Source organism: Malus domestica, chromosome 07, assembly GCF_042453785.1.
Source record: "Malus domestica chromosome 07, GDT2T_hap1".
Classification (NCBI taxonomy): Eukaryota; Viridiplantae; Streptophyta; class Magnoliopsida; order Rosales; family Rosaceae; genus Malus; species Malus domestica.
This window is the reverse complement of record NC_091667.1, coordinates 36,402,043-36,534,762: the sequence shown is the minus strand read 5'-3', so window position 1 is coordinate 36,534,762 and position 132,720 is coordinate 36,402,043. Positions and strand designations below refer to the sequence as shown.

Below are 132,720 nucleotides of genomic sequence, written 5' to 3'. Positions count from 1 at the left end.
TAAAGGAACATTGAGATTAAATTATACAGCACTACCAACTGACACTGCTCAGCATTATTTCTTTCCTTTGATTGCATTTATCAGATCAATTTGGTATCAAATTTTGGCAGTCAATCAATTACAAAATTCAGCTCTTTGCATCAACTTCAACATGCTCACGAATGTCAAAAGCGATAGTTTTGAACCTCACCTGTCAAGAGCTTCCAAATACTTCTGCTTCCTAATTTCAAAAAAAATCTTCATTGAATACCGGTTGTCTTCAACTTTAGTGAAGCCACACAAATAGCGCTCAACTTCATCCCACTCTCCAGCCTGGACTTGGTCCTCAAAATGCTTCATATTGAAGAAAAAACCAGACTCTTGCTCAAGCCTAAGTGTAAAAAAGAAGCACATTATATACAAAGACATGGCATTAATAATTTAATATTGCGTTTAAACCCAATTTATCTTGCTCCTTTTTTTCTGCTGAGAAAGGCGCGGAAGAAAAAGACAAATGCAAACAATAGAGCAAGCCACCACCCAGCACAATCTAAGGCTGGCTTCGAAAGCCATTTTTGTTTTGTAAGCTTCGTATCGGCCATATAACTCAAAACAACACAAAATCCCGAAAATAGACAGAAATGTTTCCAATCTTCTCTTCCCCAAATTTTCCTCAGCAGAACAAATAGAAAATCAGACAGAACAAAACAGACTACGGAATTAAACTTACTTATGAACTGTTTCCTTGAACTTCTCCTCATCTAAGAACTGTAAGATCAGGAATACCAGCTCCCTGCTTAACGAAGACATTGCCCCCGGTAATCCTAAACGCTCCAGCGCAAAGATCAGAAAGTAAATCAACTGCAATTTATTTGGGTTCAACCCGAACCACTACCCGGATCCAAACAGACAATGAGAAATCTTTAACTTCCAGAAGCTATTTCTTCTTCTTCACCTCACTTCTGGTGCACAAAGTAAGAAGCTTTATTTCAAACCATTCATCAAAGACCTCCTCAAATCACCAAGTTATGCAGAGAAAGAACCCACAATCATCTAAATTTCTTAATGCCTCTAATCTCCGGACAAATTTTCATAAAAATCCCACAGGAAAAAAGGCACAAAATACCCAAATAAAAAACAAGACCAGAAAACCTCTAGTTCAAGCAATCCAGTTGAGATAAACCCCCAATAAGCCTGAAATTTCAGCCTTTACAACAAAGATCCAACATTTAGTACACGCCCACATGCGGCAGCATAAGTTAAACACAAAGACCCCTAATTTTGAAGCTGGGATTTTACAAATTATTGTGGAAATCTGTCTTCCTTCACATGGCATGTAAATCAAAGCTCAGAGAAAAATAACAGAGCCTTACTGGGTCACCGGAGGTCACCAGAGGGAAGCAAAATGAAACATTTTTTTCTAGGGTTAGGGTTTCCTTGTGAAGCTCGTTTGCTGTTCTTCTCCCCTCTCTTTCTCTCTCTCTGCTCTCCCTATGTGTGCGCGCTTTGCAGCTTAAACTCTGCAACAACCCTTTTACTTTCTCTCTCTAAAAATGTTTACTTTGTATCTATCTCTTTCTCTTTCTATATCTTTATATACTTTTTTCTCTCTCTAGGACAAAGACAAAGCCTGTGCTGTTTTGTGCTTTTTCTGGGGCTCTCTCTCTCTCTCTCACACTCATTTTTTATTATTTTTTCATTGTTTTCCATTTATGTTTGTATATGCAACACGTAATCCTTCTGTCTCCCTCCATTATCTCTTTCATTATCTCTCTCTCTCTCTCTCTCTCTCTCTATCTGCTTTCTCTTTCTCTCACTACCTGATTTTTCTTACTCTATATTGGACTGTAGTGGCTAGAGCCTGTACGCGACAGAAAACCCTAGGCGAGGTGGAAATGATGGAGTGCAGGAGGGTCCACCATTGCACTGCCTGAGCTCATCTTCTGATTGGCCAAATGGACTGATGGACCATCGGCAAATGTTGACATTTGGTTTTAACTTTCTGTGTGGCTACCAATGACCATGCCCCTAACGGTAACATTTAATACGTGGAAGTGATGGATTTAATTGTTTTTTGTTCCAAACCGGGGAATGAGAGGGACTCGTATCAGAAAGAGAAGAGGCCTAATTTAGGTCGGCAGTCTTCATTGGTTTCTCTTGCAAATTTTGCAACTTCATTAATTTATGAATGGCTGCCGAGTATAAGTTTGAGTTTTTAACTGAAAATTTCACGACCTAAGTGTATTAGGTTAGTATGTTGCCTTGCATTTAAGTTTAAATTTTCATTACAATATCTAATTGTGAGGAGTATCATACCTACTTATGACCAGTTGATCGGGGTTGTATAGTTTCATTGTACCTTAATCATAGAAATTTAAACAGCCAAATAAAACTTCATAACAGATGTAAATTAAGTCAGTTGATTAAGGCACTTTATATGGTCTTAAGTTTGAATATTTGTTTCCATGTATTAGAGTAGTTAATGACCGAAAGAAATATTTGCATACCTTCAACAACCACTTTGTATAATGTAAAGTCCAAATCAAAGTGTCACATTGATTTTCAATCCTTTTGTGATTGAAAATGATGAACGGTGACCTTCAAAAGTTACGTCGGATTTTGGACAATGGCATGGACGTGATGTTTGTACAGTCATTTTGTGTCTTCCATCGTATTTTTTAAGCAGAAAACATAAGACATCGATGAATGAAGTTTTTTTTTTTTGGCTAGAAGATGAATGAAGTTTGATTAGATTTTTTGATCGATTATTTTCTCGAAAATAACAGTTGGCAATGAACGAGACATTAAATTAATGCTAATCTTGTATTTATCAAACCCAACAAAAAAAAAGTAATATGTGGTTATTTTTAATAAATTAAATTAGTTTGTCCTCAATGTGATCGACTTCTCAGTATGCTCTAAATATATTTTTATAAATAAATTTCGTATAAATTAGTTTTTTAAATACAAACCAATTGAAAATCATGAGATGGACGGATCAACAAAATGATTATCTTGATTCATTAAATTATAAGATTGTTTGAGTATAAATCTTAGTAGTATAAATAAAGCTAGCTGCTTGTTAGACAATAGCAATTACATTGATCGGCGACGATGGAGAGATATTTTCATAGGACTTGGATTGTCTACCCTCCCATTTCGGTGCTCTTCCCGTGCCCTTTTATTTTGTGTGGTCACGGTTAAGCCACGTCAACATTTTATATTGTTTTTTTATAAAAATAATAAAACAAAAAGAAATAGTAATATAAAATGTTGACGTGGCTTAACCGTGACCACACAAACAGGAGGGCACGAGGAGGGCACCGAAATGGGAGAGCAAACAATCCAAGTCCATTTTCATAATATGAATGATGGAAGCTTTTGCTTTTTTTTCCTTTTTTTTTATACAAAAAAAAAGGTTAATTAAAGAGAGAAACTTTTGGTGCAACCATTTTTAGTAAAATCAAACAAAAAGAAATTCGAGTAATAGCGGATGAGGACCTATACTAAGTATAAGTGTCTTAAATCGAGTGTTCAACACTAGTAATAACATCGGCAATAAAATTTGCTTTGCGATAAACATGAGATCAAGAAATAAAATAATAATGAACTAACCAGAGATCTGATGTCGTAAATGATTGTCCTCTTTCGTCAAAGTGCACTACACTTGTTCAAATGATGGACGCTTTTGTGCTCTCCACCAAACATGAAGAAAAAGGATGTCTAAATGCATGTGTGTATGAGGGAGAGAGAGAGACTTTGTGTGCATTTTTACGCAATCCATGTGATTGCTTTTTTGTCGCAATTGAATCATCATCTATTGGGACCTTTGTATTGTCCTTCATTGCCACCCACAACCATACGTGTGTGTTAATCTACTTGATCTATACAGTATGCCGGCTTTTGTCTAAGTTCGAATTTATATTAGTTAGTGTTGCTCGCGGAAATGTGCAGTGTCGTTTTATATCATAACGTTAATAGATTTTATATATAGAATCTCAGTTGAGATTTTAAGTTGCGCTTGTTACTGTTAATTTATTTTATCACTTATACTAGCATATGTGAAATGTTGTTAGGCTTCTCTCACTACTACCAAATTGATATTACATTGGAATCTCAACTCCCCTCATCATATCAAAGCAAGTTAACTACTTATGAAGATCATTTGTGATTGTTCAATTAATGTACATGTTGTGCCAACAATTAAGCATAGATGTCGTTTTCATGTAGAAAGTATTTGGGTGATAAGTTAAGGCATGAATATATATATAGATGTCGTGTTGCATAAATTATCCTTCGAAAACATACAAAAACATGTGTCACATGGTGCTCCCACGCCACTTTAAGCCTAGTGCAATTATCCTTTTTCCTTTTTCCTTTTTCTTCTTTTTTTCCAGAATATAAGGCAACCCATAAAATTTTAAAAAATAATAAATAAAAAGTGCTATCTCGGGTTTACAGACAAAAAAAAAAAAAGAATATGGGAAATGAACAAGGACCACCATTCAAGTTTCATTTATTATATACAACGCGATAGATTTATATTAAGGGTTCAAACTCACTATTTACAAGACTCAATTTAAACTATCATAGTTTACTCAAAATTATGTGAGGACGATGTATTTAAACTTCAAAATTTTTGAAGAGAGGAGTAGCTCATAGAGAAGTCTGAACAAAAATTGTGAAACTCGTGAAGTCATTTTCCTTTTTTTAGAGAAATATGTCGAACGAATACACCTCATAACGTTCAGTGTCCATAAAATAAGTACATGTGGACAAAATATGTATTTATTTTATTAGCACTGGATGTCATTCACTCGTGCTTGCACTCTCTTTTCTCCTTTATTAGAGTACTTTACGATTTTTAATGTGTTGTGTTGTTGGATTGTACTATCTATACACCTAGTTTTATTTCTCATACAATCCACTAAATTTTCGACTGTCAGATTAAATGAACTAAAGAAAATCAATGAAAAAAAAATAACAAGAGTGTGAGAAATAAAAAAAATTTTGACATATAGTAGATTGTATTTTTGTTTACCATCCTAAAGTAGTGGTGAACCTCACCACTCTCTTTCTTACTTACCATTATATTAGTTTAATTTCAAACTTAGTTTAGCATATAAATTAGGGAACTTTAACGAAAAGCACATGGTACTGTTCACTTTAACGAAAAACCACATTTTTACACTAAAAAATCAATCCTGGTACTATTCACTTTACCCTTTATTTTGTCCTTATCATTAAAACTCAAAGTTTTCAAATCCTTTTCATTAGTTTTCTTTATAAATTAAGAAGTATTTTTGCTCACGTGAATTAATAAGATGGTGACCGTGACTCATGTCCCGCCACGTTACCCTACCTCGTACTTAATTACCAAATTTACTTCCATTATTTTCTTCTTTTTCCTTATTTTCATTTGTGGTCCCACTACTTTCTACCTCTCCGAACAATAAATAATTTTATATTTCAAGACTTTTATTATGAGGAATCTAATTTATTATCTACCAATCAATCTGTCATTGTCCGGCCTAGTGCGAGGTAGCTGTCTCCTATGCATGATAAGTACAATCGCTTATCAGATCTGACCTTCGATTTGTGTTCCCACTTTCCTGACACGAATATATAGGATAATTTTCTGTCATCTCACTTTAACGTCAATTCTCATATCAATATTATAAAATATTATGTTAAAAATATAAAATGACAGAGAGTTTATAAAAAATCTTACTTTTAAGAGTCTCATTAACATTACTCCATCTTTTACACTTTACACACATCTCTCAATTTTTTTATCATCCATTCAAATAAAGTAAAACAAAGTGTATGAAAAGTAAAAAAAGATACGTGAATAACACCACCCAATATTTGCTTTCTTTTTTTTCTTCCTAGATCTAAATGTTAGGGATTGTTGTATGTAATACTCATACCTTGCTTTCCTCTAAGAAAAAAAAAAGTTACCGTAACGATATCTAATCTCTTTTCTAAATCTATACGCAAACTTTCTTATTTTTAGTATTTGAATTGAATAAATAAATACAAAAAATAAGAACAAAATTATAGAGACATGTATAGAATGACAAAAAATTGTGAAAATTGTTTTTTTTTAAATATTTAACTTTAAAAAATAAAACATTGACACTGAAAAAGATTTGGTGCGCCTAACATTTTTGCAATATTAAATGAAGTATAAATCAGTGTACCATAATATGTAGTGAATAAATGATGTGCCAACTTTTAATTAATATTTTACACTCCCCAATTAAAATTAGAGAGGTTGTGGATGCATTTGTGAACTTTGATAGGGACTTTAAATTATAATTAATGGATCATAATCTTAGATTGGGTTTGGGTCCTTTGGGACCACTTCAAAACAGCTCAACTAGATTGACTCAAGTTTCACATTTAGTCACGTAACTAATAAATGATCACTCGCTAATATATTTGAGAAAAATGCTATTGGAACTTTCTACCAACTCATGTTTTTAACATAATATTTTATAATATTAAATAGGAATTGACGTTAAATTGTGAAATGACAAAAAATCCAATGAGAGTCCCACTAGCATTTCTCTAGACGTGATATCAAACATTTTGATCAAGAATATACGTTTTTAACGTCCAGTCGCAATTTGATATTATCTAATGATGAGTGACTATCAACTCTTGATAATCGTCCAAAAGAACAAAACTGGAATACAAATGATCACATTATATGCAAAGCATTTCTTACATATTCACCAAATACGAGATATTAAAAATGCTACGCATTATAAAGTTATTTAACATTGAAACTTTTTTTCCCAAATAATGAAATATTTGTGTTTCACATTAGTCTTATTCCATGCGAAAACTATCAAAATCAAACGTCGTAGCCAAAGTTTTTCCCTTGAAAAATACACCGCATCTGGACACATGGCCCCCGTCTTCCTATAAGTTTAAAGTTCAAGATTTTAAAAATAAAAAAGAAAAGAGGAAAAGGATAAGGAAAAGGAAGAGCGTGTAACACGTGGCAGGTTACAATTTGAGTGCCAGGGACATTTCAGTGTCGCCACGTCTCAGTAGCTCGGAGGTAGTCGGATGGACTAAATAAACTCGCTCGACCAGTCAAGGGACATTTTAAAAACTCACGCTATTAGACTCAACAAATTCAGTAAGAAAACAACGTTTTTGTATCTTCCACAAACGTAAGAGATAATCAGTTTCCGATATTTTAAACTAATCTAATTTATTAATAAGAATTCAATTTTGAGGTGCAAAAGCTATACAATGTAGATATGATAATTTTTTACACGGCCATTTAATCGAACACAAAACGACACAAAAATAGAGTTTTGGATCAATCAGTTAACGACCTAGATCATTATCGAGTACCTGTTAAGTTCTTGTTAACATTTCAGACCTTTATCAGATCACATGTTAAAAAAATCCGTTAAGATAATGATTATGACACATAAACGCCACAAATACGACCAGTTTACTAGGTTAGACATTAGGCATTAACCTAACACAAAACGACACGACCCGTTAATGTGTCGGGTCGTTATCAGATCACCTGTTAATAATCTATTAAGATAACGGGTTTGACACGAGACAATTTGTTAAGATAACAGATATAATACAAAAACGACACAACCACAACAAACACGATCCATTTGCCAGGTCTAATTTAATGCGTGTATTTATGTGTGAAAAAAATAGGCATGCAAGAAAAACTAACCAGAAAGGGAATTTAGGAAACAGCCTCCACAGAAGAGAAGAATGAACAAGAAATAATTTTCCGATGACTTAATTAAACAAAGGGTCCATACACATGCATACATACATACCTCAAAGTCAGCCAACTTTCTTGCATTTGCAAGCCCCATTTTTCGAAATTCGCCGGTGAAGGCGATCTGCTGATTAGTGGTAATGAGCCTTAATCTGTATCAAGAATCAGCAACTTTGGTGAAAATAAGGGAGGCATAGTTGGCAATTGTTGATTCCGGAGATTGCCGAAGGCGTCCGATCACAGAGAACAGCGGTGATGAACGGAGGAATTGTCTGCAGGGCTGATGCGAACACATCTTTGCCAATGAGAACAGAGCTATTTTCAGAGGTGACTCGTTTACTGAATCTTTCCTACCCGGCGGGTTGAGTGCCACCACAGAACAATCAGCCACCAACTTCAGTAGAGACTGCAGCACAAAAGTGAGGAATTTCATGATTCTATCATGGCAATGTGTATAGAACAAAGCTTGAAAAGCGGCTTGGTTTCGAAAAGCATGATTAGGGTGATTATCTAAGGAAAGAAAGGAATCAAAACCACAAACCTGCATGGCTCCCTTAGACACAATATCTTCGCAAAGCTGGTCGGAGTGGCGGACGAGATTGCTTAGTGCACCTGCAGCATTTGCTTTAGTCTTGTCTTCTTCGGACGAAACCAACAAATTCGCAAGAGAGGGTATAGATCTTCGTAGCTCTTCATATAATATCTTGTCATGGTAGGCAGCATTCCCAATCTGCAGAGAGAAATTAAGTTCAACAGTTAAGGTAGACACATATTCTTGATAGGATAGTGAAGAACAAACTTAATTGATCAACTGCAACGGACAGCTAAAAGTAACATAAGACATCATTCAAGGGAAGATAACTTACAGCAAAGCAAGCAAATTTCCGTGTCCGTTTATCTGGATCAGAACATCGATCAATAAGGAGACCAATGATTTGATGCCTTGCCTGAGATCATCATATTCCATTGTAAGATACAAAAAAGAAATCCAATCTCATCCACGTGTGTGTGTGCTTCATCATCCAGACAGGGTATTCGAAGAACCTTAAAACAATCTATCATTCATTACTTACTAGGGAACTATAAAAGTAGGAGCTGTGCCGGCACATATTTCCTAGAGCACTGCAAGCCTTTGAGCGCACATTAGGATCTTCATGGGTAAGAAATTCCTTGAAGAACTCCAATACAGATGCTCCATTAATGTATTCGTAGAATCCCTAAACACCAAAAGGAGGAAGAAATATTAAGAAATAAAATATTTCTTTTTTACCTTCCTATTACTTAGATGACAAGGATTCCTCTAAACAACACGATGTTCCTTCCACAGCTCAGACACTTCAACATTAAAAAGGTGAACATATATTGAACCACAATATTACATGCAGCAACAACTATATTCAATCAAAAACCATATCTGACCTTGTCCATGCGAGCCAAATCAGAAACAATCATCAGAACATCCAGCATCACCTCTCTTGGGCTTGAACAGTCGAGCAATCTTCTCATCCTTTTAGGATCCAACAAGCCTTTACCCACAAGTTGAACTGCCAATGGTCGGTAACCAATCATTTTTGCAAGGAAGGCCACAGGCCTTCCCATATCCTTTAAGTCCAAGTGCTCTAAACACCAAAGAATGATGCCTGGCACTCCTACCTGTAAACTTCAGAAGAAATTGAATGAGAAACACATATCAAGATTCAGCTTATGAATTCATTCTGCTATCTGATATAATACTGATGTATATGCTGTGTATCCTCCAAACAAGAATGTCACCATCCTGGAAGAAGATTCTAAACAAACCCTAACCCTGTCTCCACAAAGAGGAAAAACAAAGGAAAGAAATGCGAACCTCCAAAAGGTTTTTAATATACTTTCCAAGGTCTTCTTCAATTACTTTCACCATGTCTTTGTCTTCCATGCCAACTCTCACACCTGGTGAACCCAGGTTGAGAAGGGCCCCACTATTCACTGAAGCAGTGGTTGATGGCAATCCTGGAACATTCTGTACGGCCACAAAAGGAAATGCCAAGACATCAATTACTGCGTTTGTTATATCTCTTACACCATCCTTCCCTCCACCAGGCCCAACCCAGGACTTTACAAGCTTGAGATGCATATCAGATATCAAGTCAGAGATGAGCTTGATATGATTACATCTAAGCAGAATCTGCCGAAAAGTTAAGGCTCCACCGGAAAGGCACTGACATATTGACAATACTGTCCATACGACTCCTATAGGGGAAAGCCCAACTTGATCATTGGTGCTGTCAACTTCTGGTTGGTTGTTGGCTAACAAATCCACTAGAAGCAGAGGGATATTGCTTGCACACAGCTGTTTAACAGCTAAGGGTCCTCCCCACCTCAGTCTGGACTCCAGCAAGCCAACACATCCATCCCTTAGACCATGCCAGTATGAGAGAGCACCACTGGGGCCATTCAAACGCAATTCATTTCCTTTGCCTGATGAAAGCTTCAGGTATTCACATAGCATGGCACTTTTAGGAATCAAGGGCACTGCTACCTCAAAGATAGAAGACTCAACAGAACTGCCAGATTCAAGGAACAAAATAGAAGCCAGTGCCAGCATGGCTGATGAAGTATGAGCTTGAAAGGAGGCATTTTTGCTCTCTTCAGAAGAAAAATGATGAGAAAGGACAGAAAGTCGAGAAAGCTGCTTCTTTGGAGAGGTCGTTAGCATAAATAGTGCAGAATTTCTTCCAGTTGCCTTCAAACATTGTGCAACTGTTGCAAGGATGAGGCATGAATGCAGAACCAAGGTAGTGGGATTGGTTAATTTGCTCATGAAGGTGGTTGTCTCAACTGCTTGGGGATCTTTATTTTGAGACGAAATGCACAAAGACAACAAAGAGAATATCTCTGAAATAATGGTTCCATCACCTCCGCCACTAACAACAGTAGTTACAGGTAGGGAAGTAGGCAGGCCACATAGAACACCTGGAACAATTCCATTATGCAAGCAGCACCTCAACAACAACTGAAACATGGAAAAGAATTGTGATTATGAACACTAGATCCAACCACAAATGTAATTAAAAACTGCCGTTGAAATATCTCAAGAAATTTTCCTTCTCATTACTTTACAGTTTCAAAAAACAACACCCTGTTTACAGGTGGATTTCTTGAGAGATTTTAGGTGCTGTATTTTGGTGTGCATGTAAATTGGATGAGAGAAACACCTGAATGACAGCATACAGTGAAGCTTCAAGTCGTTGGTGAAGGCAATAATGGATAGCAACTTGTACTGCTTTTGATCTAAGGAATGCTCTTGTAACTACAGCAACAAGTTTTGATGCTTCTGTCCCAATCAAAGAACCTTGATCTTGATCCCTAATGTCAAGTTGGGGTGAAGGCCGGCGCATAGTGTTTAGCGGGAATAAATAGGCATTTCTTTTCATACAAAGATTTTCTGATGCATCTATCAGAAACCAAATTGCCACACATGCTTCACAAGCTGCACGCAGCATATTTGAAGAGCCTGAAATAAGACTTGACCCTGCGGTTACTAAGCAGAGACAAAGTTGGTCCACTAAACCAGATCTTTTAGCGTGATCCAGAATCTGTTTCAGTGCTTCATTAGGATCAGAGGTTGAGGAAAAAGATTTAAGGCCCTGAGTGACTCTTCTTAACATGATAGTAATGCAAGCAATGGACTCATACAGAACTCTTCCAGATGCATCTTCACTACAATCCACAACCTACACATTCAACAAGATGAGAACTAGAAGCAGGAACTTAAATTGTAGCTATAAAGCAATATGACCATAAAAAGAATCATACCTGTGAAAAAATATCAGATAAGGCAACCCAGTGCCTGAAATATGAGCCACCAATGCTGCTTCCAGCATTGTCAACCAAAATTTTAATCACTGAGAAACTCTGAAAAAGTTTTAAAATAAAACAATGATTTTATCAGTCACCTAGATCATCAAACAGATGGGGAAAAAACCTATCTCTATACTTATGATCTGTTCAACTTAAAGCTTCTTAAGATGCTAAATTTAAAAGACGCAGAAGACATAGAAAACACATTCTTTAAGTGTAAGATGACATGGTGGGGGATGGAGAACATAATATGGCAAACTAAGCATTAAATTTACTGACGGCCAATCATCTCCACATGAAAACCAATTTCAAGCACAAGGCCATGGGGATGTGGCAAAACTCAAGATGCAATAATCAGAGGTAAGAAACTTCTAAATGATGCACTTATACCTTCGCCTTTAACTCATTTACTTCAGAAGATTTCATGCTCACAATGATGGCAGTGTAAGCAAGAAGTTCGTGTATTATTTCATCAAGCAGTCCGCTGGACTGGAAGGCACCAGCTGCAACTAAGTTTGAAAGGATTCTCAAAGACTGGTTTGAATTAATAATATCTTCATCCCTGTACGTATTTGTACATATTTTGAAACAATCAACTCATACGGATAAAAAAACATAGGTATTTGGTTATATAATTGTCCAACAAATGTAGGAATGAAATTCAGCTTTACTTGCAAGAATTTGGGGGTCCATTGGAGCATCTTTTTAGTGGTACCAAAACATGTGCTAATGCTTCATTATCTTGACTTATTATTTGTGCACCTTTGACTGTACGAGAGTTATTTTCCAATCTGTCCAAAATTTGGAAACCTGAAGCAAGATGTTACTTAGGAAGTAATAATTGCAATACTTATGCTTCCATTGAAAAACACAAAGCCAAGGCCTCAATCATAATATATTAAATTGATTTTATTGAACAAATAGAAACAGACTATTTTTCCTTGATATGAACTTTAAATACCTGACTGTTTAACTTCATTAGGATTTGCAAATCCTGGGAACTCATTTGGGGAAGAATTGACTGTTGTGGATTCAGGAGTATTTGCTTGAGCATCATTCTGAAAACTTATTCCACTGTTGTTCTCTGAAGAAGCTGGAGAGTGGACTTTACCATTATGACAGTGGAAGTATTTTAATCACAATTCAAAGAAAACCATTTGAAATTTTGAAGTCAAGAAAAAAGTAACTACCAGGAGATGAAACAGCCACAACTGATGTTTGAACTTTGTTTCCTTCACCCCTCCATGCCGCAACACATCCCCTATCTGCAGCAGTAGCTGAACGCATTTCCTGGAAAGGTATAATAATTGCTATAGTTATGTAATTCTACAACTGACACATGGCACTCTTATATATACACACTATCATGGATCTCATGAAAAGTGAAACATTGTAAAACAAAATAAAGGTTTTATTAGCAGAAGTATAAAAGAATTTTTCAAAAGTAAATATAGAAAATGCAGCTACGATGAGATATTAGTACCCTAGCCTCCAGTTCATGAGGAGTCTCTTTAACAAATGGGTGTTCCAGAAGAGCTGGCCAAGTCAATCGATTTTGAGGTACCTGTTTCTCAATAAGAAAACACCTGTTAACACTCGAGGTTAGCAGAAATAACCATTGAAACTATTCAACTGAAAAGGCCATAATTTCAAATTGTATAGCAAACCTTATTGAGCAGTCCCTTAAGAAAGTTTTTAAAACTTGGACTCATGTTGTCAGGATATTTAACTGGATCCTGAGACATTTCAATGCAGCATTAAATCATACTTTTTATTGACATACCTAACAAAACTCACATAAATTTTGATGACATGTACCTTGACAATGTGCCTGATGAGTGCATATACAGAGTTTGTATAAAAGGGAGGCTGGCCTACAAATAATTCATATCTGGTGTGTACACAAAAATAATAATTGTCAACAAATATGGGAAAAGAAGAGAAATAAAAATGAGGCAGAAAAATGGGCCAGCCCAAACAGGCTGTGGAACTTGCTATTCCAATTATATTTATTTGAATTGTGATGATGTGATCTATGGTAAATTGGGATGAGCTACAGAAGTGAATATCCTATAACCTGTATGACCACATGACAGCAAGGCTAAAGCCGAAATAAGGTAAGAAAGCACATGACATGAAGGAATAGATTAAATTAGAAACCCTCTTGAACTATATAAGATAAGTAAAAGAATTTTCAATAGCATGGGTCAAAATCTAACAAATCAGTAGCAGAATACTTAAATAGAAACTCAGGGAAATATTTTGATTGAAAGATAAAAGAAGGAATGCAGCATACAATATTACTCCAAGAGACCAGAGATCTGCAGTGTGGTTGTAAGGTTGTTCCCGTACTAGTTCAGGTGCCATGTACAGAGGAGTACCTAAGAAACATTAATGAAAACTTCACCGAATGGCCAAACACAATAGCATAGTTCCTTCAAGATCCTCGGGGAGTATCTATAAGTTAATCAAGAATTGTCAGCTGACCTTTAATGGATCGCAAAACAACAGTGTTTGTGGACATTGCACGTGCAAACCCAAAATCACAGAGCTGTGACAAACAAGAAAATTTATTAGTTATCTGATACCAGAAATTCACTTATAAGAAACATCACATGTAAAAAGCAGAGAGAGGGGAAGAAAGTAAAAACAATTCACGTAAGAATATGAATTAATTTGTTCGGTTGATCATATATTTATGTTAAACATAGAGATTATCGGTAGAATCAACCTTAACAATAGAACCAGCACCAATGAGAATGTTTTGTGGTTTCATGTCACGATGGATGATACGGTTGGAATGCAGATAATGCAATGCCCTCACCTGTAAAATTCAATAAATGAAAATTTTAACTTTATATTATAGAATAATAAAGAAAAAGTATAAACAACAACTGGAAAAACTAAACAATCAAATGTGATAATCAATTGAGATGGAGCCTAAAATTCGTAATAAAGAATATACCAGCTGCTTTGCAATAGCTTGAACTTGTTCTTCAGGAAGGCACTTATCATCCTCAAGAATTTCAAATAGTTCACCCTGCATACCAAGAAAATCTTTGATAGTTCATGCATCTGAACACATTCCACAAATAGGAAGATACCCTTGTACATCTGGAAGAGTTTCCAAAATAACAAGCTACGGTAGATAAATTAATGCAGTCATATTGAAGAAAGGGTTCAGTACTTGTGCAAATTCTGTGACAACACAGAACTCTTGTGGGCTTTCAAAGGAATCAAGCATTTCAATGATGTTTTCGTGCTTCAACTTTCGTAGGATCTGCACATAGAGGAACACTGGATACTAAACAACTAAAAATTGAAAAGGAAATGTCAATCATAAATGATAAACCAAATCAAGGAAGTTCAAGATGTAAACTACATTTGATTTGAGATAAAAAAATGAGTCCAATACCTCAATTTCTTGTCTTAAATTGTGGATATCTTTGTCACTTTTGCCATGCTTCATGATGAATTTCATTGCAACGGTCTGCAGCAGGGACAAAAACACGTCACCGGCATAAACATTAAACACTAAACACCAACAAGAAGAACGAAAGGAAAACAAAAAACAATTAGAAGTGCAAAAGGTAATTACCTGACCGGTGTGCTTTCGCCTTCCCTTGTATACCTTCCCAAAGGAACCTTCACCTACAAGCTCAATCACATGGTAGTTCTCGACTCCCATCTTTTGAACCCACGGCTTTATATATGTACCCTTTTCGGTCCTGTAAGATAAACAAATACGCAAGAAGTACTAAAATCAATCTGGTGTGGCTCCCATTAGACAAATTCATGAGATTAGAATTTTCAAACTAAATTATTTAAGTGATGGTGATGTTTGATTACCAGTTAACTCCGGAAGCCTCTTCGAGCTGGTTTAATTGAAAATTGATGCAATTCCCAAATGCAAACTCAACCAAACCTAAATTGGCAAAAATATTCACACAAACATAACCAAATTGTGTGTAGAAATTCAAATAATACCCAAAAATACTGGACCACATATCAGCTTAAATGAAGTAATTAGGAAATGTAATAACAGTAACTTGTACTTCTAGATCCTAAATTCAAAATAAAACAAAAACCCTAATCTTCCTAATGGGTTTTTGGTCTGCAATCGGAATTTAAAATCCAACCCAAAAGACAAGAGGGAAACAATTGTGATTGGTTACCAAAGAGAAATGAAGTGAAATAATTGAATGGTGGAATCATTTACCAAGCAAAACGAAAGCAGATTAGGAAAATAACAGATAAAGAATTGCATACAAAACCCTGAAGTTTAATCTGAAATCTGACTGAAAAGGAAATTGCAGATCGTTTTTGGAAAGAGTATCGAAACGTACCTGGAACTCAAGTTAGAGAGAGAGAGAGAGAGAGAGAGAGAGAGAGAGAGAGAGAGAGATTTGAAAATTGGTAAAGGCTGGACTGATGGTGAGAGAGTGGTCAGGTTTTTGTGGATTTTTCCCGCTCATCTTTAATTTTCATTTTTCAAGTTTTAATTGACAGTGTGCGAGCGACGAGTGAGGCCTTGGGCCTTGGGCCTTGTTGTTGGCCCTTAAGAAAATACTAGGAAATTTTAACTTTGTTTTCTACCAAGGGGGCGTTTGTTGTACCGGACTATCTCAGACTGGACTAACTTCAGGGACTAAGCTGGACTGGCTTAGACTAGACTAAAATGGACTAGCTTAGTGAAGCGTTTGGTACAGTGTCGGACTAAAAAGCAGACTAATTAATAAATTATAATATTATATTTGTTTAATTCATAAATATTATATTATATTATTAATTTATTATTTTCCTTCCTATCTCGAAACTTCTACACTACAAATAAAAATCACAGATATGATGTAGTTAAAATACAGTACCATTCGTTCAATGCATTCCATGCGAAAGCCAAATAGAGCATTGATATCTGCAGCTTCATGGTTGCCACGAATTAAATGTACATTCTGGGGATACTCAACCTGTAATATTGACATTTTTTGCACCCACTCTCTCACTCCCCTCTCCCTCATTTTCTTCCCCTTTTTTCCTCCGGTCGACCATCTCCCTCCTTTCTCTCTTTTTCTCCCCCATTTCTCCCAGTTTTCTTCCTCAAAGGAGGATCTGTGTATTAAAAGGGAGGATCTGTGTATTTTCTTCCTCAAAAGGAGGTCTTTTTTCTTGTTCCTCAAAGCAGAGAGAGCATTGCAAATTGGAAATCACACATCAAATTTCTACTATAATTTATGTTTTACAATTTGATTTCGTTTTTTCCTACAAATTTCTGGAGTAGTGCACTGCAACCCAAGGTAATAGATTTCTGGGTTTATCACAGATTTTGATATTTTCTGTAATTGGGATTTATAAGCTTTAATCTTTGAATTGAATTGTTGTTTATGGTGGATTAAACTTATTGCAAGCTTAACTGGACAAATTCATCGCTGAAGCAAATAGGGGATTGGGTTCGTAGGACAGAGATCGGCGAGTTTCTGATTTGATGACTGGAGAAGGTGCTGTAGCTCATGTACAAAGGAGAAGGCAAGATTTTGTGACTGGGTTCACGAGATGATGGAGATCGGCATCGCATGCTTGCAGACGACACACGCATTAGAGACGGGACTAGCAATCCTCCAGTTTCTGGGGGTCTCACTAAGAACAGCTAGGGAAGCTGTTAGTCGGTGCGAGTCCGATTTAGTGTCATTAAACTTAATCCGGGTGCAGACCAAACAAGGGATTATAATCTAGTCCAGTCCAGTCCTTCCTAATCCGGTGAAACAAACGGGCCCTAAATGTGCTTGAAACGACACTAAACAAAGCATTATTTACTGCTTAGAGTTATGCCCTAACATTGTTCGTTTGTTTTTTTTTTTTTTTTTTGCCTTTAAAAAGGGGACCAGCTAGTGGCTTCACCATATCAATCCACTTTTTCGGGGGCGGAAATACTTTCATAGGCATTTCACTCTTCCCCTGACACCATCAAGTAATTCACCAATGTCATAAATCAAACAAATAACGTGCTATGTGGAATACGGGCCTAGAATTCATCCTTAATCACTAGAGTACCATATAGTGGTTACATTGTTCGTTTGTTGGTTGTTTTTTGTTTTTTTTGGGCAATAATTATTCACATTGTCATAACATTATTAGATGTTGATCGTTAAAATGTGACCGAAAAAGTAGACTGTATGAATCAAGTAGTAATGCAAGTTTAGAAGGAGAAAGGAGGAGGAGGTTATACTAAAAAACTCCCAAAATTCCAAATTATTAAAAAATAATATCAATTATCAAGTTGGCTCATTTTGTGGAGTTTAAATCTTATGACCAAAAACCGTCAGTGGTCTATCTACTTGAGTTGAGTCAATTTATCTTTACCTTTTTAATTCAATTTATCTTTTCTTATGCACCAAAAACCGCAAGTTTAAATGAATGACTATGTATCAACAAACAAGAAAAGTTAAAAAAATTAACACTGTTAAGTGGGGTTTAAATAAATGGCTAGGTGTCTACAAATCACACCACATAGAGCTTTGTTTGCTGAAGATTGAACTCTGTTTGATGATCGGAACTTCATTTATTTTGCAGGCCACTATTTGAAGATCAACTTTCCAAAAAATCAACAAAACCAAAAAATGTTTAATCATTTGTTAGGTTGTCATAATTATTTTTTATTTTTTTTAACAACGATATGTGCTAGTAATAATATGGTTTAAATTCACCTTTGGCGATAATTAAACTTACAAGTGAAGAAAAATATCACTAAACCGTAGTGTTAAGTAGCCATAATTTTTATACTTAATTAAAAGGTAGTTTATTTGTTGGGAAGCAGTTAGATGAAAGTGACTTCCTTTTTAAGGTCATATCCATAGAGAAATGCTAAGCAGACTCTTTTAAAGTAAAATTCATCGTTGACTTTTTATCACCTCATAGTTTGACGTTAATTTCTATGACAACATTATAAAATAAGGAAAACTAATGAAAATGACTTGAAAACTTTGAGCTTTAATGATAAGGACAAAATAAAGGGTAAAGTGAATAGTACCAGGATTGACTTTTTAGTGTAAAAATGTAGTTTTTCGTTAAAGTGAACAGTACTTGGTGCTTTTCGTTAAAGTTCCCTATAAAATATTGTACAAAAAATATGAAGTGACAAAAAATGCATGGAGAATCCAACTTTTTAGAGTCTTGTTTGCATTTCTCTAATTCATACTAGAGAGAGAGAGAGAGAGAGAGAAAGAGAGAGAGAGAGAGAGAGAGAGTTAGCTGATGTATGTTGCAAAACATGGTGACAGTAACATTTGTAAGCAAAAATGACAAATTTCAAGCCCACAATCACATGATTGGGTGGGTGAGCGTTATTAGACATTTTCATTAGTTTTCATTTATTATTACTTAAAACACTCTCAAGTACAACAAACCCCCAAAAGCTTCTCTATAAGGAGGCAAACCAAGGTTTAACCATAAAATCCAAAATAATCATGTAAATGACTGTTTCAGTTCCCATTGCCTGCCATTTGGTTCTCTGCTACTTCCTGCAACGCAGTTCTTGGCTTCTCTACCATCTTATCTTCTGTCTTGATCTTCAATTGACTTTTCAGCATTTTCCTTAGCTGCCTTAGACTCTTAGCCTCCAATCCACTCGCCACGCTATCCTTGTCGGTGGCATCCGCGTCTCTCTTGACCTCAACTCCGCCATTGTCACTGCCATCATCAATGTTTTCCTCATTGTCATCGAAGATGTAGCTCGTGACTTCCGATCGCTTCTTGCCTGGAGACTTCCCGGGTTTTGAGAGAGTTGGACGGGGAAACTGAAGCGGAAGCTGCTCAGATTCCGAGGGTGGCAATGTTGGAGCCTTGTCCAAAGCTGGGTCGCCTTCTACACAAACATCAACTTCAGAGTTATTGACCACAACTTCTGCTACTTTAGTCACATTACTAGCACCAACCAAACTTTCATCACCAAATTTTTCTCCTTCCTCAGCGACGGCATCATCAGAACCATCTTCTGTCATGGATTCTGTTTCCGAATCGAACTTATCACACTCAACTGAGTTTTCATCCGTGGGTTCATCTTCACTAAATTCTCCTTCAGTGCTGTCACCAGAATCTCCATCCTTGATCGAGTCTGATTCAAAATCGAATTTCTCGTTATAATCCGCCTCTGCCACCTCATACGTTGAGTCCTTGCCACTAAGCATAGGCTGCTGGTCACCAGACAAGCTCAGAGTCAATGGCTCAGGCTTATCAGCTTCTTCTACATTAGCCACATCCTTAACGTCTCCAGTCTCCCCAGCGGCAGATTTCGAGTCAGAATCGTCGTTCTCAAGATTTTGATCCTCCACCGTAGTGATGTCATCTTCCGGTTTCTCAGCAGCAATAGAATGGTCCATGCCCTCAGCAGAAACGTCATCAGAAACTTTGGCGGCCAAAGAGTTTTCTGTTTCTTCATCATTAGGTTCTGCAGCAATCACAAAACAAAATGGAACCCCAAAATTAGAATTGAGAACCATAAAATCAAATGCACAAGTATCTTGGCCATAACAAAATCTCCTTAAACTTACTCTTGTCATATGCTGCATCCGTAACTTCTGAAACCACAATGTCATCTAAGGCTGCCTCTGATTCAGATACCTCAGCTTCCGGTTCAGATTTTTGCTCGAAATCATCTACTTCAATCACGTCGGCCTTGCTATTTTCCTCCGCATCACCGTTCAACTGCCCTTCATTCTCCAGTGGAACTTCAGAAACATCAACTCTCTCTGAGTTCGCCTCCGATACTGTCTGCATATTAGACCCTGTTTCATAACAACCAATTCTGTCAGAGAACATGACTTTCCCTTCTAATATATATCTGAGAAACAATACGTTTAGTTGATTAAAAAAATCAAATTATTAAGTAGAAAAAAAACTTGATATGCAAATGAGCAAACGAATGCCGTTGGACTTACCCTCATCAACTGAGACATCCGTCTTCTCAAAATCATTGTTGATTTCAGAGGAAAGTTCATTCATCTTAAGAGGCATACTGTTCTCATACCCCAGGCTCAAGTTAGCCATGGTCTTTTCCAGCAGCCTCACGGATCGCCTCGTGTTATACACGCTCTTCTGCACGGAAGCTGTCTCCTTCTGGGTCTCTGTCTTTTGGCGAGCAGAAGCAGCTGGAGCCCTACTCCGAGTCCTTGGTGCGGCAGGAGTCTTAGGCACCACCTCGGCCATTTCCAGGTCCACCACCTCTTCAGCAACTGCTCTCCTTGTCCCGCCCCGGTGATTGCGTGTCAATGGCTGTGAGCTTTCTGGCTCTTCAGTGATTGGCCTTCTTCGAGCGGAGGTTCTTGCAGCAGTGCGAGGGATACTTAGTGAGCCGTTCATTGTTTTCTGTGGAGATTGATTCAGCAACTCTTCAATTCCTTCCACCTGACACAGCAAGACGGTCAGATTACAAGAGAGACAATTTCAGGCATGTTTAGCTTCAAGAAACTACATGAAAATAAAATCAAATATTTATATGTTTTCTGATCGGAAAATAGGCATGTGATTCCTTGGCAACCAAACAGAATCGGATTTCGGAGAACGATTCCCTGATTTAATTTATCTTATAAAATTATGATTCAGCTGATACTGAATAGTATTATATAGGTTTGAATCGATATACGAAAGATACACAAGGATTGTGATCCAAACACGAAAGAAAAAAGTTCAATAATTTTTTCCCTTTCGGCTCATTTTCTCACCAACTAAACACAAAATAATTTAGAAAATGAGATGTACAATCCAAATTAAATAGATAAAATTTAAACAAGAAAACGGCAATCTCCAGCAGATTTGAATCCGGAAATGTACCGACTTTGGAGATTTCACTTCCACATATCAATTTTCTCCGGATCCAAACGGATACGAACTCAAACCAATATTGTATACCAAATCAGGAAAAAGAAGAAGGGGATAAGAGCCTTACGAGTTTGAGATTCTTGAGAGAATCGGCCATGGCGACATTGGTGAGGTTGGCTGGGAGTTTGTTCCTCTTGCACAGAGTCTGGAGCTCTCTTCTGGAAAGGGTGGAGAAATCCATGGCTGTAGGGAATCCCTAGATTATCAAAACAAGCTGTTTTGGTCTTTGAAAGAGAGACGGCTAAAGATTCAGAGTGAAGAGTGTAGAAGCGTTGGAGAAAACAAGTGAGCAATCGGGGATATTTATACGAGGAGAGACAATTGGAAAACCCTAGAAATTGTGACCGTTAGAGCGCGGATTTGAAATTTGAAATTTGTTTATTATATTCCTTTTTTTTATTAGGTAAGTGATTGAAAAATTCGACCAGTGATTGAAAAAATTATGACAAATTCATATGAACAATTCTTCGCTGTCCAAAGAATAGCAGTAGCTGTTCTTAAATAATGGACATGTGTCTAATAATTGAAATTGGAAACTATGATTAGACACGTGTCTATATGTGATTGGTAGAGTTTAGCAACGAAGTAGTGTTTAATTTGTATTTGGTAAATATATATCACTATATGTATAAAAGTATTATACAGCAAACGAATTGCGTTAATATTGCATTGGCCCTAATTTAACGAGTTATCTAATTATCATACCGAGTGACTTAGTCCATCTTGATCATTTAGGTTGGATCCAAATTTGATCCTGTTTAAATGTATAGAATTAACAAAATATGAAAATTGTTCTTGATCAATAGTTAGTCAAGTGTTTAGTTTGATAAAATGATACATTTTCATTAAGGGATCAGAGATAGTTGAGTGTTTATGCTTGTATTATGACATTGTGCAGTGGTGTGACCTAAGTCAAAAAAATTTATATTCCAAATTCTTCACTATGTTACCTTTCCTTGTTCTTTAAACATCGAAATTCAATTAAAGCAACATCCGATAAAATTAGAACAATATAGAGGAATAACAAGGGGACTTGCACAAGAACCTGAGAATTTTTTTTTTGGTCAATTGGGCCTAGAATGTTTTTGGGCTTAGAACTGCGGCCCAAACATCTAACCATCCACGTGTTGAACATGAAAAAGCTTTCGCAGCACGCGTTCTTTGGGACCAAAAGTCGTACGATTTCCGCGTGGTATTAATCCCCCACAGACGACCACAACGACACATGACACAGAGGCAGAGCCACTCTTTGCTTGCTTAGCCAGCCCACCTTCTTCGACAAACCATCCAATTTTTTATTTTTTAATTTTAATTTTTCCAAATTTTTATTTAATTTTTTATTTTTTAATTTTAATTTTTCCAAATTTTTATTTAATTTTTTATTTTTTACAGAGAGAAAACAAACAGAAGACAAATAAAATAAGGCACAGAAATGAAAAATCCCCAATTCTGAATGGAAACCCTAGCCCTAACCCCAATTCCTCAAATTGGACCCTCCATTTTCGTAATTCTTCGGATCTTCCCCCCCGCACTATTCTTTGCTGGAGGCTGAGCTCAGCTCCAACTTCCTCCATTGTTCGCCGACCGAGAGAAACACAGAGAGAGAGAGAGAGAGAGAGAGAGAGAGAGAGAGAGAGTGTGTGTGTGTGTGTGAGTGCGTGCGTTTATGTGTATTATGGGTAGTGCGGATTCAGGTGCGGGGGATTTCAGCGTAGGATCGATCGTCTGGGTGAGGCGGAGGAACGGGTCCTGGTGGCCGGGGAAGATAGTGGGCCCGGAAGAGCTCTCTACTTCGCATCTCACGTCGCCTCGCTCTGGGACCCCCGTCAAGCTTCTCGGCAGAGAAGATGCCAGTGTGTATGTCTCTCATCTTTTCCCCTTTTCTGTAAATACTCGTTAGATTTAGTATTTTGGGTTGTGATTAGATGTTTATCTAGAAACCAGCAAAATAATGAAGTTTAGTGAGTGTATTATCATGTTTTAACGTTTTATTGTATGAATGAGCCGTAAAGAATGCGGTTTTTTCTATTTTACTTGAAGAAATCACAACATATTGGAGCAGAAGTAGAAACCCATGTCGGAAAATTACTGCAACTTAGGTTTATAAGGCACTGAAGATGAGATTATGGAATGGAAAATATTTGATTAGTTGTACAATTCGGAGTCAAATGAAATGTTAAATGCCAGGACTTAAATCCCAATCTATGCATACCTTTAGGTGAACCCTGTCATGAAATACTTTGGTTATTTGTCAAGGGATAAAGAACCAAAGCTCCGAAAAATCTAGATCTTTCATATAGAGATGAGAGATTTCTGGCATACGTCTAAACTTTGAGCATATTATTGTCATAATTATGCCTTGCTTGCTTAAACATGTATTTTGATGATAGATAAGGTATATCTTTATGTTGAGAATTTATTTGTTAGTCAGTGAGTGTTTGGAGAAGGGTAACAACAAAATCACGAGAGCAGTGGATTCTCAGAGATGTTGTACTAGTACCGTGGAGGCCTTGTCATTATTTCTATGCCATTTTAAACTGTGTTTCAATGTACATACATTACTTGTCATGTAGAACTATTTAGCAGAATCCTTCAAATGGTTCAGGTCTCCAGAGAATGATTGCTTACTGGTGATTCTTTTGCCTTATCTACCTAGCAGACATTTTTTTTGTTACAGATTAGTTAAGATGGATTTGATTAACTATGTTACTTTTATAAAATAGTCTTCTCTTTAGCAAACTGGAGTCTGTTCATTCTTGCTGATTCTTCTACTCATGCCTTCTTTGGTTTCATGGTTTTAACTACTGCTATAGTAATGGATATTCTGTGGTATTTCTTCTCAGTGACTGGTACAATCTGGAAAAATCCAAGCGTGTTAAGGCATTTCGATGCGGTGAGTTTGATGATTGTATTGAGAAGGCTGAATCAGCGCAGGGTATGCCTATAAAGAAAAGGGAGAAATATGCACGTCGAGAAGATGCTATTCTTCATGCGCTTGAGCTTGAGAAGCAGTTATTGAAGAAACAAGGAAAGTTAGGTATAACTTCTGAACGCTTGAACAATAGATTATCTGGTGCTGTGAAAAAGGCGTTAGTTATTTCTTCCGGGAGCTTGGGAATTGACAATGTAAAACTTGAAAATTCCAAATCACCTATGTCTCATAGAAATGACATTATAGGCAGTCCTATGTCTTCCGAAAGAGTCGAAGAGGGAAATCAACTAAGTGGTGATGATGATCATTCTGAAGTCGTGCCTCGGATGAGAGGCTTGCAAGACTTTGGTCTCAAAATTGCCCCTTCGAAGCGAAAAATATCTTCTCTTGCTTTAAACGGTTCTTTGAAACCCACACTTAATGGTAATGTTCAAGCTCTTAGTCGTGGTGGTCTTAGCATGGGAGGAACAAGTCATGTGAATGGTAAACATTCTTTAGAGCAAAGGAAAAGGTCACATGATGGATTAAGTGATGAAATTTTGGTCAAGAGACCTGATAAACGTCGTCCTCTTGTTCAAGTTTTGCAGAATATTGCAAAATTAGCAGTCCCACAGTCCTTGCAACCTGACAGTACTACTCTTTCTACTTCTGTTTCAGGAGTGGAGCCGACAGGAGTTATTTACAAGGCAAAGAGGAGTAAAATTGTATATTTGCCAGCTGAGTCTGGTGAATCCTTGGGGTACGAAGCATCTCCTTCAAACCATGTAGAGATCTCAGCTTCCCCAGTTGGTGCTCGTCCTCATGCTGAGTCCATGATTTCAGAGAACACTTCTGGTTTTACAGAGGATGACTCTGATTCTTCTGAAACTGATACTTCTGAGTCCGAGTCGGATTCATCTGAGACAGAACCAGATATGGATGAAGACATGCCTTTACTTTCAGGTTCAATTTTTACTATCTTTATATTTTGAAATTCCATGGGTTATTAGTTGCCAGATTGTCTGATGTAAAATAGTCCCACTGTTTATATTTGTTGGAAAGTTCAGCTCTATGATTCTTATTTATAATATTTCTTTTTGCATTTACCTCCTTTAATGTTTGGTATGCGTATTTTGATCTTCCAGGGAAGATGTGATTTGTAGCATGTTTCTCTCATCTTAATGCGCAGATTGTGATTCAGCAGTTATGCTTTTAAGCGTTTGCACTCAAACTACAATCTATTGTTTGAACTTAAATGAAGTCTATCCTTCTTAATTCTACCTTATTTTTATTCTTTATATTTGTAAATCTGTGCTGTTATAAATTTTGGAATATGCACTTTATGCTATTGGGTTGGTCTCACTGAGCTTTGGCCTCAATTGTTCATGATGGCTTCGCCACTGCTTTGTCAACACCCTCTAAGTTTTGTCTGTACATCAATCTACAGAACCAGAAGTGGGAAGATATGAAGCACAAGAACACAGAATCATGGTTGGTGAGGAGCCTGATGAATTATCTCATTCTGGTGATATGGCTCACCTATATAGTCATGACTCTCTATTTGCTAGTGGAGCTGTGTCCAAATGGCAGCTGAAAGGGAAAAGGAATATCCGCAATCTTACAAAAAAGTCTATGGATGCCACTTACGGAAAAGGCTATAATTATGGACCATATCCTGAAGAAAAGGTATGTGCTTTCATCTAAAATATTCTTAAATCTCAAGTTTATGTGGGTACATTGATTTTAATGATTATCATCATAGGGCTAATGTGGATAGTAATGATTTTCAGACTGAGTTTGGACTGGAAGATGAATACTCGATGGCATCAAGGGCTGCAGCAAGACGTCGAAACAGTGTTGGTCAGCATATGATTGATTGGGAGGACTGGACCTGGGAGGATAGGTCTGCTTGGAACGAATACTGGGACATCAAAAGAGAGCGCTTTCACCCGGTATATGATGGCCGTCATCATTATCGCAGGAGGCCAAAATACTTGATAGATGTTGACTTGAAGGTCCAGGCAAGTTACCAAAAGGAGCCTGTTCCAATTGTTTCTCTGATGAGCAAGTTAAATGGGAAGGCAATAATAGGGCACCCAATCCAAATTGAAGCCTTAGAAGATGGTTCATCCAACTCGCTTCTTTCAACAGTTGATGAATTTGGTGAAGAAGCAATTGACAATAATGGGGTTGCAACCCTTCCACACGCATGGAGGACGGCAAGGAGGACGGCAAATGTTCGAGTCCCACGCCCTCATTTATCATCTGCATTGGATGGTGATGAAACTGCTGACTACCCTCCCTTTTCAGATGAAGAAAGCAGACCACCATTTAAGAAACTAAATATAGGGAGTTTCAGTAACAATGCAAGCCAGGGCAAAAGGAGCCTTCCTAACAACTCTCGGCTTCCCACTGATAGAAAGTTCTCAAAAAAGGCGGGCAAGAAAGTGATCTTATCGTCAAGCCAGAAAACGAGGACCATATCTTCAATACCCGTTGAACAGAAATTTAGTAACAAGCGAATGCATCATGATAGCAGTAGTTATCAAAGGGGAGGGCTGATCAAACCGGAGTCTTCTGGGGCTGCTACTACTGTAGCTTGCATACCGGTGAAATTAGTATTCAGTAGATTACTTGAGAAGATCAATAGGCCGCCATCAAAAGCAGTTAGTACGGTTTTATTGAATAGCGAAAAGGAGAGAAATTCATGATAGATTTTACCTGTACATTGTTATATAGTACAATAAGTTCATACTGCTAGCACCATATTTTACTGCTATTCTCTTCTTTCTGGGCGAGCACTAGAAGAAGACCGAGTTTTTCTGCCGTCTTTTGGAATAATCAGATGAAGCGGGTAACTGACACGAGGAAGCAGCCATGGAAGTACACAGGGGGGTTGTCAACTGCATTGCATGTTTGCTGGATATGGAATTCTGGGGATGTGAAGGAACTAAGGTTATGTTAGGAAGGAAGTAGGTACAGATAGAATTCATAGGAAAATGTACATTTAATTCCATACAAGGTTATTAATATGTATCTTGGCTGTTTTTCATTGACTAATTTAAGTAATAATATATAGCTGTAAAAGTGGAGGAATGTGTTCTGTGAATTTCCAGTTGTCTTGTTATTAGACTAATGCTTTGAAAGAGATATTGTCCACTTTGTGTGTGTTGCCGATATTTCATTCCTTTAAAAGGCTCAAGCATTTCGAATAGGAAATGATTTTTGCGCATATTCTCCTTAAGAAATGCTAACGACTCTTAAAGAAAATTTGAGAGACCTTAAATTGTAAGGTGACAGAGTATCACAAAGACTTCTAATTTGAGAGAATCCACTTGGCATTTCTCGTTGTTCTTTTGCGCACCCTTTTTATTTTCTTTGATTTTCGAGGTATATATTTAGAAGTAAATTGGATTGTCTGTCGATAAACATCAACTATGTTAGAATTTCTTGAATTAAAAATTGGAGGAATTAATTTAGTTATGCTTATCAAGTTCAAAATTCATTAAAATTGTCAAAATATTCTGTCAATTCCGTAAATAAATTCTTAAAAAATCATGCAGGTAAAAAAGAAATTTTTAATACGAACGATATTACTACTACAAAATAACATCATAAAGAGGAAAAATAAATAAACTCAAGATACAATGAATTAAAGAAGTAACCATCAGCCAGTCAGTACTACGGTCTTAGTATTTCTCTCAGAATTCGATTACAAATCTGGTTGATTTAGACGGTAGGCACTGAAATAACGATATTGGGTCGGGCCAGCTTTTATATATCAATTACAGTTGACACGGACTGGTTCAATACCACACTGAATGCAAAAACGTCAGTCTTTGTCTCGTTCACAGGCAGGCAGAGAGAGGAAGTTAGAGAGAGCGGGAAAGCTTGGAACTTCATCGGAGAGAGAGAGAGAGAGAGAGCGGGAAAGCTTGGAACTTCATCGGGGAGAGAGAGAGAAAGATAGCGGGGAAAGCTTGGAACTTCATCGGAGAGAGACAGAGAGCTGCATTGGTGAGTTCGTCTTCCTCCATACTGTTCACAAGAATGTTGTGTTTCTTGATAACATGTTGACGATCAAAATCTATTGCGATCAAATGTGACCTGCGTTCTTCGATTCTTTGGTTTTTTCTGAATTAAATGTTTGTTATTGCACAGAGGATTATATGTTAAGCGCTATGGGATTAACGCGTTTCATTTTCTTTCTTTTGGTAATCTCATGGAAAACAATCGATGGAAAAGAATGATTAGAGCATCAGAAAGTTCACTTAAGCATTTTAATTAATTGTGGTTTTTTGCTTATTTCTTTTCTTTACTTAATTTCATGGAAAGTCTTTAGTTTCTGTTAATTATGTATTATGAAGCATTGGAATTAATTGTTATTTTTAGCTTAGTTTCTTTTCTTTGGCCTAATTTCATCGAAAGATTCTTTATTTTCTGTTAATTATGTTTATTTTTATAATAATTGTGATTCTGTAATCTGCATACGCAGATATATGCTTTGGGTTCGGTCAGTTCAAGAAATTGTAATAGATTATAGATGAACTGGACAAGGTTTTCCACCAAGATTTACAAAACTTGTGCAGCAGATTCCAAAAGTGGATCCTCATTCTGTCATACTAGAAAACCCCGTCACAATGCTACTGACAACATTGAAAGCATTCCGGTCCGCTGTGGTTTTCAGTCTCAAAGAGGAAACTTACCTGCTACTTCATGGCCTCGGGATGGATGCTGTGTTGCTACTGTGGCGAAAGATTTTCAAGATTCTGAGCAGAGGTTGATGGGATCAAGAAATGTAATTTCGAGGTTTAATGGAAGTTCTGTGTGGTCAAAGCAGAGCCTGGTATCTTTGTCTCGTCAGTTTGGACACAAGGCTGGTAGTGGTGGTGATCCTGAATTGACTAGGGACTTCTTTATACAGCTCTGGGTTGCAGATAGGATAATGGAACAGTCTAAAAGAAACGGAAGAGGGAAAGCTGTGAAGTATAGTAAACAAACACCGTACCACTATTCATCCTACGGATGGTATTCAAGTGCACCTTTCAGTCAAGCAGCCTCTTTTGATGAGGATGAACCTGATATGAAGCAACCGCCTCCAAGTCAATCCGTCTCTGGATATCTGAAGCCAGAATCTCCAGAAGAGGTCAATTTTTTGCTCCCTATTTCTTTTTCCACTCTTAGAATTACAGCTTGTCAGTTTATCCACATAGATGCAATCACCTAATTTGCCATGCTCCCCTGGTATTGTTTTGTAGTAAGTATCGTTGTTTAAACTTTCAACTATGGTATGCTCTTAAAGAGTAGCAACTGAAATGTGATTTTTGCTGCTGTTAGAGACATTCGCTTATATAACTATGCTATAATTGTTTGCCACAATTTTTTACTTATGCTCATCCTTCTAAGTCTCTACTTTCTAGTATCCAAGTCATTCCTTGTTGTGCCTAGTTTGAGTAACATAAAATGTCTTACTTGCCATTCGTTTTATTTTTTAGGCCCAGGTGATGCCTCTTCTTGCTAGATCAAATCTGCTGATTACTAGGGAGATAGAGTGGGTAAATCTTACTCTTGGATTTGAACAGGTGATTCTTTGCCCTATTATTGTTCTTCCAGGGACTAGTGTGCATGTACATATTGTCATGGCCAGAAGGCTAAGGTTATGTGCTTCGGTTCTTGACATATTTGCTGGTTCTAAAACTGTTGACTTCTATTAAAAACTCTTGGTTTTCTTTCTGTTTGCCCCCTTCCCCTCAAATTGTTGGCCTTGAATGTTCAGGAAATATTTTGTAAATTTAATAGGTCTGATGTGTTTTCCACATATCTTTTGAGAACCAAGTCAGTTGTAAAAGTTTGTAGAATTCTTCGTCTCAGCATCTCTCTCTCTCTCTCTCTCTCTATATATATATATATATATCATTCTCACTCTATCTGACATTTATTGGGCATTTTATTTTTCAGTTCGTCTTCTTGCTTCTAGTGGTACTCTAGTTAATAATTGTATTTGACATAATTCCAGGAAAATCGGTATGCAATAGTGGATGTGTGCTACCCAGAGTCAGTGAGTAATCATTCTAGTTCACATCACTCTTGATTCCCATACAAGAAGTTAGGTTTTAAACTAATGGACCATTTCCTGTTACTCAATGTTCTTTTTGTAGCCTGTTGGTTTTATTCGTGAGAAGAGTCAGTTTATTGGTAGACAGGTACTTTCTAACCCAATCTTTACATTTTTGGCTGATATTCTTTCATGTACAGTTATGCAGCTTGAACATGACATAGTTATTTAGTTACTTCATTTTGAATATTAATCATGTTCATTTTGAATGTTATTGATATGCTGATTCAAATATAAAATTACCTCCTTTTGACTACTGATTGCTTCTTGTGCTCTATGTTATCTTATAGAGGTTTTTCTGTGCTGATGTTTGCTTTTCATTTTTCAGTTGCTTCGCCTCAGGCGCCCTTTTGTTGCTTGTGTAACTGATGCCATGGGTAATGAGCTCTTTAGGGTGAGGATATAGAGCATTTATTTTTGTCTTTTTTGTTGGAAAAAAGCATTTTGAATATACTGACATATCAGTTTTATCTCTCATTTTGTCTTATTTAGGTTCGTAGGCCTTTTTGGTGGATAACCAGCTCAATTTATGTAGAGATCAACAGTAAGGTTGGAAAACTTGACATAACTTTTCTATTGGTCGCCACAGCAGTTAAAGAGATTGTTGAGCATGTGAATTAGCATTCAGATTGTTGATGGTGCTGGATATCTGTTACTTTCTAGGAAATCGGTGTGGTTCACAGACGATGGCATCTTTGGAGGAGGGTGTATGATTTGTACCTAGGGTAATTTCCAAATGCTACTTTATTTTAATGCAGTGTTTATTTGATTCAGAATGAGTTACCTCATGTAGTCAAGGTTAGTGCCCTATACTGCACATTGTTGCCTTATGCTACATGGTTGTTGTAGGAATAAGCAGTTTGCAGTTGTAGAAAATCCTGGCTTCTGGCATTGGACTTTTACTTTGAAGGACATTGACAGCAAAGTTTTGGCTGAGATTGATCGTGAATGGAGGGGTTTTGGCTTTGAGGTTGGTTTTCTTCTTTTTCTTTCCATTGTATCAATGTATATAACTGCTGTCAAACATACACCATTAATATCTTATGAAGAAAGTATTTTATGTTTTGGAAGATGCATTTAGGGACCTAGATATCTAGTGATTATTTATGGTAAACTTGATCTTATCAAATTATGAATCTTTTAATTTTGGTTCAGTCTTTTAATTTTGGTAGGTCTCGGGTTCGAGACTTGGGAGCAGCCTCTCCATAAATGGGGGTAAGGCTAGCCGACATTCACCTCTCCCAGACCCTGCGTAAAGCGGGAGCCTTGTGCACTGGGTACGAGTCTTTTATATGCATATTTGGATTTTTTTTTTTTTTTGTCAAATTTTCTTTTTCATTGGTTCCTTAAACCTCAAGGCATAAGGTATCATATTTGATCCCACGGATGTGTACACCCTATGGGCCTCCTCCGGTTGTTTGTGCCGGCCATCTGGATTGGAGGGTCTACACATGCCCTTGGGGATATTTAGCTGGATTGAAGACCCAGAAAGCTTAATGCTGTATATCTTCTTTTACCAAAGATCTTTTATATTTGTATTTTTCAGTTAAGCTATTAGATTTTATGTGGCATTGTTTGCAAATTATGTTGTAGATTTACCAACTAATGTTTTACTATACTTCCATATCATTCAGATTTTCACTGATGCGGGGCAATATGTGATTCGGTTTGGGAGTTCTGATGCCAGCTCCATTACTGGTTCTGCTAGATTGGTAGAGTACCCAATCAGAAAAACGATGTTCTGTTTGATTTGATTTATTCCATTTAATATTCTTGCTACTTTTTCTCATTAATTCTTTTATGGCAGATTAATGAGTTGGAAGTCATTCGACCACTGACTCTGTTAGAGAGAGCTGTAACTGTTGCTCTTGCTGTATCGTTGGACAACGACTATTTCTCAAGACACGGTGGATGGTAAGCCAAAATCCAAATGACTGTTTCTTAAGAAACCATGGCTAGAATGTTCATTGTTAGCTCAGACCTTTGTGTGTATCTGTACATCCTGACTTGGTACGAATCACTGGTGTGTGCCATAAAAATTTAGAAAGTCCCGATCTATAGACTCAGGTACTCCAACTTCTGTCATCTTTGCAGTGTTTTCATAGTCCCATCTTTGAAATCTATGGGAAATTTGGAAAAATAGCCAAAATTTGGCTTTGTCTATAATTTTGGCCTTCTGTTTTGGCTTATGATAATTGTTACCGAAAGTTGGCATGAAAGTACTCAGATACCTTAATGATTAGAAACTTATTTCCTTTTCTGTCATTTCCCCTTCCCCACCCCCTCTATATTCTCTTCAGTGCCGACCAACTTCCATTTTCTTGATCTACTTACGCAAACTACCGCCATAACTGGTACCATATTTCCCAACATACTCCTCTGAACTTTTCCGATCCTTCCAGCGCGTATGTATACCTCTTCAGCTATAGAAGGAACAGACTTTATGATTTTACTGAAAGAGAAAACGCATTAAGAATCAACATAGCTTTGATACTTAAAGTCTGCAACAACGGGAACACATGGCGCCCAATTAACTAGCAGTAGTGTTTGTATAAAATTTTAGATACTTCTCAGTCGATCATTGATAGATCGATAAGGATGCAAACTTTGTAAAACAGTAAATATACGAAAACATGTAAAGAAGAAACATCGTGTCATTTGCACACGACAATTAAATTGAAATGTTACTCTACAGAAACAATCAACATAGCTTATAATAATCTTGTACTAAGGATTATGACAGTAGGGAAGAAGAGAAGGAAAGATGCAGTTGATGAGATGCGAGGGGAAAATAACTTGGCGGTATAAGTGTGCTTGAAGAGGGGAAGAGAGATGTGGTTTAGGGTAAGATTATCATAAATCAAAAGAGTTGGCTAAAATTCGACATGGGACCTAAATTTTGACGATTTTCCAAATTTCCCGAAATCTTATGTTCTTTTAGTCTTTATACCATGTATGTCTTGGAGTCTTGGAAACTGTTTCAGTACTTAGAATGCTATCTCTATCCTCGTTGCCTATTGAACGAGAGTTGAAAATGCAGGCTGATGTTTTTTGTATGTGTTGTGCGTGCGTGTTGTTCTTGTTTCGGCTCCAGGGGATCGCCATTTTATGAAGTAGGAGAATAGGTGTGGCTGGCTGTATGCAGACGAAAAGAAGAAAATCCATATGGTTATGTGTTCGTTCGTAATATTCGAGGGCTCTCAAAGACGAGGCCTTTCCGGCTGCTTTAGACGGGCGACTCCGCGGGTGATACGCTGTTTTTCTTGTTTGTTTATGAAGACATTATTGTACTTGAAGTCGTGAAGTGCCTGTCTGTGATGATGAATGAGGAAGAATTGTAAATTGGCATATCTTGGTGTTCAAAGTGGATCATTTTTCTAATCCTCGATTAGAAACTTCTTATTAACTTCAAATTCCGACATCATACCAACTAGCAACATCTCAACAACATTGGCAATATTTGACTTGCATCCAACCTTAAACGCATATCAAGTTCGGGGAGTATGTCCGCTCTTAGCAACCAAGTTCGAATCAACTTATACTTCTGTAAAATTAGAAATAACAAAAAAAAAAAAAAGGACAAATTTGAAAATATTTTATTGAGGACAAAGTGTAAAATCCAGCTGGCTGATGGCTTCAAGCAATTTGTTGCACCTTTCACAATCATTCAATCAGGAGGCGTCTATTGTGTTTACTATTCGGCCTCCGGAATCCCGCAAGAGAAATGCTAACGAGACTCTTAAAGTGGAAGTCTCCACGAATTCTATACCATTTAATATTTTAACATCAATTATTGTGTTAATATTATAAAAAATTAAAATACAAACACATAAAAGTGGCAAAAAGTCTAACGATAGTCCTACTTTTATGAGAATTTTCTTACCATTTCTCTTCCTGCAAATCAAACCAAACGTGTGGTTACCATTAAATGTCAAATTTTCAGCCTTTGTGCTCGTTACCAAACATTTCCATAGCTGGCAACAAAGCAATAGCATTCGGAGTAGGATTCTTCCCTCCAAATTCCCCTCCCCCCTCCGGTCTCTGTATTCGAGCGGTGATGATTAAGCTGCGTCAAGATTTTACGTTGACTTTTTGAGTGAGAAAGACAAAGCAAAAGGTGAGAGAGGAGGGCAGGGGAGCCGTCACGTGTAAATTCACCAACCAACATATGATTCATGAAGTTTGAACAAGAAAAGCAGCATTCTTTGTAGATTCATTTGATCGGTAAGCGCGACGAACATGGCTTCAGATCTTGGCGGAGGTATTGCTTTGCTTTGGCTGAATTTAAAATTTAAATTTCTTTTGTAGAAGTTGGGAGAATTTTGGTATCTGGGTTTGTTTGGAAATTGGATTTAATTTCCAATACGTGTCTTGTGAAGTTGATTGGTTAATTTGGTTGTGAATTGTACAGGGATGGTTGTTGTGATCATGGGAGTCAGTGGTGCTGGCAAATCGTAAGCCTTTGATCTCACCTTTTGTTATTTTTCATTTCTCTGTATATATACATGTAACATGGTAGCATTCATGAGTTCATCATATCTTTTGTTTTCGAGAATCCTAGCAAACTTCCATTTGGTCTTGAGTTCGATTCCCCCTCCCCCAATATTTGCTTGTAAAAGGGGTGACGCCAAGCCAACAAGCTCCTTGCTTTGAGAGGTTCAGGGGAGAAACATCTACCGCAGCCTTACCCTTGCTTTGCAAATAGGTTGTTTCCATGACTCGAACTCATCACCTTTTGGTCACACAGGACTAACCTTTCCATTGCGCCAATATTTGCTTGTATATGGAAAACAAAAAACTAACAATCTTCGGAAGCACAACCACATACTGGATCCTAGTGACTTTCTCAAATGCCTTGGTGTGATTGGATTTAGATATAACGGCATCACTTAAGAAAGTTGCAGTTTCTTATATTTGATCTTCGAATGTTGTAGTTTCTGCTTCTTATGCATTCCGTTGTGTTGTTCAACAGCACGATAGGTGAGATGCTGGCGAAAGAGATAAATTCTAGCTTTATAGATGCAGATGATTTCCACCCTCAATCAAACAAAGGTAGGTGCTGGTGTGTAGCTTATATTCGATGTTGGCAACTTTTCTAGTTTCTAATCGATCTTTTATCTTCCTGTAATCAGAAAAGATGCGTAAAGGGATCCCTCTCACAGAAGAAGACCGGATTCCTTGGCTTGAGACACTTCGAAATAGCGTAAGAGACAAGTTGGTCGCTGGTGGAACTGTGATTCTTGGGTGTTCGGCTCTGCAGAAGCGATACAGAGAAATTTTAAGATCTGCCGACCCTAATTATAAATCGGGAAGTTGCGCCAGTTTGGTGAAGTTCGTCTTGTTGGATGCTCAGGCAGAGGTGCTGGCTGCTAGATTAGAGAAAAGAATCGCGGAAGGGAAGCATTTCATGTCACCTGCACTTTTGCAGTCTCAGTTGGGGTTGCTTCAGATTGATGATTCTGAAGGAATACTTAAAGTTGATGCCGCTTTAAGTCCTCAAGAAATTGTAAACACCATTCAAAGATTGCTTTTCGATTTAGGAGTTCAGAATTGTAATCATTAGGCCTGTTTAGCAGCAGCCTAGTACGAAACTGTAGATTTCTTCCGGTTCAAAACGTTCTACAGATGTGTAATCCGAGTATTTCGTCAGTTAAGATGCATTCCTATTCCCGTCTCTTTCTTCTGGTTTAACCATGGACAGGAAAAAGCATCACAAGTGCTAGAAAAAAAACCTGTACGAATGAAACGTACGTAGCAGAAGAATCCAACTTAAAGAGAGAGAGAGAGAGAGAGAGAGAGAGAGAGAGAGAGAGAGAGAGAGAGCACAAACACACAAAAGTTACGTGGTTCGGCAATGTGCCTACGTCCACAGGAAAGGAAGACTGAAAATCCATTACTAATTGATTACAAGGATTTCCTATTTTCTATCACCCTTTTTATACAGGGGAGGGAGTTGTACAAAGAATGTGGACTGAGATTGCCCTGTGCTGCAGTCTGAGACTATTGATGAAGAACACTAACTTGCGCTGCTCCGAAGCAAGGATATAATTTCTTATGTTCTTGAATCTTGATCAGCGGTATGATTCTTAAAGAAAGAATACTGCAGCTCCATCTGATGTAAATGTGCAAATATGATTCAAGGGAACCCTCAACCCCTTCTCATGTTCTTGATCAGCGAATGCGGTTCAAATGAGCAAAAGGCTCGGGGTTAGCTTTGGGAGCTGGTTTAGCCACCTCAGGGACCCCAAAAACGTTCCAAAACCTGAGTGTTTCATCACCAGCTGCTGATGCAACTGTGCAACCATCGGGGCTCTGCAGATAATTCACAACATGAAAGGATTTAGTTTTATGTCTGTAAGGGAACATAGCTTACATATTCAATTCCATTATAAGGTTGTCAGATTAATTACCTGAGCCATATAAAGAACTCTAGAAGTATGGCCAGTGAGCTCGGCAATTTTAGCCATCGACGGGTATTTCCAAAGAGTGAGCTGATTCTGAGTAAACCCATGTGAGCTAAGCAATTCCCTTTCATTCTTGTTCCACAGCAAAGAACAGACCTGAGAGCCAGTGTCAACCGAGTTCAAGCATGCACCTGTGTGAGTGTTCCAAAACTTTATGCACCGGTCACCCCCGCCTCCACCAGAAGCCAATAAATTGCCCTGGAAAGGACACCAAGCCAGGGCTTTCACTGCAGCTGTATGATCTTCAAGTCTGTGAAGCCACTGAGTTGGTGAATTTGAAGATGCCACTGATCTGTCCCATATATGGAGAAGGTTGTCGTTTCCTCCGCTAGCCAATTGTTGGCCTGAGGCCGACCACTTGAGTCCACAAACCTCTTGCTCATGTCCTCTGTATGTCTCAACAATGTGTGATCTAATTCTTACATCATTGTTCACAATGCAACCGTCCATCCCTCCAGTTGTAAGAATGTGGTTGTTCCATGCCAAAGAGCCTACTCGTGAACGGTGGCAACCTCTCAACGTTCTCAGCTACAGAAGGAAACAACATCACAAGAAATGTTGGTAAAATTGGCCACGATGTAGCATAAAACAGAAGAGGAATATGACAACCAAACCAACCAACCTGTTTGTTAGCAGTCGAATCCCATAACTGTACTTCAGAATTGTCCAGTCCAATAGCAATGTGGCGCCCATCAGGAGCCCAACTGACGCTGGTCACAGATCCAACTTCATCCTCAAATGTGACCAGTTCCGAAGTAGAACCATTGGTAGCATCCCACAAATAAACTGTGTTTGCAAGAGCTATTGCGAGGACATTGCAGCTCCCCCAATCCAACAAATTGAGGTAGTAATCATCCACAAGGTCCGGAGCATCCAATGTCTTCTCTGAGGTCTGAATATTGCATCAAATCATTAGTAGTCAGTTAAACACCGCAACAAATTTTCAGAGTAACCAATCAAGTTTAAGCAAATATGTTCATGAGATCAGAATAAAAAACATATACGCACTTGAGGAATGTGTCTTCGGGGCTTTGCCGGTTTATCCTGTTGCAGAGAAGAGAACTCGCGCGGGAACATCTCAACAGGGGCAGGTGGCTTGTTCTTGAATGCAAGGATTCTAGTCCGGTTCATGTTCATTGCCTCTGCCAACTGCTTCCGATAGGCCTCTCTGGATGGGGAAGAGGCAGCTGGGTTTTCCTTACCTTTCCTACCTTCCGTTAGCATCATGTTCGCGAAATCAAAATCCATTGCTGACCTGTTTGGTATGAACCTGTCCAACTGGTAAGGTAAATTACAAAAGATGCAAATCAGAACATCGGTCAATTAAAGAACCCTAATTACAGAAATCAATTAGATATCAGATCCCAAATTTAGATGAACCCCAAACCCAAACATATATACCAACCAATAACAAATATCCAAATCAAAGTAAAACAGAACCCTAATTTCCGAAATCAAATTGATTGAACCCTAATAAAGAACAGAATCCCAAATTTCCGAAATCAAATCAATTGAACCGTGAAGAAAAATCTATTCGGTATAAAATTAAAAACTCACGTTTTCCCGAGAATTCCTTCGCTGAAGAAACTGTTCTTGAAGAGGGCACCTAGACTGCGACTTAATGTTGGGTGAAGAACCCATTGATCCTGCATCCATGATGTTATACCCACACAATATATATATATATATATATATGCGAAAACTAAAAGAGCAAAATTTAAAAATCCTGCAAAAAATATTAGTCAGTTCACAAAATCAATCCTGCAAAAAGGGTTAGATTCAAGAAATTGGAGGGCAAGTGATGTGATAGATCTCTGAGCGTTGCAATGAATTGCGATTTCAGAGAGAGAGAGAGAGAGAGAGTAAGTGAGTAATGCTGGGGTTGAATTAGTGGGTTTATATAGCGATAAGATGAAGGGGTTGGCAGACGCGCTAGGGTTATGGAAAGCTTGCAACGGCTATGTATCCATAGAGCCGTTGAAAACTTGTGTGACGGAAAATACCCCTGCGTTTGGTATACAGCACACCGTTTGAGTTCCCTATCTAGTAATTTTGTTTTTTTTTTAATGAAAAATCCCTAATCGTAATTATTAAGGATATCAATTATTCAACTGTGTCTCATTCACTATAATAATGCAAGATCTAGCATTATTATTTTCTTCTTATGAAAGTGAAGGATCTGACATTTTTCAAGAAACTTAAATGGGAGATACACGATAATTTCTTTTGAGGTGTCAATAATATTTATAGAGTGAAAAATAATCATAAGGCGACACGTGGATTTTTTGATGAGGAAGACAAAATTATCCTTGAGGTGTATCATGATTCCTACGCGCAGGTAGCGGGCAATCATCCCTCAACCAAGTAAAAAAAAGCCTCAAAAAGGTAACAACTCAAATTATTTCATCCATCATCATCCTTTATTCTCCACATAGTAATTAATCCTTAAACCTCCCCAACATTTCTTATAAAATTATGTTAATTGGTAATTAATGGATTTATTACCAAATTCATCCAATAATTACCAATTAAACCACCAAATTATACCCCAAAAACACACCAAAGGCCGGTTACCCTCTCTCCCAAGAGGGCCGGCCATGCCTTTTATTTTTGCTACCATATTTTTTTCCCTTTTATGACATTCAATAGCTAGTTAATTAGGCTATTATTATTTGCTAATTAACTAGCCCATTATTTCCATAACCCCCCAAAATAAATCACCCATTGCCTAAAGGCCGGCCACACCTTTTCTCCCCTATATATTGGCTCCCATTTTCACCAAACACTCATTCCAACACTTTGGCAAAAATCCAAAATTCTCTAAACACTATTTATCTCTAAATTCTAACTTTGACATCGGAGGTTCTTTGGCCAAAGCCCCCCCATTCATCGTGGGCGCATGAGGCTCTCCCATTTTCACCAAACACTCATTCCAACACTTTGGCAAAAATCCAAAATTCTCTAAACACTATTTATCTCTAAATTCTAACTTTGGCATTGGAGGTTCTTTGGCCAAAGCCCCCCCTCGTTCATCGTGGGCCCATGAGGCTCTTGGCCTTAACCAAAGATGTTAATTGTTTTGTAGGTGCAAAATTGTCCAAGATCAAGGAGGAAGAAATTTGCATCCCTAAACCCTATATATATATATATATATATATATATATATATATATATATATATATATATATATATATATATATATATATATTAATTTATAGCTTCACAATTCTTTTTTATTTTATCTTTTTTTTAGTAAAAAAGGATCAACTTATCGTTTTGCTACGACAATCTACCTTTTCAAGGACCGAGAAGACTCACATAACAATTCTTTTCAATTTTATAGATTTTTTTAATGATTTCAAATGTTTTGAATCATCTTTTATTGTTATTAGCATTTGCCTACACATTTTATGTGTATGATAACATTTTTTTAGAAAATGAGAAGGAAATAGGGAGAGAGAGAGAACGTGGGGGGGGGGAGTGTGAGGGTTTTTTTTTTTGTTTTTTTTAATATTAGAGGTATTTTAACATCACCTGTAGGTACGGATTTAATAAAAAAAAAGTAAATTTTGAACTTGTGAAATTACATTATTACCCATCATTTTTTTTGTATGATAGAAGACTAAGTGGTATTTTCACCCTCTTTTGGTTGGCAAAGAGAGTTTCATTAATTAATAGAGATATGCTTTCTCCATTAGTATGCTCCAATATTGTATTCATTATTTCTAGTTTTATTTATTTATTATTTTGTAAAGAAAAAAAGAACGTGAATCAAAGTATCTCATTTGGTCTATTTCTGCCAAAATCAATAGCAAAACCAGGCTTCTGAATCAAAACTCAGTCCATCGGAGTCCATCCATGTAAAATTCGTAAATCTTAAATAATCCATCCAGCTGGTATTCAAACACATTCGGTTTCTTGGACAGTACGGTATCCACAAAATTACATACAATCCTACGAAATCTACGGACAAAACGAATGCAGGGATTATACGGCTACGCTACCTATAGAGCACGCTGCTACGAGAAAACAACCCATTTCTTAGAATTCCAACCATTACATCTTCAGAGATTGATCATAGGCTCATAACATAAAGTCTTACCGATGTGAGCCCCGGATCATGTGAACTGCCGCCTCATGTACGTGTCTTCATGGACGAATACTGGTTCTTGGGTAGTAGTGCTCTGCTGTGGCATCTGAGGTTGCCCCATAGCTATTGCCCCTTGATTAGGGGTGGAACCAGCCCATGAAGGATCACTGTTCTTTGCTGAATTTAAGGTGACATAGTAGACAATTCCAAGTGCCACACTTGCAATTGACAAAACGGCACCTCCGGCAAACACTCCGGGTTTCACAACGTAACAGTAGTAGTTGCCAAAGTACATGCTTTCTACACCATGTCGGTCATTGAGTGCGGCACCAGTGAGCAGCAGAAGAAACGCTATAACAAATGTGAACCTGCACCAGTGTGGAGAGTGGAGTAAACGGAAAACACATTCATTGTTAATCCAGTTGAAACAGATAGACAAGTTGCCTTTTTCTTGTAGAAAAAATGCGCATGTGCTTTTTAACCAGAAAAACAACAGCAGCAACAAGAATAGTAAGAAACTGACAAGATAACAAAACGATGAATTAACCAATCATGCTTATGGATTAGCAGCCTTAGTCATTTTCCTCATGAATGATACAAGTGGTAGTTGAGAATTACCAGGAAAGAACAAAGCAGAACAACGCTACTGTCCAGTTAGAGTTGTAAGGCTGAGGGCTCCTTTTGCAACAAATGCACCCAGAAAATACATTTAGAATTATTTGAGCTAACATAAGAGCCATTGCAGCAGTTACACCAAGTCCAAGAGCCGGACTCCGAGGGTATTCACATTGAGCAGCTGAGACAAACTGAACCTGAGAACCCTGCATGTTAGAAAATGAAGTAACAGAACATTTTCAGCATCGACTCCACTATGCAGACTGAATGCCAACAAAACTGGAAAAAGCCGGAGAAGAAAATCAAATGAACTTAGCATGAAGACGCACTTGCTTAAAGGTTCTAAACAATCACTCCATACTGAAAACTGACAACTTGTGAGCATATTCTAAACAAATTGAGTACTGGTTTGGTACTGAGGTGCTTATATAGCTGAGCTCAAAAAAGTGTTTGGTAAACACTTAAAGACAGCTTATTTTCACAGTTTTGGATGAAAAAAAAGCTAAAACGTGAAGCAACAAAAATGAGCTTATTCTCACAGCACAACAGAAGCAGTTTTTTTTCAAAGCACAGCAATACCAAACCAGCCTTGAGTCCATCGACAATAACTGCCGAATGGAGAGGGAAGGCGTAAATCTCTCAGTCTCTCCATTAATCTCCATCTCAGATTCTCACATGAACACAACTCTTTTGACATTAGAGGTCAAAATGAGCTATTAACCTTATGTGCAACAAAAGAATGATTAAAGGAAATGATAGAGCCTAAAAGATGACTGTTCTTGCTCCAGATTTGAGATTTTTAATCGCATTTGTAAAGAAATAACACAATTCCAAACTGTGTTTTCGTTTACTGAAAAATGGGCAAATCTTCATCAGCAAACTACACTAGTGAGTTTCCGCAGTCATTTTGGAAGCCCGAAAGTTGAAGCATTGAAGTCAAATAAATAATTGAAATTTGGAAGTTAAGGTAAAGGCATCGGAAGTCAACACTACATACGATATTAGTTTCAAGTCTTACCGAAAAGGGGAAATGTAGAAGTCAGCTTAACAAACAGCCATCTTCTTAATAGAAGGGCTGGGTTAGCCACTCAGTACTACGGTCTAGTGATATTCTTCTTCACTTAGGTTCGAATCTCCCGGATGACGGATTCGATACCAAATTAGACTACCCATTGTGTGACTTAGCTGAACTCTCCCTCCCTTAATGTAAAAATATTGATATACTCATAAAAATAAAAATAGAAGGGCTGGGTCTAGCTCGTCGAGGTTAAAAAATGCCTTGGATTTCGAACAGGAAATTCGAACAGATGCAGTGGAAACAAGAAAAACAATGACAAAAGAGAAAATTAACTGCAATCCTAAAACAACTTTCCGTTCGTTGAAGCAGATAAGAAATTAAAGCTTCAAGCTTTGGAATTTGCACCCTTCAAGGATGAACAAAACAGATTAGTTAGTAATAATATGAAATCCCTCTTCTACTTTACTTAATTTCCCAACTTTTCCCAGCAATCGAACAGAGGGTTAGAGTATAATCAAGCAAAAAGGAAGCAGATTTAGACGAACCCATGTGAAGAAAAGAAGATCTAAGCAAAACCCAGATGAGCCCCTTAGCTTTTACCTTGATTCTCGTGCCCTCGGCGCCGAAACCTGTGGCGGCTGATAGCAGCCCCAGTAGTCCCACCGCGCAGCAAACCAGAAGCACTTTTCTCTCCATCTCTGGCTTCTGGGATCAGCCAAAAGAATCTCCCCACTAACACTCTTTTTTCTGTTTCTGGCTGTTGGGCGTAAATTTTGGTAACTTGTCTGAAGTCTGAAGAAGAAGAGAAGACGTAAAGTTGGCTGCGCGTCTAGGTAGTAGATACTTGGACAGGAAGCTCCCGGGAGGGAGAAATTTTTAGCCGTGAGAGATAATAAGTTGTACATCACGTGTTTTAATATAAGTGGTAGGAAATTTTATTTTTTAAATTATTAATTTTTTATCACACATATCTCACTATTTGTATAATGGTATGTGATATACTACATATGTACCAATCACATTGAAAAATCTCTTCGAGAAGGGTCGCAACGAACCGAACAAGCTAAAAGTGAAAAATTAAATAAATAAACAAATAAAACCCATACAACGGTCGGATGATATTCTTTTCCATTAGTAAATAAGAGGTTTTGAATTAGAATCTTGTAGATGATAAATTTGATACTAAATTAAGTTGTCTATTGTATGGTTTAGTCAGACTCTCCCCTAAAATATATCATTGTACTAAAAAAAAAAAGCACCAAAAATGAATTTAATATAAATTATTCATTATATGGTTTAACCAAACTCTTCATTTCCCTCAATATAAAATATATCTTTATGGTAAAAAACAGCGCCAGAAAAAAAAAAAAAAAAAAAAAACATTGTGGGTTTCGTTGATTACAATTTACAAGATAATTTAAACACCAAAAAACAGGCCCAACATGAAATGTCAGCCCAAGAAAAAGCTCAACAGGAGAAAACAAAAATGCAAAAATACATTTACTTAGGGGTGACGTTCAAACCGGTAAGCCGAACCGGGAAAATACATTTGACCATGATACGTTCGGTTTTCGATTTTTCGACTTTTAAAACCAAACTGATGGGCCAATATAATTTTTTATTTGTTTTCTACACTAGTCTTTTTTATTGGACATCCTACTCAAATTGTAGAGTCGATTCTTATAATCCCATCTATTATTTATTTTTGTCTCTTCTTCTCGTTTGCTTTCTTTCCCAAACTTTACAAAAAAACAACATATTGAGCTAAATCGAACCAAACTAATTATAAGCATGAATCAAACTGAATAGGACCGGTTAGGTCCAACCAAAAACGTCTTTAAAACAAAATATTAATTGCTTGTTTTTGTATTTACATGCCAAAACAAACACTTAGTATAAATTGGAGCCTACCCGACTCATAGATTTGTTTTTGGCTCGTGATTAGTTAGTTTTGTGCGTTTATATTTATAAGAAGCTGTTATTGAGACTCCAAATATATTATGTTGCATTCAATTCCGTAATTTCATTCAAACAGATACCAACCTTACTCTCTAAAAAAGAAAAATGCTACCCTTCTTGAATTGATAATTTAAATCTAAAAACTCCATGTTCTTTCTACATTTTCTAGAGAATAGGCCTCTTGCAACAACCGATACATGATTGAGGGTATTAGTATAATTTAATTAAATGCAAGTATTTAGCCGTGTGCTCATTGAAGACCATATACAAGCAAAGCTCCGACGCCGGCAAGACCAGCCGCTAGGCCAATGATGACGCCGATCGGAGGCAAACCGCCGCCAATGGCTTTCCCGGTGTTGACATCGTATTGTGCAAACCGCTTCTTTGGTGCTAGACATTGAGGGCATGTGTACGAATCCGGCTGCAATTACATGCATGCATCAAAATCACGTACACAAACTCGTCTAATCTAATTGGTAATTGGTGAAAACGGAGCTAATTAAATTACCTGCTCATCAAAAGGCTTCTGTAATGTGTATATGAATCCACAGTCAAGACATATGTGAGTAGCTCTAGCCTGAAAATTGTTCATGGTGCACCCAATCAATAGTATAATTCATAAGGCGCAGAGTGTAGAAGCTCATGACAAATGAAACATAATAGGCTAGTAATAATGTGGTTCAAATTCGTTTTTGGCGAGAATCGAACTTAATACCCCACTTACTAGTAAAGAGAAATATCACTAAATAGTAGTACTAAGTGACACTATATTATAAGTTGGTGTTATAAGTTGTACACTATAGTATCATTCCGCGGGTTATGTTAATAAAGTGATGCTTGCCTTTTGAGCCTCGGTTAGTTTCCGTCCAAAACGAGGTGGAGCTGGACGCTTTGGTAGGCGTTTAACGTCGACAGGAGCACCACCCCTACATTAAAAATGACCACAATTAACTTCAATTTTCCAATCTAAAACAGTTTTATTAATTCAATAAAACCAATTTATATTGTAACATTAAATTAAGAAATGGATAAACAACCTGCTAACAACAAAGTAAACAGAGTCTGGCTTGGCATTGATGGCAGTTTTTGTAAACCCTAGTTTATCTGCTGGCCATAATTCATCACCAAAGAAGCTGCTGGTGTAGATGACCTGGTCCCCTGCCTTGAGCCCTGCCTTTGCTGCATTCCCACCTCCATCCACAGCCTAGACATATTATCAATACATATATTATAAGATTAAGCTCCCAATTGTTAGTGATCATATTCTTATGGAAATTATCGTCAGCACTCCAAAATAGTCATCCTGCAATATATCATCCCTTTTTAATTTTAGCACTATGGAGGGGTGCATGTGACTATTTTGGAGTGCGACTAACAGCTCCATGTTCAAATAACCGTATAAATGGAAATTTGTACAAATATATTGAACAATTGGAGATAGGAAAGGAAAGATAATAAGAGAAACTGACAGTGATGGTAACAGGACCTCCGGGCTTTTGTCCCAAAGTGAGGCCTAAAGGCTTGTCCACCTCAGCCTCGATCGACTTGGCTGCCCCAGCAGTTCTTGCTGTAACCCTAAGCCCTCTTCTTACGTTGTTGCCTAAACCACTCCTATTATTCAAATCTGCTACCAGAGAATATAGCACTCCCCGTTTGGCTTCTCCAAGTGACAATCCTTGGAAGCTAGATTTCTAGATATATAGAATATAGAACAAAACAAATGTAGAGTCATAAAGTTAGATTTCTTGAACAGCATGATTCGGAATCAAAGCATATCCAAACGGTGTGACACTGTGGCAATATCACAAACCAATCATGCACCGATAGCCTATATGATCACTACTTTGGAATACTGTCACAATGACATACCCGTTGCGATAGATATTCTTGTGGTTTGAGCATTAGAATTGGTACCTACCTGGCATTGAACCGGTGGAAATTGTTTTGGAGTAGCGACCTGTGGAGTTCTTGTCGAGTGGTGCCTGTTGAAGGTGGGGGAGCAAGAGGAGGAGGAGGAAGCAGCTGCAAGCACCGCCTGTGACATGTTTGGTAGCGCTAAATTGTGACCAGACAGAGAAGCTAGAGTGAGTCAGGCACACACTCTTCTAGTTTGATATCTAGATGAATGAAGCTGTTGTTCACAGGATTGCAGGACCAGATAAATTTTGATTGGCCACGATTGATTTTAGTGGCCACTGGCCAGCCACAAATCACAAGCACCAACTTTCTTCCAAAAATAATTAGATCTTATAAAAATTGCTGGGTCGAATGCTAACCAAGCCTGGTCAACCGCGTACTCGGGCCATCCTTGCAAGCCCAAGGTAAACAAGAAGGATTTTCAATTACACTAGACGCGACATCTCTAATTTATATCACGTTTGAATTTTGGGAACTTTAACGAAAAGTTCCTGGTACTGTTCACTTTAACGAAAAACCACATTTTTACACTAAAAAGTCAATCTTGGTACTATTCACTTTACGCTTTATTTTGTTCTTATCGTTAAAACTCAAAGTTTTCAAACCCTTTTTGTAGAGCCAAAAATATTCACAGGGCGACACGTGGATTTTTGGACAAAAATGACAAAAATACCCTTGCAGTACAACGAGGTTCCTACGCGCAAGCAGCGGGCAACCCTCTTTCAACCAAGACAGAAGTGTCCAAAATAGGTAACAATTCAAAGTCCATCTCATCAAATCCTTTCTACAAGGTAATTCCCAAACACATTCCTTTTAAATTATGTTAATTGGCTAATTAATGGGTTTATTGCCTAATTAACCCATTAATTGTCAATTAAACCATCCATTATATCCAAATAACTACAAAATACATCCAATTCAACCCTAAAACACCACATGGCCGGCTATCCCCATTTCAAAACCTAATCCATCACTTTTTTCTACCTTTTTCACAATTTCTTCCTTTTTATTACCCAATAAATTCAAAAACCACCAAAACATTCATCTTATGTTTAATAGCCAAATAAATTGGCTAATTAAACCTAAATTAAACCTAAAAACCCTAGCCACCTCCTATCCCTATAAATATACTCCCATTCTCACCAAAAAGCTAATTCCAACACTTTGGCAAAAATCCCAAAATTCTCTAAACACTCTTTCTCTCTAAATTCTAACTTTGGCATCGGAGGTTCTTCGGCCAAAGCCCCCCCATTCATCGTGGGCGCGTGAGGCTTTTGGCCTTAACCTAAGGTGTTAATTGTTTTGTAGGTGCAAAATTGTCCAAGATCAAGGAGGAAGAAATTTGCATCCACAAATTGGTGCTTTCATTGAGAGTTGAAATCCATACTTGTAGAAGACTCTCGCACAAAAAGGTTTTTTCTTTATTTTCTAGTCCATTTGAATATTTTTCATACGTTCTTATTATTAGAATTTTTTACTTGCAAAGGCTCTTTGATAAAACGTATAAACAAAATATAATGGCTAGAAATTTAGAAAATTCCACAAGTGAAAATTCTAATGTTCAAGAAATGGGATTGCGGAGATCCGTGAGGCTAAATGCGACAATAAGGGGAGCGGCATCATCATCACGAGCTTCCACCATGGGAACCACCGTGGTGGCTACCTCGGTAGCCACCCGCGGCGAGGTCCATGGTGCCTTCACCACGGCCACCATGGGAACCACCGCAGTGGCTACTTCGGTAGCCACTCATGGCGAGGTCCATGGAGCCTTCACCACGGCCCGGAGATCCGTGAGGCAAAATGAGACAATAAGGGGAGCGGCATCATCACCACAAGCTTCTACCATGGGAACCACTGTGGTGGCTACCTCGGTAGCTACCCGCGGCGAGGTCCATGGTGCCTTCACCACGGCCACCATGGGAACCACCGCAGTGGCTACTTCGGTAGCCACTCGTGGCGAGGTCCATGGAGCCTTCACCACGGCCCGAGCCGTGCCATCCAAGGCTCACGGTACCAAGACCACGATCCAAGCCGTGCCATCTAAGTTTACGTGGACCCAAGCCCAAGCCTCGCATTCACATGCACCGCGCATTGAGCAGCCTGCTCCCGTCAAGCAACCCACTCTCACGGCCCAACCTGCTCCTGCCGAGCAGCCTGCTCTCGTGACCCAGCCTGCTCCCGACGAGCAGCCCACTCCCGTGGCCCAGCCTGCTTTCGTCGAGCAGCCCACTCCGGTGGCCCAGCCTGCTCCTGCCAAGCAGCCCACTCCCGTGGCCCAGCCTGCTCTCGTGACCCAGCCTGCTCCCGACGAGCAACCCACTCCCGTGGTCCAGCCTGCTTCCGTCGAGCAGCCCACTCCTGCCAAGCAGCCTGCTCTCGTGACCCAGCCTGCTCCCGACGAGCAGCTCACTCCCGTGGTTCAGCCTGCTTCCGTCGAGCAGCCCACTCTCACGGCCCAACCTGCTCCTGCCGAGCAGCCTGCTCTCGTGACCCAGCATGCTCCCGACGAGCAGCCCACTCTCACGGCCCATCATGCTCCAGTGGCTTTCCAAGTAGCCCAAGTCGACCCAAGACTATCTCAACCATCCGGACCTACCATCGAGCCTGGGGCATTCTCACCATATTTTTTCGCGGATTTGACATTTCCCAATTCAAATCTCGCGCCCGGAGTCTACCACATTTCCACTGCCCAAGGAGGCGCATTCCTTCCAAGCTCTTCCAATCCAAATGGCGAACAACACTTGTCTCGACAAGTCATAGAGTTGACGAGCGCCCTTACACAACAGACAACTTTGGTGAATCAACTTTTGCAACGCATCGGGATCCAACGTGCCCCGGACGAGGTATCCCGAAGTAGGACAAGGGCAGACGAACCTTTCCAGCAGCGTCCCGGCAAGCAGCCATTCGACCAGCCACAAGCCGAACGTTCAGGCAGTGTACATTCCCGATTGGGCCCCCGAGATAGCGTATACTCCCGTCTTAGCGCGCGGAGGAGCGTGTACTCTCGACTAGGCCCACGGATAAGCATACATTCACGGTTGGGGTCACACTCCGATAGTCAACATGAGCAACCTTCCGGACAAAGTGTTCATTCGCAGCTAAGCCCACAAGGAGCATCATCCACCTCACATCAGAGTAGGCAGCACGACGGACGGAGAGAGGCAGTCACTCAATCCAGCTCAAGTTCAACCAGCAGCCTGCGAAGAACTCGCTCGCCTGCTAGGAACGCACCACATGCACTGCATCTGCGGCGTAGACGAGCCAAACATATGGAAGAGCAGTCTAGACCAGCAAGTCATGGCTGGGGACAGCCGAGAGCTCCGCTACCCCAACAAAGGCAAATTCAGGAAGAAGTAGAGAGACTCTTGACCAAGCGATTGCATGATTTCCAACGCAACGAGGTCACCGACGAGGCACTACGATGGAACATGACCAACATAAGCAGGTCACCCTTCACGGACGAGATCGAGCAGGCAGAGCCTCCACGAGAGTTCAGCATGCCACATTTCACATTTTTCAAAGGGGATGAAGACCCGGAGAGACACTTAAAGCGTTACCGAAGCGCAATGATCCTTTATCGAAACAACGATGAGCTTATGTGCAAGATATTCGCCACCACTCTACAAGGCGAGGCGCAAGATTGGTTCTACACCCTGCTGCCACAATCCATCCGGAATTTCTACGAACTTTCTTTGGTTTTCACCAAAGAATATTCATCCTATCGCTCGATCAAAAAGAAATCTGATCATTTGTTCAACGTCAAGAAGAACCCAAAAGAGTCACTTCGCGACTATGTGAGGAGTTTCAAAGTAGAGAAGGCAAAAATAGTCGGATGCAACGACTCGATAGCTAGAGCAGCCTTCCAAAAAGGACTTCCAGCAGACCACCCGCTATTCGGAAAATTGATCATGAAAGAAGATCTAACTCTGGCAGATTCTTTTGCTTTGGCAGAGAAGTATGCACTTTGGGATGAGGCTCGCCAATGCACATTCAAGGACTTGAAGAAGTACCCGACATCACCTCCCTAGAAGCAGCGGATGACTTATTCACATGTTTGACGATATCTAAAGTAGCAATAAGCTCTACCATCATGCGAGAAGAGATGGGGGCCCAACTACCTGTATTCCACAGTTACCTGTATTCTACAGTTCAAAAGCTCTCCTCGATGTTATTAAAAATTCAAAAGCTAACTTTGGCGATAGTTGTTGCAACCCAGAAACACAAGTTTTACTTTCAAACGCATGCAATCATCCTAATGACGTACTATTCTGCCCAATCCAGACGCGCGACGATAAAGGCGTAGACCCTGGCGGATGTAAAGTTTTATGACGAACGCAACACTGGAAGGACACACTCGAAAGCAAGTTTTGTCCTCGTCACCCTAAAAGATTCTACATAGGAGCAACATGTACCGGCAGTTGAGTACCATTTCTTGCTGCGCATCACACGGCCCTAGCCGACCCTTGCTCAATGATTCAACTCTAGAGTGGCCCAATACCGGCAGTTGAGCATCTCCTGTTGCGTATGACATGGCCCCATCTCCACAGCTCCCTACTGCGTCTTCACGCCGAGCCTAGGTGACGCAACAGAGCGGCCCAACGATGCCTCAGAAGTAGCCGAGCACACTCTAGCTGCGCTTACTCCACCCGATGGAGACTTCTGGCATTTGCATGTCGACGACGCAGAAAAGCCTTCATCACTGCCGGCAGAGAAGGCTCCAAAAAGATGGATCCCATCTGGGAAGGTCCGTACAAGATCAGCAGAGTAAGGGGCAAGAGTAATTACACCCTCACCACCATGAAGCGGCAAAAAGATTGAAAAGAAATGGATGGCCTACAATCTGAAGAAGTACCATGTGTGACCTCCCGCTACATCAAAACCCGAAGACTCAATAAGCTCGACGGGCACCACCTCACAAGCTGAGGACTATCCAGTTGTTATGCAGTTCCTACCTTACAGCTAAAGTTCTCGTTCGTTTCACTCGTTTTTCAATGAGGAATTTAGAAGTAATCACAACTTGGCTTGGCTGTATGCTTACAACAACTAATCACTCCTGCACTTCAAAAGAAGACTGCGCCATTCTTAGGGACTCATCGCAGGAATTGCGCCCCCCGAGGGACCAACCATGCTCTCCAGTGCGAGAGGGTAAACCAATTCTCCGACACCCATATGGGTCAGCTCTCCAAGACGGGAGGATAAACTTTACACTCCGAATATCCAGACGTGGATGAGCCTGGCTGCCCTAGTATAACTAGATGCACAATGGCTTGCGCCGGGATTCCTAGAAGTAGCCGCAATGGTCTTTTTCAAGGCTTAGCTAACTGAAGGATTTTGGGTCTCTTGGCCTAATCCGTGGGGAACCGGGCCCTAGAGACGGAGAGGGCACATTACGCAGTACATCCGATGGACGGCTGCCCTGGAATCCTAAAGCTGCTACCGAGTGCACTAAGGTAGCCTACGGATTCCGGAAGACTGCCTACGGCTTGCCCTTCGAGCAGTGAAGCCGCACTAGACTTATACAACCGCACATTCTTGTGAAAGGTTAAACAAGCTAGCGCGCATATACGAAGTTTTATCCACTGCCGACATGCTACGTAGTTGATAAGCTTCACCTCTGCCAAGCGCGGAACAACATACACCAAGTCCTAAAGTGTTGTGATACTTGCTACGTAACCTACGGAATTGAAGAAAGTCAAGGTTAACAGCCTAGTGGTTACGCGGACTTGTCTGCTTCTGTAAGTAAGGCATCCGGCTGCCAACCCTATGGCTAACAACTTTGCAAAGTTCTACACCAACACCTACGGCTGCATAGGCTACGCGAGTTTGTCTGCTTATAAAAAAGTAGCATGCCTGCCACTGGTCTATCAAGTCTAAAGGTTAGGGCATGAACAAAAGAAGTGAAGATGAAGAAAAACGAAGGAAAACATGTTTATAAACAACTAGCAAAGGCTGAAGGAGTTCAAGCAAAACAAAAGCTACAAGGAAAAACAAAGAAAATCCTAAAGGCTACCTAAAATACTACACTACAGCAGCTTGGACATCCCACGACTACTCGGTCGCCACACCTTCAACAGCCGTAACGCTCTTAGCAGCGGCATCATCCGACGCTTCACCCCTGGCTGCCCCAGTCTGGGCACTAACTTCTCCAACTACTTCACTAATGGAAGCCTTAAAAGTAAAAGCAAGCAAGTCTTCCGGAGAAATAGAGAAGGTCTTAAAACCTCAAGCCCATCCTTCTCACCCTTCAGTTGCTCATTCTTCTTAAGCAGACTAACACGGACGCGCTGCAGCTCATCCGCTCTCTTCTTAGCATAAGTAGCGAAATGAATCTCAGAAATTGCAAGCTTAAGATCTTGAATCTGAGGCGAATCAATCTCAGCAGCAAAGGGAGCAGGCTTTGGCGCCACTTTAGCAGCAGAGTCCACCTTACCACTCTTCATAATAGCAAGTCTCTACAAAGGTGAACCGGACTTGGCTCCCAAAGAACGTCCTGGTACAGACTTCGGCACTGGGGGCATGATAAAACCTTTACGCTGAGTAATCTTATCCACAATTGTACTAGCCATTCTCAACATGGAAGACGCCACATGCTCAGATCTAGCAGCCTTACATTTCTTCCCATTGGAAGAAGTCATGTCAATCACATACCTCTTGGTAGCAAACGGACCCTCATGAGCAGCGAAAGAAGTCTTTGGTTTTTTCTCAACCGGCATCTCTTGAGCAAGCAGAAAAGATCCATTTTCCCACCTTCACTTGCAGTAGGATCCACAACAGTAATTGGACGAGCCAGTGCATCCGCTTTGATCCTATTCCCCTCATCTTTTGGGAACATCCCACGTTTCTCCTAATGAAAAGAGTTAAAGTAGCCAACGTCATTCGTGGTACCTAGCAGGGAAGTTCAACCCAACATTCCAGCAGTTCATGAGGTTCGCAACCTCTTCATTTCTCTCAATCACCAGCCTAGCTCGAGTCATGTCCAAAAGCCTAAAAAGACATGAGCCATGTGACTTGCCTAACACTGCGCCCCATTGCCACAATTCGAGGTCCCAGCCACACAAGCTGCCCTTGGTTCTAGCCAAGTCGAGCAGCTTAAAGCAGTGGTCCCTGCCGCAATACCTCATCGGCCCATGCCGAGTCGACTCCTGGCCCATGCCAGCTGACGTGCCGCACCACCCCGACGACTGCCCCGCGGTAGCACTATCCACGAAGAAGACGAAGAAATCAACGAAAGACGGTCCTTTGCACGGGCAAGATGTAGAAGATTGCTAGAGGAGGGGGAACAAATATCCTCTAAGCTATCTCTCTCTTGTAGGGTAGAATAAATCGCTCTCCAAAGTTGATTTAATAACCCACTTAAGGTGGATTTAAATAAGCTTTGAGAGAAATTTATTTCCCTTTCCTAGAAGGATCTAATTTCCTATTAAAGAGATAATCTACATCAAAATAGGAAGCAGTCCTAAGTTTCCTAAAGCAAGAAGATCTCTACACCTGCTGCCCTTTTCTGCGAGCAGCCCAACAGGTGTGGGGGCATTTGTGGAGCCAAAAATATTCACAGGGCGACACGTGGATTTTTGGACAAAAATGACAAAAATACCCTTGCAGTACAACGAGGTTCCTACGCGCAAGCAGCGGGCAACCCTCTTTCAACCAAGACAGAAGTGTCCAAAATAGGTAACAATTCAAAGTCCATCTCATCAAATCCTTTCTACAAGGTAATTCCCAAACACATTCCTTTTAAATTATGTTAATTGGCTAATTAATGGGTTTATTGCCTAATTAACCCATTAATTGTCAATTAAACCATCCATTATATCCAAATAACTACAAAATACATCCAATTCAACCCTAAAACACCACATGGCCGGCTATCCCCATTTCAAAACCTAATCCATCACTTTTTTCTACCTTTTTCACCATTTCTTCCTTTTTATTACCCAATAAATTCAAAAACCACCAAAACATTCATCTTATGTTTAATAGCCAAATAAATTGGCTAATTAAACCTAAATTAAACCTAAAAACCCTAGACACCTCCTATCCCTATAAATATACTCAAATTCTCACCAAAAAGCTAATTCCAACACTTTGGCAAAAATCCCAAAATTCTCTAAACACTCTTTCTCTCTAAATTCTAACTTTGGCATCGGAGGTTCTTCGGCCAAAGCCCCCCCATTCATCGTGGGCGCGTGAGGCTCTTGGCCTTAACCTAAGGTGTTAATTGTTTTGTAGGTGCAAAATTGTCCAAGATCAAGGAGGAAGAAATTTGCATCCACACTTTTCATTAGTTTTCCTTTGAATTTTCTCATATGGTGCCACATCATTGTTTTGTGACATTGTCGCCTTATCATATTCGTTTCATCTAAGTTATTTTTCAAGGTAACCTCATGACATGCCAAAGGTAAATTACAACTTGCACGCCTTCGTCCATATTCGTTTCATATAAGTTATTTTTCAAGGTAACCTCATGACATGCCAAAGTAAATTACAACTTGCATGCCTTCGTCCTTGTATATGTGCGTTCTGCAAACCAAACCCGCGACATGAGGGATCGCTTGCTGCAATTAATTTTCCAATTAACGACTGAAAGGGGTTGATAACTATTGGATATTGATTTTGTCACGAAAATGAACTGTCACTGATTCATTGTGCAATGTGCACATTCGACACCGCCCTTTAGCATGCCTTGGCTCCCACATGTGTCCCCTCGCGATGTTCTTCCCAATAATGTCTTCATTCCTATACTTTTGGTCAGCAATGCATAATTAAGTAACACTCTTTTTACGACATATGTTCGTTTGTTTTGGCACCCGATAAATTCTAGCGTTCGACACTCGTGATTACTTGGTTGTACAGTACTAGTAACAAAAGACTGAACCATTTTTGTTAATTTCACTTACCAATTGGCCACATTTGTGGGAACTATAAAATCTTTGCTTCTTCTTTTTTTTTTTTTGGCACGCACGCTTGTTAGAAAAGTGTAAGATATGCTTATCTTTGAACTCGAGATTGATGCAAACATAACATTTTAAGAATTTTTTTATAACTTGTAAGAGACCAAAGACTTGATGTATGCCTAAACATGTGGGTTTTGGTATAATGCCATGCTTGCTAGGGAATATTCGAGTTCCATCCAAGCATAAAAAGGACTTTCAATTGTTAATTAGCATTCCTTTTGTTTTTCTAATAATTAAGTGATTATTAAACTTGAGATTTAGAAATACATGAACAAAAAGATTCTATTTCACTCAAGCGGAGAGGTTGTAGGTAGAGTTGTTGGCCATAGTTAATCAACTAGCAGTCAATAAACGACCACTGGACTTTGGAGCGTAAATAGGAATTGATAAAATATTCGCGGATATGAGTAATTGTGCTAAATTTAATGATTACAATTATAGATAACCGTTTATATAAATACATGATTATGAGTATAACTGTTTACGTGAACATGGATATTACCAGCTAGTACAAATGACAATTCATTTGACCATTTGTACACGTAAACCTCCATGTCTTATGAACCTCAATAATACAAATCACGTTGTTAATTACGTGTTTGTTAAATGTGAGTTCTAAGTACACAAAATGTGGTACAAATATATGCACTCATACAGTTAGCATCAATGGGGTCAGGGGAAACTAAAATGCCTTTGTGAGTCTATTTTGCACTAAAAAAGGTAGATTGCTGTAACGAAACCACCAGTTAGTCCTCTTTTTTTAGAATAAAAAAAATTACCCAATGTCTAATAGAGGTAAAAAGCAAGGTATAAAATATCGATGATATCGGAAATATCGGTAGTTCAAAAACACGGAAATTTCGATGGAAATATCGGGATATTATCGATATCGATAAAAATTGAATAAAAATCACGGAAATTGTAAGAAAAACTTGGAAAGTTTTATTGAAACTTTGCAGGATGTTTATTTAATCAATTATCTATTAGTTTATCATAAAAAATTGGAAGGAAATGCATTGCATGATAGATATAACTTATTTAAGTTGATTATATAGCGAGCTGACAAACATTGTAAGTGTAGAAAATATGTAGTAATTAATGAAATAAGTTTAAACACACCATAATCATTTATATATAATGAATTAGTACAATATTTTACACTTTATACATTGCATGGTAAGATACATGAGTGATTTAGCAAGGTCTAAAATATCGGTAGTCCAAAAAAATATCAGTAGTCCAAAAACACATAAATTTCGATGGAAATATCGGGATATTATGGATATTTTAGAACATAGTAAAAAATATCATTTTAGACAAGAGGACATGTTATTAAAAGTGTCGATTTTGTGCGTCTAAATAGTTTTAAGGCAGAACTCAATAACTGTAAAAACACCAGCCAATGACCAAACGCCACCACATAATTACAAACGCCTCAAAAAAACACCGTTAAAACACTAAAGCGAGAATGTTCGACCAAGTCGCGACTTGGACGCGCAAAACAAACCCAACCGTCAAAGAGAACGACGCCGCTTCGTACTAGCAATTAGCAAAGAGTACGGTGGGCGGGTAGGTGGCATACAAAAAAGCGAGTCTGCTGGGGCAGGTGGACGTAAAATATTAGACACCACCTTCCAGCTTCCACTATATAAGACGGCCTCATCAGCCAAACCATTTTACACATAAAAGCCAACGATCCCTCACTCCTTCTTTCTCTCTATACACTTGCGCTTAGTCTTTCACTTGTATGGCCGCCAATTCGAGCAGTCGAGGGATCGCGAGCTTGGGGAAGCGACTTATCAACGAGATCCGAACGCGCGATTCAGCTCAGCTCTCTGCTCTCACTCTCAGGTATCCATTTTGCGTTTGATTCGAGCTTTTTCGCGTCTGTATTTGCGTTTAATTTCTCTAATTTCTAGGAAATTTTGATCTGTTAGTTAATATTTTCGTGTTGAAGAAGCTGCGATCTGATCATCTTAGTTGTCTCGGTAGTTTACCGTTTGGAAAATTTGCTTTAATTTCTACAAAAAAAGGTTGAAATTTACTAAACAGAATATATGATTAATTAAGTGTGACTGAAATATATCCCTTCCTTTTTTTGTGATTGTGGTGTGAGATTCTCCTCTGAATGAATCGCTTTTTCTGTTTCCATTTTGGGACTTTGTATTATACTCTGCATGTCCTGACTTTTTAACCGTTAGATCATTTAACCAAAAATATGATGACTAAGATCTCACTATTAAATATTTTGGAATACAAGATGCTTGGAAGCTCGGTAGAATTTTAGATCTATTTTCAGCTTCGTTTTTATCGATATTTTGTTGTTTTATGACTAATATTTTTTAGGGAAGAAAAGAAAAAAGTTTAGAAACAAAATTAAATAATGTTTATGGGCATTTTTCGTACCAAGGGGCCAGTTAGCCGTGGTACTCCCTGGGTGCGGGGTTTCGATAAGGACACGCCACTGACTAGGCTTCTCATTGGACAATCTCCACCGTTCGTTAATATAATAAGAGGAAAAAGATGTCACTTTTGGTAATTTAGCAACATAATTACGATTAGGGTTTCTTTTTTGGATTTAACCATGGTGATAATCATATTTGGGGGACTGAGATCGTTTCCGGATACCTTCCATCCGGATCCTTCGGATCAAGCTGAGTGAGAGATGGAGAAGATAGAGAGAGAAGAGAGTCAGAGAAAGAGAGATGAAGAAGAGAGTCGGAGAGTGAGAGTGAGAAGAGGAAGAAGAAGAACAGTGAAAATGAAAAGATTAATTCCTAACCGTTCAATTTTTGGTTGAACGAAAGAAGAAATCCGGAGAGAATCTTATTCTATATTAGGAAATCCTTAGATCTTTTGCGGATCTATATCTTAGGGTGGTTTTGTTTTTCAAATTATCTATGTGGCAGTGTAAACTTTCAATTGTGACATGTGGATGCGGATGTGCATATGCCTAAAATCTAGTGTCCTTTTCATGGCAAGATCTTTTGGTGAAATATCAACTTACAAATTTTTATGTGCCTAGGTTGCATTTGCAATTTCAGATCGTTTTTATTTCCTTCTTCTCGAGATAGATCCAATTGTATGACTGTAATCTGTTTTTGTTTTTGTTTCTGGGTTCCGATATCTTTTGTTTTCTACTCATGTGCATGAAGACAGACATGTTTTGGGCTGAGAGTTTTCCGTATAATAATAAGAGAGCTTTAAAAGCATTCGGTACTGTTCAGTTTAAAGAAAAATCACATTTTTACATTAAAAAGTCAATTCTAGTACTATTTATTTTATCTTTTATTTTATCCTTATCGTTAAAACTTAAAGTTTTCAAACCTTTTTTTATTAATTTTCCTTAATAATAACGGAAATGTGGGACTCCACCATCCACCGTCCACAGTATCATACTTGTCACCTACTTGGATAAATTTTTAGTTGTGACAGGAACATAAATGGTACATCATGTGTTTCTATGTTAATCTTTTAACACGTATATCCTACAATGTATAAAAAAATACCTGATGTATCACGTGTGACGATGACGCTGAAAAATCTTTCGCCTACTTGGGCGGCTCTGATATTTCTTGATAAATGAATGGTGCGGTCAAAGTTCAAACTCGACTTTTGGTAGCTTTTAACATTAACATTACCAGTCCACTTACTTTGACCATGAAGATTTTTTATTTTTCTTTCGTCAGATATTTGGTGTATAATTCATTTATTCGTATGAATGACCTTATACATACATAATACCCGCATGCCTGCTTGAGGACAATGGGCCGGTGAAATGCAGTGTGCGAAATGGAATATCATACTAGTATTTTTATTTTTTATTTTTAAAAACAAACGATATTATCTATATTAAGCGAGCGGGAGAGTGAGCTAAGTTTTATAATGGGCTAGCATTAATGGGGATCAAATTTGCAAGAATTAAACCTAAGACATCTCACTTACTAATGAACATGAATATTACTAAATTGTAATACTAAATGACAATATTAACACTGGAATATAAAAATTGTTGGGTCAGCTGGTAGGTGATCATTATCTTTTATTAAATAACATGGGTTGGGGTCATGTGACTTGAATATTTTGTTTGGGTGTTGGCATGACATTGACACCTACCCTTAAGCAAATCCTTTTATGCTTTGGCCATTAGGGAATCTAATTAAGATAAAACCGATGGCCAACATTTTTTTTGGTAAGGAATGCCCAACTTGTTTGGTAAGCAGGTAAAGAGTACAAAAGATGGTGGGACATTGTTATCCTTTGAAAAGTTGAAAATAACTGGCTAGATGGTGCATTTGTGGTAAAGCAAAGCTGTCTGTCCTGTCCCTATCTTTCAAACATGCTAGCTTAAGCTGCAATGTTTTTAAATTCGCTTCCATACCCTTTGTGTGTATATTTCTAATTGGTTCGTTCATCCTTTCTTAAATGGCGTTTTGTTTAATATTGGGAAGAAATCGTGTCTTAGGACGTCATTAGCAAGAGTGGGAAATAAGTGCTTTTACTTTTAGTTTTCTTTTTCTTAGAACTATAAATATTAGCCGCCAAGCGCACTCAGCTGCTGTCTCAATTAAGTTTGGCCTAATTTTAAATATCATGTTGTAGAAGTCTTACATCTGAGTGACGCGAATCTTATAACATCACCAAGTCGTTATGCTATTATACTAATCTTTGTGATTACGTTTCCAATGGTCAAGTATGTACATAATTGACCATTTGCTTGTATGTATTGATATTCAGGAGGGCTGCTCACACCTCAATCTATGACAAGAACCCAGATGAGCAGATTCGACCTAGCGTTGTTCCAGATGATGTGATCCCGCCCCAACCTGACAAGTACTGGGCTCCAAACCCCCACACTGGGGTATTCGGGCCTGAAGCTGAACATACTTCTTCCGCAGGCAGGGAGGAAGGTTCCTCCCCAGTGAATGGTGGTGAGGGATCCTCGGTGCTGGAGCAGAAGGCTTGGTTCCGTCCTACCAGCATCGAGGACTTGGAGAAGCCTCACCTCCTGTAACTAGGAGACAACATATTCAAGTATTGAATACTATAGAAATATAAATAAATCGAATATATAGGAGTGCTGCAGACTGCCTATATATATGTATGTATGTTTAGTATTCTGTGTCACATATAGAATACAAGCAGTAGTACTGGGTTGATGTTGATGTTGATAGAATCATATCATTCTATAGTTGGTAGCAGAGCTGGAGCTTACTGCGTTACATATTGTATGCAACTTAATGGTTATGTACCTATGTCTATGTGCTGTGTATTTGTACGGTATCTTTTCTATGAAATACAAGGATATGCTTGTGACCTTATTTTATTTTTCTCGAGTAATGTTAGTGAGATCATATTTTTGTACTACATTTGCTTACAATATCACGCAATGAATGATGCGTACAATCAAAGTTTAATAAGATAAATTTATTAGTTAATGTGACATGTATACATTACTTAACATCTGAGATGCGCCAATCCCGTCTTTCCCCACGAGGACAGAAAAACCAACATACCACGAACACCGGCACAAAGCATACCCAAGGAGTGGGCATCCATCCAATCTTCACTTATAGACATTAAATGGTCTTATTTCCCTTCGTTAACTACTACTGATAAACAAGTTAGTAGCTTACTCCGGTGGAATGTTGGGACAGAGCAATAACCGTCCTTATCCTTATAGTAAAGAAACTAAACCTTACCTAAGAAAGCAGACTATGACAAGAACTGGGCTCCAAACCCCCACACCAGGGTATTCGGTCCTGAAGCTGAACATACTTCTTCTGCAGGCAGGGAGGACGGTTCCACCCCATGATGGTGGTGAGGGATCCTCGCTGCTGGAGCAGAAGGCTTGGTTCCGTCCTACCAGCATTGAGGACTTGGAGAAGCCTCACCTCCTGTAGCTCGGAGACGAAGGTGGATTGTCTGCCCTCCCATTTTCATACTTTTCCCCTTACCTCCTGTTTTGTGTGGTCACGGTTAAACCACGTCAACATTTTATATTCCTATTACTTTTTGTTTTATTATTTTTATAAAAAAATCAATATAAAATGTTGATGTATCTTAACCGTGACCACATAAACATGAGAGGATAGAAAAAGTATGGAAATGGGATGACAGACAATCCACCTCTCTCTCGAAGACAACATATTCAAGTATTGAATATATATTATAGATAAATAAATAAATAAAATATATAGGCGTGCTACAAGCTGCCTATATGTACGTATGTATGTGTAGTGCTTAAAGTAGTAGTTGTTGGATATAAGTCAACAATCTGTGATACTAATAAACAATAAATGCAATAGGAATTAACATAATATAAATTAGAATACGAATTATAAAAACAGACAACTTCAAGATCGAGGCTTGCGTACCGCAATGTCCTTGAAACAGAAATTTCGTCCCTACTCAGTGCTTGTAGTTCTACGGACGTCTGCTTCACCAGGATTCAACGATCTAAGTCAGAAATTTCAGCACTGGAAAATTGACTTCTGGCGAATATTAATGTGGTTCTCTCAGAAAGGATGTTTATGATTGCAGGAGAAGATTTATGATTTTTCTGTGTTGTAAATGCCATGCAGATGGATGTATATATAATGTGATTATACCTGTTCGCAACAGGTATGAGGAAGGAATGCATCTGTTGGGAGACATCTGCTGAAAATGGTGTTTTTGTTTCTGCGTTTTCACACTTCAGACTTCATCTGAAAAGATGAGTCTGTTGGTAAGAATAAATAATTAATTAATTTAAATTCGAAATTAAAAATAATTAATTAATTTAATTATTAGAGCCCAAGGCCCATCTTTTGACAATTAAATATATATTAAATATATATTAATTATAATTAATTATATATATTAATTACCAATTAATTAGTACACCCCAAAGCCCAACCCCAAAGGTGAGCCCAATTTTAGTCTCCAGGCCTATTACTCCAATCACTTTTTATAAAGGATAAAGCCTTATAAAGTGATAAAATCTTTTGGGAATGACCAATGTGGGACAAAGAAATTTCTACTCAAACTACTCAAATTTCCAACAATACCCCACATTTGAGTTGAAATTTCATTCAAACTCCAACAGTAGTATTCTGCGTGTTTACAAATAGAATACAAGTAGTAGTACTGGGTTGATGTTGATAAAATCATATTATATGGTTGATAGCAGAGCTGGAGTTGACTGCGTTACATATTGTATGCAACTTAATGGTTATGAACCCAACTATGTCTCTGGGCTGTGTATTTCTACGGTATTTTTGTATTCATGGGATATGCTTCTGACCTTATTGCCATTTTAACGAGTAATATTGGGAAAATTGCAGTTTTATACTATATTTGCGTACTATCTCAGATTCTCAAGTAGCATACAATTAAAATTTAATAAAATAAATTCATTAATTAACGTAACACGTACACAGTACTTACCACATAAAATGTACACAAATTTACTACAAAACTATTGTTTACCACGTAAAACGTACACAAATTTATTACAAAACTATCGTTTTCCTGGTATTTTTCTATTTTCCCTCCTCTCTCTCCCCAAATTTAGCATTCGTAAAGATCAGGCTTTGGGAAGAAGCACCAACCTCGAACGAGGCACGGGAACAATTTTTCTACTCTAAAAGATTACCTTACAATTTTGATTGCTCCAAGAAAATAATCCTAGATGCTCCTGAATTTTTTTTTGAGGAGTTCTGAGGAGAGTCTCCAAGTGCCTTTCTTCATGGACTCTTTGCCAACAGATGATCACACCATCACCTTCCATCTGTATGCCGCTATGGGCACTGTTACTTGTGGGATGTTTCTCCCACGAGTTTCATTCACTTGGTGGATGTAGATTTGAGTTGTGCCATGATGGAAGAGGGTAGAATCTTCTTCTTTTCCAATTTGGAGGCTATGTTTGGTTGGATACCGGTGACTGCAAAAGGCGGTAGTTCGTGGTCGGTGGTGTTAACGACTTCTATGTAACAAGGGTTTTTTCGTTTTCTGTTTGTTTGTTTTGGCTCAAAATTTGGGTTGGACCCTTTTGCTTTGGGTTCCATATTTTAGTTTTGGACTTTACTTGTAATTGGATCATAATTTGTAAATGTGTTGGTTATGAAATTTACCTTTGTACCAAGAAAAGAAAATTATAACACTCAATTAGCTATATGGAAAAACTCCGGATAATCTTGCCCTTCACAAATTAACCCTAAAATAAAAATACGAAAGCATACCATCAAAATTCTGGTTACCGTCGTACCTTCACCAGTTGGCCTGTACTCTGCCCCTCCCCCGGACCCTGATCCCAACGGTTCGGATTTGGATTAAGATTCGGCCATGGCTTCGTTGGAAGTGAGAGGTTGCAGGAGTTGTGGTTTAGTAGCTGATTGATAACTGGCCTAGGGTTTCGAAAACTGTAAGACTACCCATTTTGAAAAGATAATCAGTTTCAGGCCCACTTCCTTTTTCCTTGGGGGAAATAGGTTAATCCTTTTCAAAGCCCTGATTGACTATTAAGGTGTGTTTTTAGGGTTTTTTTTTTTAATTTTATTTAATTTTTTTATTTTAACGAACGATATTCTCTACACTAAGGGGAAGCGGTGAATTTAGTCTCAAAATGAGCTATTAATAATGTGGTTTAATTTTGCCTTTGGTGAAAATTGAGCGTAAGACCTCTAACTTACAAATGAAGATGAAGGATATGAAACTGTTGTCCTGAAAGTGGTGTCTTCTTCATGTCTCATTCTTTATTTGTTTGACACGTGCACTACTACTTAACTATAACATGACTGTTAACTTTTAATAAGTTCAAAAATAAATAATAAAAAGTAAATTAAAACTACGGGTAGAGTCCCATTGGTTCTTGCAAAACACAAAACAATTGACCCCCAAATCATAATGAAAGATCAAATTCCAAATTTCCATCCCAATTTTCCCTAGAAACAAACTAAAAATTATCTCTCCAGGAAGTCAAAGAAGCCGAAAAGAAAAGCATCGCTGCTACGTCAATGGTGGGTGAGGTGGTGTCTTTGCTCGATTTCAACGCCAATCCGGGTCTTTCTTCACAGAGCTTCAAGCCACCATTTCCATGGCCGGTGACAAAATCCATCGCATATGGATTCTTCTTGTCCGTCAATGGCGAACCCGCCGTACGCAGATGACATCTTCAATTTTTTTTCTTCGAACCCAAGTGCGCCCATATCTCGCCCCAGATCCGTCAATCTCCATCCCAAAAACCAACATATTAAGGGAGGGGGTGGGAGTGGGCGTTGGTGGTGACTGGAAATTGGGGAGTTGTTTATGCTATTTTTATTATTATTTATTTTTTTAACTTATTAAAAGTTAACAGAGTTATGTTATAGTTAAGTGGGAGTACACGTGTCAAACAAATAAAGAAAGAGACATGAAGGAGGGACCAGGATCCTCTCCTGAGCTAAGGATGAGGATCCTCCTCATCAATGAGTGTGGGCCGTTGGATGAAAATCCAACGGTTACAATTATTATAACTTTAAAGGGATCCTCCTGTTTGTAGCCGTTAGATTTTCATCCAACGGCCCACACTCATTGATGAGGAGGATCCTCATCCTTAGCTTAGGAGAGGATCTTGGTCCATGAATGAGACACCACTTTTGGGACAGTAGACCCGGAGCCGAAGAGGAATACAATAGACCTTAATATTTAGTACTAGTTGATGTGTTTTATAGGTGTTTTTAATATGACTGAAACATTTTTGATAAGGTGCTTTTAGAACCATTTCTTCCTTTAATAAAATGCAAGGAAATTTGAAAATGTATTTAAAGTACTTCTTGCAATAAATTCATAATTGATGCTTCTTTTAAAAACGTTTTTAGTTAATTTAAATGTAGTTCCAAAATTGCCTTTAATTTAGTTTGTTTATTTATTTTTACCATTACATATCTAACAAAAAAATTGATTTCATTTCACTTGGTTTGGACTACATCGGGAAATTTTGACTGCCTGGGATTTAACTTTTTCAATATAATCAATTAGCATGTCGATTTTTTATTGGTAATTGGGAGTTCATTCTTAACCGCTGAGGTTATAGTTCAGCCAACCAATAATGAAAGAACAATGTGTTATAATTTGAGTGAAACAGTAGTGTTGTGTGATTCTATTCGCCAAAATATCACTCATTTAGGGCACAAAACCCACAAATCCAATTATTAACTAGTGATCGACAAAAAAAAAAAAAAAAACTTATTAACCAGTGGATTTTATCCATTATATCGATTGTTACTAGAATTATGGGATCGTTCTTATATGATAGATTTTTCAATGCGCCAGTAACAAGAATATTGCAGTTTTTTCATATGACCAAATTGGAGTTCACTTCAAACATTGGCCGAAAATGGGAAATTATCCATTCTTACATTTCCAAGTTTAAAGATCAAAGTAATACATAATAAAGACACACATCTCAGTTGTTATGGTTAGATAAGATGACTGAATTTCAATCATCGAATCCAAACTAATAGCTAGGTTAGCTTACAACATGAGTTTATTACAAATAAAATATTATTGATGCAAACATAATATTAAGAGGTTTGTTTAGTAAATATATCACTTAATCATGTAAGATGATTGAGAGGGATGATCATCATCCCCCTCCTTCTCCGTTGTCTCTAGATACTCGCGGTCGTCTAACAGATCTTCATCATTGACATCCTCCTGCTCGTCATCATGTTTCTCGTTGAGCTTTCTAAGATGGGCTATAATTTCCTTGCTGGGCAAGTTAACATGAGTTTCAATAGTTTGTTTCAACAGCATGTACTTGTCTGGTTGATGAATAGACACGTCTTCCAGAAGCCTTTCCACGTTATGCTTCACAAACGCTTTGAACAAGATTTTAGTAGAATTTAAGGCAGAAAATGCCTGCCCGCTCAGACGTTTTCCTGTTTTGCAGAAAATCGCAAACGATTCGCAGTTGTTTTCAAACAGGTTATAGTCCCCGAAACCCTGTTCCTTGTTGAGCAATTCCGTGGCGCGAGGTATGACTTTGTCAGCTGAATTGGAACGACCCGTCGTGCAAGTTCCTGGAAATTTCAATAGGAAGTGAGCCTGAGAGACTCCGTATTCGAACCGGTAAAGCCCATGGCCGTCTAGGAAGCAGTTGACGCAAGTTTTGATCACTCCTCGTGCCATATCTGGGTGATGCCCGCAGTTTTTGCATTTAGTAATCCAAAACATCCATAATTTCTTTTTTGCAACTTGTGTTCTGGTGTAGTGGATCACCCTATCTGCCTCCACGCATATTCCTGAATATGTATATAACCAAAAGCCAATAGCCAAAATGTATAAAATAAATCAAATAAATTATTGTGAGAGTGAATTAGGGGTGTTAGGTCAGATGTGGAAGTTAAAATTAGAGGAGCGTTTCTTTTAACAGCCAAAAATAGTTTTTAACTTTGTTTAACAGAGAAAACTTAGATGTACTTCTGACTTGTAAAAACACTTTAAAGAGAAATCATATACCAAATGCCTCTTCAGAAAGCATTTACGCTATTCCACAAGACACTTGAACTTTTTATAACAATTTTAACATATTTATATAGAGGCACTTAGAAACAATGACAAACATGCTCTTCGTTACTGACCATGGTGGGAGTATGTGTGCAGTGCTCTGTAGGTATAGACGTGATCTCCTGGCTTGATCTGGGACTTATCAACCTTGTTTGAGAACAGTCCCATCTCTCTCTCTCTCTCTGAGGGTTACTCGATCGATCTTTTGAGAGACAAGTGTAGCAATTAGCGTGATTAGCTAGAATCAGCTGTTACTACTTTTTATAGCCAACAATGGGGCAGTAAAATGGTCTTACAAGAATCAATAGGACTGAATAATAATAATGATCATGAGAATTAATTAATCATACTAGAAGCAGTAAAATAATCTAATCAGTACTGTTGGTGAGAATGGGATGAAACCGTGTTACTTGTACAAATTAACTAAACATACCAACTGCCAATTTGCCAAGTTGGATTTTATCTAAAGAGCAAGTCTTTGAAAGAGGGAGTTGACCTTAATTAGCTATTATGCCCGCCCTGATCAATATTTGTGCATCGCTTTCCTTAATTTTACAACTTTGTCACAATATATTGCATAACATATTGCATACTTTCTAAATAGTATTCATCCCATCTCGTCATGCCATAATATAAACAAAAATAAAATAATAGGTAAGTAGATAAAAATAGGGATGGGGCTTGAGTTCAAATCACTAAATACATAATACACAAGTAGTTGCATACGTTCTAAATAGTATTGTAATTCAATCACTGCTACACATACTTCTTATCACTTGTACATTTTAGTTTATCTACTAGTGAAATATTAAAAACAAATTTAAAGACTTCGCCTGACGAAGTGGGACAAATTTTGTTGGACGAAAAAAATAATAAAAACTTTTAAAATATTACTCAACGAAATAATAAAAAGTTTGTCGGTCAAAGTGATAGTATTTGTCGAGCAAGTGTGTATTTTATGATTTAGGGTTTATAGTTCGTCGGGCAAAATGTAACATTTTCGCATAATCAATTTCTTTGAAGATTTTTGCAGTTTGCCAAATTAATTAATTTCAACAATCCAATCGTCAATTAGTTGGTATATACGTTGAGATGGCATATGCCAAAATCACCCAAAGATCATGTAACGAGACCAAATTTTCGACGATTAGAAACGTATCATCACAATTTAGTGGGTTTAGTTTCAATTTTTTTAGAATACAATAAACGAACCTGATCATCAATTTAACATATTTACATTAGTGGTTACCACAAAATGCTACGTTCTACTTAATAAAAGCATATAATAAACATTAAGTGTTTGAATCTATTGCATGTTTTGATTGGATACGTACTCAAGTAAACTAATTTCCATTCTCTTCCTCTCATCGAGAAGTATGATTTTCGTTTTTGAATCACTTGATTTCGTTGAGTATTAAAGAAGTTATGAATATTTAAAATTTACCCAGTTTTCGGCGAGTTTTACCGTTTTCCCGCTGACAATTCACCTTTCAAGCTATTTTCCGCCATCTCCGTAAACCATTGGGCTTCCAAATATGTATAATCTTGTTCTACACTTTTCTATCTTTATTTTGATATATTATGGGTCGAATTCGGTTAAGAAACGATAGAGTTACGAAACTTTGAAAATTGCCCAAAGAGTTTTTAACGAAATGACTAAAATCATGGATGGTGGACAATCTTAGGGACCATTTCTATTGATTATGCAAATCTTATGGACCATTTTGGCTATTTATCCTTTTAAAATTAGTGGACCAAAAGTTTGTGCTACGACCTTTGCCTGACGAATTTTCATCAGGCAAAACATTAAGCAAGAAAACCTTATTTGGCCCAACGGAATCCTTTCGTTTGAACCAAAACCTTATTTTTTCATGTGAACTTTTAAGTTGTGCTTTGATGTAGTATCTTACGAAGCAATATTTGGCCCATGTAACGAAACCAAAAGCTCTTACCAATTTGTAGGCAGTTTTCATATGAAAAATTATGGTTTGCTAACAAATTTTATAGCTATCGGATATCTATGTCCATCCAATTTGTAGAATTCATGCTTCCTAAATGCTCTGTACTTTCTATTATGTTAGATAAACCTAGTTGCAAATAATCATAAAAAAATGGAGGGTGGGAGGAGTTTTGATAGTTGATGAAGATAAATAATAAAAGTAATTTATGGTGTATTTAGAAAATTTTTATTTTTTAAAACCTAATAAGGTCAAAATTATCATTGCATAATAGGATACATAAATCATTTAGTATTAAAATTTAATGTGATGTGCATTCAACATTTTGTGGAATGCTAATAATAAAAGTAACGTCGTGTTGTCATTACATAAGACAAACTAATTTGTTAATTAGGTCGACTCTGAGAATCTTTAGATCCATCTTTGCAAATTGGCAATTTGCACAGACCGTGTAATTTTTTAATTTTTTTTAGGTCAAGTCAGCATTTCATTCAAACAAACAAACAAAAATACAAAGAAAACGAAACAAGGACCAAAAAATATAGATTAGGCCCAAACAGAAACAATGGCAGTAAAGAAACTGTTGAAGTCGTTGTCACCATTGCAGCACTGGTGAAACATCACATCACGTACGACATACTGATAAAAACAAAAATGAATAGTTTAGTTGCGATTCCTGTTCTTAGTCTCTAGCTGTTATAAACTTAAACCTTATGCATTTTAAATTTTTTTATTGAAATACACGATATTTTCTATGAAATACACGGATATGCTTGTGACCTTATTTTATTTTTCTCAAGTAATGTTAGCGATATCATATTTTTGTACTACATTTGCTTACAATCTCACGCAATGAATGATGCGTACAATCAAAGTTTAATAAGATAAATTTATTAATTAATGTGGCATGTATACATTACTTAATGTTGGAAATTTGAGTAGTTTGAGTAGAAATTTCTTTGTCATACATTGGCCATTCCCAAAAGATTTTATCATTTTATAAGGTTTTATCCTTTATAAAAAGTGATTGGAGTAATAGGCCTGGAGACTAAAATTGGGCTCACCTTTGGGGTGTATTAATTAATTGGTAATTAATATATAATTAATATATATTTAATTGTCAAAAGATGGGTCTTGGGCCTTGGGGCTCTAATAATTAAATTAATTAATTATTTTTACCAATAGACTCATCTTTTCAGATGAAGTCTGAAGTGTGAAAACGCAGAAACAAAAACACCATTTTCAGCAAATGTCTCCCAACAGATGCATCCATTCCTTATACCTGTTGCGAACATGTATAATCACATTATATATACATCCATCTGCATGGCATTTAGAATACAGAAAAAATCATAAATCTTCTCCTGCAATCATAAACATCATTTCTGAGAGAACCACATTAATATTCACCAGAAGTCAATTTTCCGGTGCTGGAATTTCTGACTTAGATCGTTGAATCCTGGTGAAACAGACGTCCGTAGAACTACAAGCACTGAGTAGGGCGAAATTTTTGTTTCAAGGACATTGCGGTACGCAAACTTCGATTTTTTGTTACTCTACTTAATTAATATTTCATCTTGTTGAGTCTCTGCAATATATTTATTTGTATTTATTATTAGCATATTTATTTTATTGCGGATTATTAAGGATATATCCAACACTTGGCATCTGAGATGCGCCAATCCCGTCTTTCCCCACGAGGACAGAAAAACCAACATACCACGAACACCGGCACAAAGCATACCCAAGGAGTGGGCATCCATCCAATCTTCACCTATAGACATTAAATGGTCTATTTCCCTTCGTTAACTACTACTGATAAACAAGTTAATAGCTTACTCCGGTGGAATGTTGGGACAGAGCAATAACCGTCCTGATCCTTATAATAAAGAAACTAAACCTTACCTAAGAAAGCAGACTATGACAAGAACTGGGCTCCAAACCCCCACACCGGGGTATTCGGTCCTGAAGCTGGACATACTTCTTCCGCAGGCAAGGAGGACGGTTCCTCCCCAGTGATGGTGGTGAGGAATCCTCGGTGTTGGAGCAGAAGGCTTGGTTCCGTCCTACCAGCATCGAGGACTTGGAGAAGCCTCACCTCCTGTAACTCGGAGACATCATATTCAAGTATTGAATATATATTATAGATAAATAAATAAATAAAATATATAGGCGTGCTGCAGGCTGCCTATATGTATGTATGTATGTATGTATGTATGTATGTGTGGTGCTTAAAGTGGTAGTATTCTGCGTGTTTACATATAGAATACAAGCAGTAGTGCTGGGTTGATGTTGATAGAATCATATTATATGGATGATAGCAGAGCTGGAGGTGACTGCGTTACATATTGTATGCAACTTGATGGTTATGAACCCAACTATGTCTCTGGGTGTGTATTTCTACGGTATTTTTCTATTAAAGGGATATGCTTCTGGCCTTATTGCTATTTTCACGAGTAATGTTGGGAAAATTACATTTTTATACTATATTTACGTATTATCTTAGATTCTCAAGTAGTATACAATTAAAATTTAATAAAATAAATTCATTAATTAACGTGACATGTACACCATACTTACCACACAAAACGTACACAAATTTATTACAAAACTTTTGTCTCCCCAAATTTTTCTATTTTTCTATTTTCCCTCCTCTCTCCCCAAATTTAGCATGCGTAAAAATCAAGCTTTGGGACGAAGCACCAACCTCGAACGGGGCACGGGAACATTTTTCTATTACCTTAAAATTTTGATTGCTCCAAGAAAATAATCCTAGATGCTCCTGAATTCATTTTTGAGGAATTCTAAGGAGAGTCTCTTTAAGTGGGCATCTTCATGGATTCTCCACCAACATATGATCACACCATCGCCTTCCATTTGTATGCTGCTATTGGTATTGTTACTTGTGGGATGTTTCTCCCACGAGTTTCATTCACTTGGTGGATGTAGATTTGAGTTGTGCCATGATGGAAGAGGGTAGAATCTTCTTATTTTCCGATTTGGAGGCTATGTTTGGTTGAATACCGGCGACTGCAAAAGGCGGTAGTTCGTGGTCAGTGGTGTTAACGACCTCTATGTAACAAAGGTTTTTTCGTTTTTTATTTGTTTGTTTGGGCTCAAAATTTGGGTTGGACCCTTTTGCTTTGGGATCCATATTTTAGTTTTGGGCTTTACTTGTAATTGGATCCCAATTTGTAAATGTGTTGGTTATGAAATTTACCTTTGTACCAAGAAAAGAAAATTATAACACTCAATTAGCTATATGAAAATCTCCGGACAATCTTGCCCTTCACAAATTAACCCTAAAATAAAAATACAAAAGCATACCATCAAAATTCTGGTGACCGTCGTACCTCCACCAGTTGGCCTGTACTCTGCCCCTCCCCGGACCCTGATCCCAAGGGTTCGGATTTGGACTAGGATTCGGCCATGGCTTCCTTGGATGTGAGAGATTGCAGGAGTTGTGGTTTAGTAGTTGATAGATAACTGGCCTAGGGTTTCGAAAACTGTAAGACTACCCATTTTGAAAAGATAACCAGTTTCAGGCTCACTTCCTTTTTCTTGGGGGAAATAAGTTAATCCTTTTCAAAGCCCTGATTGACTATTAAGCTATGTTTTTAGGGTTTTTGTTTTTTTATTTTTATTTTTTTAATGAACGATATTATCTATACTAAATATGAGTGGTAGATTTAACCTCACAATAGACTAGTAATAATGTGATTCAATTTCGCCTTCCGTGAGAATCGAGCCTAAAACCTCTCACTTCCAAGTGAAGAAGAATACCACCAGATCTTAATACTTAGTACTAAGTGACGTGTTTATAGGTGTTTTTAACATGACTGAAATATTTTTGATAAAGTGCTTTTAGAACCAATTCTTCCTTAATAAAATGCAAGGAAATTCAAAAATGTATTTAAAGTGTTTATTGTAATAAACTCATAACTGATACTTCTTTTAAAAGCGTTTTTAGTTAATTTAAAGGAAAAATTACAGATAAAGTATACTTTTAATTCTTAATTTCATGTTGAGACAACACTTTTTAAACATTTCAAGGAGAGAAAAATTAATACATGTGAAAGATGACATCATTTACTTTTTTTTCCCTCTAGAGTGTAAATTACAAAAATAGCCTTTATCTTTTGTATTTTCTCACACTTCTTTCTCCTGCTCCCTTATCTCTCTTTTTATCTTTCTCATGCTCCCGTCTCTCTCTTTCTTTTTATTTCTCTCTGTCTTTCTTCCTTTTCCCCATTTCATCAGTAAACAAACAACAAATATCGATCCATACACCAATAAAAATCACAATTTATGCATGTGCCTGATAAAGAAAACACGGTACGGTAAAGTATAAACCATTCTTGACGATTTGTCGCAAGGTCATCTTCAAGAATTTAACAAGTCCAAGTAAAAAATTTGAACTGAGGAACTGTTGCAGAAGCTAGCTAGAGCAATGTTGAGCTCGTTCGGATGTGCTTTTGAAATGACTTAAAGCATTTTTGGTGAAAATGTTTTTGAAACCAATTATTAGTAAAAATGCACGTAAATTTTGGAAAAACACTTAAAAGTACTTCCTGGAAGAAGCACAAGTTATGTGCTCATCCCTCGTCTGCTCGTCGAGTGCGTCCTTGGCTCTTGCTTGTCTCTAGTAACCGATCGAGTTTCTTCGGCCCTCTCTAACTTTTTCATTAGGGCGAGTCACTCAAGTCCCTCTTTTACGAAAATCCCGGGGTTGGATTCAAATTTCCTTCTCTGAATCTTCTCCCTCAGAGAGGAGTTGTTCACAGTGCTGCTCGCATGGTTCCGAGGGTTCTTCTTTGGATGCTTCTTCTCAAGACTTTCAGAGTGAAACCTTTAATAATATTTCGAGTTTCTTTCAAGATAAGATGAAGGAAATAGGGTTAACACCATAAATAATTACACAATGTACATGTAGTTCCACGTGTTCTAAAAGTATATTTATCCCATTTCATCATGCCATCACGTACGACATACTGATAACAACAAAATTAAAAATAAAAGTTAAGTAGATAAAAATATGAACGGGGCTTGAGTTCAAATCACTTAATACATAACGTACATGTAGCTGCATACGTTTTGAATAGTATTGTAGTTCAATTACTGCTACACATACTTCTTGTCACTTGTACATTTTAGTTTATCTACAAGTGAAAGGTTAAAAGAAAAAACTGACACATGTATATTGTTCTTTCTTCAAGCAGTCACGCTTAAGATGAAAAAAGAGGGATGGGGCTTAAAACAATATATAATACAATCTTTAATTAATGCAAGTATTATGATCCTCCTTCCCATATTGTGCCTTCTATCCTCTTGCCAATTATTTCATTAAATTGACCTACAACAACAAAACAAAAGAAATTTTGTTACATGTCAGGAAATAAATTACAACATAACAAATATATAATAAAAACATAGTAAATCATTCGAATTCAATTTCTCGATTAGTTCTCCCCTCCTCTTAGTGTAAAAATATCAATGTACTAAAAAAAAATAAAAAATCTCTATTTAGTTATAACCTTATGTATGTACTATGTAGCTAGGGAAAAATAGCCACAAGGAATATGAAAACTTAAACCCTAAACCCTAATTACCCAAGCCAGGAAAGGGGCATTGGATGAATAAGTTATAAGTAAACATTGCCATAAGTTATATTTCAATCACGATGAAATGCATGCGATCAAATGAAAATTGTCATGTATTATAAACAACAAATTTTACCTGTAAGATAATACTGTTGATTGATATTGTTGACAGAATAATGCTGTTGTTGCTGGTGTAGTGGAACAACAACAGAATCTATCATTTTTACTTGCTTTACCACCTTCTCATGACTCTGCTGTTCACAATTTAAAGGGTAACCAAACGGGGCTGAATCCGGTATAACATCGTCGTTATCACGAAGATAACCCGAATTATTAACATTAGTGATTCCACCATTCCAATTACCCACCAAATCCGACAAGGATTTGTTGAAACACAATCCCTTTTGCATTTGTAAAGGAACAATATGGTTTTCACGATTCTGCTGCTGCTTATACCTTTTAAGCTCATCAGAAACCATCCTATACTCTCCATACGCACCGAGCACTGGATCTTTTTGCCTACAAAGAGCTTCCCATACCAACGATTCAGCGACCTTTCTCCGATTGGGTTCCTCGACATTCTTCACCATCTTTGTTACGTTGCTGACCCCGAAAACTTTGTGCACGGCGAGGAATTCCCGAGTTCTATCTGCAGGAAAATACGGTGCCAATATGCAACCAGCATGACACTTTTTCCTTTGATGTTTACATGCTGCACATGCTGGTTGTGTTGATCCTGCTGTGCCATTGTTATTCGTCCTCTGCATGATCTTAAACCCTATATATATATATATATATATATACTACTTTAATAAATTAAAACAAATTTAATTAGAGATAATACCAACAATAACAATTGGTTAACATGATTGCGAAAGAAAAAAAAGGTAATCAACGAAAATTCAATTAACTTTTTCTATTTATAAGAAACGATTTTTCGAGGGCAAGCTTTGGCGCGACAAAAATGTTGCTCATTTATGATTGAAAGGTCACAGTTTGAGTCGTGGAAACAATTTATTTGCAAAGTAAAATAAGGTTGTATACCACAGATGTTCCCCAAAATCCTCTCAAAAACGGAGAGTCTTGTTGGCTCAAGGTGACTTCTTTTTTAAAAAAGGAGATTTCATTCAAGTAACTTAAACAAAGAGAGGAACAAGAAGCTTACGAACCTTGTTGGTATAAAAAATAGAAATGGCCTGGCGGAGGAGGCTTTAAATCTTATGTCTGGAAAGTACGTAGCATGTAAAGATGGCACGCCTCTGCGTTAAAAAGAATGACTTGTGCAGGTTGATTAGGGTTTTAGGTAGCTCATATCAAGAAAGAGATTTGTATGGAAAACAATAAAATAATTGGAGATAATTTTTGGTAATCAGTAGGTGTCTTGGACTCTTGGGCGCACAGCCCACTTCCCCGGTACTCATGCTCAAGCCCACATTTAGTATTTGCAACAAAAAGCCCAATCTTATCGTTAGCCCCGTCCAAACAGAAATACGTGCGACTAATGTGTTTAGTGTACTCAAATACAGCTACGTGATGTTACCATTATACTCAAATTATAGGGCGTGAATTCATTTTTGATTGATATACAGTAACTTGTTTGACGATTCCGACTAGTTTCCTTTGTTACAATGGAGAATTTCGAACCCTGTACACAACCTTCTCATCACTAGGCTTTGATTATTCCAATTTCATTTACCTGTGACCAAATAAAAAACCAACCAAAAGAAATGAGCAAAAACAAAATGCAACAGACAGGTTTTCTCAATCAACAACCCAGATTTTTATCATTGCTTTTGGCAGTTCACTTGTTCATACTACTTGCACTTTCACACAACAGAACTCTGCTATTGGCAGTTTGTTTTTATAGTAAAGAACGAATATTCAAGGGAGAATGCCTAAAACTGAATCACCGGCCTCCTTGTGTTGCAGCGGCGAGAGGTTGAACAGCAGCTAAAGGATTCACCTGGTATGAAAATGCAAGCTGCCACAAGTCTACCAGAGCATTCTTCATTGTCAAAGCTTGTCTCTGAATAGTCCTGTGACGAACAAATATATTTTTGCGAAATCTCAAATGATTACTATGGGAATGGAATCAATAGTTTGACATGGGCATTGAAGACATGCATGTTGATTATATAGTATCACTCACCTCTTTATGGTAGCTTGTTTTCTCCGCAGAACATAATATATGAGCAAAATCAAGAATCCCGAGACAATCTTTCCATTAGATATTACCACCCGAGCACTACCAAATTTCAGAGTGATCGTACGGAACCACCAGACACATGGTTCCAACTTTTTGGACAGACTGAAAACTGTTTGTTTCTTAACAGTTCCTCCATATCTGGATTTTGGATATCCGGCAGGCACAGCTATCTGCTCCACATCATAGTTGTCCTCCAGTGAAGATGACAGGGATCCTTGCGGTGAGTTTGTGGCTTTAACAGAATGTAGTGAGTGTAATCTTCTCAAAAGTACCTAGAAAGACATGGAAGACTCTGAACTGGTATCAATTCTTTTAACCTATGACTTCAATTAACATAACATACCATTCTAAACTAAGTTATATTCACACGAATTAGCATTATGGCAAGAATTCAAGAAAAGAAATAAGTTAGAGGACAGCGTCATAGCACATGGAAGAAACTTCTTCAATAAGTGACTCAGCCATACTTGTACTTAATAAGGAGTGCGGCTTGCCATTCAAGAGGCAGACATAATTTACGATGAATAGGGTAACGATAAAAAAAGTGAAATTTGTTTATATTTAATAGACATAGAGTACAAACAATAGGACCACCTCAATCAATTGTCGCAGTGCCGAGTCTAACAAAAGATGCACATAGATGTAGTTACCTGTCTCCTATCCTCAGGTAATTCAGCAGTCTCGACCCAAGAGGTTGCAAGCTTGACATCATTCAAAACGGTTCCCAGAAGTTTCAACACATAGACCTCAACTACTTCTAGATACTTGTCAACTCCCAGAACAAAATGCTCATCACTTCTTTTTGCATTATCTGCAAATTTTTCTGTACTAGCAAGAACATAGTATTGTTCATCCACAAAACTCCAGCTGCTAAGGAACTCTTCCAGAAATTCTTGGATACCAAGGGAATGCCCTTCTGATATATAAAAACATACCCTGACAAACAAAATAAGACACAAAAATGAAACTGCAAAATCCAGTTATGCTTTGCGAAGATTCTTTCAGTGCAAAAGGATAAAAGCAATGCGAAAATCATGTTAAAAAAGCGTTGTTATGGGTCAAACTTAGAGATCTTTTTGCAGACAACTATAAATTTGGTTTTCAACTCGGTTGGACAAAAATAAAGAGGATTTTCAGGAATCATTTTAACTTGACACCGTTATAATTACTTTCTTAAAGTTATATCGATCTCCTTTTCAAACAAATAAAATTTCAATGTAAACAATAAACACTTTTGGATAGGTCCAAGAGAAGCGGTAAGCATCGCCCTGAACAGTGGTTTTTCCAAGTCCATCAATGGTTGAAATCGTAAAATCAAACGATATGAAATGTTAATCAAAAGAATAACTTGAGTCACAGATGAGAGTACCCAGTGAGAAGAACTTGAACAGGGATAGTAGCAACAGAGGCAAACAATGGTTTGAGCTCATTCAGAATTTCTGAGGTCCTGCAAGAACCAATCACATCCACAATATCAAACATTCAATATACCTTGAATATAGCGGGTTGTCGATTCCAATCCCAATCCAATCCTACCGAGGCCAAATTGTGGTTTTGTAAACTTTCAGTGTGTGCAAGCAATCAATCCCACAAAAAAATGAAGTTACTACATTTATAAGAACAAATGAATTGAAGATACATACCTTCCAAGTTGTTTTAAGGATTGCACAAGCACCATACCGGCCGATTCCGACATGTCGTAGAGCTCGAAGCGGTCGCCGTCGGCTTCAAGGTGTTGACTGTGTTGTGAAAGAGGCTTCAGAATGGAGGAGGCTAATGAGGCTGCTTCCTCGTACATTGAGCAAACAAGGTAGCTGCAGCATGCAAAATAATCACATCACAGTTCAAAAAACAATCGGAGGAGACAGAATAATCCAATCCAATCCAATCCAACACTAGAGAACAACTGACTGACCTCTCGGATAGCTCGATTTGCTCCCAGATGGAAGGGCCGGAGGCGGTGGGCTCCATCCCTAACTCGGTTGAAGGAGACGAGCCGTTTGCCTCCTTCTCCATTTTCGATCCCGCAGAAATAAAAGCAGTCGCCCGAGAGAGAGATGGAACTTCACAGACTCTGTCGACAATTTTGGAAGACGAGAATCATTTGGCACCCCCTTTATTCTGTCGACAGTTCTATCCGGGAATACGTCGTCATCCCTTTTTTTTTTTTTTATCACCTACAACCTTTTGGTCAAATTCTCCAATAAAAAAAAAAAAATTAAAATACCCTTTTTTTAACAAAAATAATAATAATAATAATATGCCCTTTAACTTAAGAAAATCACCTATGACTTTTTTCTTTTTTTTTTTTCAAAAATAAAAGGGACAACTGGTGCCATTTCCAGGGCTGGAAAGACTCACAAACACATTTTAGCCTTCCTTGACCACAAGTCTAGCTTCCACACTAGCAGCGGATTTCAAACCTGAGGCCTCCAGTTTTTTGTTTGAAGAAAACCTCGCAATTCACCCTTCACCACTAGGCCACCAGCTCGTGATTTCTTATGACTTATTTACAAGTGAGAGGTTTAGATTCGATTTTCGCCAAACATGAATTTGAACCACATTATTACTAGCTCATTGTGAGGTTAAGCCTACCCTTTCCTTTAATATCATTTGTTAAAAAAAAAAATTGTTATCCACACTCATTTTTACTTCTCACACACTCCGCTCAATTTTCAGTCGTTGGATTAAATTGATTGAAGAAAATCAATGGCAAAAAATATCCAACGATATGTTCAAAGTAAAACTTGATGTGTGAATAACACTTTCCATTAAAATTTGATAACTTTCTACCCTAACAAGAGATGTAAAATTGCATTCCAAGGTATTTTGCAGGACGCATCCAATTCTCCATAGCAACTTCTCATATTCCAGAGTACTAATAAATAATAATTATATTATATTATAAAAGAGCGTAAGCACATGCCAAGAGGCTAGTCAAAACTTGAAACATTTTAAGGTAAAATAAGTCGTACCCAGTGCACAAGCTCCCACTTTACGCAGGGTCTGGGAGAGGTGAATGTCGGCTAGCCTTACCCCCATTTTAAGGTAAAATAAGTATTATAATTAAAAAAGATGAGTTTAAACAAGTATTTTCTATAATTACATGGGTATGGTGGAGATTATACGAGTCGACTCTAAAATATATATCTTTGCTGAAATGGCAGGAGGACTGAAAAGTGGCACTTTGAAACGCCAATTTTCCCAATCATTCAATGTATCATGTATGGGAGGAAGGACTGTTTGAGCTGCAGCACTTTGAAGCCAATTCTTCCAAATCAATGCTCTTCATAGGAACCAGGCTCATGAAAGTGACTCGTCCTCTCAGGTCCGAAGTGAGTGCTTTCGTGTTGCAAGTCACGGTGTTGTCCATGTTCCAACTGCTAAACCAGAAGCAGGTTTCATTATCTCTGAGTACTCTTGCTTCCCGTACGACCCCTTGAGATTATCAGTTGTGCACTATAATGTGGTAAAAATCAACACCCCATCTGGTTTGAAGGTTTATGCGACCGGCATCACATAAGGCCTGTGAAAGCATTTGACAAACCAAAAACAAGTTCAGTCTGGTACAAAGCCATACGACTAGGATTCTAGGAGTCTTTTGGAGTCTGAGACGTAAAGTGAACAAGAAAAAAAAAATCGTGACAGTAGTTGGACTGCTGAAAGGATCATAGGCTGTGTCCATACCCAACTGCACAAGCACATTGCATCAAAACCCAATCTATTCACTATTACTCACAATATCTCTGTTGAAGGACCATTAAAGCAACTTGTAACATCTGTCTAGCCCTTCTATCCGGAGTGCATCTGGCCCGTTCTATTTCCTTGTATATCTCCGGGACCTGATCAAGAAACCGCTTGCATATTTAGAGATTTAGAAAAGAAAACAAGCTTCCTACTCTCTTGAGTTGGAAACTAGAGATTTTAAAGTTACTGAATAATCAAGTGGAAAGAACTACTAAAGAGTCCCTCACAAAACTTTTTTTTTTTAATCGAAGAAACATGACAACTTTTCTTATTATTAAGGACATTTTTTGTATCACAATGACACGAAAACAAAAATGGAGTCACACTCCATGAGGGTTTGAATTAAAAAAATGTCCTTAACAATAAAGAAAGTGTCGTTAATAATAACAAAAGGTGCCTTTAATGATAAACAAACTTGTCTAAGAGTTTTTGAATAAAATTATTTTTTGATGGCCTTTTGAATTTTGATTAATTTTCCTAAAGAATATGTAGCACCTTATCAAACTTCCTTGCCCTAATAAACGCCTTCATAAGGGTAGTATAAGTAACCACATCAGGGCTAAAACCCTTCATGGACAACAAAAGCACCACCATTAGAAATTTAGCTTGAAAGTATCACAGAAACTGAATTGCTTGAAGAAATTCAAGATATCCAACAGCCCAACTAGAAAACAATATGGGCAAAAACAAGACTTACACTTTCTTTTATATGGTGATAAATGGATAACGCCTCTAAATATCTACCAGCAACATTGAATGCATTGATCAGCACATTCAGCATTATGACGTTTGGTTCGATTCCCTCAGCTTCCATGAGCTGAAGCACCTTAACTGTCTGATGACATAATCCCTGCATTAAAAAGAATACAGACGTTGTAATATGCAAAAGATATGGATATATTTCAAGATATAATGAAATAAAACGAAAACAATGTTGGGAGTATCAGAAAACCTGCTGAGCGTAGGCATTTGCTAAGACACAAAACATGCTGGCTGAAGGAATAAGACCTTCCGCCTTTAGGGCAGATATGCACTCTAGAGCATCCTGAAATTTTCCATACTGCCCATAAATATCAACCGAAACAGCATAAATTATCCCACTTTTCATATGCCCTCTGCACTTCATATTCTCAATAGTCTTCTGGATCATATCCCACTTCCCATGCTCCCCTAATCGGCTAATAACAGTGACAAAGATATTTGGATCAGGATACAACCCCTGTTCCTGCATCTCAGTAAACAACTCAAGAGGGAGTTGTTTCCTCAAGCAGGAGTCAAATATATTTAATTTAATTTTTTAGTTTAGTTACTACTACACATACTTCTTATCACTTGCACATTTTAGTTTAGCTGCAAGTGAAAGGTTGAAAGAAAACACTGACATGTATATTGTACTTTCCTCAAGCAGTCACGCTTAAGATGAAAGAAGAGGGACGAGGCTTATGACAATATAATACAATTCATTTTGTAAGTATATATTATGATCCTCCTTCCCATATTGTGCCTTCGATTGTCTTGCCAATTATTTGATGACCTACAACAACAAAACAAAAGAAATTTTATTACACAAGGTCAGGAAATAAATTACAACATAACAAAAACAAAAATAAATATATAGTTCATTGGAATTCAACTTCTCTATTTGGCTATAACGTTAATATGTACATGTCATGCAGCTAGACACTGGTATAAGAGAAAACTTGTACCAAATGATTACGGAAAATAGCAACGGTGAATGTGAAAACTTCTCTTGCCTAAAACGCTTAACGCAAGTGTTTAAGTTATACCTTAAACCCTAATATAGGCAGAAGAGGGGCATTGGATGAATTAATTATAAGTACACATTTACATAAATGTATGCGATCGATCAAATGAAAATTATCATATATTAAACAACGAAAATGCCTGTAAGATAATACTGTTGTTGCTGGTGTAGTGGAACAACAACAGAATCTACCATTTTTACTTGCTTTACTACCTTCTGATGACTATGTCGTTCACAATTTAAAGGGTAACCAAACGGGGCTGAATCTCATCGAGAAAAATTGAGGTGCAGTCTGAGACAGCTGTTGAGGGGCGTATCATCGATTTTTCAATAAGTTCACAGCTGTTAACAAGAAGGCCGTTTCAATAAGTTCAAAGTATATGCAGCCATCCAAAATATATGTATATAAATATATTTTTATCTCGTTTAACAGTGACACACATCTCATCGAGAAAAATTGAGGTGCAGTCTTGTTGAGGCATATCATCGATTTTTCAATAAGTTCACAGCCGTTAACAAGAAGGTCGTCTTTGTAATATACAGGTGGAAGCAAATATCTGCAGACAATGTTTTGAAACATTGTCAATTAGACATCCATTGACAAAATTGAAGGACGAGTACTACATTCAACGCATAGTTTTCAAGAAACAACAATGGGTCATTGCCTTACTGAGAGAAGCGAAAAAGGAGGATGTACAACAAATTCATCAATTTACAAAATGTCACGAGTTAGAGTACTTTGACATTCAAGGACCGAAAGCGTACAACGGGTTTATGTTGCAAGGATTTCCAAAGAATTTTTGGAAAACCTAAACGCTCACAATTTGATTCAGGGTGTAAAGTAAAATTATAGCTTTAAGTGTTAGTACAGTTTGATGTAGTATTGTAAGAATACTTTTATTAATCTGATTCGGTGGATTAATAAAACAAAACCACAGATAAACCATGTCATGTGGACCACCTCAGGCTCAAAATATTAATAAAAGTATTCTTACAATACTACATCAAACTGACATTGAAAGCTATAGTTTTACACCCTTAATGAAATTGTGAGCGTATAGGTTTTCCAAAAATTCTATGGAAATCCTTGCAACATAAACCCGTTGTACGCTTTCGGTCCCTTGAATGTCAAAGTACTCTAACTCGTGACATTTTGTAAATTGATGAATTTGTTGTAAATCCTTCTTTTTCGCTTCTCTCAGTAAGGCAATGACTAATTGTTGTTTCTTGAAAACTATGCGTTGAATGTCGTACTCGTCCTTCAATTTTGTCAATGGATGTCTAATTGACAATGTTTCAAAACATTGTCTGCAGATATTTGCTTCCACCTGTATATTACAAAGACGACCTTCTTGTTAACGGCTGTGAACTTATTGAAAAATCGATGATATGCCTCAACAAGACTGCACCTCAATTTTTCTCGATGAGATGTGTGCCACTGTTAAACGAGATAAAAATATATGTATATATATTTATATACATATATTTTGGGTGCCTGCATATACTTTGATTTGTAGTGATATTTGACGGCATATACTTTGGGTGCCTGCATATTAAGGTATTTCTCAGTAAGTAAATTGTCACCCCATCTCTCCAAGCATTTCTATCCACTTACTACTTACTGAAATAATACAGGTTCAGAAATCCAAACAGTAACCCAGGACAAGATTTTTCCAACTTTCCATAGCAGGGGAAAACAAAGGCGGACAATTAAGGTAAAAGAAAAGGGGAAAAAAGTTAAAAAAATAATCTACCACTGCCCCAAGTAGCAAGCTTCAAAGGTAATAAAATTTAAAGGTAAGGAAGAAAACAGAAAACAAGGGAAAACCAATAGGATGCAATTGCAGTGGGACCAAAGATGCAAAGCAAAGCAAAAAAATTTAAAAGCCAAGAACCGAACCAATTTACTGAGACAATGATTTCTCAAGACAACCCAGTCAACTTTAGGCTTTAGGCCTAGTTGGTCTACAAAGATAGGAAGTCCTAATCAGCTAACCTACACCGGGCCAACCAAAATCACTTTCCTCTGGGTCCTAAAATCTAATTGAAAAAACAAAACCAGAGCTCTCTCAAGCTCACACAGTGTATATCCTCATTATTATATCACCTGTCATGTGACATGAGATACTAACAGGTGAGGAAAAAAGATGTGCAGGAATGATTTTTCGGTGATAAAACACCGGGTTACATATTAAAATCTGCCCTTACCCAACCCAACCGAGAGCAAAATCACGAGCAAAACATTAAACTATGGAAAGAAAAAACGAAAGGTCCCCCATTTTGCTTCATTTGGTTTGTGCACTTACAGCATAGCAAAATTTTGAACAGCACTTACACATATACGGCTATGCATGAGCAAGTCAGTATAACTGTATGAGGATCTTCATAAAAATGAGATATAAAATTAGTTTCCCCCATCTCCATCTGCAATAATTACTACTGCCAAAAACCCATGGGGAACTTGGAAATAAATGAAATATTAAGCATGATTTAGCCCCGAGTTCAAATGTGGCATTAACACCTCCGTAGGACAAAGTGTAATGAAATAATCTGGATTTGATTAGTTTCAATCACAGAAATGGTTTAACAATGCAGCTGACTATTTATCAAAACTCCGCATGTCGATTGTGCTTTGGCTACACAAAAACTTCTAGGCAGATTCTACTTTTCTGTTTGTAACTTACAGTCCATGTGTTCTATCAAATTTGCTTTCCATTGTCAAAACATTCTACACACTGTGACTAACAGATTGTAAGCTCAAAACGGGAAAATCCACAGAGGAAGAACATGCTTAAAAACTGCATCTATAAGAGAGAATAATTAGAGGTTATACCTGAGAAGCAATGAACCATGTTCCATCTATCCAATCTTGGCGTGGCCTCAAATCAGAGTGCTGAAACAGCAGTTCATCATTTGTACCTTTGATGTAAACTTTGTACCTTTGCCCGTGAAGGACGTTGCGGATCACACCTTCCCACCAGCAACCATTATAGAAAACATCAACCTCTTGTGTTACACTGAAACTTTCAGCCAAAACTAGGTTTGGAGGATAAGGCCTTATTTGCTTTGCATCGACCACTTCCATCAAGAACTTCTTATTATCATCTGTTCTTATCGTCTTGTATCAAATGAGAATCTCATTCATTTCCAATACTTTGACAATATTTGCAGTAAACCAACCACCTTGAAATCCTTCTTTATCAATGCAAACCTCAACAGGTGTTCCTTCTATTGGTACCTCTTTCATCGGAGTGTTTGGTTCTTTGGCATCTAAGACATCCTGCGGTCCAAGTTTTGACGAGTTAGCACTTAAAATCAAGACCCAAGAAACCCACAAAATAGAGAGAAAATTAAACTAAATAATGAGAAGAAAAAAAAAAGAAAAAAGCAAGTGTTCACCTATAAACATGACATCAGAAATTTTGTGTCTCGACAACATGTGATTATTGTCCGACCATTGACATAACTTCCCCGATCACAGAGAAATCCACGACAATCACATTTTGTAGAAGAAACTGGCCATTTTCAGATCGAGTTCATTCAAAATGGTTTCGAAAGGCAATATCAAAAAGCATGAAAATTCCTGATAAACAAAAATTGAGAGGTTACACGAACAAACAAACAAATCTTACATTTAATTGCGTTAAGGACACCATTTGATTTACCATTGAAGCTAAACTGGAAGCACAAAACACCAGTTATATTATCCTATCCCAAAAACAAAATTTAAGCTGCAACCAGGGTATTTGGCACTAAACATGCTTTACTGTGTAATGGATATGCTCTCTCTCCTTATTCCCTGACTAGTGTTGTATAATGTCAGCTGATCACGGATCCTCATATTTCCAGCACAAGTCAAATAGAACAAGAAAAAAACATACAACATACAACGACAAAGCCGTATCCCACTTTTTACCAAAAAAACCTTATTCCACTAAGTGGAGTCGCCTGTATAAATCTAGTTTAACAAAGAAAAAGAAGCATAAATATACTTTTTCCAATTTGGACATGCATTATTCAGTCAGAACAGCACAACACCATCCTTAGAATCTGAGTATTCCTTGTGACTATAATATTACTAGGAACATGATGTCACTACAAATCATCCTTAATCATTGGAACAACACATAAGAATAAAAAATTTGTCTTGAATTCAAATTCTCAAATCCCTAACCGGCAACAATTAAACAGCACAAATCATCCTTAATCATTGGAACAACACATAATAACAAAGATTCTGTCTTGAATTCAAATTCTCAAATCCCTAACCGGCTACAATTAAACAGCACAAATCGTCCTTAATCATTGGAACAACACATAAGAACAAAAAATTTGTCTTGAATTCAAATTCTCAAATCCCTAACCGGCAACAATTAAACAGCACAAATCGTCCTTAATCATTGGAACAACACATAAGAACAAAGATTCTGTCTTGAATTTAAATTCTCAAATCCCAAACCGGAAAAATTAAACAGCACAAATCATCCTTAATCATTGGAACACCACATGAGAACAAAGATTCTGTCTTGAATTCAAATTCTCAAATCCCTAACCGGCAAAATTAAACAGCACAAATCATCCTTAATCATTGAAACAACATATAAGAACAAAGATTCTGTTTTGCATTCAAATTCTCAAATACCTAACCGGCAACAATTAAACAGCACAAATAATCAAAACAAAGAAAAAAAAAAAAAAAGATATTTCAAAGGGCTGAACCAAGAAGAATTGGCTGTGGAGATATTTCAAAGGGCTGAACCTGGAATTGGGAATACCGTCCAAGTGTACAATGCCATGATGGGTGTTCATGCTCGAAATGGTTGGTTTAGTAAGGTCCAGGAACTGCTCGATGTAATGCGTGAGAGGGTGCGAACCGGTCCTTGTGAGTCTCAATACTTTGATAAATGCTCGGCTCAAGTCAGGTGCCATGACACCAAATTTGGGAATTGAACTTTTGAATGAAGTGAGAAGTGAGAAGGGCGGGTCTTAGGCAGTGGAAACACCGTGTGGCAGCCAAGATCAGACTTCTTTTCAAGAGACGGTAGAGGAGGCCCTTCTTCGTCAAAGTCAGAGCCGGAGATTATTGAGGTTGAATTTGAGGAGAAAAGAAGAGACACCCAAGATGTGGGGAAAGATCACGTAGGGTGGACACTGATTCCACGGATTTGCCCCGTCCTAGCTCCGCCAGTGTGCCTCGACTCTGCCTCTTCCCGGACCCTAATTCCATGGAGAGAGAGGAAGAGAGAGAGAGAGAGAGAGAGAGAGAGAGGAAGAGACTGCAGGAGCTGTGGGTTTATACCAACCTTAAGTTAACTGTGACTATATGTATAACCGACCCAGGAACCCAAGAAAACTAACCCGTTTTGAAAGATAAACAGTTGTAGCCCGCATGAGTAAAATTACTTACTATACGAGGCCCAAAACGCCCGGCCCAGTACTAAAGACACGCGAGTTTACCCTAGCTGCATGCAGAGTAGTTGGGGCTGCGCGAGTGGAGGAAGCAAGAGAGCATTTCATCGCGACGCCGACGCCGACGCCGATTTCTGGTTATCCTTACTTTCTCTTACCCTCTCTATTTTTCTCTAGAAATCTTCGATTAATTGTGTCCAATTTCATTGCTTTCTTCGTCTCATGTGTCTTTCACCCGCCGAACGAAGATTTAGGTGTTTGAATTTGCAAATGCTTAGATTTGTAGGGTTTTATTGCTTCTGATATGTTGTGGATTTTTCTTAATTTTGGTTTTGTATCGGTTAGGTCGCCGAGTTTTTTAATCAACTGGAATAAATATTGTATGTTGGAATCTGTCTCTGCTAGCAAATGTATTGCATTTTCTCAACTCTATGGTTCGTATTTTTGAGGGTTTTTAATTATTTGTTATTGATTCAGGAAGAAGATTGTTTTTGTGTTTTTCGTTCGATATTCGTTATTTGTTGTGTGAGTTGTGCATTTGGAGTTCTAAGTGAAGTTAACATGAATGGAATCTGGATTTTGTGTTTCTGAATTATGCGATTCGGTTTCCTTGTAGGTAAGCCATGGTGAAGCACAACAATGTTATCCCGAGCTCTCACTTCAGGAAGCATTGGCAGAACTATGTCAAGACCTGGTTTAACCAGCCTGCCAGGAAGACCAGGAGGAGGACTGGTGAGTTACACTAGTCGTGTTTATCACCACGTTTCTTGTTTCTTAGCTTTACGTCTACTCTTTTGTGTGCGCCGTACTAAACACTGTCGCTCACTTCATCCTGCTTATTTCACAAATGAGCATTTGTAATTTGACTGACTTGACTCTTTTGAAATATCATCAGCTCGCCAGAAGAAGGCTGTGAAAATCTTCCCTCGTCCAACCACTGGGCCCCTGCGTCCCATTGTTCATGGACAGACTCTCAAGTACAACATGAAAGTGAGAGCTGGTAGAGGTTTTACTCTTGAAGAATTGAAGGTAAGTCGGGGGTCGCTTTTTGTTGTTGATAAAACTTTTTGGAATTAGTGTTATTTACTCATGGATTCCGATTATGGCATGCGAGTTTTATGGAAATCTTTGACAGAGTGCTTCATTTCATTCCTCTATTTTGCTTTGGAATTAGTGTTGGAATTCATCCAGCTTTTATTGTACGAGTTTATTGAAGTTGATTACAGGATGAAGTGTTATAAGGATAAATAAAATACAATTGTTTTTCAGTTTCGAAACATTTGCAGATCGCCAGATTCCATAAAAATATAAACATGATCCTAAATTTGGAATTCTTAGATCAGTTTTTGTGTTTTATTTAGCTTCTGGTTCTAATAGGTGAGCTTTTATGTGATGATTTTAACAAGTTGTTTACCTTGTTTGCTTACCAGTCTGCTGGGATTCCAAAGAAACTTGCACCAACCATTGGAATTTCTGTTGATCATCGTAGGAAGAATCGTTCTCTCGAGGGTCTTCAAGCTAATGTTCAGCGTCTGAAGACATACAAGGCCAAATTAGTGGTCTTCCCAAGACGCGCCAAGCATATCAAGGTGATGTTAAGTGGTTGATGTAGAGAAGTTTAAGAATGTGGATTTTCAGTGTGCATGGTATCTTATCTTCATAAGTACCTTTTGTTTTTTTGCTACAGGCTGGTGATTCTCCTGCGGAGGAAATTGCCAATGCCACCCAGCTCCAAGGCCCCTACCTTCCAATTGCACGTGAGAAGCCCACAGTTGAGCTTGTGAAGGTTACCGATGAGTTGAAATCATTCAAGGCATATGACAAACTTCGCGTGGAGAGGATGAACACACGCCATATTGGTGCCAGGCTCAAGAAGGCAGCGGAAGCAGAGAAGGAAGAGAAGAAATAGAGAGCTTGATGCGCACTTGGTGTCAGGGTTCATTTTGGAAGGATTTTTGTTTTAGATTTTCGTCTGTTAACTGCGGGATTTATTTCTAGAACCCATCAATTTTAGAGCATGTAAACTTAAGTAATCCAAGTTAAAGAGATGCTTCCATTGCTGTTTATTTCTGATACCATATTGGTGTTTTGTTATTTGTGCTTGCATTTGATTTCGAATGATGTGGATTAAAAGCATATGATTTGGATGCAAGTCCCCTTGAATTGTTCATTCACATCAATATCAAATGGTTCAATCCCAGATCATAATATCCACCAAAACATCAGAGTCGTTCTTATGGTCTTCGCAACAGTCGGCACAAACAATGTCATAGCCAGTGCCAATTTTAGCGCCCTTGGGATCAAAACAAAGTCGGGGCAATCGCAATCGAAGTGGTTGCATTCCTTAAAGACAAACTTCACAAAAATAACGTCCCTCTTTGATTAGGAGTTGAAACCTTTGCATATCATCAAGGACGGCCTGAATATCTTCTTCGTTCACTGTTTGTTTGTTTGTTCAAAAGTTGCATCAACCCACACAAGATAAACAGTTTTAGACCTTCCAATTGCACGTGAGAATAAGCCTACGGTTGAGCTTGTGAAGGTTACCGACGAGTTGAAATCAATCGAGGCATATGACAAACTTGGCTTGGAGAGGATGAACAAACGCCACGTTGGTGCCAGGCTCAAGAAGACAGCCGAGGCAGACAAGGAAGAGAAGAAATAGAGAGCTTTGGAGTCGTTTTAGGTTTTCATCTGTTGATTTGCTTCTTCAACCCATTAATTTTAGCGTTTGTTATTTCTGGTTAATGTTCTAAAAATGGGTCTAGGCGGCCGCCTAGGCGTTCGGTGGAGGAGTCTCGAACCGATTTAGGCCAAAACGTTCATGTAAGGCGGGGAAGATTTAAGCGGCTGCCTAGGTGCTAGCTAGGCGGTCTGGGCGTTTCTTAGTAGCTGTCTAGGCGGCTCTGCAACTCTTACGTAGGATCTGCAACGCCCAATCTCAAAGCGTAGCCTCGATTGCAATCCTGCAGCTCACTGTTTGTGAGTAGAAGAGGAAAGAGAGAATGCAAAAGGAGAGAAACTCTTAACTTTTAAGGTATTAATCCATGGCAGCACGATCTGGATTTGAGATCGAGTTCGATGTTCTTATGACTAAAGGAAGAAGAAGAAGAAAAGAAACGGAAAAACTCGATGGGAAGAGTGTTCCACTTGTGATAATGATATGGGCTTTGGAAATCTTGGATGATGTGACAGAGTTAGGGTGGAGGGGTCAGAAACACAGATGAGATGTGATATTATTTGGTTTTAAATCTATAATAACCACATACTACCTCTACGTGGGGTTTATTGGAAATTTTGGATGGCGTGACAGAGTTGGGGTGCAGGCATCAGAAACACTGATGGAATGGATTTTTTTTTTTTTTTTTTTTTTTGAAGAAGGAATGGGATGTTATTTGGTTTTTAATCTTTAATAACCAACCACTACTTCTACGTGGGGTTTTTATCATTTCAAACAGCTTGGAATATACATACATTATATACATATATATGTGTGTGTTATATATTTATATAAATTATTGGGATAATTATTTATTATTTTTTTACTTAATAGAGTCACATATATATATGCATATTCATATAATTTTTAATAAATTGTGTGTTTTTTTTGTTTTTTTTAGTTTTATAGTGGTATACTTATGAAAATGATGTACCTAATTTGTAAATGATGGATTGACTACAAGTTCATCAAATTATGAAATGATTGGAGAACTTTTAAGGGGATCATACAAGTATAGTTTTTTTTAATGTAAATAAGCACTTATTTACAAGATATATAATAAATTTACATAAATCCGCCTAGGCGCTAGGCACCTGTGCACCGCCCGACTAGCGCTTAGTGTTTTTTAGAACCTTGTTTCTGATACCATATTGGGATTTTGTTATTTGTGATTGCATTTGATTTCGAATGATTCGGATTGAAAGCATATGATTTGGATACAAGTTCCCTTGAATTGTTCATTCACATCAAAATCGGATTGTTCAATCCCAGATCATAATATCCACCAAAACAAGAATCACAAATCATTATCTGTCTGCAAACTCCTACTAATTCCGTACGATTCAGCAACAAAAGGCACTGGTAAGTTAGCGTTCTCTCTTTCAAAAACTACACAAGAAATTGCAATCAAATCCAACGACGACTCTGGAGTCTACTACACAAGAAATTGAAGAAAATTGAACCCGGAACGTTGTTCTTCACTAAACTTATTGTTTGAACCTGGAACGTTGTAAACTGAAGAAAATTGCCATAATCCACCCGTTGCAAATTTTTTTTAGTTACATTTATCGCTTGTCGGAAAAATGAAAGAGTAGAAACATGTAAGAACCGAGTTTCTAATCCCCTTGAAGTGACCAAATTTATAGAAGGCCAAAACGGGGAAACATAAACTATTAACATGAAATGACTGCACATGTATCTGCAACAAAATACGCCGAAAAAAAAAAAGGCTGGAAAGGTGCTTGACAATTTGGAGCAGTCTTATCACGAATTGGGATGTCAACTTATATCGACTATGCGTCATGCAGCCACAAGAATAAATAAGTTGGTGTGTCGAAAAGAGGAACATTTTGAACCTTAGTCACGGACACTCAAAAACTCAAGACTGGCCTTGATTTTGAATTTTAATTTGATTTTAATTCACGCTGGCCATGGTTTCGTCTGGATGGATGGAGAGAGAGGAAGAGAGAGAGAGAGAGAGACTGCAGGAGTTGTGGTTTAGACCGACCCTAATTGGGACTATATATATAATTTAAGTTGTTTTCCACATGGATTCTAATAGGGAATCCACATTCTAATATGAGAAGGATATATATGTGTTTGTGTGTGTGTATATATATATGGCAATCTCTTCTCTCGCTCGTTCATGCTCTCAAGGTACCGAGCTCTATTCTTAGTTTGAGCAATAAGTATCCAGATAGAGAGAAGAAGAGCTGTTGCGTTCACAGGTTGTAAAAATTGGATCATGGCTGCATCCAACGGAAGTTCTTCAGGTAAGCATGCTTTGGTCATTATATGGGTTGATGTTTTTGTGTCTTGTTTGATTGTGATTCTAGCAACTGAATCTTTCATGGGATTTAAGAGTTAACATGTGGTATCAGAGCCAGGTTCATGTTCTTAAATTCAATCAACAAAATCGACACGTTGGTGCCAGGCTCAAGAAGGCAGCCGAGGCAGACAAGGAAGAGAAGAAAAATAGAGAGCTTGATGCGCCCTTGGAGTCGGGTTTCATTTTGGAAGGATTTTGCTCAACCCATCAATTTTAGAGTTTGTTATTTCTGATACCATATTGGGATTTTGTTATTTGTGATTGCATTTGATTTCGAACGATGCGGATTAAAAGCATATGATTTGGATACAAGTTCCCTTGAATTGTTGTTCATTCGCATCAAAATCAGATTGTTCAATCCCAGATCATAATATCCACCAAAACAAGAATCACAAATCATTATCTGTCTGCAAACTCCTAATAATTCCGTACGATTCAGCAGCAAAACGCACTGGTAAGTTAGTGTTCTCTCTTTCAAAAACTACACAAGAAATTGCAATCAAATCCAACGAAGGCTCTGGAGTCTACTACCAGGCGTGCCAAGAACCCCACAAAAAATGTCCACCACCTCCCGATGGAATGCTTTCACGATAACAACTCAATGCTTCAATGCCTGAAAAAATTTGTTGATAGCACGCCGATATAAGGATATACATAGAAATGAGTTATAAAATTAGTTCATCTCCATCAGCAGTAATTACTACTGCCTAAAAACCTAGCTGAAACTTGGAAAGAAATGAGATATTAAGCATGTCTTAGATCCTGAGACATCGATACTCCGCAAGGCTAACTGTAATGAAATAACCTGGATTTGATTAGTTTCAACCACAGAAATGGTTTAACAATGCAGCTGAGTATTTATCAAAACTCGGCATGTCTAGATTGTGGGTGTTCACACACTTTGGCTACACAAGAACTTCTAGGCAGATTCTACGTTTTCTGTTACTTACATTCCATGTGTTCTATCAAATTTGCGTTTCATTGTCAAAACACTCTATACACCGTTACTAACAGAATGTAAGTTCATAATCCGAATATCTGCAGAGGAAGAACATGCTTAAAAATTGCATCAATAAAGGAGAGTGTTTAGAAGTTATACCTGAGAAGCCATAACCCATGTTCTATCCATCCAATCTTGGCGTGGCCTCAAATCAGAGTGCTGAAACATCAGTTCATCATCTGTACCTTTGAAGTAAACTTTGTACCTTCGCCCGGGAAGGACCTTGCGAATCACACCTTCCCACCAGCCATCATTATAGAAAGCATCAACGTCTTCCGTCAGACTGAAACTTTCAGCCGCAACCACTTTTGGAGGACGAGGCCTTATGTGCTTTGCATCGACCTCTTCCGTCAACAACTCCTTGTTATCATCTGTCTTTATTGTCTTGTATCGAATGAAAAACTTGTCCTTTTCCATTACCTTGACAATATTTGCAGCAAACCAAGCGCCTTGAAATCCGTCTTCATCAGTGCAAACCTCAACCGTTGTTCCTTCTATCAATTCCTCATTCATCCCAGTCTTTGGTTCTTTGGCATCTAAGACATCCTGCAGTCCGAGTTTTGACGAGTTTGCACTTTAAAACAATAACAACAAAGTCTTATCTCCACTAAGTAGCGTCGACTATATATGAATTCTAAAACATCACTGCTCTCGGTTTAACAAGAAAAAAAAGCTTAGATATGCTTTTTCCAATTTGGACATGCATTACTCTGAAGAGCATAACAGGATCTTTAGAATCTGAACTTTCACTGGGACTATAAATAGTACTAGGAACATGTCACTACGAATCATCCTTAATCATTGGAAAAACACACATAAGAACAAAGGTTCTGTCTTTAATCCCTAACTGGCAACAGTTAAACAGCACAAATAATCAAAACCAAGAAAATGTAAGAAAAATTGAAGAAAATTACTTACTCCTTGTTGAAGAGGTGGGACCCAGGACCCCTTTACCCACTCTCGGTGAAGCCGCAGCTCCTCGGGCTCGAACTCAAACTTCTCCTTGGCGAACCGGAAGTAAACCCCAAGCGTGTTGTCCACCAAAACATCACTGACCACGACGCCCTCCCACCACCCGCCGCAAAAGAAGGCGTCCACCACGTCGCCCAATTTGAACCGGTAGTCGCTCTGTCGCGGCGGAGGAGGCCGGAGGAGAGCCGCGTCGACCTCTTCCCTCAGCGCCGCCTTGCCGCCCTTGTGGCCGCCGCTGATCTTGCGATCGATCCGGGCCTTCACTCTGTTGTACTCGACTTTGAATTTCGATTTCGTTCTGGACTTGGCGACGATTTTCGCCGGGAATGTGGTGCCGCGCATGTTGTGGATTGGGGAGGTGACCTCCACCTCGTCGCCTACCTCGAAGTGGGTGGCGTCCGCCATGGCCGTCGCCTGCGAAGCTCTCTGTCAAGTAGGTCTCTAAGTCTTGGACTCTTAGGCTCCGAGCCCATCGGCATTCAAACTCATGCCATTATATATAACATTTAAAGCCGAAAAGCCCAATCACATCGTTGGCCCAATCCAAGACAGAAATATCTACGACTGATAGCATCATCTTCTTCCTCCCAGCCAAAAACGCGAGCACCAGAGCTGCGTCTCTGCAACCTCTCAAATTCGACGGAAACAAAACAATGGAAGAAGAATAACGCTGCAGTCTAAACCACAGCAGCCATGGCGTTCTCAGGAGTGCTGACCGTCACCACGTCACCCTTACTGCATTCAAGCTCGATGTCCTCCTCACCTTCAATTTCCAAGGTATGCAGCAAACCAACTTCTCTAATTTCTTGCTCCTTGACACCTACGCCGCCGTCTGCCACCGATTCTACTTCTAGATTTTCCGTGGAGCCACCGTCTGACTCTATTACTACAACTAACGTCAAAACCGCTCAGAAATTTAGCTACAGCAGAGCCTCCCCATCAGTCAGATGGCCCCACTTGAAACTCACAGAAACTTACCCCTCACCGCCGACCCAATTCACCGTTGCTTCTCCTCCGCCGAACCATGTCGTCGGCGATTCCGCTGACGGTGGAGAGGAAGACCAGAATGTGGGTTCTGTGGGAGCTTTGGAGGAGACGAATGACGAAACCCAACAAGTGCTGGGGAGGCCGAGCAAAACCAAGGCGAAGAAAATGACGAAACTTGCTCTCAAAAGAGCAAAAGATTGGCGGGAAAGAGTGAAGCTTTTTACTGATAGGATTTTGGGGTTGAAACCCGACGAGTTTGTGGCCAATGTGTTGGATGACAGGAGAGTTCAAATGACTCCGACTGATTTTTGCTTTGTGGTGAAATGGGTAGGCCAGTCGAGCTGGCAGCGCGCATTGGAGGTGTACGAATGGTTGAATTTACGCCATTGGTACTCCCCGAATGCTCGAATGCTTGCCACTATCTTGGCTGTTCTTGGAAAGGCTAACCAAGAAGAATTGGCTGTGGAGATATTTCAAAGGGCTGAACCTGGAATTGGGAATACAGTCCAAGTGTACAATGCAATGATGGGTGTTTATGCTCGAAATGGTCGGTTTAGTAAGGTCCAAGGACTGCTCGATGTAATGCGTGAGAGAGGGTGCGAACCAGACCTTGTGAGTCTCAATACTTTGATCAATGCTCGGCTAAGGTCAGGTGCCATGACACCAAATTTGGGAATTGAACTTTTGAATGAGGTGAGAAGGGCGGGTCTTAGGCCTGATATAATCACTTATAACACTCTTATAAGTGGCTGTTCACGTGAATCTAATTTAAAGGAGGCAGTGGATGTTTACAATGACATGGAAGCACATAATTGCCAACCTGATCTTTGGACTTATAATGCCATGATTTCGGTGTATGGGAGATGTGGAGAGTCAAGCAAAGCCGAGCAGCTCTTTAAGGAATTGGAGTCGAAAGGGTTTTTCCCAGATGCAGTGACATATAATTCTTTGTTGTATGCTTTTGCAAGAGAACTTGATATAGAGAAAGTAAGGGATATTGGTGAAGATATGGTGAAAATGGGGTTTGGTAAAGATGAGATGACGTACAATACCATCATCCACATGTACGGAAAGCAGGGCCAGCATGATTTAGCATTTCAGGTTTACAGGGACATGAAAATGCTAGGCCGGATTCCTGATGCTGTTACCTACACTGTGTTGATAGATTTACTTGGAAAAGCAAATAAGATAACACAGGCCGCTAATGTGATGTCAGAGATGTTGGACAGTGGAGTGAAACCCACTCTTCGGACTTATAGTGCTTTGATGTGTGCATATGCCAAGGCTGGTAAACAGGTGGAGGCTCAAGAGACATTTGATTGCATGGTTAGATCGGGTATTAGACCTGATCATCTGGCATACTCCATTATGTTGGATATCTATCTAAAGGTCAATGATACAAAGAAGGCAATGGCATTGTATCACGAAATGATGCAGGGTGGTTTCATGCCAGATAATATTCTCTATGGGGTCATGCTGCGGGTTCTTGGAAAAGAGAATAAATTGGAAGGCATTGAAAAAGTGATCAGAGATATGGAAAACGTTGGTGGTATGAACCCACAAGTTATCTCTTCTATTCTTGTTAAGGGAGAATGCTATGACCAAGCTGCCAGAATGTTGAGGTTAGCTATTAGTAGTGGCTATGAACTGGACCGGGAAAATCTTTTATCTATTCTCAGCTCGTATAGTTCATGTGGAAGGCACTCAGAAGCATGTGAATTGCTTGAATTTTTTAGAGAACACGCTCCCGGTTCCACTCAACTGATAAATGAAGCACTGGTTGTCATACAATGCAAGGCTCGTGAATTTGATGCTGCCTTGGTGGAATATAGTAATACCAGGGGATTCCATTCTTTTAGTAGAAGTCCTACCATGTATGAAATTCTTATTCAAGGCTGCCAAGAGAATGAACTCTTTGGTGAAGCTTCTCAGGTTTATTCTGACATGAGATTATATGGCGTCGACCCCTCTCAACATCTTTACCAAATTATGGTGCTCATATATTGTAAGATGGGTTTCCCTGAGACAGCGCATCATTTGATTGATCAGGCAGAGACGAAGGGCATTTTATTTGACAATGTCAACATATATGTTGATGTTATTGAAGTCTATGGGAAATTGAAGCAGTGGCAGAAAGCTGAATGTTTGGTGGGAAGTCTCAGACAAAGATGTAAATCGGTGGATAGGAAGGTCTGGAATGCCTTGATACATGCTTATGCTGCAAGTGGTTGCTATGAGCGAGCTAGAGTGATATTTAACACAATGATGAGAGATGGTCCTTCCCCAACAGTAGATTCTGTTAATGGTCTTTTGCAAGCTCTGGTTGTTGATGGGAGATTGGACGAACTCTATGTTCTAATCGAGGAGTTGCAAGATATGGGTTTTAAAATAAGCAAGAGTTCAATTCTCTTGACACTTGAAGCATTTGCTCGAGATGGTAACATATTTGAGGTAAAGAAGATATACCAAGGAATGAAGGCTGCAGGCTATTTTCCCAACATGGATTGTTTCAGGATTATGATCAAGTTATTGTGCAGGGGAAAACGAGTAATGGATGTTGAAGCAATGGTTTCTGAGATGGAAGAGGCAGGATTCAGGCCTGATCTCTCAATATGGAATTCTATGCTTAAGTTATATGCAGGAATTGCAGATTTCAAAAGGACAGTTAAAGTATACCAGCGGATTAAAGAGGCTGCACTTCAACCAGATGAGGATACTTATAATACTTTAATCATAATGTACTGCAAAGATCGTAGACCAGAGGAAGGTTTGTCATTGATGCATGAAATGAGAAGGCAGGGGCTAGAACCTAAGTTGGATACTTACAAAAGCTTAATTTCAGCGTTTGGTAAGCAGAAGTTGTTGGATCAAGCTGAGGAACTATTCGAAGAGTTAAGGTCAAATGGATGTAAATTGGATCGCTCATTTTATCATACCATGATGAAAATGTTTAGAAATTCAGGAGACCATGACAAAGCTGAGATGCTGTTGGCGATGATGAAAGAGGCTGGAATAGAACCCAACTCTGCCACAATGCATTTGCTTATGGTTTCTTATGGCAGCTCTGGACAGCCTCAAGAAGCTGAAAAGGTGCTTGACAATTTGAAAGTAACTGGCATAGATCTTGATACGTTACCATATAGTTCAGTTATTAGTGCTTATCTGAAGAATGGAGATTATAACATTGGAATTCAAAAGCTCAACGAGATGAAGGAAGGCGGTCTGGTGCCAGATCATAGAATTTGGACTTGTTTTATAAGGGCTGCAAGTTTGTCTCAACAAAGAAGTGAAGCTTTTATTCTCCTAAACGCACTGCGTGATGTTGGATTTGATCTTCCTATCAGGTAATTATTGGTTCTCATGTTGGAGAGAGACTGAAGCTCACAAACAGAATTTCTTCTTCTTCCATGCTTTATTGTTTTGGCTGATCCATTTCCAAACAAATCTTTGTCTTGTAGGCTTGTGACCGAAAATCCTGAATTGCTAGTTTCAGAAGTAGACTGTTGTCTAGAGAAACTAGAACCCCTAGAAGACAATGCAGCCTTCAACTTTGTCAACGCATTGGAGGACCTTTTGTGGGCATATGAACTCCGAGCCACTGCTTCGTGGGTTTTCCAATTATCCGTAAAGAGAGGCATCTATAACAATAATGTGTTCAGGTAGGTGTTGGTAGGTCGAAATTGTGAAGGCTAACTTAACCAACAAACAAATGTGTGTTTGCCTTATTATTCGGTATTATTTCCATCAGGTAGCTTATACCTAGTAATCCTTTAAATGCAGGGTAGCTGACAAAGACTGGGGTGCTGATTTTAGAAAGTTGTCAGCTGGTTCTGCTCTTGTTGGTCTTACATTATGGCTTGATCAGATGCAGGCAACTCTCTCTTTTCCCCAGTAGTTTTCTTTGCTATCTACCCTTTTGTATCTCCACTTTCATTTCTGTGTCTTACACGGAGGTCCTTAACATATGGCAGGATGCATCCTTGGAGGGTTATCCAGAGTCTCCGAAATCAGTTGTCCTGATAACGGGAACATCTGAGTACAACATGGTTTCGCTTAATAGCACCTTGAAGGCATGCCTTTGGGAGATGGGTTCACCTTTTCTGCCTTGCAAAACACGAAGCGGCCTTCTAGTAGCAAAGGCACACTCCCTCAGGATGTGGTTAAAGGATTCCCCGTTTTGCTTGGACCTTGAGTTGAAAGATGCCCCATCTCTCCCCAAATCAAACTCAATGCAGCTCATCGATGGATGCTTCCTAAGACGCGGTCTCGTTCCTGCGTTTAAAGAGATAACTGAGAAGCTTGGACTAGTGAGACCAAAGAAATTTGCTAGATTGGCTCTGCTGTCAGATGAAAAGAGAGAGAAAGTTATTGAAGCTGACATTGAGGGGAGGAAAGAGAAGTTAGAAAAAATGAAGGAAAAGGGGGAACCGAGGAGGGTGAGCAGGATTAAAAGGCTTGGGAAGAGGAAATATGTCAGACCGATGTTGTCAAATACCAAACATATTGTATCAGCAAGAAAAGCCTTCAAGTAGATATATACATGGAGACCCCATTGGGAAGAAGCTTTGAGGTAAGCATATGAGCTCACATTCCGAAACTATGCAAATATTTTGTCTTGTTGATCATTTCGTGTTCAACTATTTGCTTTTTTGTTTCGTGTTTTTAAGACAATTTTCTTCCTGTGGTTTGCATTATCCGGATGGCTTTTTCAGATATTGATTTTCGCTCCGTGGGTGCTTCCATTTGCCGCTCCTCTTCTCATTGGAGCAGTTGCCAACAACCTTGTTATTAAGGTATTACTGGTTGCATATGTTTGTGTTAATGTTAGTGATCTGCTAGTCTGCAACTAAATCGATTGAGTTGTATGGAAATTTTAACTTTTTATCACAATCAATCAGATGGATATTCGAATGGCTAAGTGTGTTTGTTGTGCGAAATTTGGAATTTGGACAGGGTGCTTGTCCGGCTTGTAAGAGGCAATTTGTTGGTTACAAGAATCGAGTAATCCATTGTGGAAGCTGTGGAAACACTGTGTGGCATCCAAAATCAGACTTCTTTTCAAGAGACGGTAGAGGAGGCCCTTCTTCGTCAAGGTCAGAGCCGTAGATTATTGATGTTGAAGTTGATGAGAAATGAAGAGAAACCCAAGATGTGGGGGAAAATCGTGTATGGTAAGACTTTTAGATTACATACATAGAGCAATGAGAAAGCACAAGAGTTTTTACTTCAATTTTTGATACAAAGTCTTGTTCTTTGCTTTCGTGTCCGTGTAAATAGTGCCTTCTGTATTAGTTCTTGTAAGAATTGTGTAATCATGCCAATGTGTACATCTTTTTCCCTACTAGGAAGGTTGAGAAAACAAATTACATGGCCTTATGGTGATCACTGATCAGCAATTTTTTGTGCTTCTGTTTGCTTTAATCTAGAGAGCGGATAAGTTATCGTGTTATTTTACAAGGCATCTCGCTTTCATTGGAGAGTCGAAACAACTCCATTTGTCGCAGTTTCTTGTTATTGTTTCCCTTTTCGGCTTATGTCGTCATCCGTATTGAAATTCTCAGGTCAGTTTTCCGATTACACCGTGAACTCTTCCAGCTTAGCTAGCTTCTGGTTGCATTGTTTTAGCTTCTGGTTGTCATGTGTCACCACAATCTGTATTGTTTTATAATTACAAGCGATATTCATCACTAATCTTAGTATTCAAGACCCGGAACGCTGTAAATTGAAGAAAATTGCCATAATCCACCACTTCCAATTTTTTTTTAGTTACACTTTTCGCTAGTCGGAAAAATGAAATAGTAGAAACATGTACGAACCGAGTGTCTAATCCCCTTGAAGTGACCAAATTTATAAAAGGCCAAAACTGGAAAACATGAACTCTTAGCATGAAAAGACTCCATCGGCAACAAAATACACCGAAAAAATAGAGCTTTAGATGATCAACGTGACATAGAATGCAATGCAACATCTGCAACATATCGCATAGTACACTGCTTCCGTCTGTTGCAACTCGCCGGCTCTTCATTCTAAAACAGTAGTTGGACATAGGCACCCGGCTAAAACGATCAAATCTTGCACCATACAACCCTATTGCCAACCTAATTGCAGAGAAATACTTGTGCAACTTCTCCCTAGAGCTTTTATCGTCTTTCATTGAGCAATTTATATCCTAGTTCTTCTGTACCACGCCGATTAGGCCTCTGCCCAAAAACGTAAAACATTTCTTCCGTTTATAAAATCGCACACGGCAAACAAATCCTTCCGAGAGTACCATGAGACACTGAGCAAGGGCATCGTATGAGAACAATATCAGATTCAACAGATACTCTTCAGATTACCATGGAACCTAATCAGAAGATTCGCTTTCAAGAGCTGGAATTCTGCGGAAGCGTGCAAAATATTGAGAGTACGACACATCCATGTTATTGGACGCCACGGATCTCTTCTGCCTTGCCGAAAACCCCTTACCAGAAAGTGAATCATACAAGTCACCCAGGTCCATTTCTTTTCTGACCCTACCACTTTCCTGTAGAAAACTGGAAATTTACAACCAAAAACATATCAGGGAATCTATATTAGATATAAAATATAACTAAAAAGCAGGAAACTATATCACAAGATCGAAATATTTGCTCATTAAAAGTGAATGCCTATTGCCTGCCGATAGTGAAACAATGAATTTTGGCCATACCGTTGGCGAATGATGTTAAAAGCTTCTTTTGTTGCATAAGGTAGCCCTGTCTTTGGATCACGGTACCTAAAGCATCAAATGAAACGAGATGGTCAGATAGGCACCTTAAACATCACTCCTCACATTCTCTATGGGCATTCATAGCTGCTTGTCTAAACAACTACTTGGAAACCTAAGCACTTACTTGGCAGGTAAACCAGTAACAGCACAGACAGCTTTCTCAGGGTCTGGAAATAAAAAGGAATAAAAGTACATGCATCAAAACCACAGTTGTGATACCTAACTTTAAAAAAACCCTGAACACGTAACATTCATAAAACTACTACTTACAGGGAACAGGCGCGGTAGAGATTTCTGACTGAAATGACAATCCTCTACTGAATTCCAGATATGAGCGGCCTGAAGGAAATGTAACTTAGATTTCTTTCTAGGAAACTGATATTGCCACAATAACAAAATCTGCATATGCGGACAGTAATTCTTGTTTCCGAACAAACAAATTTGGTCAAAATAGTGTAATGCTGAAAGCTTACCATCTTTTGAGAAATAACGTACTTGTGGACCAGTATAGACAGCCTTATGTACAATTGCTCTTTTCTTTACTTCTTCCTCCCTTGCTAGAACACGCTCCAAATTTCTCAAGTTCATAATTTCTGTAGATTTACAGGTAACAAATCAAGCTTAGTTACAGCCTCACTTCCGAATAAACATTAACAAGTACCATGCAATTCACGTCACTTACTAATTAGTAATTACTAATGCTGAGACATAAAGTCCAGACCTGTTTGAGCTGCTTCTAAGAGCATCTCTTCTTGGGTCATCCTCTTCTCCTCACCTTCCTTTTTCCTCTTAATCGGCTGATGAAAACCAAAATTGATATCCATTACAAACAGTATAATGTGTCCATCAACACAGCGATCTCATAAACAATAAACACCACATCTTCAATCAGAATTTCAAGTTCATTCAAGACCTACTGAAAACTGACCTTCATGGTTGCTTGCAAAGCCGCACGTATTGCGTCCCTCTCAGCTTGACGGACAACCACTGAAGTTCTTGTAGATTTTCTAACAGTTCTCTCTACTTCTGCTTCCTCAGGAGCATCCTGATGTTGTTCGGGATGAGAAGACTTCTCACTTCCATCCTTGGATTTTAGTTCCGATAGAACTCTCTTCTTCTTCTTCTTGCTCGATTGCTTTCCCGGATATATCAGCCGCTTCTTCGTCCTAACTCTGTTAATTCACCAAACACAATCAAGTCCACAACAACAACAACAACAACAACAACAACAACAAAGCCTTTTCCCACTAAGTGGGGTCGGCTATATGAATCCTAGAACGCCATTGCGCTCGGTTTTGTGTCATGCCCTCCGTTAGATCCAAGTACTCTAAGTCTTTTCTTAGAGTCTCTTCCAAAGTTTTCCTAGGTCTTCCTCTACCCCTTCGGCCCTGAACCTCTGTCCCGTAGTCACATCTTCGAACCGGAGCGTCAGTCGGCCTTCTTTGCACATGTCCAAATCACCAGAGCCGATTTTCTCTCATCTTTCCTACAATTTCGGCTACTCCTACTTTACCTCGGATATCCTCATTCCCAATCTTATCCTTTCTCGTGTGCCCACACATCCCACGAAGCATCCTCATCTCCGCTACACCCATTTTGTGTACGTGTTGATGCTTCACCACCCAACATTCTCTGCCATACAACATCGCTGGCCTTATTGCCGTCCTATAAAATTTTCCCTTGAGCTTCAGTGGCCTACGACGGTCACACAACACGCCGGATGCACTCTTTCCATCCAGCTCGTATTCTATGGTTGAGATCTCCATCTAATTCTCCGTTCTCTTGCAAGATAGATCCTAGGTAACGAAAACGGTCGCTTTTTGTGATCTTCGCTAGATTGCTCCGGTCATTAGTGTGGATAAGTATATAAATGGATAGAGATAGGAAAGCAAACACAAGATGTACGTGGTTCACCCAGATTGGCTACGTCCACGAAATAGAAGAGTTCTCATTAATTGTGAAGGGTTTACACAAGTACATAGGTTCAAGCTCTCCTTTAGTGAGTACGAGTGAATGATTTAGTACAAATGACATTAGGAAATATTGTGGGAGAATGATCTCGTAATCACGAAACTTCTAAGTATCGGAGTGTGATGTCGTCTTGACTTGCCTTATCTGTCTCATAGGTAGATGTGGCATCTTCTCTGGAAGTACTCTTCCTCCATCCAGGGGTGGTATCTTTAACTGGTGGAGATGCACAAGGTAATGTATCAATTTCACTTGAAGCTTACTTGTAGTTTCAGGCTTGGTCAAGCGCGATACAAACCATGTAGTAGGAGTCCCCCAAGTCGCCGAGCTAGGGGGTCTGCTGAAAGAGGTGACAGACAAGGTAAGCAATCAGAGCTCCGACTGATTGTTCACCTTCTCCCCATCTTGCAGCAGCATGAAGGATAAAGAGAAGAAAGATGAGAAGAGATGATATGAGATACTTTTGCTTTTGAAGAAGTAACTTTCCACAGGCTTATTCTTGAACTGAGCTGGAGGGTTTTCTGGTTTCCTCCAGAGTATAAGGCCGACTGAAGAATTTGAGGGTCAAAACAAGTCCATCAAATCTAGAGTACGTTCCACCCTGCTGATATGGGATACTTTTGCTTTTGACAGAGTAATGGATGTATCGGCACGTGTGCTGTTACGCTTGTCTCCACATGCTTCCTTGTATCCTTCGCACTTGCCCTATCTGTTCCTCAAGCAGATGCGGAATCTTCCCTGGAAACATAAGATGATGAAGATGAGTACTCGAGAGCAATGCCAGGTAAGTAATCAGGTAAGGGGTTCCAGGCAGTCAGTTCCTGGCTGGAAGCTTGATTCCAAGTGCTGACTGATTGCTCTCTTTCTCCTTGTCTTGCAGGTAAAAACAAGGCCAAAAGAAAAAACAGGGAAAAAACATGATATGGGATACTCTTGCTTTTAACCCTGATGATATGAGATATTCTTGCTCTAGTATAGCTTGTTTGCAGAGGTATTATCGGGAGGAAAGAAAGCTGAATATTTCGAAAGGCTTTGTTGGGAGTGCCCTCTCAGATATGATGAAGGGTTGAGCATTTTTGCAGGTCTGCCTGTCCGTTGGGGATGGAGGTCGACATATATAGGAGTCTCCCTAACAACAAGTAGTAATGTTATTCCTTTACCCTGCTTGGTCATAGCACGGTAGTGGGAGCTGCCAGTTTCACATGTTTTAACTCTGTCAGAGCACTTTGAAAAAGTGGTCTGTGGTATCTGGCTCTCGAGATTCGGAGAACGATGCCTCTTCGATTTTTGAGAAAGCAATCATGCTGGGGGTCTGACTCTCGAGATTCGGAGAGCAGTGTCTCTTCGATTTTTGAGAAAGCAATCATGCTGGGGGTCTGACTCTCGAGATTCGGAGAGCAGTGTCTCTTCGATTTTTGAGGAAGTAATCATGTTGGGAGTCTGGCTCTCGAGATTCGGAAGGCGGTGCCTCTTCGATTTTGGAGCAAGCAATCTTGTTGGGAGTGTTGCCTCGAATGTGAGTAAAGGTTGGACATGTTTGCTAGTCTACCTTGCCACGAAGCACAAAGGTTGACACACAGGGACTTTCCAATTATCCAGCAATGGTACTGTTCCTTTACCCTCTCTTCGATTTTGAGAAAGTAGTCATGTTGGGAGTCTGGCTCTCGAGATTCGGAGGAAGGTGCCTCTTCGATTTTGGAGCAAGCAATCTTATTGGGACTGTTTTCTCGAATGTGAGTAAAGGTTGGGCATGTTTGCCAGTCTACCTTGCCACGAAGCACAGAGGTTGACACACAGGGACTTTCCAATTATCCAGCAGTGGTACTGTTCCTTTACCCTTGTGGGTAATAATATGGTAGCTAGACCTTCAAAATTTATGTGTCTAAACTTTGTTAGTGCTGTTTCTTTGCTATTCTTTTACCTTTCTTGGTCAGAGCGATGTAGTGGGAGCTGCAAGCTTCACGTGCTCAACTTTGGCAGAGAACTTTGGCAAAGTGATCTGTGGTACCCATGAGTTATTGTTGCGTGTGGGAAGTGGGTGATTGAACAGTAAGATTCATGTGCTTTCTACTTCACCAGAAGTCTTCGACAGAATGCCCATAATTTCTGCAAAGCTGAGTGTGCGTGTGACAGGTGCTGACAAGGCTAGAAAAGTAGGTGCCTCTTCGATTTCTGAGATCGGCCCTCGTGGTCTCTGAGCAGCCCAGCTTTTGAGAAAGCGAGCGCCTCTTCGATTGATTCGGAGAACGGTGCCTCACCGATTTTTGAGAAAGCAATCATGCTGGGGGTCTGGCTCTCGAGATTCGGGGAGCAGTGTCTCTTCGATTTTTGAGAAAGTAATCATGTTGGGAGAGTGGCTCTCGAGATTCGGAGGGCGGTGCCTCTTCGATTTTGGAGCAAGCAATCTTGTTGGGAGTGTTTTCTCGAATGTGAGTAAAGGTTGGGCATGTTTGCTAGTCTACCTTGCCACGAAGCACAGAGGTTGACACACAGGGACTTTCCAATTATCCAGCAATGGTACTGTTCCTTTACCCTCTCTTCGATTTTTAAGAAAGTAGTCATGTTGGGAGTCTGGCTCTTTAGATTCGGAGGACGGTGCCTCTTCGATTTTGGAGCAAGCAATCTTATTGGGAGTGTTTTCTCGAATGTGAGTAAAGGTTGGGCATGTTTGCTAGTCTACCTTACCACGAAGCACAGAGGTTGACATACATGGACTTTCCAATTATCCAGCAGTGGTACTGTTCCTTTACCCTTGTGGGTAATAATATGGTAGCTAGACCTTCAAAATTTATGGGTCTAAACTTTGTTAGTGCTGTTTCTTTGCTATTCTTTTACCCTTCTTGGTCAGAGCGATGTAGTGGGAGTTGCAAGCTTCACGTGCTCAACTTTGGCAGAGAACTTTGGCAAAGTTATCTGTGGTACCCATGAGCTATTGTTGCGTGTGGGAAGTGGGTGATTGAACAGTAAGATTCATGTGTTTTCTACTTCCCCAGAAGTCTTTGACAGAATGCCCATAATTTCCGCAAAGCTGAGTGTGCGTGTGACAGGTGCTGACAAGGCTGGAAAAGTAGGTGCCTCTTCGATTTCTGAGATCGGCCCTCGTGGTCTCTAGGGAGCCCAGCTTTTGAGAAAGCGAGCGCCTCTTCGATTTCTGAGATCGGCCTTCGTGGTCTTTGAGCAGCCCAACTTTTGAGAAAGCAAACGGCTCTTCGATTTCTGAGATCAACCCTCGTGATCTCTAAGCAGCCCAACTTTTGAGAAAGCAAACGCCTCTTCGATTTCTGAGCAGGCGCCTCTTTGATTTCTGAAGCTCCGTCGAGTGCAGATTTTTATAGAGGCTGGCATTAAGTTCCAAAGCACACTTGAATCTCCACCAGTAGAAGCTTCATTCTTGCACTTCTAAGATCTTGATTTGTCCGACCTCTTCTCTCTTCAACACCTTTGAAAATGTCTGGCCCCTCCGACCGTCGTTTTGACTTGAACCTTGTTGAAGAGGCAGCCCCGCCTTCTCCAGACAACATATGGCGCCCATCCTTCGTCTCCCCAACTGGTCCTCTTACCGTTGGGGATTCCGTGATGAAGAATGATATGACCGCTGCGGTGGTGGCCAGGAACCTTCTCACTCCCAAAGATAACAGACTACTTTCCAAACGGTCTGATGAGTTAGCTGTTAAGGTTTCGCTGGCTCTCAGTGTTCAGTGTGCAGGTTCTGTGTCTAATATGGCCCAACGCCTATTTGCTCGAACCCGCCAAGTTGAATCATTGGCGGCTGAAGTGATGAGTCTCAAACAGGAGATTAGAGGGCTCAAGCATGAGAATAAACAGTTGCACCGGCTCGCACATGACTATGCTACAAACATGAAGAGGAAGCTTGACCAGATGAAGGAAACTGATGGTCAGGTTTTACTTGATCATCAGAGATTTGTGGGTTTGTTCCAAAGGCATTTATTGCCTTCGTCTTCTGGGGCTGTACCGCGTAATGAAGCTCCAAATGATCAACCTCTGATGCCTCCTCCTTCTAGGGTTCTGTCCAGTACTGAGGCTCCAAATGATCCCCCTCCGGTGCCTTCTCTTTCTGGGGCTCTACCGACTGCTGAGACTTCTCCTAAGCAACCTTTGTGAAGGCTCCCTCTTGTGTGTTTATTTTGACTCATGTATATGTACATATTTGTAGCTTATCGGGGATATCAATAAATAAGCTTTCCTTCATTTCAACGTATTGTGTTAAATACACCAAAGCCTTCTTCGCTAAGTTCTTTGAATTTTCTTTTGTTGAAGCTTGTATGTTGAAGCTTTCTGAGTGGAGCATGTAGGTTGGGGTAGTGTTCCCTTAATTTCCCGAGTGAGGAAAACTTCTTGGTTGGAGACTTGGAAAATCCAAGTCACTGAGTGGGATCGGCTATATGAATCTTAGAACGCCATTGTGCTCGATCCTGTGTCATGTCCTTCGTTAGATCCAAGTACTCTAAGTCTTTTCTTAGAGTCTCTTCCAAAGTTTTCCTAGGTCTTCCTCTACCCCTTCGGCCCTGAACCTCTGTCCCATAGTCGCATCTTCTAATCGGAGCGTCAGTAGGCCTTCTTTGCACATGTCCAAACCACCGTAACCGATTTTCTCTCATCTTTCCTTCAATTTCGGCTACTCCTACTTTACCCCGGATATCCTCATTCCTAATCTTATCCTTTCTCGTGTGCCCACACATCCAACGAAGCATCCTCATCTCCGCTACACCCATTTTGTGTACGTGTTGATGTTTCACCGCCCAACATTCTGTGCCATACAGCATCGCCGGCCTTATTGCCGTCCTATAAAATTTTCCCTTGAGCTTCAGTGGCATACGGCGGTCACACAACACGCCGGATGCACTCTTCCACTTCATCCATCCAGCTTGTATTCTATGGTTGAGATCTCCATCTAATTCTCCGTTCTTTTGCAAGATAGATCCTAGGTAACGAAAACGGTCGCTCTTTGGTATTTCTTGATCTCCGATCCTCATCCCTAACTCGTTTTGGCCTCCATTTGCACTGAACTTGCACTCCATATATTCTGTCTTTGATCGGCTTAGGCGAAGACCTTTAGATTCCAACACTTCTCTCCAAAGGTTAAGCTTTGCATTTACCCCTTCCTGAGTTTCATCTATCAACACTATATCGTCTGCGAAAAGCATACACCAAGGAATATCATCTTGAATATGTCCTGTTAACTCATCCATTACCAACGCAAAAAGGTAAGGACTTAAGGATGAGCCTTGATGTAATCCTACAGTTATGGGAAAGCTTTCGGTTTGTCCTTCATGAGTTCTTACGGCAGTCTTTGCTCCTTCATACATATCCTTTATAGCTTGGATATATGCTACTCGTACTCCTTTCTTCTCTAAAATCCTCCAAAGAATGTCTCTTGGGACCCTATCATACGCTTTTTCCAAATCTATAAAGACCATGTGTAAATCCTTTTTCCCATCTCTATATCTTTCCATCAATCTTCGTAAGAGATAGATTGCCTCCATGGTTGACCGCCCTGGCATGAACCCGAATTGATTGTCCGAAACCCGTGTCTCTTGCCTCAATCTATGCTCAATGACTCTCTCCCAGAGCTTCATTGTATGACTCATTAGCTTAATACCCCTATAGTTCATGCAATTTTGTACGTCGCCCTTATTCTTGTAGATAGGCACCAAAGTGCTCGTTCGCCACTCATTTGGCATCTTCTTCGTTTTCAAAATCCTATTGAAAAGGTCAGTGAGCCATGTTATACCTGTCTCTCCCAAAACTTTCCACACTTCGATTGGTATATCGTCTGGGCCTATTGCTTTTCTATGCTTCATCTTCTTCAAAGCTACAACCACTTCTTCCTTCCGGATTCGACGATAAAAGGAGTAGTTTCTACACTCTTCTGAGTTACTCAACTCCCCTAAAGAAGCACTCCTTTCATGTCCTTCATTGAAAAGATTATGAAAATAACCTCTCCATCTGTCTTTAACCGCGTTCTCTGTAGCAAGAACCTTTCCATCCTCATCCTTGATGCACCTCACTTGGTTTAGGTCCCTTGTCTTCTTTTCCCTTGCTCTAGCTAGTTTATAGATATCCAACTCTCCTTCTTTGGTATCTAGTCGTTTATACATATCGTCGTAAGCCGCTAACTTAGCTTCTCTGACAGCTTTCTTCGCCTCTTGCTTCGCTTTATTATACCTTTCACCATTTTCATCGGTCCTCTCCTTGTATAAGGCTTTACAACATTCCTTCTTAGCCTTCACCTTTGTTTGTACCTCCTCATTCCACCACCAAGATTCCTTTTGGTGTGGGGCAAAGCCCTTGGACTCTCCTAATACCTCTTTTGCTACTTTTCGGATACAACTAGCCATGGAATCCCATATTTGGCTAGCTTCCCCCTCTCTATCCCACACACATTGGGTGATTACCTTCTCTTTGAAAATGGCTTGTTTTTCTTCTTTTAGATTCCACCATCTAGTTCTTGGGCACTTCCAAGTCTTGTTCTTTTGTCTTACTCTTTTGATATGTACATCCATCACCAACAAGCGATGTTGATTAGCCACGCTCTCTCCTGGTATAACTTTGCAATCCTTACAAGTTATACGATCCCCTTTCCTCATTAGAAGAAAATCTATTTGTGTTTTTGACGACCCACTCTTGTAGGTGATCACATGTTCTTCTCTCTTCTTAAAGAAGGTGTTGGCTAAGAAGAGATCATATGCCATTGCAAAATCCAAGATAGCTTCCCCATCCTCGTTTCTCTCCCCAAAACCATGGCCACCATGAAAACCTCCGTAGTTGCCTGTCTCCCTGCCCACGTGTCCATTTAAATCTCCTCCTATAAATAACTTCTCCGTCTGAGCAATTCCTTGCACCAAGTCTCCAAGATCTTCCCAAAATTTCTCCTTCGAACTCGTATCCAACCCTACTTGAGGTGCGTACGCACTAATCACATTGATAAGTTCTTGTCCTATTACAATCTTGATTGCCATGATTCTATCTCCTACCCTCTTGACATCTACAACATCTTGTACCAAGGTCTTGTCCACGATGATGCCAACACCGTTTCTCGTTCTATTTGTGCCCGAATACCAAAGTTTAAACCCTGAGTTTTCTAGATCCTTTGCCTTACTACCAACCCACTTAGTTTCTTGTAGGCACATAATATTTATCCTTCTCCTCACCATAACTTCCACTACTTCCATAGATTTTCCCGTTAAGGTTCCTATATTCCACGTTCCTAAACGCATTTTGCTCTCTTGAACTCTACCCTTCTGTCCTAGCTTCTTCACCCTCCCCCGTCTAATAGGATCAAAGTACTTCTTTTGTGTGTCCCGGGTAAAGTTGATAGGAGCATATGCTCCCAAACAACTTTGAGTGGAGTCGTTCGAAAAGAAGTTTCTATGGCCCCCTTACTCATTTAACACTGCATCCGGGTGCCGATGGAGATACAGCGACCCTTGCTCACTTATCACTGTGCTCGGGCCACACAGCGCGCCACTTACGGATGACGCCCTAGCTTTAGCGCGATTTTGTTCTGGATTCATTTTCATAAGGATTCGACGTGATCATGGAGTGCCGGCTGTCGACTACCTGACGCCCTCCCCCTCCTCCTTTATCCGGGCTTGGGACCGGCCATGTAAGACATAGGCGGAGTTACCAAACACAATCAAGTCCGAGTAAAAGAAATCTAAATGTCATTTGTGCAAACAAAACTCAACACACCTCTCATCTGCGTCGTTGTTTTCCGCTCCTTCGTCGGGGTCTGGCTCCTAACAACAAATTAAGCAACTCTAAGAAAGATCCAACTAGTACAATACTAACATTTAAAGTGAACAATCCAAAAAAAAACAAAAAAACAAAAAAAGACCTCACATCTTCGTCGAAATCACTATCAAACTCGTCAGCAACCTCAGGCTCTGCTTCATAGTTTCCATCATCTTCATCCTACCACAATTTTCATTCATAACATAAACTAAAAATACAACAAAAATAACCGAAAAATATATCAAATTAGAACAAATTTAAAATATATTATTTATTTTTTCACCTCTTTGAGAGCCTCCTGATTCCAGAACATCTCATCCTCTTCGATTTCCTCATCGAGTAACTTAGTCATCCTGAAAAATCATAAAAAAAGTTAAATTCTAAAAAATCGAGTCCAAAATCTCGATACTTCTCGAATGAATCGGTTAATTTAATTACCTCTTCCCTCTGGTGGCGCGTGAGGTCCGATCGAGAAAAACAGCCGGCGGCTCATCCATTGGGACCTCCATGGAAAATCAAGAGAGATTTCGAGGACCAAACTGCAAAAATCGTTTCGATTTTGCATCAGCTGGACGAACTGTCCTGTGCCCTAGCTCTACCCGCCAAAGTTTCAATCTCACGGTTAAGTTAGGGCATCTGCAAGAGAAGGAGGGTCAAAAGACCCTCCCTTTAGCCCTATAATCCAGATATCTTGTTTTTATGTAATTTTAATAATTTTTCGGATATGATTTTGAGTCTTATATGTTGAAATGTAATTGGTTGTGCAAATTTTAAATATAATTCTTATTTACGTGACATTTTTTATCTTCAGTTTTCAATGTTGTAGGAATAATATAGGTATTTATAAAAAAAATTAGATTTTTTTTTTAATTCGTCCAAAAAAAAAACATTCAAATTGGTTAGTTGGAGGGATGGTAAAGTGTCAAGCTTGACATTTTGGAGCTGGAGGGGTGGCAAAATATCAAGTTTGACATTCTGCCATTGGGGGTTGGCAAAATGTCAAGCTTAACATTCTAGCGCTTGATGGTTGGTTAGCTAGCTGGAAATGGTCAGCTTGCTGGCCTGATTTGGGGGTTTTGATCTGGTGGGGCCTACAAGCTCTTTGGCCTAATCCTCAATTGAAGATGATTTTCATGTCATTCCGATCTATTTTTAAACCTTTGATTGAGTTGGTTGGAGATGACCTTAAGTACGCGAAGAGGAAGAGAAAGATATAAATGACACGTCGTGCGTTTTGTTGCTTGTTATCACAAACGACATGTCGTTAACTCCGTAGTTGAAGTGCTCTCTCTATCAGTATCAGTCCAGCTGGAGTTCTCCTCTCTCCCTCTCTCTCTCATCTCTAATGGCGACAACGCTTCGGTGCCCGCAAGCAGCGGTACCGCTTCCGTGGAGGGCGAGAAGGCCCATAGGCGGAAGAGGCCCCCGCCACTGCCAGGTGCCGAACATCCAGGCGTTCCAGCGTAGCGACATCGGAAGCTTCGCGAAGGACGCGTGGCGGAGCGCCAACGACGGATTCGAGCGGTTCCTTTTCGAGGCGAAGAAGACCGCCGAACGCCTCGACCGTCAGTACGCCCTCTCCCGCCGCTTCGACACAATCGCTCGCTCAGCCGCCGCTCGCGCTAGAGAAATGGATAGGGAACTCGAGATTGGCACGCGCTGGCGCGCTTTTAGCATGGATTTCAGCAGAAATTGGCCTAGGGTTTGTTCTTCTCCCGCTCTTACTCTTTTTCTTTCGGTATACATGTATGCGCATGTCGTTACGTTTGCTGAATTTTCTGGTTTCGTTGGTGTTTGGCAACCTTGCAGTACAGGAAGCAGCTTTCTGACTCCTTGGAGACCCCGTTGGGAAGAAGCTTTGCGGTAAGCGTATGAGCTTACATTCCGAAATTATGTAAAGGTTCTGTCTTTCTTGTTGATCATTTAGTCTTCGACTAATTCGCGTTTTCGTTTCATGTTTTTGAATGATTTTGAAGACCATTTTCTTCCTGTGGTTTGCATTATCCGGATGGCTTTTTCGGATATTGTTTTTCGCTACGTGGGTGCTTCCATTTGCCGCTCCTCTTCTCATAGGAGCCGCCAACAACCTTGTTATTAAGGTATTAATGGTGGCATGTTTTTGTTAATGTTAGTGATCTGCTAGTCTGCAACTAAATCGAGTGAGTTGTATGGTAATTTTAACGTTGTAACGCAATCAATCGGATCGGATGGCTATCCGAATGGCTAAATGTGTTTGTTGTGCGAAATTTGGACAGGGCGCTTGTCCGGCTTGTAAGAGGCAATTTGTTGGTTACAAGAACCAAGTAATCCGTTGTGGAAGCTGTGGAAACACCGTGTGGCAGCCAAAATCTGACTTCTCTTCAAGAGACGGTAGAGGAGGCCCTTCTTCGTCAAAGTCAGAGCCGGAGATTATTGATGTTGAATTTGAGGAGAAATGAAGAGAAACTCGAGATGTGGGGGATGATCGCGCATGGTGGACTTTTAGATTACATACATAGAGTAATGAGAAAAGCGTAAGAGTTTTTACTTTCCATTTATTTCGATATAAAGTCTTGTTCTTTGCTTTCGTGTGTGTGTAAATTGTGCCTCGTGTGTTTTTGAATGTCTTGTAAGAACTGTGCATTCATGCCAATGTATACATCTTTTTCTCTACTAGGAATGTTGAGAAAACAAAAAACGTGGCCTTTTTGGTGCTTCTGGTAGCTTTAATCTAGAGAACAGACAAATTGTCCTGTTATTTTGCAAGATATCTCGCTGTATATCGGAAACTCAAAGCAACTGCACTCGTTGCAGTTTCTTGTTATTGTGGAGAATGTCTCGTTCCATGGAACGGTCTTCAGAACAATACAAATGACAGTGTGCAAGAAACACCGTCGTTAAGGGATGAGTTTGAATATTAGAAACTGTAGCCTTTACAGGTTTGCCAAACATCAACTATGCATCTGTAAGAGATTAGAAATGCTTGATGTCCAGGCCAATGTTTGGTTTTCATCTTTAAACAAGAGCTTGATATCTCCATTGTTGCTCCTTAGGCAGATCGAAAAGTTGCCGTGACCCTGAGCTTCCTGGTATCCCTCCATCACACGCAAAATCTTATCTGGAAATATCGTAAGGAAACTGTAAGTTCACTGTAAACAAAACGAAACGAAACGAAAATCAGAAGCCTTTGATCTTACACTCCTTTCTTGTTGCTAAGAATCCCAGATGCTTCTTTTGGATGCTCAGAATGAGCTGACTGTGCTTCGAGTATATGGCCGCCAACCCGTATCTTCTGCTTCCTGCTTCAGCAAACAAGAATTTATCTTCTTTTTGTTCTTATAACAGCAACGGGGTTGAAAAATGTGTCCCGTATATTCTTACCAGAAGGAGTGACAACTGATAGTTCAGCTTTTACTTCCAGCAAATTTCGGTTTTTTGGAAAGTAGGCATCCGGGATGGCTCTTGCTTTGAGTGCTGCAGCTCCTCTTAAACCTGCGAGGGATCATTTCGTCAAGTTAAACCCATGTTTTTATGCAGATTCTGGCGAAGGAAACATTCGATGGATTGGGAATTACTTGTTGCAGCAGCAGCTGTGAGTGTGATCATGTCGCCGGTGGTCTGGATAGCCAAGCCTGAGTTGATGGCAGAAGAAACATGAGTGGTGTGCGCACCCAACGACTCTGCAGCTTCGGCACATACTGCAGTAACCAGAGCTGCCGCAGAAGCAACAATGTTGCCTATGATGATGGGGTTGCCATCTTCACCGACTTCTACTGATTCTATGCCGCTCTTGGAAGCTGCAACACTGGCAATCGCAGCAGCCAAGCTTGTGACAGAGAGCGCTGCGTGAACGCTAGCTGTGTGAAGCCGGATATCTTCTTTCTTCTTCAGTCTCTGCTGTCTAAGTAAGCTGGTTAAAGATTTGCTTCCCCACCATGATCCCCTGCTGAACATACTGCTTCTTCTCTGAAGTGGAAACTCATTTATAACTTCTTCTATCGCCAGTTTTGTATCTTCGGATTCCCCTGAGCTAAACTTATCGTCCAGCTTTTCGTCTTGTTTCTCTGAACTCCAGTCGTCATGTGAAGGAGACACGTCCTGCAAATTAAGCAATCATCTTGGTAAAATACACTAGAGTATAGCCAACTTCGCGTTCCGCCTAGAAGTGATGTTTGCATTCTCATTTTCTTCCCCTGTACTCCTCCCTCGTTTCCCGGATTAAATAAATCAAATGAGAATTAAGAGACGAATGCAGAGGAAAAAATGTAAAAATCACATAAGCGAACGATGTCTGTTGATTCGATTGATTTATTAAAGCGGTATAGCTTCTTACAGTTGATGTGAACATCTGTTGAAAGTTATAGGCAGACGAACTCCACGAGCGACAGAGAAACTCCATGGCATGAATTGGGCTGTGTGGAATCTCCACGTACATTGCACACCAAATAATTAGCAACAGAAAAAAGATTAATTAAGTTGAAATAAACTCAAATTTTCACCCCGATTCTCGCAAAACAGAGAGCCTTATTAGCTTGTGATCGTCCTTTTTTTAATTCTCTTTTCAAGCCAATAAACTCACTGTGTTAGTTGATTGGTATTGCTGGGTTTTAAAGGAGACTGATCTGCCCGCTCCAACTGTCCTATACAGTTCCTCCATGAATGCTACCTGTGCCTGTGCATTAAAAGACCGTATCACGTCGGAAACCTAACAAAACAAAGTACAATACATACTATTTTGCGTAAAATTCCCTACCTTAAGTTGAGGACAGACAGTCGTTAAGATTAGTAGCGTGTCGTTGAGATTAGTAGCGTGTCGTTGAGATCAGTAGCGTGTTGTTGGGATCAATAGCGTGCCGTCTTTCTCTAAAATCTTAATATAAGGATTTAGAACTAGTTCGTATGACAAAAGTAGTAACCCAAGTAAACAAAAGAGTTGATTAAATAGGAAACCTCATCATCCCCATGGAGTGCTAGTTGTGTACAATTTTAGCAGTTTCCGAGGAAGGTAGGGAACCAGGGTGGGTGAAAACTGTGACACTCTTCCCAATCGTTTAATTACTTTGAGTAGTTCTATTTAGGGATATGGTCACATGGGAAGCAAGAAAGATGACCAATCGTTTCATCTTCTTCATACTAAAACAGGACTCTGTCACGTGCCATTTTCGTTTTGCCCAATCGTTGCAAGGGCTTCACGTGCACATGTATGCGGATGTGTTACAATTTTGATGCACTTGTGGTCCTTCAAGATGTTAGTTTGACAATGAGATCATCTAATATCATTGGTTAAGGAAAACTAATGAAAATGGTTTGAAATTTTTGAATTTTAGCAATAAGGACAAAATAAAGGGTAAAGTGAACAGTATCAGGATTGACTTTTTAGTGTAAAAATGTGATTTTTCGTTAAAGTGAACAATACCAGAGCTTTTCGTTAAAGTTCCTTTTAAAGAAACGGGCCACAATTGACTACTAATTTCATTGAAATTGCGTGAGAATTAAGGATTGGTTTGGTATTGTTGTGCTTTGAAAAAAAATTGTTTCTGCTGTGCTGTGAGACTAAGCAGCTATGAAATAAAGCAGCAGCGTGTTTGGTAAACTTTTTTGTAAAAGTGCTTTTGAAAAAAAATAGTATTATAGTGTTTGGTAAACTTTTATGTAAAACATATGTGAAAAAAAAAAAACCGATTTTTCAAAGTTGGGTTTTGCAGCTTTGTGTTTTTGGCTTTTTTCACAAAAAACTGTGAAAAAAAAGCTGAAGCTGAATGTTTACCAAACATACAACTTTTTTTTTATACTCACTTTTTTCAGAATCACCTCAGTACCAAATCAGGCCTAAATCTTCTCACTATCTAAATTGTACGAAAACGAGAGTTTTATCACAAAAGAATTAAGTGTCATAAAAAGTTTTGTGGATTTTTCGATGTAAGATTTTTTGTACTCTTCAACACCCAAGGCATAGAAAACCAGTTTGCGGATTTCAACCAATTATGATGATGAGTTTTTCCCTTTTATTTGGTTCATTTGGTGCAATAAAGTGTCGACTTAGGTTATTGTTTATGGTTAAGATGAAATGAGAGAGAACTTGGATTACCTTCGGAGAAATAAATATAAGACCTCGAACGAAAACGAATGGACTAAAGCTACAAATGTCTTGCTTTTAGTACCCTTATTAAATATGAGCTTCTCTCTTCGTTGTAGTCTACTTCTTGTGTGAAAGCATTTTGCTTTGGCTTCTTGTAGATTATTGCAACCACCAAGATACAGTCGTAATGGCATACTATGTCCAACAGATGTTTGCTACATATTTATTTTAGGACATCGTCGAATTGAATAAATTAAACAAAAACAACGGTCATGATTAAACATAAATGTGTGAGAACCTAATAAAATGTGTGCTATATCAATTCTCATTCCAATAGAAGATTAACGGGAACTTTAACGCAAAAGCTCTCGGTACGATTCACTTTAACGAAAAACCACATTTTTACTTTAAAAACTCAATCATGGTACTATTCGCTTACAACACCTTTTTATTATTTTCGTTAAAATTCTAAATTTTCAAACTCTTTTTGTTAGTTTTTCTAAGATTAATACGTCTAGAGACGGCACCTCCGTTCTTATATGGGTATACGAAAACGGCTTCAAACAAGAGCATATGTTAACCATGCAACTTGGGGCCGGGCTGCTTAGCGTGACACACCACGAACACAATTAAACATGAGTTAATGCTAGAGAGACCAACAATTTAAACCATATTTTGTTAACCGTAAGTTTACTTATCATCAAAATAAGTGAATTGTAACATAAATTTGAAAATTTTAACTTCCAATAACAATTTAGAGATTCCACACCAATACATGCGTTTTCTGTAGTAAACTTGCTTCCTCCAACATACCGGAAAACAAAATTCGGCGATTTTGATCCTAACCAGGTGAATAGAAGAGTTCGGGAGGGGACGGTACTGATCCTGAGATCGCGCAACAAAAATACGGTTGCACAAGCTAAAAACCACGCAATTACTTCAAACCTATACAAGAACCATAACCGGCGTTTCTACGATAAGAGAACATGTTCATATGGCCTCCATCTGTTTCTTGTGTTCTGCCGCAGAAAAGCTTCTTAAGCCCGCAGATGTCCGATAACAAGAGAGATGTAATCTCCTTTCTTTCATTCGTTGTGGACTACAACAAGACAGGCAGGTCATTCATTTCGGATAGAAACATACTTGTCACCGAGCGTTTGAGATTTTAAAATTTCATTCATAAGGTTCTTGAACTTAAGGCTGCAATCTCCACCGCTGCAGGATAACAACGTATAACAAAGGATTAGACGGTTCATTCAATGTCAAAACGAATGCCATGCACACAGAGCAAGGAAAGCAAAATACTGTACGGAAAGGAGAAGGAGAAGAAACATGAATTTTGTGCAGAATGTACAGGGGGGCTAGGATATAAAGCAGGGGCAAAACCTTATACGATGCAAGGATGCAATAGCTCTCAGAGCGCTGCGAATCATGTCTTCATTGCGGTCTACTTCTTGCTTGACAGCATCTTGCTTTGGCTTAAAGTTGATAGTTTTTTGGAGAGGATCCACCAACGAGTCCAGCACTGAAGGATAGAAAATTTTAGATTGCAAATTAACGCCGTAACTTCTGAATCTTAGGAAAGAAAAATCAGTAAATTAACTGACCTGCCAGTACAGCAGATGGACACTTGTCGGCAAGCTTTGAGAGGATAAGATGGCAAGGCATCTTAACATCATAATGATCTGGAAAATTGAATCCAATTCAGTTTACAAGGTAATAAATTTAATAAGCACCACCTGCTAACCATCCATCTTCAAATATGCATGAACAAAAACGAAACTCACCATCCAGACCAGATCTAAGATAAGGAACAATAAAAGACGAAGGGTTCACTTGATCAAGACAACTATCCAGCAATGTGTCCACACATTCAAATGCAGCCTTCCTTAACTCAAGTCCATCATCTACAATGTGCTTAAAAGGGCCGAGATCAACTGTCCTGATCAATTCTTTCTGCATCCAGGATTTTCAAGCTAAATAAGAGATCAACCCATGGCTAAGTAAAACAAATGAATGAATGATAGATGGCGGTGTTGCATATAATATGGAGCATTCAAGATCAACTGATACAAATCCAGTGACAGCTGTAACTCGGACTTCTACGTAAGACAGATAATAATGCTATAAATGTAGTAATAGCATTTTTTTTTTAGAAGAATAGTAATAGCATGAATGTCCTCTATTCTGCAAAGGCAGTCTAGCAACCACATAACAGAGGGATAAGTTCAGAACAGTCAACCAACCTTGATTACAGTTTGATCATAAAGAAGCGGCAACAACTCTGGCAGGAGCCCCTTGATCAGATTTGGCTTATTGTGGGCAAATGTACTTAAAACCAACACAGCCGCACGCCTCACATGCTGCATTAGACCATACCACATCAGTCACCAAAAAATCTAAAAGTCCAAACCAACCGAGAACATAACAGCTAACACAATATTGAAAAACAGAAACAATCAAGGGAAACGAAAAACTGAAAGATGGTTTAAAACCCAAAGCACTTTATTTAGTTTATCAAGCATCAGAAATCTAAGACTAACCCGGTCATGATCCTTAATAAGCATCAGGAATGATGCAATTTCAGGATACAATATCTCATCTATCCTCTCCGGCCTCTCAACTATCGAATATTTAACTGCAATGACAACAGTAGCTCTTGTGAAAGCAGCTGGACTGGTTGTTCGTACCTATAGAAACTTAGGATTAGAAAACACAGATATGAAAGTGTAACCCATCAAATATTTTAATAACAAAGCTTAGGCAGAAGGCACAGGGTCATTTGATAAAATACCTTCAGTGCAGGAACAAGTTTTGTGGGTTCAATAAGTGCTATTTTACCAAGACACTCAGCTACAACGTTGCGAACACCCTCTTCCTCGCTTTCACAGTAATTAAAAAGTAAATTAAGTATCTTCTCAACACTGGAATCTGGAAACTCTGCTTTATCTACAGATTGCCTTACTATGACCTGGAAAATGGATGAATACAAACTTAAATATGACAAAACAGACAATACAGGTAACAAAATCAGCCTCTTAAAGTTCAGAAGAATGCACCTCCTTCAGAGAATGAAGCAAGAGGTACTGTTTTTTCTGCTGATTGTCAATCTGGTCCAATATAAAAGGCAAATACTTGAGTAGGTTACCAACAGCAATATTGCCAAGAGCATAGGAGGCTGCAGATTTAATCTCTTCGAAAGGAGATTGAAAGGACTCAATGACAATATTCTCTATATGGTCGTGGGAGCCTAGATTTTTCCGCCTCCCAATCTCCCCGAGACACAGCAAAGCAAGGTGCTGCTTAGCCTATATCATAATAAAAAGAAAGCAATTATACTGGGCTCAAAAATAGTTTATAGCAATAAATAATACTAATAAATCCACTAAATCCCATCATTCTACCCCAAACCACCTAAATATTTATAATAATCTCTACAATCAATCACCAAACCATTGCCACCTTTAAAGATGACCAAATAATAATAACTTATCAAAAATCTATTAGACTACCCCAACTTTACAATGACAGTTTGCGTACACCACCAAATCACTGTCATCTGTGAATATAACCATAATTGAGTTGATTTCATCTTTTTTCCGAACACGACGACTTACTGAATTTGTAGTGCTGTCATCTTTGAGAATTTCAGTGAGCATTTTCACGGTAGATGAACATTGCTTGTCACCAGCAGCAAGGCAAAGGACGGCCACACATTGAGCTATTGAATACAAAGCTTGCTTTGCAACCCCACCCAACTGAGGAGATGGTTTAGCACTCAAAAGAAGAGAGTCTAGCAAGGCATCAAAACTTGTATTTGCAGAATACACCAAGGAAGCAAAAAAGTTTTGCAAAGCCTGCATTATTCAACAAAGTATGTTCTCAAACATGTGCAATGTTTCAATATCATAACAAAACACCCGCTAGATAGAAATTTTTTACCGAAAGGGCTTGCCCCTGCAGCAATGAGCTTCTAATTAATGTTAGTGCTTGCGGAAGAACTTTGCTTCTAACAGCCAAACCAACAACTGGGCTTGACCTGTCAGCCATCAAGGTGCAGCAGAGTTCCAGGGCAAGGGCCGTCATATGCAAGTCTGAATCACTGTAAAGGGGTATTGACAGGAAATTAGGGTTCAGAAACTAAAGCACCCAGCTACTGATCAGACAATACTATGGAAAGAACAAATGAAAAAAAATGGTGAAGCAGCAACAGAACCTTATCAGTGTAGCAAGCTCTACAATAATAACTTCATAAGCTGCTGAACCAATTTTGTCGCCGTAAGCAACAATTAGGGAATTCAAGGTCCCCAATGTTGCCTGTCTTAAAGGCCGATTAGCCTGATTTCCACAAAGGCAAAGAATGTTAGAAAAAATTACATACATGTTTGAGGGGTTCTAAGACAAATGTAAGAAAAAATATTTGTACAAAGTATCAATTCAACATCAAATTAAGCAAATTACCGCACCTTCCTTAGGAATGCAGTCAACTCCGCAATCACTTGCTCCAACACACAGGACAGATCTATTTTCAGCGGAGAAGCGGCAATGACGGCAAATGCCTGGAAACCAAAGCACTTAAGACCTTAAAAACTAAACACATAAACATTGAAATAGAGAGTCCCGTGTGTATGCCTCAAGAACAGAAAGCCCAAAAAAAATGAACATGCGCAGAATTACCTTCACAGCTGTAAGTCGAGTAATCTCGTTTCCCATTCGATCAACAAGCACAGGAAGGCATACAGGTAACTCAACATCAAGGTTATCCCCAAATGTTGACACAACTAGACCCATGCAAGATATAGCACATTCCTTGACCTCCTGAATAAGAATGGACATGAGCAACAATACAGACATAACCATTTAAGACAAATTATTCGTAAAGTACAATCTAAGAGGAATTTTACTGACCTGATCTTGATCTTGGTTTGTCAAGCGTGACATTATGGCATTATATATTGGATGAACGTAAGGTTTGAAGTCAAAACCAACTCCCTACATGAAAAAAGCCAAATAATTTAAGCAAAGTGGTTTGACAATGCATCAAGCCTAAAGTGCCTAAGGGTGCCAATTAATTCACCTCAATATTTGGGCGAACCACACGGACAAGTTCCCCACACACTCTTAATGCCTCAGCTGTGACTTTGTAATAACGCTCCCCCACAGCAGATAAAACAGGACTAGAAAGAGCCTGCAATAATATCAGTTTATAAATTATACCGTCACCGTACCTACACAAAATGCACCTTGTGGTCTATTTCTCACTATCATAATGTAATTAACTGCAATATATTTCAATAAAAAAAAAATCTGTATCATATCAGCATATTCATAGCATAGCATAAACGTAAGAATTACTGTACTTACCTTGATGTAAGGATGGAAAACAGAAGGATAATGCGATGCCAAGACCAATCTTGTAAATATAAGAGCTTCAATCTTCAAATTGGAGGTAGAGGACTTATCCTAGAAAGAAAATTAAAGAGAACAAATATCAGCATTAGAGAAACTTATATTAAACTAATGGGGAATAAACTTCCAGTTTGAGAGAATAGTACTTACATTTAATGCCTTTTCAATTCCGGGAATGAGTGAGCCAATGTGATCCGCCAGGCAATCTGGCAAGACCACCACAAGTTCTTTCAAAACGGAAAACGCACCAACCTGCAAATAGATCAATGTTATATAGTTCATAATATGTCCATAATGAACCCATCCGATAGGGGCATCAGATATTCCAACCTTTGTCTTGATAGATTTCTCACGTAGCTGCCTATTTATAGATCTGATGATCTTTGGCACTTCTTGCTTCAGTAGCCACCTTGGACTGCAAAATATGCCAATAATTTAGCCAATATCACATCATGTATTCTTGATAACGAGAAAAACCATGCAACTCAAGCAATGGGGAAAAAGAAATAGAAATCCCAAGGAGTTGCTGACAGAGCAATCTCTCTAAAGTTGTGGAAGATGATCATAGAGTAAAAGAAAGCAGTTATGAGAACTATACACAAAACATTTATAATAATCAATTCCCTAGTTAAGAATCTAAAATTTCTAAAACCATACTCATCTAAGAAAATGCTAGATAGGAGGTAAGAACGAAAACAAACTGCGTGTGATTTGACAATAGGATCACGCACAAGTGTACAACTAAGTTACCTCTGTTCATTTATGTCATTTTGTCCTTTTGTAACATTTCCAGTTTGCTGCAACAGTTCAGTGAATGTATTGAAAATGTCCATCTGCAGAGAAATATTATCAGATAATCAACCCCATGAAGCTCAATGGAAAACTAACAGATGTTCATTCTGGCTTACCTTGACATTTTCCTCCCTCTCTTTAAATCTGTCAATTAATTTCGGACAAGCCTGCAGAAAAGCAGAAACCCACATATTAATAATATCATGTGAAAAAAAAAAAAAAAAAACATAATTGAAGAGCTATTTCAAAGATACCTCCCCATACAGCTTTGATAGCATCTCAGGACGTGATACAATTAATGCTGATAAGCATTTAGCTGCTGCTCTACGAACTTTCCAGCTGACATCTTCATCATCTGTATATTCTGTCGCACTCCCACTATAACATAATAAAGAAGACAGAATAACTAGAAATTTTATTGAATACCTCTGGGTCTGTGACTATGAATCAATTATAACATCAAACATAGTGAACACATACTCATCTTCCTCCTCCTCATGAGTTTCATCATCAGTATCTTCTTCCATGTTATCCGTGAAGTTTGGGTCATAACTTAGATATTCCAAGTTAAGATGAAGAATTTCATCACAATACGGAGAAATGTCCCTGGGGCACCTAAGCAGAAAACTCTCTAATGCCTGCAGTCAAAAGCATATATGAGCATAAACCAAATTTATAAATATAGGTATAATAAAATCGGTATATACATAACACACCTTTTATATAGTCCTGGAAATAAACAGAAAAATCTAAAAACAATACAGAACAAACATACAGTACCTGCAAGCTGTATTCACGAAGCTCCTCGTCATTCTCTGATGCACTTGTGCAGTAATTAATTAACACTGGGACAGTGTCAGCAAGATGGGGTCCAAAACGATATCCAACAGCACGACTGCACACAGTGATATAAACTAGTTACCAAAAGTAAGTTACTCTATGACTAAAATCAGATACTTGTATATCCATGGTTATAGTCATCTACCCCACTTCTTTTGGCCATACATTACTCCCCACTTGAAAGTGAATAACATCAGCCTTTATTACCCCAGCTATAAATGGGGAAATGGAACCAAAGGCATTTCATTAAAACCCACAAAGCTCACCTTAAAGCACCAATCATCTGAATATTTGTTCGAGTCATTTCTGATTTTGTGCCTTTATTTCTCAATTTCTGGACAACTTCAGTGGTTGCCTTTGCTAACAGATCATCTGACAAGCTCGATGCAAGGGAAGCTGAAGGCAAAACAATTTGTACAGTTTAATCTACTATTTCATTATAGACTTGCCAACACCAACTTCCACAAGAATGAACAGGTTTCTCAATACATGGTATTGTGTACATGTTTCTTTGGAAAAGATGATTAATTACAATCTAGGACAACTTTTAGATTTCAGAAATAAATAACAAGAACCCAAAAAAGTATAAACAGACTATTTGTGTTTAGATCTTCAAAACAACTTGTACTTGTTTCAGGCAAAGCAAAATAACGTTGATGTGATCAACCACATGACCCTCTTGAACTAGTATTATGGGCTTAGTGAGTGCAAAAGAACCAGTGAATCTTACCAATGCATGACACAGTTTTCTTCCTCACGCTGGCTTGATTGTAGCTCAACTGAGACAAGAGAGCACTTAATAGCAGCTCATGATCAGTTGCCATTAAATTGCCAAACTTATGAAGAACATCACATAAGTTATCAAGACATTCACATTTGATCTCATGGTTCATTCCCTGGGATTACAGCACAATAAATCAGAAATAAACACCAAAAGTTGGCATCTAGGAATAGTAAAAGCAAAAATGGAATAACAAATGACAACAGATGACAACAGAGGAAATGAAAGATAGCACAACCCTTTTATTGAATTAATCACTAGTTTATGAGCCTTTATTCAAACAAGATCACATATCAATTAACTAAGGGATATAAATCATTCATTTCCTTTCCCTTTCAGGTATTACCCCAATTTTCATTCTGTTATTCCAGTTCACACACAGCCTGCAGAACCAATTGCCCTTCTACTAACAAAGTTGCTAAAAACAAAATAAAAATACCAAGATAAACACACATCAATTCTTTGTCATTGTAAAATTGCAAACTTATAAAACCTTTTCATTGTTTAGACAGCCTTCACACATTCCAAAGTGTGGCTACTTACAAATTTCAAACATCACTACGGTCACCATGGATGTGAATTTGTTGAATGCATGTGCAAATCATCAATCTCGTTAGTTACTTCATTTCCAAGTTAGTAGACAGAACTTAACTTATTAAATAATAGAAAGAGTATGTACCCAAAAGGGAAAAAATATCTATGATAAAGTGAAAAGGATAAGATCTACTAACTCACTGGATCAGTAATTCCTTTAACCAACTGCGGCAAAATAGATAGAAGAATAGACTGGGCAAGAGACTGAGTGGAAATTTCAGCAATAATAGTCTTCAAAGCTATGCTTGCAATATCACGATGATCCTTGTCCTTTAGCAATTTCTCACAAAGCTTATTTGTCATCTCCACAACTCGTGGCTCGCTGACCTTCTTAACTAATGGAACGAGACTGTAGTATTACATAAAAATAACAGACAAAGAATCAAATTAAATGTTGCATAAATCTTCAACTGCAGCATTTCCGTATCATAAAATTTTATTCCAAATATTCTACTCATCCAAACAGTATACGCCAAAACAAAATAAGGTGTCAATGAAAGGTTATGACTAGTTTTTTTTATGATTATTAGGACACTTCCATTTGGAGATGTGAGTTTGATAATTGAGGACATGATACTTGAAAGCATCCATGGCTGAAACTTCTGCAGAGACTTCCATAACATTCTATTAATCAACCTACAAACTGTGACAATATATCTAAAACTTATGCAAAGGTTACTTTACTAGCAAAGAACTAAGAAAGCTTTATAAGTTTGTAAAATTCTTTATTAAAATCCACCAATAACAGTTGTATAATCATTTGCAAACACTAGTCAGAACCATACTTGCACAGCAATGACAACAGTGAACAGTGAATTGAATTAAAGCATGGTGTAACCAACAGATAAGAGGAAAATCAACTCTGTTTGTGTAATAGGTAAAATCATACAAAAATTCCATACCATTTCACGGCCAATCCAGATACATCACCAGCAACATCATCAAGTTGCTGTATAATAATACTTGTCAACTTTATCTCCAGATCAGAATCAGCTTTAAAACTATCTTTGTTTAATTCGTTCAGTAAATCAGAAGTAGCCATATATCTGAAATCCTTATCCTTGCCCGTCATCTGCAAAACAAACTCAAACAAATCAAAACATATCACACGTACTGCTAGCTGAAACAACAGGTGAGAATTCATCTTCCTTTCACCAACAAACATGCTCCTAGAAACAAATTAGTGTCTATCAAGGAAACACAAGCTTCAAAGGAACATACCTTCTCCAGTATACCGGTCATTGCTAAGTTCGCCATTTCGGCAATGCTATATGAAGGGGTGCTGTGCGCAGCGAACTCGAAAAAGTGTCACTGCTTACTTATATCCAAATATAACAAGAAACAAAAATGAAATTCCAAGATTATATAATAAAAAATTACAAAACACAGTACACATTATATACATACACCACAAAAGAAATTAAACAAATACGTCGTGCAACCCAACAGAAAAGGAAACCCTAGCTGCCAATCAGAAATCAGTAACAGAAACAACTCAATCCATGATAAACACTAACCCTAGCGACATTGCCAAACTAAAAGCTACCCCGTTTAACAAAACTATCAACAATCCATAACATATCAGTTCATCAAACGATCCAACGCTTCTCAAATATTCTATCACAAACAAATAGCCAAACAAAAACGAGAAGCATAAACTGAAAACGGGGAAATTGAAACGAGTTGAATCGCATGGGAAGAAAACAGAAGACGAGAGAGAAGCTTACCGGCGGTTTGCGGCGGCCGGAGACGACGAGCTCAGTGAGTCAGTAAGGTGGTATATTGTAGGGGATGGTGGAGGAGAGAGTTTGTGTGGAAGGGAAGGGGCTTTTATATACCTGTATAAGGCACTCGACCCCAGATCCGCAATATCATCCCCCCACCTGGAATAATTTGGTATCCAAACCACGCCTTATTTTTTAATCCAATTATTTAGGCATAGTTCTTGGATACAATATTTTTTGTTTTAAAAAAGATTAATTTAGCTAAATTATTTAATATTTATTGTTTTAAAAACAAAAAATTATATTTTAAAAACATATCAAACCAAATTTAAGTTTTAAACTCGCTCAAACTTCTCCAATCATTTGGCTCAAAGAATTTTTTTGGTTAAAACTTATTTTATACCAAATTTATTCCAGAAAATGAGCCAAGTTGTGGAACCAGTTGCTAATGTTGTTGCAAAAAAACCAGCAATTATTTTTTTATTGGAGAGCCCACGTGGTTGTATAGTTAGTTAAACCAACGTTCTATATTCCATTCTTCAAAAATCAAATTTATAAATACATTAAATCCAATGATTGAGACGATCAAATCTAATGGTAAAACAAAAATCTACAACCCAAAATTGGACATAGTTTAAAATTTTATTTTAATCAAAATTCACTAAAAAAACTCTATAAATTCCAATGTATTTGTTCAAACATTCACACAAAATCAATTATCGTCAAACAATTATTCCTTTTTTTCTTTCTACCCATCTATGTATTTCTGTTTAAGAATTGGGTTGGTTGTGGGCAGTGGCGAAGCCACGTGAGGGCGAGGAGTGGCGGCCGCCACTCCCCTCGCCGGAAAAACAAGGCTGGAGCGCTGGCCCGCCCCTCCCCTCCTGCTGCTGCTCTTCGTCTCATCTGGTACAGCGCCGGTGCTGCAGTTCTGCTCTGTTGAATTTTTTTTCAAAACACCCAAGTGCTGTTTCGTATAAATGGGGAAAAGAAACCGTGCCGTTTCGTATAAGTGGGGAAAAGAAAAAAAATATGTATAGAGGGGACCACTGTCTCCAAAGCTCACCACTGTCTCCAAACCCACCGGTTGCTGGTCCTGTTTCAAGCCATCGAACGCTCCACTATGCTCAACGCACGGTGGTATCTGCAGTGTGACTTCCATATTCTGTCTTTTGGAAGCAAAAGCTTTGCCTGACTTGGTGAGGCTGTTATCGGGAGAAGTGTATGAAACTGCCATCGAAGCAATTTAAACTTTTTCGACATTGGTTGTCAAAGCCTCTCCTTAAAGAGGAGCCAGCGTCTTGCATGAGGCTGATGCCATAAAGCCAATGTTGGAGATCTTGTCTTGGGGAACAGATTCTCTACAAGAAGATGCATTGAGTCTCCTCGAAAAGGTTTCATGTCGAAGGAAATGGTTGATGTGTATGAATCAGCAGCTAGATTAAATATTGCTGGTCTAACTAGCACGAACATCCATGAGGATGGTCGCCATTGTCACTCCTTGAACGTTATTCGAAATCATCAACTTCTTTTACTCCGGGACTGATGTAAGGCTAACAAGTTTTGGTTATCATATTAGAAGAACAAATGTACTTCAACTTTGTGAATATACAATGATTGAGTTGGAAAATTTAGTGCAGCAATTGTCACTAGCAAACATATTTATCATACTATTCAGTGATTACATTTTCTCTTGGATTTGACCTTTTTTTTATAATTGTTTTACTCTCATCAAACTTAAGGCCTCTCACTTAGATCGTGGTACTAAGTCTGAGTGGCTTTTTAATCTTGCTTTGGATGAGTCAAATTTTTGGACAACGTCGAAGTTTTAGCTTTCTGCAAAAGATCTCCAACTTCCGTAAATTATTCTTAGGTTAGGCTAGCCAAACGAAAATAATCTTATCAAACGTGGAGCTAGTATGTCCAAGTTACAGGGACAAAGCTATGATGGAGCTAATAATATGAAAGGTGAGCTAAATGGCCTTACAACAAAGATTTTGAACAAGTATCCTTAAGCATTTTATGTTCATTGTTTTGCACACCAACTTCAACTAGCTTTTGTAACCGTTGCAAAGGGAATTGAGGGTGTCGCCATTTTGTGCTATGAAAAGAGCTTTTTCTGCTATGAAGATTGTGAAAACACCATTACATAACAAAATGGGAGATCAATGGTTGAGTGATAGCATGCTTGTTTACATTGAGAGAGATGTATTTACTTTTATTGATAATGAGCATATTATGCGACGTTTTCATGACATGAAACCTCGCCGTCAACAATTGTAATTTGTTTGTATTGATTAATTATGAAAGACATTACTATATAAAAAGATTTAGCTGTTACCATTTTTCTTTAACCTTGCACTATTTTAAGTTCGCCCTTCCCCCCGAGAAATTCTGGCTTCGCCACTGGTTGTGGGGTTTTTTATGTTCTTTCATATGGTGCATATGTGTAATAATAAGGTAGGTTTAATGATTTTTTATTATTTAAATATTTTTATGTTAAAATGTCTAACAAATAAATTAAGATAATCTACATAAAAAAAATTATGAAGTTACCAAAAAGTTTGCTTAAAATCAATTTTTTTAATTTTGGACTAAAATTTTAAGTAAAACTATTGAATGAGAAAAGTTGTTACTAATCTAAAAAAAATTGAGTAAATTGTAGTAATGGTCCCTCAATTTTAATCAAATTTGAACAATGGTCCCTCAACTCATCAAAATGTGCCGTTATGATCTTTTTCGCCAACTATGTCAAAATTATGTCAAAATAAGTTACGTTTGAAGGACTATTACTACAATTAGGTTAAAGTTAAAGGACCATTGCTCTAATTGAGTTAAACTTGAGGGACAATTTCTCTAGTTGAATTAAAGTTTAGAGATCATTAATACAATTTTTTCTTATTTGATTTTCCATATTTGAACGTTGATTTAGCCTCACATATACGGCACGTAACTCATTTTGACATAAATTCTAATGGAGTTGACAAAAATGATCATAACTGGACATTTTGATGAGTTGAGGGACCATTGCATGGTAATAGATTTTTAGTTAAGAGATCATTACTCCAATTGGGTTAAAGTTGAAGGACCAATTGGGTTAAATAGAATTTAGTGAATATCTAAAGGCTTATTTGGAAGTGTTTTTAAGATGACTGAAAGCGTTTTTATTAAAAATGATTTTGAAATCAATCATATTCAAGTGAATTATGGAAAAACATTTGAATTATTTCATGCAAGAAGCAACATTTATTTATTTTTTATTTTTTTTGAAAGAAGTACAATATTCCATAAATGAGAAAGAAACCGTACAAGCAACAAGGATATGGAGCTAGCAATGGGCCTCAATAAAAACCTTGCCAGGGATTTCAACCTGGTTCAAGGGAAAAATAATGCACTACACCTCTAAATTAAATAATAATTCTATCTTCAAAAAGCAAATCAGAGATTAGAAGGTTCTTCAAACCATAAAACTTGAGTATCCCTCATTAAGCCCAATCTCACGAGCCGATATGCAATCTTGCTCGTCTCACGTCGACCAAATGTGGCCTTCCAATTCAGAAAAGACTTCAACATTTAACTAGCATAATTCAAAATATTACCAAACGTACCATTGCTTAGAGCTGCCGTGTCACTTTGCAAAACATTGATAACCAACATTACATCCCCATGCACTTCCAACTACATTACTCCCAGGTTACAAGCAAAAAGAACTGCTGCCCGAGCAGCCATGATCTCAGCCAAAACTGCCGAGCTGACCCCTCTGAAATGCATAGTTGTAGCTGAATCACCACAGTAATACCCTATAACTCACCTAGCTCGTCTCATGCGCCATCGAAGTTACATTTAAACCAGCCCACACTAGGTTTCTCCTATTTTTGAGGGGTGGTCTGTTAGCTGCCCTTTTTAGGACTATGTCATTTCCTAAATTCCTGCAACCATGCGTGGGACTTACAAATAATATCCACCTAATTCAATGCCTTCCCATTCCATAAAAAAGAGTTACGTTCCTTCCAGATATTCCATATCAATATCAAAACTGAGTCAAAGCTTTGACAGGCAAGTAATCCCGCCACCTCTACCAGCCACATACGGAAACTACCATGGAATTGTCTTTCTGTCCTCAAACATAATGGGCTAGAAAATCAGATAGACGCTAATCTAGGGCATTCCAATAACGCATGTTCAACACTTTCCGTTTATCCATCACAAAAAATGACAAGTAGCAGTTGTGATCACCTTTCTTCTCATCAAATTTTCTCTAGTTGGTAAGGCATTTAGACAGCACTGCCATACGCATATGTTTCAAACCCCCCATTCATTT

General features: G+C 38.7%; 22 protein-coding genes and 2 long non-coding RNA genes across 40 annotated transcripts in view; 10 read left to right on the top strand and 14 right to left on the bottom strand.

The window, feature by feature from the left end:
- The window catches only part of LOC103440004 (protein TOPLESS-RELATED PROTEIN 2-like), an 8,324-nt gene extending 6,612 nt beyond the window's left edge, over positions 1–1,712 (bottom strand). For 2 of the 6 annotated variants that reach the window (XM_008378673.4, XM_070825543.1), the window contains exons 1-3: positions 1,353–1,592; positions 710–941; positions 191–370 (exon numbers count right to left, since the gene is read on the bottom strand). In XM_008378673.4, the coding sequence (XP_008376895.1) occupies positions 191–370; positions 710–789 (260 nt within the window). In that variant the 5' untranslated portion in view covers positions 790–941; positions 1,353–1,592. Of the gene's footprint in view, positions 1–190; positions 371–709 lie in introns of all 6 variants that reach the window. The other 4 variants (XM_070825544.1, XM_008378674.4, XM_008378675.4 and 1 more) reach the window with 4 other exon arrangements.
- Positions 1,713–7,633: 5,921 nt separating this feature from the next.
- LOC103440003 (serine/threonine-protein kinase TIO-like) lies at positions 7,634–16,114 on the bottom strand. 3 transcript variants are annotated; one of them, XM_008378668.4, is made up of 24 exons: positions 15,940–16,114; positions 15,443–15,518; positions 15,192–15,321; positions 15,009–15,083; positions 14,781–14,873; positions 14,559–14,633; positions 14,325–14,417; positions 14,081–14,144; positions 13,890–13,974; positions 13,412–13,484; positions 13,261–13,329; positions 13,077–13,157; positions 12,784–12,883; positions 12,555–12,698; positions 12,265–12,403; positions 11,984–12,155; positions 11,549–11,647; positions 10,948–11,466; positions 9,600–10,745; positions 9,170–9,403; positions 8,824–8,967; positions 8,617–8,697; positions 8,292–8,480; positions 7,634–8,156 (listed from the first exon to the last, which is right to left on the bottom strand). In XM_008378668.4, the coding sequence occupies exons 3-24, from the start codon at positions 15,279–15,281 to the stop codon at positions 7,908–7,910; spliced, it is 4,014 nt and encodes a 1,337-aa protein (XP_008376890.1). In that variant the 5' UTR covers positions 15,282–15,321; positions 15,443–15,518; positions 15,940–16,114; the 3' UTR covers positions 7,634–7,907. The 3 variants fall into 3 exon arrangements, with proteins under 3 accessions (XP_008376890.1, XP_008376891.1, XP_017188974.1); XM_008378669.4 differs by having other exon boundaries at positions 12,555–12,686; positions 15,940–16,066; XM_017333485.3 differs by lacking the exon at positions 15,940–16,114 and adding an exon at positions 15,813–15,900.
- A 2,758-nt stretch (positions 16,115–18,872) lies between these two features.
- LOC103440000 (methyl-CpG-binding domain-containing protein 10) lies at positions 18,873–21,935 on the bottom strand. Its single transcript, XM_008378667.4, has 4 exons — positions 21,531–21,935; positions 20,524–20,989; positions 20,137–20,370; positions 18,873–20,033 (listed from the first exon to the last, which is right to left on the bottom strand). Exons 1-4 carry the CDS (start codon positions 21,642–21,644, stop codon positions 19,069–19,071), a joined length of 1,779 nt encoding a protein of 592 aa, XP_008376889.1. The 5' UTR covers positions 21,645–21,935; the 3' UTR covers positions 18,873–19,068.
- Positions 21,936–22,686: 751 nt separating this feature from the next.
- Positions 22,687–27,483, top strand: LOC103439999 (uncharacterized protein At1g51745-like). Of its 2 annotated transcripts, XM_070825541.1 has the most exons (5): positions 22,687–23,320; positions 24,307–24,500; positions 25,053–25,337; positions 25,822–26,060; positions 26,165–27,483. In XM_070825541.1, exons 1-5 carry the CDS (start codon positions 23,130–23,132, stop codon positions 27,083–27,085), a joined length of 1,830 nt encoding a protein of 609 aa, XP_070681642.1. In that variant the 5' UTR covers positions 22,687–23,129; the 3' UTR covers positions 27,086–27,483. The 2 variants fall into 2 exon arrangements, with proteins under 2 accessions (XP_070681642.1, XP_070681641.1); XM_070825540.1 differs by having other exon boundaries at positions 22,689–23,320; positions 24,307–25,337.
- A 699-nt stretch (positions 27,484–28,182) lies between these two features.
- On the top strand, positions 28,183–33,895 carry LOC103439998 (altered inheritance rate of mitochondria protein 25-like). The gene is made up of 12 exons (XM_008378664.4): positions 28,183–28,391; positions 28,870–29,520; positions 29,870–29,956; positions 30,391–30,432; positions 30,533–30,577; positions 30,818–30,883; positions 30,982–31,038; positions 31,153–31,214; positions 31,339–31,459; positions 32,124–32,201; positions 32,297–32,403; positions 33,584–33,895. The coding sequence occupies exons 2-12, from the start codon at positions 28,918–28,920 to the stop codon at positions 33,612–33,614; spliced, it is 1,299 nt and encodes a 432-aa protein (XP_008376886.1). The 5' UTR covers positions 28,183–28,391; positions 28,870–28,917; the 3' UTR covers positions 33,615–33,895.
- Positions 33,896–34,338: 443 nt separating this feature from the next.
- LOC103410342 (gluconokinase-like) lies at positions 34,339–36,159 on the top strand. Of its 2 annotated transcripts, XM_008349059.4 has the most exons (4): positions 34,339–34,750; positions 34,901–34,943; positions 35,462–35,541; positions 35,622–36,159. In XM_008349059.4, the coding sequence occupies exons 1-4, from the start codon at positions 34,729–34,731 to the stop codon at positions 36,050–36,052; spliced, it is 576 nt and encodes a 191-aa protein (XP_008347281.1). In that variant the 5' UTR covers positions 34,339–34,728; the 3' UTR covers positions 36,053–36,159. The 2 variants fall into 2 exon arrangements, with proteins under 2 accessions (XP_008347281.1, XP_070681640.1); XM_070825539.1 differs by lacking the exons at positions 34,339–34,750; positions 34,901–34,943 and adding an exon at positions 35,090–35,194.
- A 169-nt stretch (positions 36,160–36,328) lies between these two features.
- Positions 36,329–38,966, bottom strand: LOC103439996 (cell division cycle 20.2, cofactor of APC complex). Its single transcript, XM_008378662.4, has 5 exons — positions 38,511–38,966; positions 37,962–38,231; positions 37,576–37,845; positions 36,900–37,481; positions 36,329–36,801 (listed from the first exon to the last, which is right to left on the bottom strand). The coding sequence occupies exons 1-5, from the start codon at positions 38,607–38,609 to the stop codon at positions 36,661–36,663; spliced, it is 1,362 nt and encodes a 453-aa protein (XP_008376884.1). The 5' UTR covers positions 38,610–38,966; the 3' UTR covers positions 36,329–36,660.
- A 1,846-nt stretch (positions 38,967–40,812) lies between these two features.
- On the bottom strand, positions 40,813–43,555 carry LOC103439995 (protein VASCULATURE COMPLEXITY AND CONNECTIVITY). The gene is made up of 3 exons (XM_008378660.4): positions 43,277–43,555; positions 41,662–41,864; positions 40,813–41,411 (listed from the first exon to the last, which is right to left on the bottom strand). Exons 1-3 carry the CDS (start codon positions 43,370–43,372, stop codon positions 41,072–41,074), a joined length of 639 nt encoding a protein of 212 aa, XP_008376882.1. The 5' UTR covers positions 43,373–43,555; the 3' UTR covers positions 40,813–41,071.
- A 1,194-nt stretch (positions 43,556–44,749) lies between these two features.
- Positions 44,750–46,866, bottom strand: LOC103439994 (protein MET1, chloroplastic). The gene is made up of 6 exons (XM_008378659.4): positions 46,554–46,866; positions 46,105–46,326; positions 45,673–45,839; positions 45,477–45,561; positions 45,144–45,212; positions 44,750–45,056 (listed from the first exon to the last, which is right to left on the bottom strand). Exons 1-6 carry the CDS (start codon positions 46,677–46,679, stop codon positions 44,886–44,888), a joined length of 840 nt encoding a protein of 279 aa, XP_008376881.1. The 5' UTR covers positions 46,680–46,866; the 3' UTR covers positions 44,750–44,885.
- Positions 46,867–56,995: 10,129 nt separating this feature from the next.
- On the top strand, positions 56,996–60,832 carry LOC103439993 (late embryogenesis abundant protein At5g17165-like). The gene is made up of 2 exons (XM_008378658.4): positions 56,996–57,357; positions 60,244–60,832. Exons 1-2 carry the CDS (start codon positions 57,254–57,256, stop codon positions 60,518–60,520), a joined length of 381 nt encoding a protein of 126 aa, XP_008376880.1. The 5' UTR covers positions 56,996–57,253; the 3' UTR covers positions 60,521–60,832.
- Positions 60,833–65,864: 5,032 nt separating this feature from the next.
- LOC103440164 (protein LEAD-SENSITIVE 1-like) lies at positions 65,865–67,268 on the bottom strand. The gene is made up of 2 exons (XM_017333290.3): positions 67,110–67,268; positions 65,865–66,770 (listed from the first exon to the last, which is right to left on the bottom strand). The coding sequence occupies exons 1-2, from the start codon at positions 67,201–67,203 to the stop codon at positions 66,076–66,078; spliced, it is 789 nt and encodes a 262-aa protein (XP_017188779.2). The 5' UTR covers positions 67,204–67,268; the 3' UTR covers positions 65,865–66,075.
- A 6,771-nt stretch (positions 67,269–74,039) lies between these two features.
- Positions 74,040–75,380, bottom strand: LOC103440162 (LOB domain-containing protein 2-like). The gene is made up of 2 exons (XM_008378826.3): positions 74,730–75,380; positions 74,040–74,346 (listed from the first exon to the last, which is right to left on the bottom strand). Exons 1-2 carry the CDS (start codon positions 75,358–75,360, stop codon positions 74,285–74,287), a joined length of 693 nt encoding a protein of 230 aa, XP_008377048.1. The 5' UTR covers positions 75,361–75,380; the 3' UTR covers positions 74,040–74,284.
- A 969-nt stretch (positions 75,381–76,349) lies between these two features.
- Positions 76,350–79,001, bottom strand: LOC103439991 (protein APEM9). Its single transcript, XM_008378657.4, has 6 exons — positions 78,715–79,001; positions 78,443–78,613; positions 78,169–78,246; positions 77,450–77,735; positions 76,743–77,071; positions 76,350–76,629 (listed from the first exon to the last, which is right to left on the bottom strand). Exons 1-6 carry the CDS (start codon positions 78,813–78,815, stop codon positions 76,500–76,502), a joined length of 1,095 nt encoding a protein of 364 aa, XP_008376879.1. The 5' UTR covers positions 78,816–79,001; the 3' UTR covers positions 76,350–76,499.
- A 674-nt stretch (positions 79,002–79,675) lies between these two features.
- Positions 79,676–87,266, bottom strand: LOC103439989 (putative pentatricopeptide repeat-containing protein At5g36300). 5 transcript variants are annotated; one of them, XM_029106266.2, is made up of 9 exons: positions 87,071–87,266; positions 85,711–85,894; positions 85,145–85,591; positions 81,929–82,080; positions 81,499–81,724; positions 81,244–81,396; positions 81,042–81,113; positions 80,539–80,641; positions 79,676–80,325 (listed from the first exon to the last, which is right to left on the bottom strand). In XM_029106266.2, the coding sequence occupies exons 5-9, from the start codon at positions 81,694–81,696 to the stop codon at positions 80,315–80,317; spliced, it is 537 nt and encodes a 178-aa protein (XP_028962099.1). In that variant the 5' UTR covers positions 81,697–81,724; positions 81,929–82,080; positions 85,145–85,591; positions 85,711–85,894; positions 87,071–87,266; the 3' UTR covers positions 79,676–80,314. The 5 variants fall into 5 exon arrangements, with proteins under 5 accessions (XP_028962099.1, XP_070681637.1, XP_070681639.1 ...); XM_070825536.1 differs by lacking the exons at positions 85,711–85,894; positions 87,071–87,266 and having other exon boundaries at positions 81,869–82,080; positions 85,145–85,284; XM_070825538.1 differs by lacking the exons at positions 85,145–85,591; positions 85,711–85,894; positions 87,071–87,266 and adding an exon at positions 82,525–82,683.
- A 229-nt stretch (positions 87,267–87,495) lies between these two features.
- LOC103439988 (large ribosomal subunit protein eL13x) lies at positions 87,496–89,798 on the top strand. The gene is made up of 5 exons (XM_008378652.4): positions 87,496–87,857; positions 88,337–88,452; positions 88,616–88,749; positions 89,151–89,309; positions 89,408–89,798. The coding sequence occupies exons 2-5, from the start codon at positions 88,344–88,346 to the stop codon at positions 89,627–89,629; spliced, it is 624 nt and encodes a 207-aa protein (XP_008376874.3). The 5' UTR covers positions 87,496–87,857; positions 88,337–88,343; the 3' UTR covers positions 89,630–89,798.
- A 2,691-nt stretch (positions 89,799–92,489) lies between these two features.
- On the top strand, positions 92,490–93,164 carry LOC139197628 (uncharacterized). Its single transcript, XR_011583194.1, has 2 exons — positions 92,490–92,712; positions 92,821–93,164. It is a non-coding gene; the product is annotated as an uncharacterized lncRNA (long non-coding RNA).
- On the bottom strand, positions 93,082–95,145 carry LOC103439987 (protein AGENET DOMAIN (AGD)-CONTAINING P1-like). 2 transcript variants are annotated; one of them, XM_008378650.4, is made up of 3 exons: positions 94,687–95,145; positions 93,868–94,314; positions 93,082–93,558 (listed from the first exon to the last, which is right to left on the bottom strand). In XM_008378650.4, exons 1-3 carry the CDS (start codon positions 95,143–95,145, stop codon positions 93,484–93,486), a joined length of 981 nt encoding a protein of 326 aa, XP_008376872.1. In that variant the 3' UTR covers positions 93,082–93,483. The 2 variants fall into 2 exon arrangements, with proteins under 2 accessions (XP_008376872.1, XP_008376873.1); XM_008378651.4 differs by having other exon boundaries at positions 93,082–93,381.
- Positions 95,146–95,288: 143 nt separating this feature from the next.
- Positions 95,289–101,123, top strand: LOC103439985 (pentatricopeptide repeat-containing protein At3g18110, chloroplastic). Its single transcript, XM_008378647.4, has 6 exons — positions 95,289–99,071; positions 99,186–99,386; positions 99,508–99,598; positions 99,699–100,297; positions 100,440–100,520; positions 100,681–101,123. Exons 1-4 carry the CDS (start codon positions 95,434–95,436, stop codon positions 100,257–100,259), a joined length of 4,491 nt encoding a protein of 1,496 aa, XP_008376869.1. The 5' UTR covers positions 95,289–95,433; the 3' UTR covers positions 100,260–100,297; positions 100,440–100,520; positions 100,681–101,123.
- LOC103439984 (uncharacterized) lies at positions 100,268–100,833 on the top strand. The gene is made up of 3 exons (XM_017333289.1): positions 100,268–100,297; positions 100,395–100,520; positions 100,681–100,833. Exons 1-3 carry the CDS (start codon positions 100,268–100,270, stop codon positions 100,831–100,833), a joined length of 309 nt encoding a protein of 102 aa, XP_017188778.1.
- A 322-nt stretch (positions 101,124–101,445) lies between the features above and the next one.
- Positions 101,446–113,010, bottom strand: LOC103440161 (SWR1 complex subunit 2-like). The gene is made up of 11 exons (XM_029106257.2): positions 112,640–113,010; positions 112,485–112,554; positions 112,310–112,381; positions 112,160–112,206; positions 103,407–103,650; positions 103,200–103,275; positions 102,952–103,071; positions 102,749–102,817; positions 102,603–102,645; positions 102,419–102,484; positions 101,446–102,263 (listed from the first exon to the last, which is right to left on the bottom strand). Exons 1-11 carry the CDS (start codon positions 112,708–112,710, stop codon positions 102,074–102,076), a joined length of 1,068 nt encoding a protein of 355 aa, XP_028962090.1. The 5' UTR covers positions 112,711–113,010; the 3' UTR covers positions 101,446–102,073.
- A 329-nt stretch (positions 113,011–113,339) lies between these two features.
- On the top strand, positions 113,340–114,853 carry LOC103410340 (uncharacterized). The gene is made up of 4 exons (XM_008349058.4): positions 113,340–113,903; positions 114,011–114,064; positions 114,178–114,300; positions 114,457–114,853. Exons 1-4 carry the CDS (start codon positions 113,547–113,549, stop codon positions 114,637–114,639), a joined length of 717 nt encoding a protein of 238 aa, XP_008347280.1. The 5' UTR covers positions 113,340–113,546; the 3' UTR covers positions 114,640–114,853.
- A 117-nt stretch (positions 114,854–114,970) lies between these two features.
- LOC103410339 (VAN3-binding protein-like) lies at positions 114,971–117,090 on the bottom strand. Its single transcript, XM_008349056.4, has 7 exons — positions 116,934–117,090; positions 116,760–116,852; positions 116,514–116,603; positions 115,756–116,278; positions 115,562–115,672; positions 115,378–115,479; positions 114,971–115,298 (listed from the first exon to the last, which is right to left on the bottom strand). The coding sequence occupies exons 2-7, from the start codon at positions 116,835–116,837 to the stop codon at positions 115,132–115,134; spliced, it is 1,071 nt and encodes a 356-aa protein (XP_008347278.1). The 5' UTR covers positions 116,838–116,852; positions 116,934–117,090; the 3' UTR covers positions 114,971–115,131.
- On the top strand, positions 115,237–116,514 carry LOC139197627 (uncharacterized). The gene is made up of 2 exons (XR_011583193.1): positions 115,237–115,320; positions 115,398–116,514. It is a non-coding gene; the product is annotated as an uncharacterized lncRNA (long non-coding RNA).
- A 1,842-nt stretch (positions 117,091–118,932) lies between the features above and the next one.
- On the bottom strand, positions 118,933–128,582 carry LOC103410402 (cullin-associated NEDD8-dissociated protein 1-like). Of its 3 annotated transcripts, none has more exons than XM_017325542.3 (29): positions 128,403–128,582; positions 127,897–127,993; positions 127,578–127,747; positions 126,817–127,024; positions 126,031–126,196; positions 125,567–125,696; positions 125,241–125,355; positions 124,941–125,098; positions 124,715–124,838; positions 124,577–124,627; positions 124,419–124,501; positions 123,999–124,083; positions 123,819–123,920; positions 123,624–123,722; positions 123,337–123,447; positions 123,168–123,251; positions 122,937–123,077; positions 122,726–122,818; positions 122,476–122,597; positions 122,202–122,361; positions 121,877–122,116; positions 121,319–121,567; positions 121,054–121,230; positions 120,803–120,949; positions 120,506–120,622; positions 120,047–120,215; positions 119,867–119,944; positions 119,646–119,784; positions 118,933–119,474 (listed from the first exon to the last, which is right to left on the bottom strand). In XM_017325542.3, the coding sequence occupies exons 2-29, from the start codon at positions 127,930–127,932 to the stop codon at positions 119,378–119,380; spliced, it is 3,651 nt and encodes a 1,216-aa protein (XP_017181031.1). In that variant the 5' UTR covers positions 127,933–127,993; positions 128,403–128,582; the 3' UTR covers positions 118,933–119,377. The 3 variants fall into 3 exon arrangements, with proteins under 3 accessions (XP_017181031.1, XP_028962087.1, XP_028962088.1); XM_029106254.2 differs by having other exon boundaries at positions 127,897–127,986; positions 128,403–128,577; XM_029106255.2 differs by having other exon boundaries at positions 127,897–127,989; positions 128,403–128,565.
- Between the last annotated feature and the right edge of the window lie 4,138 nt (positions 128,583–132,720).

What these genes read in the sequence shown, in the direction of transcription:
- LOC103440003 (XM_008378668.4), bottom strand. Translation starts at nt 15,281, where the DNA reads ATGGGAGTCGAGAACTACCATGTGATTGAGCTTGTAGGTGAAGGTTCC. An exon ending in ATTTAAGACAAGAAATTGAG is followed by an intron (nt 14,874 to 15,008) that starts GTATTGGACTCA and finishes CTCTATGTGCAG; the next exon opens with ATCCTACGAAAGTTGAAGCA. An exon ending in TAATGAAGTTAAACAGTCAG is followed by an intron (nt 12,404 to 12,554) that starts GTATTTAAAGTT and finishes ATCTTGCTTCAG; the next exon opens with GTTTCCAAATTTTGGACAGA.
- LOC103440000 (XM_008378667.4), bottom strand. Translation starts at nt 21,644, where the DNA reads ATGGATTTCTCCACCCTTTCCAGAAGAGAGCTCCAGACTCTGTGCAAG. An exon ending in CTCTCAAGAATCTCAAACTC is followed by an intron (nt 20,990 to 21,530) that starts GTAAGGCTCTTA and finishes TTGCTGTGTCAG; the next exon opens with GTGGAAGGAATTGAAGAGTT. An exon ending in GGATGTCTCAGTTGATGAGG is followed by an intron (nt 20,371 to 20,523) that starts GTAAGTCCAACG and finishes GTTATGAAACAG; the next exon opens with GGTCTAATATGCAGACAGTA.
- LOC103439999 (XM_070825540.1), top strand. Translation starts at nt 23,130, where the DNA reads ATGTGTATTATGGGTAGTGCGGATTCAGGTGCGGGGGATTTCAGCGTA. An exon ending in GGCAGAGAAGATGCCAGTGT is followed by an intron (nt 23,321 to 24,306) that starts GTATGTCTCTCA and finishes ATTTCTTCTCAG; the next exon opens with TGACTGGTACAATCTGGAAA. An exon ending in AGACATGCCTTTACTTTCAG is followed by an intron (nt 25,338 to 25,821) that starts GTTCAATTTTTA and finishes ATCAATCTACAG; the next exon opens with AACCAGAAGTGGGAAGATAT.
- LOC103439998 (XM_008378664.4), top strand. Translation starts at nt 28,918, where the DNA reads ATGAACTGGACAAGGTTTTCCACCAAGATTTACAAAACTTGTGCAGCA. An exon ending in GTGTATGATTTGTACCTAGG is followed by an intron (nt 31,215 to 31,338) that starts GTAATTTCCAAA and finishes TGGTTGTTGTAG; the next exon opens with GAATAAGCAGTTTGCAGTTG. An exon ending in TTACTGGTTCTGCTAGATTG is followed by an intron (nt 32,202 to 32,296) that starts GTAGAGTACCCA and finishes CTTTTATGGCAG; the next exon opens with ATTAATGAGTTGGAAGTCAT.
- LOC103410342 (XM_008349059.4), top strand. Translation starts at nt 34,729, where the DNA reads ATGGCTTCAGATCTTGGCGGAG. An exon ending in GTCAGTGGTGCTGGCAAATC is followed by an intron (nt 34,944 to 35,461) that starts GTAAGCCTTTGA and finishes GTTGTTCAACAG; the next exon opens with CACGATAGGTGAGATGCTGG. An exon ending in CCACCCTCAATCAAACAAAG is followed by an intron (nt 35,542 to 35,621) that starts GTAGGTGCTGGT and finishes TCCTGTAATCAG; the next exon opens with AAAAGATGCGTAAAGGGATC.
- LOC103439996 (XM_008378662.4), bottom strand. Translation starts at nt 38,609, where the DNA reads ATGGATGCAGGATCAATGGGTTCTTCACCCAACATTAAGTCGCAGTCT. An exon ending in GAAGGAATTCTCGGGAAAAC is followed by an intron (nt 38,232 to 38,510) that starts GTGAGTTTTTAA and finishes TTACCTTACCAG; the next exon opens with TTGGACAGGTTCATACCAAA. An exon ending in ATTCGACTGCTAACAAACAG is followed by an intron (nt 37,482 to 37,575) that starts GTTGGTTGGTTT and finishes TTCCTTCTGTAG; the next exon opens with CTGAGAACGTTGAGAGGTTG.
- LOC103439995 (XM_008378660.4), bottom strand. Translation starts at nt 43,372, where the DNA reads ATGGAGAGAAAAGTGCTTCTGGTTTGCTGCGCGGTGGGACTACTGGGG. An exon ending in CCGAGGGCACGAGAATCAAG is followed by an intron (nt 41,865 to 43,276) that starts GTAAAAGCTAAG and finishes TCTAACATGCAG; the next exon opens with GGTTCTCAGGTTCAGTTTGT. An exon ending in TTCTGCTTTGTTCTTTCCTG is followed by an intron (nt 41,412 to 41,661) that starts GTAATTCTCAAC and finishes ACACTGGTGCAG; the next exon opens with GTTCACATTTGTTATAGCGT.
- LOC103439994 (XM_008378659.4), bottom strand. Translation starts at nt 46,679, where the DNA reads ATGTCACAGGCGGTGCTTGCAGCTGCTTCCTCCTCCTCCTCTTGCTCC. An exon ending in TTCCACCGGTTCAATGCCAG is followed by an intron (nt 46,327 to 46,553) that starts GTAGGTACCAAT and finishes CTATATATCTAG; the next exon opens with AAATCTAGCTTCCAAGGATT. An exon ending in GTTTACTTTGTTGTTAGCAG is followed by an intron (nt 45,562 to 45,672) that starts GTTGTTTATCCA and finishes TTTTTAATGTAG; the next exon opens with GGGTGGTGCTCCTGTCGACG.
- LOC103439993 (XM_008378658.4), top strand. Translation starts at nt 57,254, where the DNA reads ATGGCCGCCAATTCGAGCAGTCGAGGGATCGCGAGCTTGGGGAAGCGA. An exon ending in CTCTCTGCTCTCACTCTCAG is followed by an intron (nt 57,358 to 60,243) that starts GTATCCATTTTG and finishes ATTGATATTCAG; the next exon opens with GAGGGCTGCTCACACCTCAA.
- LOC103440164 (XM_017333290.3), bottom strand. Translation starts at nt 67,203, where the DNA reads ATGGGACTGTTCTCAAACAAGGTTGATAAGTCCCAGATCAAGCCAGGA. An exon ending in GCACACATACTCCCACCATG is followed by an intron (nt 66,771 to 67,109) that starts GTCAGTAACGAA and finishes ATACATATTCAG; the next exon opens with GAATATGCGTGGAGGCAGAT.
- LOC103440162 (XM_008378826.3), bottom strand. Translation starts at nt 75,360, where the DNA reads ATGCAGAGGACGAATAACAATGGCACAGCAGGATCAACACAACCAGCA. An exon ending in TCAACAGTATTATCTTACAG is followed by an intron (nt 74,347 to 74,729) that starts GTAAAATTTGTT and finishes TTGTTGTTGTAG; the next exon opens with GTCAATTTAATGAAATAATT.
- LOC103439991 (XM_008378657.4), bottom strand. Translation starts at nt 78,815, where the DNA reads ATGGAGAAGGAGGCAAACGGCTCGTCTCCTTCAACCGAGTTAGGGATG. An exon ending in CAAATCGAGCTATCCGAGAG is followed by an intron (nt 78,614 to 78,714) that starts GTCAGTCAGTTG and finishes TGCATGCTGCAG; the next exon opens with CTACCTTGTTTGCTCAATGT. An exon ending in TCCTTAAAACAACTTGGAAG is followed by an intron (nt 78,247 to 78,442) that starts GTATGTATCTTC and finishes TGGTTCTTGCAG; the next exon opens with GACCTCAGAAATTCTGAATG.
- LOC103439989 (XM_070825536.1), bottom strand. Translation starts at nt 81,930, where the DNA reads ATGTCAGTGTTTTCTTTCAACCTTTCACTTGCAGCTAAACTAAAATGT. An exon ending in AAATGTGCAAGTGATAAGAA is followed by an intron (nt 81,725 to 81,868) that starts GTATGTGTAGTA and finishes CACTGTTATTAG; the next exon opens with CCGATTAGGGGAGCATGGGA. An exon ending in CAAATGCCTACGCTCAGCAG is followed by an intron (nt 81,397 to 81,498) that starts GTTTTCTGATAC and finishes TTTTTAATGCAG; the next exon opens with GGATTATGTCATCAGACAGT.
- LOC103439988 (XM_008378652.4), top strand. Translation starts at nt 88,344, where the DNA reads ATGGTGAAGCACAACAATGTTATCCCGAGCTCTCACTTCAGGAAGCAT. An exon ending in GAAGACCAGGAGGAGGACTG is followed by an intron (nt 88,453 to 88,615) that starts GTGAGTTACACT and finishes AAATATCATCAG; the next exon opens with CTCGCCAGAAGAAGGCTGTG. An exon ending in TTACTCTTGAAGAATTGAAG is followed by an intron (nt 88,750 to 89,150) that starts GTAAGTCGGGGG and finishes TTTGCTTACCAG; the next exon opens with TCTGCTGGGATTCCAAAGAA.
- LOC103439987 (XM_008378650.4), bottom strand. Translation starts at nt 95,145, where the DNA reads ATGGCGGACGCCACCCACTTCGAGGTAGGCGACGAGGTGGAGGTCACC. An exon ending in TCCCACCTCTTCAACAAGGA is followed by an intron (nt 94,315 to 94,686) that starts GTAAGTAATTTT and finishes CTCGGACTGCAG; the next exon opens with GATGTCTTAGATGCCAAAGA. An exon ending in CATGGGTTATGGCTTCTCAG is followed by an intron (nt 93,559 to 93,867) that starts GTATAACTTCTA and finishes ATTTCATTACAG; the next exon opens with TTAGCCTTGCGGAGTATCGA.
- LOC103439985 (XM_008378647.4), top strand. Translation starts at nt 95,434, where the DNA reads ATGGCGTTCTCAGGAGTGCTGACCGTCACCACGTCACCCTTACTGCAT. An exon ending in TATAACAATAATGTGTTCAG is followed by an intron (nt 99,387 to 99,507) that starts GTAGGTGTTGGT and finishes CTTTAAATGCAG; the next exon opens with GGTAGCTGACAAAGACTGGG. An exon ending in TATGGCTTGATCAGATGCAG is followed by an intron (nt 99,599 to 99,698) that starts GCAACTCTCTCT and finishes AACATATGGCAG; the next exon opens with GATGCATCCTTGGAGGGTTA.
- LOC103439984 (XM_017333289.1), top strand. Translation starts at nt 100,268, where the DNA reads ATGGAGACCCCATTGGGAAGAAGCTTTGAG. An exon ending in CATTGGGAAGAAGCTTTGAG is followed by an intron (nt 100,298 to 100,394) that starts GTAAGCATATGA and finishes CGTGTTTTTAAG; the next exon opens with ACAATTTTCTTCCTGTGGTT. An exon ending in CCAACAACCTTGTTATTAAG is followed by an intron (nt 100,521 to 100,680) that starts GTATTACTGGTT and finishes GAATTTGGACAG; the next exon opens with GGTGCTTGTCCGGCTTGTAA.
- LOC103440161 (XM_029106257.2), bottom strand. Translation starts at nt 112,710, where the DNA reads ATGGAGGTCCCAATGGATGAGCCGCCGGCTGTTTTTCTCGATCGGACC. An exon ending in CTTTGCAAGCAACCATGAAG is followed by an intron (nt 103,276 to 103,406) that starts GTCAGTTTTCAG and finishes GGTTTTCATCAG; the next exon opens with CCGATTAAGAGGAAAAAGGA. An exon ending in ACGTTATTTCTCAAAAGATG is followed by an intron (nt 102,818 to 102,951) that starts GTAAGCTTTCAG and finishes CATTTCCTTCAG; the next exon opens with GCCGCTCATATCTGGAATTC.
- LOC103410340 (XM_008349058.4), top strand. Translation starts at nt 113,547, where the DNA reads ATGGCGACAACGCTTCGGTGCCCGCAAGCAGCGGTACCGCTTCCGTGG. An exon ending in TCAGCAGAAATTGGCCTAGG is followed by an intron (nt 113,904 to 114,010) that starts GTTTGTTCTTCT and finishes GCAACCTTGCAG; the next exon opens with TACAGGAAGCAGCTTTCTGA. An exon ending in CGTTGGGAAGAAGCTTTGCG is followed by an intron (nt 114,065 to 114,177) that starts GTAAGCGTATGA and finishes ATGATTTTGAAG; the next exon opens with ACCATTTTCTTCCTGTGGTT.
- LOC103410339 (XM_008349056.4), bottom strand. Translation starts at nt 116,837, where the DNA reads ATGGAGGAACTGTATAGGACAGTTGGAGCGGGCAGATCAGTCTCCTTT. An exon ending in AACAGATGTTCACATCAACT is followed by an intron (nt 116,279 to 116,513) that starts GTAAGAAGCTAT and finishes CTTAATTTGCAG; the next exon opens with GACGTGTCTCCTTCACATGA. An exon ending in CTTAGCAACAAGAAAGGAGT is followed by an intron (nt 115,299 to 115,377) that starts GTAAGATCAAAG and finishes CGATATTTCCAG; the next exon opens with ATAAGATTTTGCGTGTGATG.
- LOC103410402 (XM_017325542.3), bottom strand. Translation starts at nt 127,932, where the DNA reads ATGGCGAACTTAGCAATGACCGGTATACTGGAGAAG. An exon ending in TGACCGGTATACTGGAGAAG is followed by an intron (nt 127,748 to 127,896) that starts GTATGTTCCTTT and finishes TTTGTTTTGCAG; the next exon opens with ATGACGGGCAAGGATAAGGA. An exon ending in TGCAGGGGCAAGCCCTTTCG is followed by an intron (nt 122,117 to 122,201) that starts GTAAAAAATTTC and finishes TGAATAATGCAG; the next exon opens with GCTTTGCAAAACTTTTTTGC.